This window comes from Panthera leo, chromosome B3 (assembly GCF_018350215.1).
Source record: "Panthera leo isolate Ple1 chromosome B3, P.leo_Ple1_pat1.1, whole genome shotgun sequence".
NCBI classification, from domain to species: domain Eukaryota; kingdom Metazoa; phylum Chordata; class Mammalia; order Carnivora; family Felidae; genus Panthera; species Panthera leo.
Genome location: NC_056684.1, coordinates 73585539 through 73724250, shown reverse-complemented (window position 1 = coordinate 73724250; position 138712 = coordinate 73585539). Strand labels below are relative to the sequence as shown.

General features: G+C 50.1%; 7 protein-coding genes across 15 annotated transcripts; 4 read left to right on the top strand and 3 right to left on the bottom strand.

Annotated features, from left to right (window-relative positions):
- Positions 1–22839: 22839 nt before the first annotated feature.
- NGDN (neuroguidin) lies at positions 22840–30306 on the bottom strand. The gene is made up of 11 exons (XM_042942767.1): positions 30238–30306; positions 29855–29914; positions 29189–29260; positions 25665–25802; positions 25333–25417; positions 25188–25240; positions 24824–24944; positions 24560–24728; positions 23676–23832; positions 23475–23532; positions 22840–23019 (listed from the first exon to the last, which is right to left on the bottom strand). The coding sequence occupies exons 1-11, from the start codon at positions 30256–30258 to the stop codon at positions 23000–23002; spliced, it is 954 nt and encodes a 317-aa protein (XP_042798701.1). The 5' UTR covers positions 30259–30306; the 3' UTR covers positions 22840–22999.
- A 20457-nt stretch (positions 30307–50763) lies between these two features.
- Positions 50764–71580, top strand: LOC122222355 (myosin-7). 2 transcript variants are annotated; one of them, XM_042942763.1, is made up of 38 exons: positions 51262–51470; positions 51764–51907; positions 52200–52356; positions 52537–52564; positions 53171–53279; positions 53363–53455; positions 53559–53622; positions 53949–54047; positions 54282–54385; positions 55032–55170; positions 55273–55391; positions 55505–55654; positions 55920–56090; positions 56673–56982; positions 57267–57334; positions 57689–57776; positions 58678–58795; positions 58923–59046; positions 59312–59448; positions 59690–59945; positions 60567–60809; positions 60959–61135; positions 61919–62064; positions 63177–63267; positions 63970–64359; positions 64574–64700; positions 64880–64998; positions 65926–66122; positions 66707–66890; positions 67071–67236; positions 67373–67497; positions 68088–68396; positions 68618–68821; positions 68944–69069; positions 69273–69548; positions 70495–70590; positions 70713–70847; positions 71444–71580. In XM_042942763.1, exons 1-38 carry the CDS (start codon positions 51270–51272, stop codon positions 71459–71461), a joined length of 5808 nt encoding a protein of 1935 aa, XP_042798697.1. In that variant the 5' UTR covers positions 51262–51269; the 3' UTR covers positions 71462–71580. The 2 variants fall into 2 exon arrangements, with proteins under 2 accessions (XP_042798698.1, XP_042798697.1); XM_042942764.1 differs by lacking the exons at positions 68618–68821; positions 68944–69069; positions 69273–69548; ... (1 more) ...; positions 70713–70847; positions 71444–71580 and adding an exon at positions 50764–50796 and having other exon boundaries at positions 68088–68414.
- Positions 71581–76626: 5046 nt separating this feature from the next.
- On the top strand, positions 76627–102292 carry MYH6 (myosin heavy chain 6). Its single transcript, XM_042942766.1, has 37 exons — positions 76627–76938; positions 78364–78507; positions 78749–78905; positions 78991–79018; positions 79299–79410; positions 79681–79773; positions 80642–80705; positions 80926–81024; positions 81497–81600; positions 81688–81826; positions 83547–83815; positions 84081–84251; positions 85449–85758; positions 86431–86501; positions 86776–86863; positions 86953–87070; positions 87216–87339; positions 87621–87757; positions 89362–89617; positions 89754–89996; positions 90146–90322; positions 90610–90755; positions 91000–91090; positions 93366–93755; positions 94072–94198; positions 94297–94415; positions 94788–94984; positions 95517–95700; positions 95881–96046; positions 96157–96281; positions 97400–97708; positions 98013–98216; positions 99141–99266; positions 99470–99745; positions 100906–101001; positions 101710–101844; positions 102203–102292. Exons 1-37 carry the CDS (start codon positions 76738–76740, stop codon positions 102224–102226), a joined length of 5820 nt encoding a protein of 1939 aa, XP_042798700.1. The 5' UTR covers positions 76627–76737; the 3' UTR covers positions 102227–102292.
- CMTM5 (CKLF like MARVEL transmembrane domain containing 5) lies at positions 101734–106876 on the bottom strand. Of its 2 annotated transcripts, XR_006203714.1 has the most exons (7): positions 106737–106876; positions 105713–105865; positions 105132–105224; positions 104850–104934; positions 104227–104295; positions 102185–102256; positions 101734–101811 (listed from the first exon to the last, which is right to left on the bottom strand). XR_006203714.1 is itself a non-coding variant. In XM_042942765.1 (5 exons), the coding sequence occupies exons 1-5, from the start codon at positions 106860–106862 to the stop codon at positions 104736–104738; spliced, it is 471 nt and encodes a 156-aa protein (XP_042798699.1). In that variant the 5' UTR covers positions 106863–106876; the 3' UTR covers positions 104575–104735. The 2 variants fall into 2 exon arrangements, 1 of the variants encoding a protein (XP_042798699.1); XM_042942765.1 differs by lacking the exons at positions 101734–101811; positions 102185–102256; positions 104227–104295 and adding an exon at positions 104575–104749.
- An 896-nt stretch (positions 106877–107772) lies between these two features.
- Positions 107773–118054, bottom strand: IL25 (interleukin 25). The gene is made up of 4 exons (XM_042942762.1): positions 117901–118054; positions 110797–110963; positions 110374–110618; positions 107773–108503 (listed from the first exon to the last, which is right to left on the bottom strand). The coding sequence occupies exons 2-4, from the start codon at positions 110803–110805 to the stop codon at positions 108248–108250; spliced, it is 510 nt and encodes a 169-aa protein (XP_042798696.1). The 5' UTR covers positions 110806–110963; positions 117901–118054; the 3' UTR covers positions 107773–108247.
- Positions 118055–118173: 119 nt separating this feature from the next.
- On the top strand, positions 118174–130639 carry EFS (embryonal Fyn-associated substrate). Of its 6 annotated transcripts, none has more exons than XR_006203711.1 (8): positions 118175–118964; positions 123190–123468; positions 123729–123869; positions 123972–124694; positions 125059–125148; positions 126283–126553; positions 128351–128444; positions 128761–130568. XR_006203711.1 is itself a non-coding variant. In XM_042942759.1 (7 exons), exons 1-7 carry the CDS (start codon positions 118947–118949, stop codon positions 130555–130557), a joined length of 1605 nt encoding a protein of 534 aa, XP_042798693.1. In that variant the 5' UTR covers positions 118174–118946; the 3' UTR covers positions 130558–130639. The 6 variants fall into 6 exon arrangements, 4 of the variants coding, with proteins under 4 accessions (XP_042798693.1, XP_042798694.1, XP_042798692.1 ...); XR_006203712.1 differs by having other exon boundaries at positions 128351–128878; positions 130475–130561; XM_042942759.1 differs by lacking the exon at positions 128351–128444 and having other exon boundaries at positions 118174–118964; positions 130475–130639.
- Positions 130535–136924, top strand: SLC22A17 (solute carrier family 22 member 17). 2 transcript variants are annotated; one of them, XM_042942757.1, is made up of 10 exons: positions 130535–130852; positions 131023–131529; positions 131622–131725; positions 133862–134016; positions 134610–134775; positions 134965–135110; positions 135274–135379; positions 135539–135810; positions 136049–136160; positions 136278–136924. In XM_042942757.1, exons 2-10 carry the CDS (start codon positions 131122–131124, stop codon positions 136564–136566), a joined length of 1758 nt encoding a protein of 585 aa, XP_042798691.1. In that variant the 5' UTR covers positions 130535–130852; positions 131023–131121; the 3' UTR covers positions 136567–136924. The 2 variants fall into 2 exon arrangements, with proteins under 2 accessions (XP_042798691.1, XP_042798690.1); XM_042942756.1 differs by having other exon boundaries at positions 130766–130852; positions 135539–135756.
- Positions 136925–138712: the final 1788 nt, after the last annotated feature.

Sequence of the window (138712 nt, the reverse complement as noted above, 5' to 3'; positions counted from 1 at the left end):
CTTTGTTAAATTACTCCCTCTCAGTGGTCAGTGACAGAGGCCAAAGTCTAGCTTTCCAGGGTCAAGGATTTCAACCCGGTTCACTTTCCCTTCTGGAGCCTGTTTTACCTCTCTAACACCCAGGCACCAAGCCACTGTCAGTAGCAGAAGCTCTCCAGAGCTGCGATATAAATGATGATTATTCTATTATCAAATAACATTGCCAAGCCCGGCCGGCTCCCTACAATGGTAGTGGCAGAGGCGAGCTACAAAATTCAATATTGATAAACTGTATATTGTCTTCTGGAACCATCACTCTGCTTGACAGCTACTCTCTTAAGCTTCCCACCATTAGTGGCAAAGAAGAGGGAGATATGGTTAGTGATGGCCCTGGGGGGCAGGGAAACTAGGCAGAGGGAAAAACAAAGGGGCCCAGAAACTTTGGGGTAGATGAAGTCCTCAGAGCCTACCCCTTCTACAGCCCCCAACATGAACCAGCCTACTTTGACTCCTCATGCTCTGTCCTGACTTGTTCTTCTGGAGGGTTAGTCTTAAACAAAGCTGTCTAGAAAAGTCTAACAATGGCGAACAGGAAAGGGGCCTATACTCTAGTCCCATCTCTGCCAGGCTTTCAATGGCACTTAACTTCCCAGTATTTGCATTAAAGAGAAGGGAATGTACCTAAACTTCAGTCCAGCATTAACCTTCTCTAATTCAACTGTTTAGCACAACTTCTAAGAGAGCAAGCACATTTCTGGGACACCTAGGTGGCTCAGTCGGTTAAGCGGCCACTTTGGCTCAGGTCATGATTTTGCAGTCCATTAGTTCGTGCCCTGCGTCAGGCTCTGTGCTGACAGCTCAGAGCCTGGGGCCTGCTTTGGATTCTGTGTACCCCCTCTCTCTGCCCCTCCCGGACTCATGCTCTGTCTTGCTCTCTCAAAAATAAATAAATGTTAAAAAAAAAAAAAATTTAAAAGAGCACATTTCTTTTAGGGCCTGACACTCAAACGCAAACAGGGTCATAGGACTAAGTTTTCTAGGAAAATGGTTTAAGACTTTGAGCCCTAGACTTAAGGCTGTACCAGATCTGCTCTCCACACCAGGGCCTTTGTACTATCTGTTCTCTGTGCTGGTGTGCATTTCCCTAGACAGGTGCTCTTTGCCCAGGAGGCCTACCTGATCACCCTATTTAGTACAGACACTTCCCCCACCCAGCCCCTTGACCCTGCTCTACTCTTTATTTTCTTCTCTTGCATCTATTACCTTCTAACATATAATTGACTTTATTACGTATATTGTTTATTTTCTATTTCTTACTTCTGGTATGTAAACTCCACAAGGGTCAGGATATTTGCTTTATTCGTGAATGTATCCCAAGCACCAATAACAGCGCCTGACGCATAGAAGGTGCTCAATAAATATTTGTTGAAAAAATGAAGCTAAGGTTAGAATGGTGTATGTTTTGATCAGACCTATCCAACTAACCTCACATTTGGGGATGGGAGCAGGGAGAGATGGGTTGCCATTTCAGTGCTCTCTACCTTCTAGCAGGATGGCTGGTGGATGCCCCCATATCCTCCTCCATTCTCATCATAGCCTTAAAGAACATGCCACTCAGGAAAACCTGATATTTAAGTGAGATGCTGAACCCAAGCACCTTCCCGACTTGCACTCAGTCAGGTCACCTCTGGTCCATACTTCAGGACCCCATTCCAGGCCATCCCAGACTAAAAGTCCAACTTCTAACACCATGATACTCCAACTTGGGTAAACATAAGAATCACCTGATAAGCTTGTAACACTTACTACTAGACTACCTTCCAGAGACTGATTCAATAAACCAGGGAAGCATTTTTAACAACTTTCCCCAACCCTCAAGATGACTATCATGACAGGTGTTATTTGGGCCACACTGTGAGGAACTTCGGTGCAGACAGAGAGCGAGGGGACTTATTAAGTGAGCCTTAATGCTGTCTCTGCTCTGATTCTACCTAACTCCAGGATATGGCTCTGCCTAGGATTAGGACCAAAAGAAATGGATCTGTAAGGCTTGCCAATTTCTTTCCATAGAACTACAAAAATTTAAAACAGCACTTAGAGAAATATGGAAAAAACCGAGGAAGTAGAGGATGGCAGCAGCGTGGAGCTAAGGTGAAGCCATGTCCCAGAATGTCCTAACTCTGAACCTTCTATTTTTGATAGCTTCTTCAGAAATTAGGTGCTAAGTTTAAATATCTCCTCTTAGCAAGTAAACAGATGAAAATGAGCATGTCTAGAATGATGGAAGTATCTCCCTCTATTTTATGTGGGGAAATCTAGCACGAACCAGGCGAGTGGCCGGGGACTCAACTCAGCTGGAGTGCTTCCAAGTGCCGGACTATTGCCCAAGACAGGCTCTCATGATCAGAACTGAAGAGGACTCAATATTCCGCCACCAAGGGCATTACTTCTTAGGGCAACTCTGTCCAGGAACAGTGACTGTCAAGCAGATGTTCCCAAAGGGGTGACATCATCACCATCAATCAAACCTCAGCACAGAGGTTCTTGGATCGTCTAAGATAGAACTTGGGACAATGGAAACAAGTCAGCAGCAAGAAGGGATAGCATGGTTGTCCCAGGGTCCTAGGAACAAGATGAAGGCTCTGGGATGCTATGTGTAAAAGCATCTAGGTGGAGGAGGCAAAATGGGATGGGGAATACCCATTAGGTCTTCTTTCACCTCTGTTCTTTCTCTTTCTTCTTTGGATCTTCCACTCTTTGGAAACTTGCTGGAGGCAAGCATTATTCCTGCCCATTCCATAGATAGGGAAGACTGAGTTATTCAGTCATAATTTAATCCCACCACTAAGGACTGAAAAGGAGCTGAGTCAGAACTGAGCCAGCTGCTGGAGTCCTTTCCAATCAGGCAGCCTGGGCTCCAGAGCCCATTCTCCTAACTGCCTTGCTCACCTACTGATTCTGGACTAGAAATGGGGTGGGAGTTGCCCTAAATGACAGATTCAAGACTAGGTCTAAGTCTCTTGAATCTCAGGACAGTGCTGGGACTCGGAATCAAGAGCAGAAAAGTCACTGGGGTTACACATACCCTCAGAGAAACTTTAAGTCTCCCTAGCTAAGTTCATTCCCTGATATCCTATTCTAGAAGTTTTGAGTCTGGGATACTTCTAGTCCAGTGGGTCTCACATTTGCTATTTCACTATCATTTAGCTAATGAACACAAGGAACTATGAGCAGACTGCTGTTACACAGCATAAAGGAGAAGGCAAAGATATGCAGAAGGCAGAGCAGAAAGCACCTTCACGTACATATACCACATCTGCAGATGCAAATGTTACCCTGAAGGCTATTGACAGCAATGGAAGGATTTAAGCAGGAGATGAGGGTAAGATATGTGCTTCAGAGAGATTACTGTGGAGGGTCACTGGAGGCCAGATTCAAATGGAGACGAAACCAGAGGCAGGGATAACAGGAGGCTGTAGCTAGTTGAGGTCAGAGATGACTAGAAACTGAACAGAAACAGTGGTAATAGGAGAGTTAATATCGGCTTTCCTTACCTGGTGGTATATAGGGGTGAGTGAAGAAAAAAAATCCCGAGAAAGATGCTCAGGTCCCATGCTTGGCAATCAAGAAGAGAGTGGAAATAGTTACTAGGGAGAGTGAATAAAAGTAGATTTGATGAGGAAAAAATGGAGGTGACTTTACAAATTAAGCTAAAAGTACAAGTCTGAAGCTAGAAGTCTAGCTAAAGTTTGTTTAGATCATCCAGGTGGACACACCCATCAAGTAGATTTTTTTTTAAGATTTATTTTTAATTAATCTCCACACTCAATGTGGGGCTTGAACTCACAACCCCAAGACCAAGAGTTGTGGGCTCTACCAGAACTGAGCCAGCCAGGTGCTCCATCAAGCATATTTTGAATAGAGGAGCTGGAAGCTCAAGGGAGAAATCTGAGCCGAAGATAGAGATGCAGGAATTAACAGGCAATTGGTGGAGTTGAAACCTTGGGAATGAATGATATCACCCAGGGAGAAAATGCTGCGTGAGAAGTAAAGAAGAGGCAGACTCGTAAGATATCTTAACATATAAGAGGTGGAAGAGGTGCCTGTGCCAAAAGAGACCAAGAAGGAACAGAGTGATACAAAGACACATGGGAGAGTGTGTCATAGAAGCCAAGAGAGAAGAGTTTCAAGAAGAAGAGGTCGACAGGTCAAATGTTGAGACCCGCTGTGTTTGGACAAAGCTAAGATCTTGGGACCACTCTAATCTATGCCTTGCAGGCTGCTGACACAGAAAACACTGCTTAGGACTGCTGTGTTTCATGATCCCCCTTTTAATGCCACTGAATAACAAAAACAATTTACTTATTCACCTTAAAGTTCAGTAGAGAATCATGCTAGGACAAGCAGCACTGAACCAAGGAGGAGCCAGGGTGGGGTTACCTGGAAGTCTCTTGAGGGCAAAGACCCACATCTAAGGTAGGAGCCCACACAGTAGACCCAGAACCCTGAAAACATTACCGACCCTCTGAAGACAAATCCCTGAGCCTCATTCCCTCATCTATAAAATGGTCGTAAAATGGTTCCAATGGTTGTGAAGGCTAAATGAGCTGATTTTCCTGATGAAAACATCTTCCACTGTAGCTGGCTCTTAGGAGTCACCTAATAAATGCTAACAGTAATTTCCTTCCTTCCTTTATAGGCTTTCAAGACTTAAAGCTGCAATCTTACACGATTCTTAAAACCTAGAGCTTTAAGGAAGTATAGTGCCTGACCAAAGATCACCCAGAAAATTAGCTGCAAAGCCGAGACTGGAACCTAGGGCTGCTGAGGCTTAGTCCAGGGTTTTGTCATCCACAGCACACAAATGCCCAGAATCCTTTTATAAGTAAATAATCCCTCTTTCATTAATCATTACATCTTGCATAAACCTGAAGCTTTAATACAGTAGCCTTGTTCCTAACTGGACAAGCCTATAGGAAAATTCACTCCAAGGAAGCTGAGTCCCCAGGATCCTCTTGGCCACCACCAGTATGACAGAACCCAGGACCAAGTGTAAAAGCAAAAGAACCCAAGAGCCCTATTTCTCAGATCTCTTTTTCCAAACATTACCTACTACTAGCTTTACTCTTGACCTAGAAGCTGAAACCAGCTAAGCAAGCTTCCAAGATCCATTTATTTGGCAGAATCCCTCCTCAGCCAGAAGACAGAGCTGATGGCTCAAATGTCTAGGGCCAACTTTAATCACTACATCACATCTCTTTCCTCTGCTTCTGAAATGCCCCCTCAGGCAATGTCCAGCAGGCAAGCCATCTCTGTATACATGATTCGTTACATTGATATATAATATATATATATGAAGTATGTGCCTTATTTCTCTCCCTAGTGTTATTCTTATTTTTCTCCCAGTGTTAATTTGTGGTGACATTAGGGAGAAAAATAAGGCAGGAAAGGGAGCTGGGGTGTGTACAGAAGGAGGAGCAAGGGGCAATTTTAAACACAGAGAAGGTGACATTTGAGCAAAGATCTCTTTCTCTGAAACAAAGATATGATCAGCTCAAAACATAATCTGCAAGTCATTTAGCATTTCTAGACCTCATTACTTCATCTATAGAGCAGGGATACTTTAGAGGGTGAATGCTTCTGAGTAGGGTACCTTTGTGGATAGGAACACATTATCCTTTAAGCTCTGCTTTGGAAATTTTCTATTCCATATGCCCCCCCTTATCCATAGGGGATATATTGGCATGACTCCCGGTGGATGCCTGAAGCTACAGACAGTACCAAACCCTACACATACCATGTTTTTTCCTATACATACACACCTATGACAAAGTTTATCAATTAGGCACAGTAAGAGATGAACAATAATAACTGATAATAATATAGAACAATTATAACAATAGACTATACTCAAAGTTACATGAATGTGGTCTCTCTTACCTTTCTTCTTCTTGCCATGATGTGAGATGATAAGATGCCTATTGATGAGATGAAACAGTGAGGTGAATGACACAGACCTTGTGATGCGGCACTAGGCCAGTACTGACCTGATGGTACATCAAAAGAAGGATCATCTTGCTTCTGGACTGCAGGTGACTGCGTGTAACTGAAACCTCAGAAAATGAAACTGTGGATAAAGGGGTACTACTATATTAATGTAGGGTAGATGTAATTCCCTTTACGCAGCAACTGCAAGGCCAACTCCCCCAGATTCACCCAGCTGGCAACGGCAGAAGTGGGAGTGGAAGCCAGGCCTTCTGACTCATGGTTCAAGATACTCACCTCTACCCCAAAGTGGCCTAGACTGAAGTCATAGGCATGTCACATCTCATGATGGGGCAAAGGTTTCCTAATGGCATGGCCAGACTAATGATGGCATCTGCATTTAGTTCACCATTTCCCTCCAAGGATCCTAAAGCACTACAGACACATATAAGAGCTGAAGGAGTTTCTGTTCTCAAATGATGCAACGCACTTCACCAAGACCCTCAGAAGCGGATTTCCTTTCAATGACAAATCTTAGTCAACTACTATTTACCAAGGGCTTTGCTAAGTATCTAGCTCCAAGCAAGGAGCTATAGAATACCTATTTAAAAAAAGTAATTACAGGTAACTTGGTTCCTGCCATTAAGTTGTTTTAATAGTAATTACTGAATTGCTTATCCTTCCTCCTCTTTAGGCCATGCAGCCTTTGCCCCGAACCTTGACTATGGGCTTTTGGGATCAGTAAAGGAATCTATACGCCTGATTCCCATACCCTCCTTGCACATGGTAGGTGCTCAGTAAAGTTCTAATTGTTCTAGCTCTAGGTAAGAAAACTGAAGACTTCAACCTACATCCTATTATTCCCCAGAGTTCTTGCCACTATGTCACACCAGAACTGGGTGAAAGCATGTGAAGATCGTCCCCACCCCTGGATGTGACTCAACAATGCTATCAAGGCTTCTGCTCCACCAAAAAAAATTCCTCTTAGACACAGGTTATGCTTGTTCCAACATAAACTCCCTTGAAGAGTTCTGCCTCCACCACAGTATCCGCTTTCCACATGATTCTGATTCTACAGACAACTAAAGGGCAGGCCCCCCCACTGCTACCATGCCCCCCACTGCTACCATGCAGGTCTGGACTGAGGCTCTGCAATCTCCCCAACATGTCTAATGGATCTGCCCAGCTGACCTTACATAGGATCCTACACAAATGGTCTGCTCCAGAGCACACCCAATATCATAATGACTATTTGAATATGTCCGACTCCCTTCCAAACTGAATTCTTCCATAAGCCAGAGTTTGTGTCTTATGCCAGCACCTAGCACAGTGCCTACTAGAAAAAGCAGAGGTCAGAGAAAGTCAGTGTGTGCATAGCAAATGCTACCTGTTATAGGTACCACGCTGCCCAAACTGCCCATGCCCGGAGTCACGTAGAGCCTTCTGCACAGAGATATGCTTCTCTTACCTATGTTCAGGCATTATGTCACCTGAGAAGGATACAATGAGAAATCAAACTAGTTAGCAAAGATCAGCTGGTTTCATTTATTTACTGTCTCCTAACAGAAATAAAGCCTTCTGGGAATGGGAGTAGGAAAATATAAAATACTATTGAGAAAGGCAGGTAAAGGTCCAGGGCACAGGGTGTCAAGGTGAAGAGGGATCTGGCAGCCATCCTGGTCAGCACAGGATACAGCAGTCCCTGACAGAGACTCAGGAAGGAGAGTGGGTTAAGTGCTGCCAAGTCTATCCATCCAGGGCAATCTCTGCACAGAATTCAGCAACAGGAGAGCCAAGGATTCCCACACACTTGCATTTTTTTGCTGACGCCAGACTCTCGACCTTGGACCTTCCAGTTTCACCTCCTCCTCCCTTCTTCCCTCTGCAGATTACAGAAACATCCCAAAGGCCAACCAGCCATTTTCCTCTCAGCAGCTCCCAGTTAGGAGGAAACAGAGCTGGCCAATAGGATCCTGGCTCAAATCAGCCTCGTCCACTCACAAGTCTTGGCCAACCAGAGCCTGAGGGCACAGTAGGAAATAAGGGGGGAGGGAGTGGAGGAGCTCAAAATACATTTCTCACTGCTTACAGCCAGAGCTTGATCCAGGATCAACCGGTTTTCCATCAGCTTGGTAAGACATTTTGATAAGCAGGTCAGTTAAGTTTCTCCAACAGAATACGTCCTCCTATCCTGCACCTCTGTAGAGTCCCTGCCCCGATTATCTCTCTACAAATGAAGAAGGACAAAGAAGAAGGGGGGAGCAGCATGCTTTTTCGTTTAATAAAGAATGAACAAAGACTGCATTGTGGGGTGTTAAAAAGGAAACTGGGCCGAAAGTCTCAAAGTCTACATCCAGGGCCTGGCTCTGCTACTCAGAAGTTCTGTGACTTTGGGCTGTCCACCTCACTTCCCGGAGCCCATTTCCTCATGAAAATGAGCCGTATGATAGCCACATGCACTAAGTACCTTCCACATGCAAGGTACTACAAGGAGGGCTTTATATTTGTTTCTATTCCTCATAAAAATCCTACGAAGTAGCTCTTTTCTTTATTTTGCAAACAAAGTAACTGAGGAAGTGGTTGAATTTCAAGGTCAGTTTTTTTCAGATCCCAAAACCCACTAAAAACATATGCCATTATTAAACAACCTCCAAACTCCCTTTCAGCATTAGAGCCCTGAAATTTCTTAGATGATCCCTTCCATCACTGTCAGGTTCTTTCCTTCATCAGTTGACAGCGTCAAGATCTGGAAGCTAAACTGCCCAACTGGCACTTTCTGTAGCCACGGAGGCAAACACTCCAAATTATCCAAGGATCCTAGACCCTCAGGGCTGGAAGAGACCTCTTAGCCTTCCACATATTTGCCCTTCCATTACTCACACAGGAGAAGAATCAAGGAAGGTCTTAAGGAATAGAAAGAACGCTTCTTACATTTGCCCATCTCCTTTATTTTTCCTCTAAGAACTATTAAGGCAACTGAACTTATATGCAGCAACGTTTATTTCTTCCCATTTAATTTTAGTATTGTTTGTTTTTCTTCGTTGTTTATTCCTGTTTGTGATCCAAAAGTCAGTAAGGCTTGAAGCTGCCTGTGCTCCTTCTCATTAGGGCAGGCCCTTTCACTCTAGGCACTAGACAACACTGCCTTATAATCAAGAGGCCTCCTGATGAACTGATAATGATCCCACCCTTTAGTGCTTCCACTCAAGATACCTGGACTCACACATTCTAAAAAGATTACAAACAGGAAGAATAATAATAGCTATAAAACAAAGAAAGTGTTAAAACAGAGCATAAACAATGTGTTAAAACAAAGTGTTATGTAATTCTTTGACTTGCTTCTTCTTGTGCCAATAGGTAATTGAAAGAAGCATTCTGGCTGTGAGCAGGGTTATGCCTAAACCATCCCAGGCATATTAACAACTGCAAAAGGGAGATGCAGACAGGCATGAGGACATTCCAGAAGAGACACAGATTTAGACAATTAGATTCTTAAAAAAAAAAGTCTATGTGTCTCAGAGAACAGGCCCAGTACAGAGGTCAGAAATAATAGGCGAAAAGTTACCCTAGAGTTTAATCAAAAGAGATCTGTCAATATTTGGCTTGTTCTGCAAGAGACCATCCAGAAGAAGCAATTAACATAAAGCAAATTCAGGGGAAGAGCTGCAGTGTGTCCAGTACTGGCAAGGGAAATACCACTCTCATACACTGCTGGTAGAAGCAGAAACTCGTTTAGCCTTTCTGGAGGGCAACTTCAGTCTCCATTAACATTTAAAACTTCTAGCCAGCATTTCTACTTCTAGGCAGCTATGAGAAAAATAACTTCATATTCTTCACAATAGCAGTGTTTATGATAATTCCCATCATTAGCAAAATGGCTACATAAACTATAGACATTATATAGCAATTAAAAAAGTGAGAAAGATGTTCAAAGACCTGGAAAGATTTTCAAGATATATTGAATAAAAAAGCACCTTACAAAACCCTATGTATAATGTACTCCCATTTATGAAAAAATAACTACAAAACTCAAAACAACATACATTTTTTGTACATACATAAATGCATGGAAAAAGGCCCAGATACACATGAATGTGGTAACAGAGGTTACAAGAATTGGGAGAGTGAGGATCAAGGGAGTTCCCCTCATCTGTACTTCCTGAATTTTTTGTTTTAGAAATGTATTTATGTGTAGTGAATGACAAAAAAAAAAAAAAGAAAGAAAGAAAAGAAAAAGCACCTAAAAACAAAATACAAATACCACCTTTATATTTGAAACAAAAGATATTCAAGATATGTTTTAGTGAAAAAAGCAAGTTACCAAATACCAGGCAGAGTATAATCTCATGACGGGGTGGGGGTAGGGTGGAAGTGAAAGAACACCAGAGGTAAAGGCCTCAGTTCAAATCTTCATTCTGCCACTTAATGGTCTCTTGATCATGGGCTCACTACTTAATCTTTCCAAAGCCTTGGTTTAAGAAATAGCTAGCTCATGGGGTGCTATAAGGTTTAAGTGAGAATGTTTAAAGTACTTTCTAAAAGCCTGGCACAGACAAGCACTCCATAAACGGTAGCCATTATTTGTATTAATAATAATAAATTCAGTATCAAAAATTGGATCCCTGAGATCATTTCAAAGAGAATCTTTATGACACTTGATTATGATTTAGCCTTAACATTAATCATTATTATTTTTTAAATTACTAATTCTCTGAGTTTCAGTCATTAAATTTTAGAGCTGGAAAGGATCCCAAGAGTTCATCTGACTTGGTGGTTCCCATATAAGGCTGCACAGCAGAATTAGCTAGAAAGCTATTAGCGAGTAGGGGGCAGGGGAGGGGAAATAAATGAGGACACACATTCCAAGGCTCCTCCTCAGATGAGATTAGAATTTCTGGGAGGTGGGACTGAACGAGTTCTATTTTTTACAAACCTTCCATATCTATACATATACATATACATGCACAGAATACCTCTGGGGAGGGAAATGAGGGAGAAAGGTGGGAGAAAATTGCACTATGTTCCCTTATGTAGGGTCTGAATTTTTTACCTAATCAAAAATAAATCACTGTTAAAAATTAAATAATAATAAGCTTCCCTAGGTGAATCAAATGCAGTCAACCCACAAACCAGAATGGAGGTCTTTATTCTTTGCCCCAGAAATTCCACTTCAGAAAGTTGTAAGATTTACATATAAAGATGTGGATGTCCATCATAGAAGGAAAAAACAATAACAAACCTGGAAACACCCTAAATGTACAACAATAAGAAATGGTTTTACAAATTATGGCATATCCATGATAGAATATTACATGTTCGTGAAGTATATTTTCACCTGTTTTTTTAATAGCGTAGGAGAATATGACACAACATTAAGAGGACAAAATAGGATGTAAATGTGTACAAATGGCCTAATCATAATTTGGGGAGTGGGAAGATGATGGGAGACGTCTACAAAAAAGTAAAAGGAAACACAGTACACAGAAAAACAAGCCTATTGCCCTCCTCCCCCGCATCCCTGTGCCCCCTCAAAAAAACCAAGCCTGTGCCCTGTTCTCCACACTCCACTGCCTCTCCTCAGGCCGGCCCCTCTTTAGGAACTGGCTTCAAATCCCATTGAGGAGCATAAGCACTTTTACCCTGTCAAGTCACTTACCTTACTTGTCACATAATTATCTTACTCACCGTCACAATTTTTGTAACTTTAAAAAATAAGAGGTCCCTTCAGAGGAAAATATTTGCCACAATTAGGAATGTCACACACTCTAAAGCAACTCTTAAACCTCCATACATGGCTGTATGTTAACACATAAGGCTTCAGGGTAGTGCTATGTGTACTCCACCTACAGACCTGGTTTCTCAAGGAGCTATCATCTCTGTGGACAGATAAGACACAGATATAAGAAGGAATAAGTAACCACATAAGAGGACACAAAAGCAGCACAGGTACCAGGTGCTATAGGAGCACACACATATTTACACATATACACAGAGTGAGTTACTGCACTTTACTGTAATACATCTTTTTTCCCTGAACCAAAATATAAATTCCTTAGATGTAATAGCTTTATCTAAACCTAATGCCTAGTGTGTCTGGCAGACAGTAGGTGCTTAATAAATGTCTTTTAAATTAATGATACTCTATGCCCTGCACAGCTCGTATGCAAATATTTTTGAATGAATCAATTACTGCAGTATACTGGTGAGGAATGCCATCTAACTGAACCACGGTTAGGGGTGTAGACAACACAGCACTTGCTCCTGACATATTTCAGACTCAAAATGGTTGGGAAATATTCTTCTAACCTGCTGGACTCCTCCCAGACTTCAGTTCTTGGTAGGGGGCTAAACAGGGGGTGAGTTTAGATCTGTACTGAATATAGTTTTCTTTACTCTTCAGAGGTCAAAAGCAATGACAAGCAAGCTGTCCCTATTTTTTTTCAGGTTGGGCCACAGTAGTGACCTTAATGAAATCCCTGGTGCTAGACACACCCTTGTCAATCCACACCAACCTTCCTTTTCTGCCCTCTATGTAACTCTAGCCATTCTCCTCTCTACCCCTTGGTCAAGGACAGAAGCCATGCTAGCCATAAGGCACTCATCTTTCTGAAGTACTCGCTAAGAATTACTGCTCTAAACCTCCCAGCGAAGCAATTTCTGATTTGAAGAGAAGGCTCACCCCTAAAAAGCTAAACAGACCACAGAGAGCAAACTCAAAGTTCACCTGGAATGCAATAAGGAAAGGGAACTGAGAATGAATCCCGAATTTTCCCATCCTGGATTTTCTTGTTTCTCCAGAACAGATACACACTTAGGGATTAACATCTATGTATCTAGAAAAAACCTTCGAAGTTCATCATCTCCTCTGGCTTTGGGCAAACTTTAACCATTCTAGACAGATCACTTATCTCCCAAAGAGTTTCTTCTGCAGAGTATGCCACTGCGTTGCAAGGAGGAAGTTCTCTTTTGTTTCTTTAAAAAAAAAAAATTTTTTTTTTTAATGTTTATTTATTCTTGAGAGACAGACAGAGACAGAGTGTGAGTGGGGGAGGGTCAGAGAGAGAGGGAGACACAGAATCTGAAGCAGGCTCCAGGCTCTGAGCTGTCAGCACAGAGCCTGACGTGGGGCTCGAACTCCCAAACTGTGAGATCGTGACCTGAGCTGACGTCGGACACTTAACTGACTGAGCCACCCAGGTGCCCCTGGAAGTTCTCCTTCGTTTGTAATCTAAAGTATTCCTATTAAAATTGAGATTTATTTCTCTGGAAGACATTCAAGGCAGCAAATCAGCATCCTTTGTATCATTATTTCTCAGGTTATTTATGCACGCTAATGTTTGAGACCCTCAGTTCTACCTTCTAACCTTCAGAGACTTCAAGACACTTTCATTTCCCCCATGTTAATTATTCTAATTGTTTTCCTTTTTAATAGGTTCCACTCTCCATGATTTCTTTTCTCTGTCTCTTCCTATCTCTCTCAGGTTTCTTTGCACTCATAGATTCTTTCCTCATCTACCCTTTACCCCTTTCCCCCTACCTCCCACCCACAAATCTCTTATCCTAGATGGGTACAAGTCTTGCTTTACCACCCCCTGCTTTTCTGACCTGGCATTCTTCCCTGTAGGAATGTTAATTAGCATGTGGGATTTAATTAATTCAGTAGCTAATTAAAAATGGGAGAGGAAGAGTGGGAGAGGAGGAGGGTGGGAGAGACAGAGCCCGCCTCAGTGCAGAAGGCACCGGAGATGGTTCTGGGTTGGCTGGCACCATGCCACCGCCCTCCAGCCCGCCACCCCCCCCCCCCCCCGCCCATAGCACGCACAGCGATGGGGGAGGGGCAAGAGTGAGGGGCACAGACTGGCAGAGCCTCTAGACAGACTCATTCAGTCCTGCCGCTGCTTTGTGATGGGGAGAGACAGAAAGAGGGAGAAAACAAGAAAAGAGGGGAGAAACACGGTCAGACCCGTACTCGGGAAGAGCAAAAGAAGAGGGCATCGGATCCAATGACTCCTCTCCTCTTCAACAATGGATGAAGCAAAGAGGAGAGATTGTTCACAGCCAGCATCTTGGGGTTCCCTGGCCCCTAAGGACCACTGAGGACAAGATGGGAAAAGAGAGCCACTAATTCTCTGGAGAACAAGGGACAGCTTACTCTGACAACCAGGGACCCACTCTGCAGCCCTTCTTCCCATACCAGGCTGTTTCCTCAGCATGTACAGGCAATGAGGAAGATAGATGAAAATGAAAGATGGTGGCGAGGGGGAGGGGGAAGGGTGGAGGTAGTAGGCACAGATGGATGACGGGGAGTAAGTGAACAAGAAGGAGATTTAAAGGAAGAGGAATGAAGAGTGTACATGAGAAGGGAAGGGAGAAGTGGGAGAAGGTAAAGGAGAAGAAATAAATATTGGAGGAGGAAGTGAGGGGCAGAGCCATGCTTTGTTTGTCACGATGGATCAAGAGGGATGGAGTATCTGAGCAGAGGACTTCCACATACTGATTCCGTCCAGCCTAGGCCAGGCAGACAGGGAATGGCATCAAGGCAGGGAGGGGCAGGAGCAGATCCTTCTGAGGATCAACTAAGATGCCGGAGACAGGGAACTCATCCTGCAGGACCTTCCTAAATACTGGATATTGCTGCCAAACCAGGAATTTATCAAAAGCAATGGAGAAAAGCTTCCAAATGAACAGAAAAGGAGGCTAGGATGACAGGAGGCTGCAGAACCCGATTCCAGGAGCTCCAGCGGGGAGATGGGTGAGGAATGGGATTTTTAGCACCACCCAGCTGGCTCTCTAAGGGTGTCATCTGATACTGAGGGAAATACATCCATTAGGGGGTTGATTTGAGGATTTGAGGGATGATAAAGACAGAAAAGGCTGGGCTTCAGAAAGCACCCCGTTGGTGGGAGGCATCTAGGAAACTTTGGAGCTTAAAGCCTTGGAGGGAATAAAGGAGGGCAAGAAGGAAGTCTGCCATCAGTGATAGATTACATAAGGCTTGACTGAAAGAAACAGAAGGAGGGTGTGAAGCCAGATGAAGCTTTTCTGGTGTTAACTGCCATAGAGCTGAATGCAATGGCAGACAGGGGTCATTGTAGCTAAGAGACAGGGTTTTCCTGGCTAGGAATTCTGATTTGATCTCTTTACCACCTAGGGCTTCCTGCAAGAGCTAGCAGTGAGTGAATCACAATTGGGAGAGAGGAAGTAGAAACTCAGGGGCTCTTTATTCTTCAGAGTTCACCCGTGGGGCTAAACCCAAGGCTGGCAGATGAGACAAAGCAGTTCTCAGAGTAAGTTGCTACAGGCTGAGTCAGAATGGAAACACATGAATGCTTTCTGAGCCTACTTTCTAGTCTAGGTTTTAATTAACAATAAAAATTATAAGGACATTTATTAATATAGCCACAATGACGGTTTTACACTAGATTTAGGATCACAGGCACTAGTATGAGGAAGCAGGTGGTCCACAGAGCTTTTTGTAATTGTAGTGGTCCTGGAACTGAAGAGTTAGTTGCAAACGAGCAGCAAGGAAAGAGCAGAGATCAGAGTTTCCAGCATCCACCAGTAAGAGCTGGAGCTATCTAGCTCCAAGATATTTTTGAGAGGGAGAAATCTTAGGGGAATGGGGCATATTAGTTAGCATTAAGGTCAAATTAAATCTGGAAAGGCAAATAGAAGCCAGGGCTTTGGAAATCCCCTACCTTGGCACTGTTGAGGCCCCTCCGCTAGGCTGGACTATGAAATGCACAAGGAGAGTGCTGGCCAGCTCCCTCATCCAGCCCACATACCCCAGCTCTCCCACTGCTGATGTTCTCCCTCAGCAGGGCAACCAAGGCTGGCTTAACCTAGACATAAAATCTGACCGGGCTGCTGGCTTCAAGGCTGTCTGTGACTCTGGGGATGAAATTGGAACACTGGTTTCCAAGAGGTAGTCAACAAAGTCAGACCTAGCTGTTGGAGAAGATAATAGGCTCTAATGCCAGCTCTGTCAATGATTTATTTACACAGCTTTGGACAAATCACTTCCCTCTATAAGGCCTGAGTGAAAGAAAACAAAAATCGACCAATTTTAGCTATAGCACCAGGGGAAGAAATAGTTAAAAATTTTTTTGTGTAATGTTTTTATCTATTTTTGAAAGAGGCACAGAGTGTGAGGAGGGGAGGGGCAGTGAGAAAGGGAGGCACAGAATCTGAAGCAGGATCCAGGCTCTGAGCTGTCAGCACAGCGCCAGATGCGGGGCTCGAACTCACAAACTGTAAGATCATGACCTGAGACGCAGTCGGACACTTAACCGACTGAGCCACTCTGGGGCCCCAGAAATAGTTAAAACTTAATTTATAACTCTTTTAGAAGGGTACTAAAGCTGAAAGTTCCTACCATTCAGTACAACAAATATTGAACCTTGTGCTTTCAAGAGAGGGATCACTGCTATATTAACATGAGTCCATGACTCTAACTAGAATTCTGAAAAAGGGCAGTAGAAAACACAACTGTGGAAACAAAGAGTCCACTGGCTTATCCGCCTGTCAATACACACACCTTAGGAAGGCAGGAGGCAGGCAAAAGAGAGGTTTTCACAGGCACCTACCTGCAAGGCTCAGATAATAAAGTGAAGGGTGTGGTGTTCTAGCTCCCGTTTTCACAGAGGATCTTTCCTGCACTCTGCTGGGCAGGCAACTCTGCCTCTCTCCATAGTCTAGGAGGCAGCCTTGACCCACACATGCTAGGGAAGTGGGAGCTAGTGACTCTGGGGCTGCCACTTATGCTAAGGAAGATCCCCTGCCACCAGGAAATGAAGGAAGAAGGCCACATGTCCGTCCATAATTCCTAGGGCACACACAAGGCAAAGACTCAGCACTATTGTCCAGAGAGTTGCTAGGATGCTAGTAATCCATAAAAATAATTCAATAAGAGGGAAGTTAGCCATCCTAGAAATTGGATAACCTTACAATCAACAACACTGCTGAGTTAGCTGAGGGACTGTACTGGTCACACAATGAGCAGTCTCCAGACAAAGTTAAGAAGCAAGGTGGGGCAAGAGCTGGGATAATAGTCTGATCAATTTGGGGTATATTCTGGAAACAATAAACAATAAAGGCAGCTATGGCTGAGTAAGGCGACCATATCAACTTGGCTGAGATAAAGGAGACATGGAATGACAGAAGGAGGAAGAAGGCTACAGGAGCACACTGAGGTCCTACAGCCAGGATGCCCCTCAAGTAGGCATCACAGCTGTCCTGGAAAGGACCTTCTCAGGACTCAAAAGGTCAGTAACAAGGCATCTCCTGAGGGACCAGAGAACAGGTTTTAGAGCATGGTTTTCTTCCAGAGTCTTCAAAAACAGGGTAACAAAACCACAGCTATCCTTAGCAATCGAAACCAGAAGTTTTTGGATGAAGCCCTTATTATCTGAATTCTTGTGACCCCCCCTATCTCGCATTTTCCCAGCACATGGAATCAAATTCTGTGAATTCAGATAGCTCAGTATTCCCTTGCCAGCTGAGTTCTAATTATCCAAATCCAGGAACTGAATAGATTTGGACAGCAAAGGATACCTTTACTTTGCACCTGCATTCACTTCCCTCACAGAACTTGTCATTCTCCTGACCTAGACCTCGACACTGACCCCTTAGATCCCCTGCTCTCTTCTCACCCACTCATTCATAGCCCCTTTTCATTAGGAGACTCATCTGTAAGATGCCAACAGTAGAAGAGATAAAGAAAAAGAAAGGGAGTAAGGAAGAGTGCAGATTTAATATAGGGGTAGGAGACAGAAACCCTTCAGACAGAGAGAAGGAGAGAGAGAGAGAAATAGAGAAAGCAAGAGAGCTGGAGCAGGGGGGAGGGGAAGATGGCACTGCGGAAAAAAGAGCGCCACAAAATTAATTTGAGGAAGGGAACAGTAGAGGAGACGTCGGTGGAATAACAATCAGGCAGTAGAGGGCCGGGGAAAGAGGGAGGGCGCCAGGGGGTGGGAGGAATGGTGTTGGGGAGGAGGGCCTAGCATGCAGAGCAACAGCAGCACCACCTATGGGCATGACGAAGGGTTACAGACAGCAACAAAAGAGGCCCCCACCTGGGCATGGAAGTCTGGGGTGCGGATGGGAAGGGAGAAAGCCATGGCTTCTGCCCTTCAAACCTCTCAGTAACCAACACGCAGGCTAGAAGAATAAATTCTATATGGCTCTCCTGGGAAAAGAAGGGACTTAACAAGGAAAGGGAGGGAGGCCACATAACTCCTGGCTTTTTCCATTCCAAGGGGGTTTTCCCCTCAGAATTCAGGCAGGAGAAAAGGGTATGAAAAGGAAGGAATGCCGGGTACTGTAAAGGACGAGTGTGCCCGCTTCTTTCATTAGCTGGAGAAAGGATTTTATCTCTATTTCCAAGTGATTTCCTTTCCCCACTGGATGTTGGGAGTACAGCTCCCTCCCTGGGGCCATGGATGCCCCTCACTCAGCTGCTTCCTCCCAGCATTGCCTTGAAACTCCCAAGCATCATTAGAAACCCCCAGGGAGCCACCAAGCTCAGAAAAGGAAAAGGAAGTGTCCACCCCCACCAGTCAAACAGACCCGGGAGGGGGACAGGGTGGAAAGAATGAAAGGGAGAATGCAAAAGCTCTTCAGAGGGAGGAGAGAGAGAAATGTGATCAGTGGTATTTGTTGTACTTCCAGGGAGGAAGGATCCGTCACATTTTTAATAATAATAAATACATGAAGACAGATTTGCCAGCACTGCTCCAGCTCCTTGGGAAGTGTGGGGGAGGGGAGCCAATGCAGCTGCAGCACAGACCAATATCCCCCTCCCCTCTTCTCCCCTCCCCCCTTAGATAGGCTCAGTATTGCAGCAGCCTCTCCCTCCCCCTCTAACCGCAGTCCTCCCCATCACAGCCCACCCTTTCCCAGGTCCCTTCACACAGCTCTGCTCCTCCCTCCTCCACCACTCTCTCTGTCTCTACTCGCCACCACCCCCCCCAACCCTAGACTCTTTTTTCAGCACTGGTCCTCATTTAACACGGTCTTGCTCCAGCTCTCAGAAACCTTAGTACCCACGGAGTCCTCCCCCAATCCTGAGGCCCTGCTTTCCTACCAGGGCCCTTCAAGCTGACGGCAATCTCCCCCGTACAACACCCCCACAGAACTAATCCAGTACGTTTCAGCATTCCCTGGATCCCACCAAAAAGGGCTGTTTTCCCCCCATTTTTATTTCAATGTGACCTCCTTTCTCACAACCTTAAATATAATGGCCATCAAATGTGCTTGTGTTCAGGGGGTGTCAGGGCCTCGGGACTAGGTGACTACTGCCACCTATTGACCCAAATTTGTTCAGGACAGACCTTTAATATACTTCTTACACAGCGACGCTCTGTTATTTCAAGAGCATCAATAGCTTAAACATGCGAAGGCACGACTCTTGGGGCTTCTCTGAGACCCTCTCAACAATGAGATCAAAGAAATACAAAAGCAAGACTGGGCAGAGAGCCAGAGCAGTGATGCCTTTCTCCATGCAGAGGCAGAAAGAGAAGCTGAGGCCAAGAAATGAAACAGCAAGTTTAAGTCTCCTCAAGGGTCTGTAAGCAAAGAATAGGGGACAGAGTTCTTCTCAAGCGCTGTTAAAAATCTTGCGCATCACAATATGAATGATGTTATCAACAAAGCAGAAGGCAGGAGTTCACTCACATGCCTCCATGTTTGGATAAGTCTAAACAAGGATCTGAGCTTTACACATCTAATAGCTCCCAGGGAGGATGGGGATACTCAGGACTGTTGTTGACTCTCATTCAATCTGCTACCAATCAGAACTGGAGACTGGATAGATAAACTGGGCTCTGAAAAGTGGCAGATCTATAGCATGCAGCTCTATGGATTGGTTTAGCTATGTACCTTCCGCCAACCCAAGGAAAGGAATGAGACAGGAAAGCTTGAACTCTCCATGGTACTGAAAATGAACACAATCAGGTCATCCCTTCCTTATAACCAAAAAATATTTTTCTAATGAAAAAAATACATCCATGAAGACTGCTGTGAACTCCTGACAGACATCTCCCCAATTCTTCATAAAATCATAACAAAACAAAGCTAATAAGGAAAAACAGGTCTTGGTCAAACCCTCTTCCCCCCTCCTCAGATGAAAAAACTAAGGCAGAGACACTAAATTATTTGACTAGAACAAGGCCAAGACTTTACTATCACAAGATGCTCATGTGAACTAGTGACAGACATCACTTAGTGAACACTGGAAATTATCTGTTGTTAGCAGTGCATTGACGAAATCGGACATTCATATGGTCTCAACAATCAGAGGAGTGAATCTCTGAGCAGGAATACAGGATACAAGAGAAGCAAACATCAGCCATAAAGAAACCCTGAGATTTGAATGCTTCGTTCCCTTGCTCTTCTACTGTTAACAGTGGTTATCAAACTATATCCTATGTGTTTTCTGTTTTTTGTTTGTTTTTTGTTTGTTTTTTGAGAGATAGGGCACAAGTGAGCGAGGGGCAGAGAGAGAGACAAAGAGAGAGAGAGAAGCGGGACTCATGTCCACCGGAAGCAGGACTCGTGCTCATCCAAAGCAGGGCACAAGCTTTTCTGAAGTGGGGCTTGAGCACACCCAAAGTGGGACTCAAACTCACTAAGTGTCAGATGCTTAATGACTAACTCACCCAGGTACCCCATTCTATGGAGTTTTAAAGGTTGCTTGCAGCTATTCAGAAATCTTGGGAAAAGCAGGCTATGAGAACATAGAGCTCTAGGCTTCTTCATCCTCACTTTAACTAAAGTAACTTCACTTATACCTGTTTCCCATTTTGAGAATCCAAATAAAACTTTGTCAGCAGCATACTCTAAACAGTATTTGATGACTCTGGGGCAGATATTCTCAGAAATTATTCAACATTTTGTTGAAAACCTTTTTCAAATAGTGCCTATCGTCTAGAAACCAGGGATAACAAGATATCCTGGGAATAAAGACTGGATTGAATAGAAGATCCACAAAAGTACAGGTTTTTGTATAACAGGTGTTATACTCACTGGTATAACACCAAGAGGGCAGAACAGTATCTGGAACTTGTGGTTTCTTTGAAGACAAGACTTTGAACAGGAGTGGGGGCAGTAGGGAAGAGGGAGCTAAACTCTATAACCTACCTACCAGTATTTTTAAAAAGGAAAAACAAACAACCTGAAGACTTTCATGAACCCCAGGATACTTGAGGGCCTCCACACAATTGTGTTCTTCAAGTACTGGTTCTCTTCATTTATTAGCAATGTAACCTTGGGCAGACTGCCTAAGTGTCTCAGTTTCCTTACTGGTAAAATAGAGATGATCTATAATTTGTAAGGATTATGTATAAAGCTCTTAGCTCAATATGTAACACAAAGTAAGATCTTAGGAGAAAAAAACCACCACCACTTCCTTTTCCTTGGCAGTTCCTGTAACCCAAAAATCTTAATAAATGAGAAGCCAATGCAATAGTCAGTCCTAAGAAGCAAATGAGGTGGTCCTAACTAAGTATTTTTGAACTGAACCTCCTGTCCACTTAGTTCAGCCAGAAAGGGAAAAGAATCTCTAAACCTGTTCCGTGGCTCTTTGTTTAGATTCACTTGAAGAAACAGAAGTATCAGTGCCCTAGGCAGGTCAGGCTCACTCAGACTACAATGGACTAAAAGTTCAAGGCCCTAGAAATAACCCCATTCTGGAAGAAATCTCAGAGATTCAGTCTAACACCTTCATTTTTCAGCTAAGGAAAATCAAAGGCCAGGAATGTTAAGTGATCTGCTCAAGTTAACAGGAGACAATACTAGGTTGACTCCTACTTTCTATCAGGCTACAGCCAACTAAAAACACACCCTGCCCTGATCAGGCAGACTAGTAGAAGTCCAAATTCACAGGACTCAGAACCAAGGATTTAGTGATACAATAACCCAATTCTACTTCTCTCCATGACACTGCCCAGGAATACAGACACAAAATTAGGTCTTCATGAAATCCTAAGCACTTAAAAAAACTGTAGTAAATTTATTCAACAGATTCTTCAACTTCTGTCCTTTCCGGTTCCCCTTTTCACCTTCTGTATTATCCAAGCCTAAAGGCTCTCCCACCAACAGAGGTCGTTCTCTGGACAGAATACAAGATCTCAGATATGTAACTCCTACCAGTCTCTTGATTTGGGCAGATATTTTGGTGACATTTTCATTCTTTTGATCTTCAAGCTAGGAATTTTCCATCTGCCTATTTTTTTGGCACTCCTTTGCAAGCATTTATAAAAGGACTGGCCTTTAACTGACTGGTGAACTAAGACCTTAGTTAAAGGAAGGTCAAAGAGGCTGCAAAACACAAGACTATACTGATTCTTCATACTCTAGTCTGCTCATTCACTCTGCTGTTCTCTCTGGATAAACTCTCTCCCTATAACTGACCAAAGATCAGCCCTATGTTTATTTTATTTTAGGAAGAAAAGAAAAACATTCAGAAGTGGAGATATGAGTAACTTAACAATGAGAAAAAGTTCTACAATACAGCTTTTGCTAGTCATGAACCAAAGGTTTCCTGAATCACTGACCCCATCTGGTGGCCAGCAAGTTACATTAACAAAACCCACATACCTTAAGATGACTTGCACTCTATTACAACAAATCATACACGAACTTATGGCCACGTGGGCCAGAAGAGTTGATTACACCACTCTAATCTCTCAATATTTTTTGCTAAGGAACCAATTTATAGCTTCTGAGAAAAGTAAACTATCAAAACAAACTATAAAGCCAACCTTCTCTCACTCCCCCTGCAAAATTTCATCTTTCCCTTTATCCTTTTATTACCATCTCACCAGAAAAACCCCACACCCAGTGATTCCAGTCATACAATACATATGCAAAAGCAGGTTCATTTCGTAAGTAAAATCAATTTTATTAATAAAGATCTTTCCACATATCCAGAGCAAACAATTAATGAATTTCAAGGAAAAAAAAACCAAAACCTACATACAGTGAAATTAGAAGTATCCCTGGATAACAACAGATATACAAATATGTACACCCATCATCACCGCCGCCTCCGAAAACCTGAAAGGAAGGGAAACCAAGAATAAGGCAAAGGACAGTTGGAAAAGCTGAGGGGACAGAAAAAAAGAAACCTAGAGAAAAGGGCTCAAGAAGGTTGGGTCCCCTAGACAGTACTCTGTACATCCTCCCAGGACAAAGGACTAGAAGTAGGAATGAAACTAAACTTGGAAAACAGTTCAAGTAACATTTTCATAGTCCTACTTAAGGAAGCCTGCACACCAACTGTGGGACCTTAGAAACAGAACCCAGAAACCTTTTTTTTTTTTTGTGAATGATGCTGATTTTCAGCTTGGCAAAAAAGAGAAAGCCCACTTCTAAAAAAATCAATGCTCAGTCTGGAAGAGGTAACTACAGGGGTTGGTCTGAGACCTAAGATGGCAAATCCAGACAGCTGACATCCCAATTCATACTCCCTACTCTGCACTTAACCATCCAAGTCCTAGCCATTCACTGACCTTTTTTCTTTCGACTTTTCTTAGGTATCTTCTTACGCTTCTTAATAGGATTCTGGTCCTGGAGACAGATGGAAGAGTGAAGGAATGGCAGGTGCTTCCAGGTGTCAGCACCCCTTTCCGTGTTCCTCATGGTAATGAGCCCCACGTGCACCTGGCTGAAATCAAGGAGGCTGCTTTCCCACCACTGTATCGCAGCCTTACCTCATCAAGATGGGGTGTTCCTCCTGTCAAAGCACTGATGTCACTAAAGTGTGTGAGGGAATGAAGTTGTGAATTCATGACACTTGCTCGTTTTCGTCGTCCTTTCTCGCGCTTACTGACACTTAAACGCACCATCATGCTCTCCTCATAGTTAATCCTGCCACAGAAACACAGTTTACAACATGTTCAATCTACACACAGAAAGCTGCAGCTAAAAATCTTCACCCCTTCTTCAAACAGTTCTCAAGAAATGTCACAGCAAGTCAATATAATATTTAAGAACAATCAATGCACATATTGAGCTTCTTCAATGAAATGTTCTTTATGCTAGAAATTCCCTCCTCCCTAGAGATGAACTCATAGCCCATCCATAAGAATATTTAAACTATTATACCAAAAAACTTTCACCTTCAGGAACAGAATTCCTACATGAGCCCCTTCACTCAAATCTATCAACGGTGGAGACTGCCGCCCAGGTAAAGTTGATGAGTCTGTATTCACGTTATAGTCACTTTCCTGCTTTTCTTTCCTGAACCTGTCTAGCATTCTTGATGCCACTATAAAAACTTGATTTTATTGGCTTCTGCACAGAAGTGAGAGTTGTGACAGTGAAATACGGAATTTTTAAAGTCCCACTAGGCGGAACTGCACATATTCCTCTTCGTATAGCATCTGCTCAGCCTAAACACTTGGGAAGATATTTTTTCCCCGAGCTCCTATCCTGTACTTACCAACCCTAATTCTTAGAAACTATCAGCCCATTTTCCACTCTACTTTCTCTATAATGTGAATTCTCTTGGTACCAGGCTTAATCATATCCATCCAAAGCATAAAGACAGGTCTCCATGGGGTAGAAAACAATTTCCAATTGCAAGGATTCAGACCTGTGTTGATCCTCCTGACTCTGGCGGGTGACATGAGGATGCCGAGCATCACGGATTTCCTCTGGAGCATCTGAGTACTGCTCCTTAAGTTCACGAATGACAGAGCTGCTCAATGCCCGTTTTCTGGCCCGTTCTAGGCGTTTCTTTTCCCTCTCAGCTTCTGTTTCATCTATATGATAAAAATCAGCGAGGGTTATCCCAGAACAGAGAAAAAGATAAAAGAGACACAATTTATGCTGAGGAGGCAGTAGACACAGTTCATACCATAATGTACTGGAACCAAGCGTGGTGGAACGTATTTCTTAACTGTTCCTTTTACAGATTTCTTTCCTGAAGCTTCAGATTGGCCTTCTGCTTCGTCTTCCTCCTCGTCCTCAGAGCTCAACTACAAAAGGAACGCAAAATCCATAAACTCAGCAAGTGTTAGACACTAAGTAAAACCAAAGCTAGAGTACCCTGGGGAGTTGGGAATATAAACAAAGGGGAGAAAGGAAAATCTCATACTCTACATTCTAAGGCACAAGACAGGAGTCAACAGTAATAAGAGAATCCCAGGAGATCCAGGATCACCATGAGGCTCATTCAGGCTTTGAGCCCTCAGGAAAATCAGGTGAATGCAATCCCTTACCTTGCTCATCATATTGCTGGGATGAGGCTTAAAACGGAGAGGGTCATTCTCACCTGGGGGGGGGGGGGGGGCACAAACAAGGGATTTTACAAGATTTGGAAATTTATGATAGTCCCCACATAATCTTACAGCTTCTGCCACTTACTGAGGCTGCCTGTCACTGCAGTCTTGACTAGCTTGTCAATCTGATACTTCAGTTTTTGGTCCAAGGGACGAAGCTTTTCCAAAACCTATAATGTGGTTAAATAGGGTTACGTTCCCTTCCCCAAATTAAACATGTCAAAGCCTCTACATTAACTTGCCAGATAAAGCATCTAAAATATAAACAAAGTAGAGCAAGTGAAAAAAAAAATACTTTTTTCATTTGGTTTCCTCACTTAATCATGAGAACACCCACTTAAATGAGAGCTATTGTGTGACAGTCCTAGGGTTCAGGCTGTGGAAACCCAGAACGCTAAGATGCGAAATGCTTCATACCGTGCGGATCTCTACCAGTCTCAGAACTGCAGCATGTCCCTGAAGAGACCCTCCTGAGGCTTTGTCCAGGATGAGATGGGTTAAATCCATAAGGTACATGAGCAATAGCTGGTCCTTCACTTCCAAGAGGCTGAGACCCTGAGAACAAAAGAGTAAGAGATGCCAATTCAGTTTTAGCCAAAGAAACAGGAGGAGAGCCTAGGGTAAACAGGGTAATTTTTTCCAAGTTCAAGTTTTTCCTCATCAGTTTATACAAGGTATCTGGAGTAGTCTCAAGGACGTGACTGTACCTAAAATGGCCACTAAGAAAATTATGAGAGAAGCAAAGCTCTGAGGATTACTGCAAGACAGTAAGAGCACAAAAATCAATAAAATGTCCCCAAAACTACTATGGTAGGGTTTCTCAATCTCAGGGCCATTGACATATGGGAATGGGCAATTCTTTATTGTGGAGTCTGTGTGGAAAACAGTATCCTTGGCTTCTACCTTTAAGGCCCTTCCAAATTTTGACAAATTTTGTCACCATATGATGTTCAATCTTTAATCAAAACAATTATTGGTTTTTATCCCCATACAATTATGTGATACAGTTAAAAACAATGATCTATACATACTGACATGGACTTAATTCCATGTCAGCACTTTCTACACTACAATATGGTTTCAGTTAAGGCAGGGAGAGTATGATGCACACATTTTATTTATTTCAATTTTTTAAAAATTTTTATTTATTTAATTTTTTTAAGGGGTCTCTTTCTATTTATTTATTTATGAAATTTATTGTCAAATTGGTTTCCATACAACACCCAGTGCTCATCCCAAAAGGTGCCCTCCTCAATACCCATCACCCACCCTCCTCTCCCTCCCACCCCCAATCAGCCTATTTCAATTTTTTTTTAATCTTTATTTATTTTTGAGAGAGAGAGTGCGAGCAGGGGAGGAACAGAGAGGGAGACACCGAATCCGAAGCAGGCTCCAGGCTCTGAGCTGTCAGCACAGAATCAGATGCAGGGCTGGAACTCACAAACCATGAGATCGTGACCTGAGCTGAAGTCGGACGCTTAACTGACTGAGACACTCAGGTGCCCCTGACGCACACATTTTATACACAGAGAAAAATCTCTGGAAGATAACACACTAGTAACAACTGCTCTCCCTGGGGATCAAGATGAGGAAAAGGAAGAAATGGAGCATTTGTATTGTGAAAGTATTTTTCATCAGGCATACATTACTTTTACAATAAAATAAATTTCCCAAAAATATACCCCAGTGGTTATCTCAGAATGGTGATTATATTGGTTTAAAATTTTCTTCTTTATGCTTCTATGCATCTTCCAAACTTTCTAAAATTAAAATCACATTACATTTACAGTCAGATAATCAAGCAAATATCATATGAGTAACACAGGAGGGCACTTAAGCTACAGTTGTTAAAGAAGTTGGGGTGCCTGGGTGGCTCAGTTGGTAAAGCATCCAACTTCAACTCAGGTCATGATCTCATGGTTTGTGGGTTTGAGCCCCACGTTGGGCTCTGTGCTGATATCTGGAGCCTGCAGCCTGCTTCAGATTCTGTGTCTCCCTTACTCTCTGCCCCTCCCTGCTTGTGCTCTCTCTCTCTTTCAAAAATAAATAAACATTAAAAAAAAAAAGTCTTTGTGACTACTTAAAATGAAACTGAAAAGTCGACAGCCCTTGGAAGACCTATTTTATTTCAGACAGGTTAAATACTCTGCCTAAAATTACACACGTATTAGAGGAGTATGGGATTCAAACTCAGTCTGACTCTAACACCAAAGCCCTGGGTATTTTTAAACAAACATGGGAAGCTGCTGGAGATCAGCACTAGTGTGGTAACAGGTGGAGGCGCAAAGAATTTAAAGACAAACTGAGTTTAACTTCTGAATTAGGCATTTGGTAGTCAAATAATGGGTAACTCAATCTCATAACCCCAGTCTCCTCATCTATAGCATATACAGTATTTCCTTTCTGCCCCGAAGAGTAATTACGAGCTTAAAAAAGATAATATGAAAGAACTCTATAGTCTGTAAAGCACTTAGTAATTTTCGGTCCTGAAAGATAAGTTACTAAATTCTGTTCAATGAATAAACAAATATATAGTGATCTAATATATATGCTGGCAGCCCAGAACCAGCCAAGAATTTGAGAAGTAGGTTCTTCCTGACTAGCTTGGACTCTGTCAAGTTCAAATAGAGTTATAAGCATATGAGAAAAAAATCAAAAAGAAGAAAACACAATGATAAAAATAAAAATAGGTAAGAACAAAACTGAATAATGAGATAGAAAAGGCAAAGAGAACATATTAGAAACTCTATTAGCTCTAGGGGCGCGTGGCTGGCTCAGTCAGTGAAGCATGTTACTCTTGATCCCTAGGTTGGAAGTTTGAGCCCCACAAGGGGGTAGAGATTACTTAAAAAATAAAATCTTTTTTTTTTTTTTTTTTTTTTTTTTTTTTTTAAGTAGGCTCCACACCCATCGTGAGGCTTGAACTCATGACCCTAAGATCATGAGTCACATACTCTACCAATGGAGCCAGCCAGGTGCCTCCCAAAATAAAATCATTAAAAAAAAAATTCTATTAGCTGTCTTTCTAAAGCATAAATCTTCTGTAAATCCCATATTTAAAAATCTTTCAGTGACTCTTTTTAAATTACCACAATGATTTTCATACTTTTGTTGACCTATGGAGTATATTAAGTAATATCTTAGAACAAAAACTCCACATATAAAACAAGAGTTTTCCACTTCAAGGATCCTTCAAGAAGGATCCAAAGCCCTCCTTCTATACTGCTCCATATCCAATGATCCCTAAGAAGGTTCTACAAGACTTTAAATTAAAAACCACCATATTTCAATTTTAACATGCATATTGTTTTCATATTTTCACATCTCTAAAGTCAGGATGTATCTTTTAATCAATGGTACCTTAATGTTATGTCATATGTTAACAGGCCGAATTTTTTTTTGTATACAAAATAAGTGGCAGGTCCCAAATTAACAGCATTAGATTGGATGAAATACAACAGTAACTCCTCAGTTGGCCTACAAGGCTCTTCACAGAGTGACTACTTTCCTAGTCTTACTTCCTACTTCCCACCTTCCACCCCCACACTGTACATCCAACCACACTAAATGACCTCCTTTCCCAGTATATCACCATGCTTTCAGGACTGTGTCCCTTTGTACATGCTGTTTCTTTCTGTTCCCTGGAGTCCTATTTATTCCGCACAATCCTGTTACCACCTGTGTGAGAAGCCTTCCCTGACTTCCTCTGTTCCTCTGGCAATTATTTAATCTCTCTCCTGGGCTTGCACAGTACTCATTATGACTCATCAGCAATTCTGCTGTTGCTTATACCTATTGTTTTGATCTGTCTCCTCTCCTAGACTTCAGCACAGAAACTGGATCTTATTCATCTTTGAAGTTCCAATACAACACAATAAATTTATGATGAAACAGCTGTTGAGAAGAAGTCAGAGAATGCTGACTCTTCAAATACGTCTTACCTTCTCTGTAGGATAGGCTCTAGCTTGAACTTTTTTTGTCAGAGCTTGTACTTGTGCAGTTACAGCCATCACCTGAAATTAGTCCAAATAAAACCGCTGACGAGAATACACCTAGTCATCTCTGAGCATGGAAGGGCAAAAACTAAACAAATCACCTGAAACAAAGCCTAAAATATTGTTACTACCTTTCTTCTCAGACAGTATAGGAAAGATGGTTTCTGATACTTTTTCATAAAGTACAAAAAAATTTCTACTTCTTAAAGCTAAAGAAATCATCTTATCAAACCATGGGGAGGGGATGGGAACTGGGTCAGTGGTGATGTGGGGAGACTGTACCTTATCTGTACTGGCTGAATCAACCAATACAGCTGGCTACCCAAAGGGCAAATCCTATCACCTTTCCCAGCATTGGTTTCTTTAGCTATGAGAATAAAGGAAATACATTCAGATAACTTCTTTTTGGAGTTTTCTGTATTGCTTTAGATGCAGAAATAAATTACTTTGAATTCTAGCCCGAAAAGGTTTTTTCATTAAGTCACTTGGCTCTTAAGGAATTTGGTATCATTCAAATATATGTCCCTCAAACGACCAAAGTTTGGAGGTGAAGCACACAAAACGAAAGCCAATCCGTCAGTGACCCATCCCCAAGGGGGTGACATGACTCACCTGATCCTGAAGGTTTTTCAAAAGTGTCACGGCACTTTGCAGGTCTGACTCCAGCACCGCCTATGAGAGGGAGAGAGAATTAAAGAAAAGCACTTATTTCCTCAGGATTATTAGAAGACTGGACGTATGGGGAGGAAAACCCTCTTCTCCTTCAGACACCCCACATTCCCGACTTTTCGCAGACTCGTTTCACAGTCGGCCAGCCCTCCAGGTTTCTAGGAGAAGCGGTAACTTCAGCCCCCTCACCCTACTGCTGCTTTTACCCTGCTGTATCAGGGAAGCTGCTTCTCTGAAGCTACTTTCGTCACCTCCTTTCCCTCGCGCCAATTATTTGCCCAGAGCCGCTGAAGTAAGGAAATGCCTACACAAGGAAACAAACTCACAAGATTCCCAGGCGCCGCCATCTTCACAAACCCCGCCTGTTCCGGGGCGGTACTTTCGGAGAGCCAACGTTATCTGATAGACTTGATAGACAACTCCCGCTTGCAAATCTAAGCCAATAGAAATAAGGGCCTCTCACTTCCGCCCCGAACAGGATGTGGGGAGGAGAAGCCACGCCCAGCCAATAGAATGGAAGAACTGACTAAATTCGTCAGACTTAGGGGGAGATCCAATGACGTAAAATTACTCGTGGAAAGGGGCGCGTGATTAGTATATTGAGGAGAATGATGGAAGCTAAACCAATAAAATCGGGGCAAGCGATTGATCGACAGTTAGAAAGACCCTATGGAAAAAAGGAGTTTGCTGAGCAAACTGATAGCCTATTGGCTCCCCGGATGCCGCAGAACCCAGTCTTTTTCACTACGCTGCCCTTGCGTGGCCACAATCTACCGCTAGGTGGCAGTCCTTGGCTTCGCTCTGACACGGCAGCGTTGCGGATCCGCCAAAGCTGTCTGCTGTTCCAACGCGGTCCACGCGAGGTTCCCCACCGGCCTCAAGGCCCTTGCATAGACTTTGTGATACACTCTTGTGTGACCCTGGAGAAGTCACTCGGTCTCTGACATTTTTTTCATCTGTAAATAAGACAGTTGAGCCAGAGAAGTCCAGAACCAGGGTTTAGAAACGGACACACCGACACTTGGCGCCCATGTCCCTCATCGTGTTTACTGGGGACACTGCGGAAAGACCCCCCCCCCCCCCCCCCCAGATGCAGCCCCAACACTCCTCATCCCTATCTATTTGGGGACTTAAAAGGGAGCACGTTTTACACATGAGGAAGCCAGTTGAGATTTATGTGACTTGCCCCCGTCACACAATTTCGCAGTCGAATTTGGCCCAAACCCACCCCGTATTTCATTATGCCCTGCCTCATCTTTTCTCAATACTTAAAAATATGTCAACTCCTGCTTCTCACAAGCTGATAAAGTAAGTTGGGTGGGTATTACTTGCTTCCATCACCTGCCTTAAGAAATAAGCACTGCAAAAGGTTAATAATGGTCTTGAATTTGTCCAAGCTGACCTAGGACTAGAAATCAGATCTCCTGACTTGGAACTGTCTTCTGGAACTAAGGAAGGAATAACCCCTGTATCTCTGCACTCAGGGTGGGAAAATCCTGGTTTCTAAATCTTCTGTTGGACTCAGGAAGAATAAGTAGGGGTTGTATCCAATCACCGTGTCTCTTAACATTGTTTTGCTGCTTCAGGCCCACCATGGAAGCTCAGGGTGCCTTGACAGCCTATTCATTCAATTAACCAATAATTAAAAAAAAAGTTTTTAATGTTTATTTATTTTTGAGAGAGAGCACAAGTGGGAGAGAGACAGACAGACAGACAGACAGACACAGAATCCGAAGCAGGCTCCAAGCTCTGAGCTGTCTGCCCAGAGCCTCAAGTGGGTCTGGAACTCGTGAGATCCTGACAAGCAATGAAGTTGGAGGCTTAACTGACTGAGCCACCCAGGCTCCCCTAACCAATAATTTTTGTACCATTTGTCAGGATCTGTATTATGAAAAATTTCCATCTCAACATAAATTCTCGTACTTGTCTTGTTAGGTTACAAGTAAGCTTTTCTTTTCCTTGGGACTTGAAATTAATCTGTTCCCATGCATTATGATGTCAGCAAAGAACAAATTACACTACTTTGTTTTGGTTTTGATTATTAAATACTTACTAATCATTCTTTTCGTTACAAGAAAATCTTGGAGTTAACAGTACACTAAGTCTTTGTAAAACTCTTCCAGGACTCAACCAAGTATTGGCAGAGAACACAAGATCATTAAATTTATTATTTTCTATTCCAACAATTCCATAAACTGTTAGTCATTAATAACATTTGCATGTACTGTACTTCCTGTCCATTCCTCTAGATATAAGATTTTTTTTTCTCTCTGATTTCTTTCAGGATTTTTCTGTCTTTGGCTTTTGCAGTTTCAACATGGTATGCCTATGTATGGGGTTTTTTTGGTTTTAGGTTTTTGTTTTTTTGGTATCCATCCTGCTCAGCGTTTTCTTTTTTAATTTTTTTAAGTTTATTTATTTTGAGAGAGAGAGAGAGAGAGAGAGAGAGAGAGAGAGAGAGAGAATGCAAATGGGGAAGGGGCAGATAGAGGGAAAGAGAGAATCCCAAGCAAGCTCCCTACTGTCAGCACGGAGCCCAACATGCTCCAAGCCCAACATGGGGCTTGATCCCACAGTGAGATCTTGACCTGAGCCGAAATCAAGAGTGAGATGCTCAACTGACTAAGCCACCCAGGTGCCCCAAAGATTAGTTCCAAATTATGGAAATAGCCCAAGTGTCCATCAACTGATGAGTGGATAAAGAAGATGTGGTATACATACATATGTGTATATGTGGTACACACACACACACACACACACACACACACACACACTGGAATATTACTCAGCCATAAAAAAGAATGAAATCTTTCCATTTACAAGGACGTGGACAGATCTAAAAAGTATTATTCTAAACAAAATAAGTCAGTCAGAGAAAGACAATACCATATGATTTCACTCATATGTAGAATTTAAGAAATAACAGAAACAATGAAAAGGGAAAAAGAGAGAGGCAAACCAAGAAATAGAGTCTTAACTATAGAGAACAAGCTGACTGTTAGCAGGGGGGACGTGGGTGGGAGATGGATTAAATAGGTGATGGGGATTAAGGAGTGAACTTCTTGTGATGAGCACCAGGTGTTTTATGGAAGTGCTGAATCACTGTATTGTACACCTGAAACTAACATTACATTGTAGGTTAACTAGCTGGAATTTCAATAAAAACAATGAAAAAAAAAATAAAGCTAGGGGCATCTGGGTGGCTCAGTTGGTTACGTGTCTGACTCTTGATTTCAAGTCAGATCATGATCTCATGGTTGTGATATTCAGCCCCGCTTTAGGCTCGTGCTGGGCTTGGGGCCTGCTTAGGACTCTCTCTCTCCCTCTCTCTCTGCCCACCCCCCCTCAAAATAAACTAATTAAAAAAAAGAATAAAGTTGTATTTTACAGAAAAGTTATCTACACTGACTTAGTTTTTTTTTTTTTTTTTTTTTTTTTTTTTTTTTTTGACTTAGTTTTTTTAAAAAGAGTTTTATTGAGGTATAATTTATATACCATAAAATTCACCTGTTTTAAATGTATAATTCAATAATTTTTAAAGAAAATTTACAGAGTTATACAACCATCACCAGAAAACAATTTAGAACATTACCACCATCCCTCATGCCCTTTTGCAGTTTATCATCATTCTCATTTCTATCTAGCCTTAGGCAATCACTACTTTCTGCCTTTATAGGTATTCCTTTACTATACATTTCACGTAAATGGAATCATATAGTATGTAGTCTTTTTCATCTGTCTATTTTCACTAAGCATAATGATTCTGAGTTTTTGAGTGTGAGATCATAGACCTGAGTAGAAATCGAGAATCAGATGCTGGGGAGCCTGGGTGGCTCAGGCAGTTGAGCATCTAACTTCAAGCTCAGGTCATGATCTCACAGCTCGTGAGTTCAAGCTCCATGTCGGACTCTGTGCTGACAGCTCAGAGCCTGGAGCCTGCTTCAGGTTCTGTGTCTCCCTCTCTCTGCCCCTTCCCTACTCACGCTCTTGCCTCTCAAAAATCAATAAACATTAAAAAAAAAGTCAGATGCTCAACCAACTGAGCCACCAAGGTGCTGCAATATTTTGATCATTTTAAAACTCAACTGTCTTCTTGAGTTGTAAAGGTTCTCTGTATATTCTTAGCAGAAGTCCTTTATCAGAAATATGACTTCCAAATATTTTCTCCAAGTCTGAGGCTTAAACTTTAATTTTAATTTTCTTAATAGTATCTTTTAGGTACAAAAGTTTTTAATTTTTATGAAGTATAATTTATCAATATTTTCTTTTATGGATTGAGCTTTTAGTATCATATGTAAGAATTTGTGTCTAACCAAAGATTTTCCCTATGTTTTATTCTAAAAGTTTTATAGCTTTGGATCTTAAAATTAGGTGTATGGCCCATTTTAAATTATTTTTGTGTATGGTGTGAGGTAAGGTTCTACATTTATCTTTTTGCATGTGGATATTCAGCATCACTTGTTGAAAAGACATTTTCACCCAATTGCTTTGGGATTTTTGTTGAAAATCAATTGCTCTAGTTTAGTTTTAAATTTTAATTAAATTAAAATTCAGTTTCTCAGTGGTTCTTAATACATTCCAAGTCCTCAATAGCCATATTTAGCTAGGGGAAGACAGGGAGAGTCCCAATCAAGTCAGGAAGGTGGGAAAGCCCAGCCTGGGGTGAGGGAGTATTGGTAGGCCAGTCAGACCTGGAGGTGGGAGGCTGTGAAAGGATAAGATGGTATAAGCTGTGGCCAATTTAAATGCCAGCCAGGGGGGCCTAGGCTTTGTCTCAGATACAACATAGGCCCTGGAGGCTTCTATTCATGACAGATATGTAAGATATGTAAGAAGTGATACTTTAGAAAATTGAGTCTGCCAGTCATTTGGTGAAATGAGCAGCTGGAAGACTAGTCAAGGTGCTGTTGCAATTATCAGGTATGAAAAGGGGGCTAGCTGAACAGGTAGACTGCAAGGAGCTGAGAATTACTAGATGGGGCCCACTGAGATGGGGCAAGTTCTGGAGAACGTTGTCATTGCAGATGCTGGAAGGAAGTCCAGACCAGCCTGGAAGCTTGTAAAAGGAGTTAGTCCATTAAACAGTCAGAGTCAGGAAGATGTTCTAACAAGACGGCAGTAGGACAGGTTTGGAAAGCCTAGCAGGCTAGTGGTAACAATAGATACCACTCACTGAGCACTCACTGTTTGTTGGGAGCTATGCTTGTAACTTCTTTTTCTTCCCCTAGCTTTCTTCTGGTATAGTTGACAAATAAAAATCGTATATATTTAAGATGTACTATGTGATGTGTAAATATATGTATACATTGTGAAATGATTACCACAATCAAGCTAATTAACCAATCTATTACCTCATATAGTTACCTTTTTTTTTCCTTTTTCTTTCTTTTTTTTGGGGGGGGGTGGGTCTAGTGATGAGAACAATTAAGATCTACTCTTAGCGAATTTCCAGTACACAATACAGTATGGTTAACTATAGACACTCTGATGTACATCAGATCAACAGAACCCATTCATCTTTCATACCTGGAATTTTGTCCTCTGAACATTTCCCCTACCCTCTAGCTGTTGGTACCCACCATTCTACTCCCTGTTTCTCGGAGTTTGGCCTTTTATTTTCCACACACAAGTGAAATCATATAGTATTTGTCTTTTTGTGACTTATTGCACTTATCACAATGTCCTCCAGTTTCATCCATGTCATCACAATAACAAGGTTTCCTTCTTTTTAAAGACTGAGTAATATTCCTTGTGTGTGGAATCAGATTTTCTTTTTTCTTTTCTTCTTCTTCTTTTTTTTTTAGATTTTCTTTATCCATTCATCCTTTGACTGACACTTAGCTTTTTCCATGGATTGACTATCATAAATAATGCCACAATGAGCATGGGGGTGCAGATATCTCTTTGAGATGGTGATTTCGTTCCCTTTCGATATATACTCAAAAGTGGGAACACTGGGTCATGTGATAGTTCTATTTTTAACTTTTTGAGGAACCTCCATACTATTTTCCATAATGGCTGTAACCAATTTTTTAAAATAACTCCATATACATAATCCTTAAGCCAAGCAAATGGGCTAGATATTACCATACACGTTTTGAAAATAATTTCATTTATTTATTTATTTATTTATTTATTTATTTATTTATTTATTTTAGAGAGAGTGTGAGTGGGGGAGAGGGGCAGAGGGAGAGAGAGATAATATTTAAAAATATTTGTTTATTTGTTTAAGACAGAAAGAGAATGCACTAGTGAGCAGGGGGAGGAACAGAGAGGGAGAGAGAGGGAGCGAGAGAATCCCAAGCCAACTCTGTGCTGTCAGCACAGAGGCCAACGCAGGGCTCAACCTCACAAACTGGGAGATCATGACCTGAGCCAAAATCAAGAGTGGGACGCTCAACCAACTGAGCCACCCAGGCACCCCTACCATCCACATTTTACAGATAAAGCTGAGGTTTAATGCTGGGGTTCAAAGCCAAATCTTCCTGGTTCCAAAGCCTGTGCTCTTGAGAATAGTTCTTGTCAAACTTTTATGTGCATTAAATCACCTGAGAGGGTCTTGTTAAAATGCAGATTATGTTTCAATAGGCCTAGGTTGGGGCCTGAGATTCTGCAGTTCCAACAACCTCCCATGGATACAAATGCATCAGCCCATGGATGACACTGAGTCACAAGACTTTGAATGATACTTTTTTTCTCAGAGAGGTGAAGTAAATCACCCAAGTCACGCAGCTGGTCCTTAGCAGAGCCAGAGTTTTTGAACACGGGTCTATTTGACTACAAAACCTATGCTCTTAGATATTAAGATGTGTTATCTCCTCTTATTATCAGGAGACAGGGCCACCAGCTTCCAGTCTAGGGCTTGAGGGAAACATCTAATCTCTGAGTAGATGGGAGCCAGAAAAACTAAAAGAGTTATCAAAACAGGGCTTCTGACAGAGGTAACATGACCAGGGTCAGTTACCACACTGGGGCACAGGGTGGGGCCCAAGTCTTAGGAACAAGACAGAAGCTAAGTTTCTGGAACTATTGCATGGGGGCAAGGATAACTGGATGCTGAGACTCCAAGTTAGGCCAGAGCTCGTTCTATCCCTCTTGCATGGGACCTAATCAGGGATAGGACTGCCCCTGCACGTGCAACAAGGCATAGCAGAGGAGAAAATGGACAGAGGGTTGGGAGCCAGGCTATCCTTCATACCTTGCTCCCCAGGATCCTTGGCACTCCCCAGAGAGGCTAGGCCTTCCTAGGGCTCACCCATATCCTTGGGAGCTATAGAATCCATTCCCTGCACTCTCCTTGCTCACCTTCCATTCTCTTGATTCCGAGCCTTCCTCCCACCACAGTCCTCCATGTGCATACTCCCTGTTTGTATGACAGGATGGTTCCATGTTTCAGGCCCTTATCTTATTGACCTTGTTCTGTCAGGACCCATAATAACTGCCTTTGCTTTTTCTTTCCTTTTTTTTCCATCCTGACTTGCTCCCTTTGATTGGCCAGGGCATAGGGTGGGTGTTTGGGAAGTGGCAGAAAACAGAGACACTATTATTGACTCAGTTTGGGGTCTGCAGTGGGGCATGGGGGACCCATGGGAGCAGCACAGAGCAGGGTGAGAATAGAGAGTGGAGTATTTTAGATGCCTCTGGGCTTATGCTTTTGTGTCAGGAGAGCAGCCATCCACGCTGCACCAGCTGTCAGCTCAAGAGCTGCATCAGAGTCATCAGCTATATTAGGATCTTGGACAGAACTTTTGATTGACTTTTGGCTAAAGGCCACTTCAGAACTTCCACAACAAAGGACAGGTACAAATGTGACCTAAAGGATTAGTTACAAAGCCCCAAACAGAAAAAAATGACCAGATAAATTTTTGAGCATGAAAAATGAGACATTTCAGAATTGGCTTTGCTAAAGAAATGCTCAGACACTATCATGTCAATATCAGCGTTGTGGAAAAAGTCTTTTATGCAGATACAGACATTATAGCCTCTGCTATACTAGGATAATTTCCCATGACCTGAGAACCCACCATGTGCTTACTGTCACTTCTGCCCACAAGCAGGGTCTCTCTGTCCAAGTGACCCCTTCTCCCTCTCTGTCCAAGTGACCCCTTCTCCCTCTCTGTCCAAGTGACCCCTTCTCCCAAGAGGATGATGTCCAAGGGGCAAAGAAGAGCCAAGGCAGAAAGACACTGTTTGTCAGCATCCTCTTAGATATACTTTTTTTTAAACATTTTATTTTTAAGTAATCTCTACACCCAACATGGGGCTCAAACTTACAACCCCGAGATCAAGAGTCATATGCTCCACCAACCGAGCCAGCCAGTACCCTCTCCTCTTAGATATCCTTTTTTGGCCTCCTTGAGTTATTAATTAATTAATTAATTAATTAAATATGAAATTTATTGTCAAATTGGTTTCCATACAACACCCAGTGCTCATCCCAACAGATGCCCTCCTCAATGCCCATCACCCACTTTCCCTCAGTTTATCCTCAGTTTTTAAGAGCCTCTTATGTTTTGGTTCCCTCCCTCTCTAACTTTTTTTTTCCTTCCCCTCCCCCATGGTCTTCTGTTAAGTTTCTCAGGATCCACATAAGAGTGAAAACATACGGTATCTGCCTTTCTCTGTATGACTTATTTCATTAGGCATAACACTCTCCAGTTCCATACATATTGCTACAAAAGGCATATTTCATTCTTTTCCTTGAGTTATTTTAAATTTCATTTTGGTTCATTTTTGAGAGCTGATTACCGGTTAGCCCCTGGAGACTCTGTTAATCATTCAAATGCAAGTTACTTGAAGAGAGACCCCTAGAATCATTCATGGCTTGATAAGCCTCCAACAACTACCAACATTTAAATTTAAGTGTCCCAGTTTAAAAAAAAATCTCAATGTATATTTTATACATATACACAAAAGGGTCTGAATGGATACCCTCTAACTACTAATCATGGTTATCTTTGTGGAACGGGACCATGAATAGTGGAAGGGGCTTCACTTCTTTTGTGTTATAGAAGATTCATTGTTTGAATGTTCAAAGTCATGAGCATTACTTTTACAACTGGGAACAAAGGAGAGAAGGAAGAAGGGGAAAGGAGGGAGGAAAGAAGGAGACAGAAATTTGGAAGAGACAAGAAAATACAGAAAGGCAAAAATACAAAGAAGGGGAGAGCAAGTAAGAAAGAAAGAAAGAAAGAAAGAAAGAAAGAAAGAAAGAGAAGGAAGGAAGAGGAGCTCCCTCCACCCTCTCCCTGAATAAGATCCAGGGAATCTCATCTATGTCCCTCATCCTCCAGGAGCAATTGGAGCCCTCATAGGAACAGAGAACAGCAGCTGTCCACCTTCTTTGGTACATTATTCATCAAGTATTTATTTGATTTCAATTTGTCAGAGTTGAAAGAGCTCAAGATAAAAATATACATAATAACTTTTGGTCATTTAAAATATCAAAATGGGGGGCGCCTGGCTTATTCAGCTGGTAGGGTAGAGTATACAACTCTTGATCTTGGGGTTGTAGGTTGTAGCCTACATTTCTACAATGGGTGTAGAAATTACTTAAAAAAATAAGGCCTTTAAAAATAAGTAAGAAGGAGTAAGTAAATACATAAATATAGATAAATAAAAATTAAAATAAAAAATTAAAATAAATAAATACAATAAGTGAATAAAAATAAATATTGAAACAATGAACTACATTTAGGGAGACTAGAGGTAAAGAGGCGGGAGAAGGGGAAAACATAAAAAGAACATACAGAGCAAGAAAGAAACAACAGGTTGGAATAAATAGCAACACACACCAGTCTGCTTAAAAACCCCAGGAGGCCACTACTCCTTGCTTAAGCTGTGATACCTGGTTCCCTAAAGGTTGGGCCAGAAAGGTAAACCTAGAAGCCCTTGTCTCCCTTTTTCCTCCAGAATGCCCACAGTGTGGGCCAGTGGCTGTGGATGTGGTTGCTTAAGACACAACTCTTTGTTCAGGATCCATCTCGAGCTTACCTTCCACGGAAGCCTCCCTTAATTGCCCTTTGCCCTGCAGCTCTGCCCTCAATGATGACACTCCTTCATTCCTGTAGTTATGTCCTCAATTTTTCAGTTATTTTGCATTTGTCAACTGTTGTCACTCTGGACCTGTGATCATGTTGGCCATGTGTTCATCGATCTGAAAATTCTTTGAGGACAAGGAGGCCTCTGACCTGTCTCTTGACCCCTTTCAGTGTCTAGGTGCTGCCTGGTCCACAAAGAGTATACAGTGACCTTCCTGTCCCCTTCCCACCATCTCTCCATGCTCTTCTCCAGTGACACTGCCAGAAGCCAGAGGGACCACGGTTAGCAGATGACCATGCAGGCACGGCTGTCTAATTCTAGCCAAGGGCATGGGGGAAAGGACAGAGCCCAGGGACCTGTGGCCTGTTCTTTGAGAGGACACAGGGCTAATAATAGGAGGGGAGATTAGGGAGGGATTTGAATTGCATTGTTATCTCACAGGAATGGCCTTTGAGAGCCTTTTTCCAAGCTCTTCCAAGAGCGGCACCACCCCCTCCTCTGCCCTGTGTCTCTGAAGGAGTGCTCACCGCCTTTCACCACTTCTTTCTCTCCTCTTTCCATCTGCTCTTCTCTGTTAACCCCCAACCGATCTCTCCCTACCCTGTCTGCCCAGCCCCAGGGCCTCTCCAGCCCGTCCTCATTCCTCATCCCTTTTCTGTCTCCTGCACTGATTTTCCTGACTTCTCTGCCTTGATCTGCTTCCTTCCACCGCTTCCCACAAAGTCCTTCCTACATAACCTTCCTGCCCACTTCTGTCTCCCTCTTGGCCCCCACCGCCGCACCCCCTCTCCTCCTCCCAGGTTCCCCACTGTCTTCAGCTTCAGGCACCAGACTTGCTTTCCAAGCTGGTGGCCTTTGTCTCCCCTTTCCCAACACATTTGAGCCAGTTTCTCCCTCTCCTGCCCCTGTCCCCTTGCTCTGCCCTCCCTCAAAGCTGAGCTGGACAAGTATAGGTAACAGAGATTGAGGTAGACTGATAGCCTCCATTCCCCACCAGACACCAAGCATTGGGACACCTCTGAGAACAAGACCTGGGACATGCAGGCCACAGGAGACACCTCCTTGAGGCCAGCCACAGCTATTTTTAGGAACCCAGTACCACAAAAAGGCCTTTTGCTTTGTTTCACACCACCCCCATGGAACTGCTCTTGGCAGCCAAGCTGTAATCTCAGAGACAGGGGGCCCAGGCACGGGGAAGCCAGGCTGGAGACTGTGCCCCCTGCCCTGGCTTCTCAGAGCCATGAGACTCTGCCCTTGGGGCAAGGTCATCTCCCCCCCACAACACACAGACACACAGCCACACTGCTCTGCCACTCTCTCTGCCACTCTTTCTGCATTCTTGGCCTATTCACTCCACAGCTGACCCTCCGATCTGCCGGCCCCACCCCCTACTCCTCCACTGCACCTCCTGGCCCGCCCCTCTCTCTCCAGCTCCCAAAGGACCCTTCACTGGCTCTTCCCCACTCCAAACAAACCAACTACTTCACCATCTTGCTTCCTCCCCCTCTTCTTGCTCAGAATGGTTCAGGCTGTTTTGATTTAGTAAATCCAAAGCCCTTTGATAAAGGTCCTTCCTTCCTTGCTGCAGGTGGGGAAGCTAAGCCCCCAGATTTGGTCCCTTCAGGGTGGAGAAGCCTGACCAGCTCTGTCTTTAGTCTCGTCTCTGGTCCAGAGGTGATCTGGCAGTCAGGCTGCCTGCTGCCCCTGAAAAGCTCCCTTGGGAGAAAACAGCAGCCAGCTCTCTGGGCTCCTCCTCCGTTCCAAATCAGACCCAGGGAGGTCCTTACCACCCGCCCCCAGGGCTGGAAGGTGAAAAGTGTGTATCTCTTTGTGTTCTTAATCAGTTTCTTTCTTTTTTAAAAAAAAATATTTTTTAAATGTTTATTTATTTTTGTGAGAAAGAGTGCAAGTCGGGGAGGAGCAGAGAGAGAGGGAGATAAAGAATCCGAAGCAGGCTCTGCTCAGAGCCCGACATGGGGCTCGAACCCATGAACTGTGAGATCATGACCTGAGCTGAAGTCAGATGCCTAACTGACTGAGGTGCCCCTCTTAATCAGTTTCTAATAGCTGTATGGACTTTGAGGCATGTGCAGCAAAGGACTGGAATTAAACCCCTGCTCACACACTCAGCGGCAGGAATGCTGCACAGGAGGTCAGCCTTCCACCTTGCATTCTCTTGGAACCCTAGCAAGAGCCGTGCTCCAAGAGACCAGCAGCTATCCCCTGGCCAGTTTGTGGGGCTGGGGTACATAGAGGCACCTGCATGGTCAAAGCAGCAACATCATCTTTTCAGGTAAAATAAAAATTCGGAGGCATTAGCAAGCAGAAGAATCCAATTCACAGGTGCCACTTGTGTTTCCAGAACACTCTCAAGGGTTACTCGCTGCCCTCCAGCCCTACTTTGTCCTCATAACCTGGAACACTGGAGGCCAAGACCCAAGAACTTTCTCGGGCAAGTTGGTGAGGGCCAGAGGATGATGGCGTGGCTGCCCCAGGCTCTGCTCTGAGCTCCCTACAAGCACATCTGGAGATGCGGGGGAACCGGCTGAGTCTTTTGCTTATGGCAGGAGGCACCCCAACTCTCCAGATATTCCCAAACCACCACTCAGTCTTCCAGAGAGACAGAGGCAGGAATAGGAAAACAGAACCAGAAAATGCAAAAGGGAATGGGAAACAAAATAAGGGCATCTCTTATTACCCCCTCTTCATGAGTTTGGGATTGCCCGATCTTAAAAACACAACAAACCATGTTACTTGACTCTCTTCCCTTCTGGTTGCTGTCTAATCTCTTTTACTTCACTGCCAAGCTCCTCAAATGCACGGTGGCCACCCACTGCCTTTACAGCCTGGCCACTCATCTTTTTCCTGATACTTCTCTGCAGCTTGCTCTGCCCTGTGACTCTGCTTAAGGTCCTTGCTCCAAAGTCACCCAAGTTCCTCCTCTGTCTCCCTGTCACTCAGTCTTTCTTTGGCATCTGACACTGTGGCCACCTGCTCCTCTTGAAACACATCTTCTGGCTTCTAGGAAACTTCTCTTTTTTTCTGTCTCCTTGGCTCTCCTTGGGTCACCTTCTCCCTTCTCTGTGAGCTTCTCTTCCTTCTCCCATATTTGCACTGCAAGTATCTCCTGGGGCTTTCCCTCTCGCCTGCAACCTCATGGCTTCTTCCCTGGGCCCCCTGAGGCAGTGGATCTCAGGCACCAGCCCTGTCAGCCCATCCCATCATTTCAACTTCCTACAAGGATGCAAAACGTCCTCTGTCCTCCAACAGCTGCCCCATGGTCACCTCTGATGCCCCCACACCAAACATTTTTGTCCTTTCTCCCATCTGCTGAAGAGCTCATCCCCATTGCTGCCACTCCCATCCTCACCAACATTGTGCAGTCATGAGTCTTCCTTCCTTGTTTCCTGTGTCCAGTCTCCCAGCAAGGCATTTTATTTCTTCCTTAGAAACCCTTTCCAGCCTTGCCCCTTCCTCTTCATGTCTTCTGGCCCTGCCTTCCTCCCAGTCTTGACTGTTATTCTGTCCTACTCTGGGTCTCCCTGCCTTCAGCCTCTTCTCCCTTAAAGCACCCAATAATATCCTGCTCAGTTCTCTAATTCTGCTGTCATGATGTCACAGTGACTGCCCCTGGTTCAGGGCTTTAATTATTTTTCATTACCTCCAGGATATTGTCCATTTTGCTGGTTTGGGAAACATGGCAGTGTCAGTAGAAAGAACCTCAGAGCAAGAGAGACCTGGGTTTGAATCCCAGTGCCATACTTACTGTTGACCTTCAGCAGACATCTTGGCTTTAACCTTCAGCAAACATCTTGGCCTCTCTGAACCTTGTTGCTCAACCATAAAATTCAATTTAATTGGCAGGCAAGTGTAATACGTATAAAACACAGTGCATTGTGCCTGGCACAGGTTGGCATTCCACAAACAAACAGCCATTTCCCCTCTTGTACAGTGTGCCCCCCCCCCCCCCCACGAATCTCAAGACCCCTTCCCCATAGTCCAACAAGGCATATGTTCTCTGAGTCTTCATGACTTCACCATGCCATTTGTCTGCCATGCTTTCTGTCATGCTGTGATTCTCACCACCACCTATACCACATCCCCACTCCCAATGCTTCTCAAAGCCCTACCCTTCTTTCAAGCCCCAGTTTCAGGCCGTCACCTAGAAATCTTTGACAGTTTCAACCCTCACTGATCAAGAGCTTCTCTGCCCTTGGGTTGTTCTGGATCTGGGCCACACTGTGTAGCCCTGAACCATTCTCCCTTGGTTTCTGGTATGTTACCTGTGGCTTCCTGAGCTGATGGGAACACCTGTGAGTCAGAGGCCATGTATCCTTCTGTAGTCCCCACAAAGCCGGGTATTCATCAGGGTCAGCAAGGCATCTGATGAAATGACTGACTGGGACCCAGCTGGAGGGAAGGAAGGATGAAATAGGCTGAAAGCTGGGAGGGAGGCACTCCTGGCAATTTCACAAATACCAGTGCTTTGTCTTCAGACTGGCTGTAGAAAGTAGTTCAGACCCTGTCATAGGTGTGTGTGTGGATGTACGCTCACACATATGTGTGTGTGTATATGTGTGCAAGCATGTGTGTTTGTGTGCATTCATCTGCATGCACAGTGGTGGGTAGAGGTGGAAAGATAGACGATGGGCCCAGGGAGGCCTGCTTAGGGAAGTAGGGCCTCTGACAGAGAGAATGAAGTAGAGAACCCCTTCTCCCCTTGGGAAGGGGGACAGCTAATTACTCAGCCTGTTGGCTCCTCTCTGAGCAATTACCATCTGCTCCTAGTAAATTGCATGGTCTGTCCGTATCTTGGGCTGATTCAGGCCTGGAAGCTACAGGATAACTGTGACCAGAGCAGAGGTCCTTGGGTGGAGCAGGGGCCTATGCTGGGTCCCCAGCTGGGGCCCAACATAAAGAGACCAGTGTAGGGCTCCAGGTCTAGACACCAAAGTGTCCGTCCAGCAGGCAACTCCGGGATGCTGTTTCTTGGTTTGCCTAATTATTTCATATCGCAATACCTTGGCCATTCGCTTTCCATGAGTTTCTAGCCCCCCTGTATCCTAAGTCTGGCTCTGGCTAAGGGGTGATTGGGATTTCTGAAGGAACCCAGGTCAGCCCCATCTCTGAGGGCCTCAGTTTAATCTGCCTCCCTTCCACAACCCAGTTCTCAGATCCTAGAGCCAGCCCAGCTCCACCAGGTAGTGGGATCTCTAAGATCCTCAGCCAGGGCGCACACAGAACAATCTAGATGACAGTTGTCTGGAATGGCCAAGCAGCCTCCACCTGGGGGGGGCCCTCTGTTCCCATCAAGTGTCCCTGGTCAATACCACCACTTAGATGGGTGACTCCTGGTGGGCCTCAGTTCAGCATGTTGGCCTGCCATGAGGGCAAGTCCATGAGCAGCAGTCAGGCACTGCTGCCTCTCCTGGCCCCAAGGCTGGACTATAGGCCTAGACTGAGCCTAGGACAGCTTGAACACTTGGGCCTCCTGGTCACAATGTTCCCTGATCATGGTGTGGCAGCTATGATTTGGGTAGAAGAGACCACAGGATTGCTGGATCTTTGATCCACCCTGGCCTGGACCATCCCTCACACCAAATTGACTTAATGGGGCTAAGAGAGATGTGGGGCAAAGAACCTATGGCAAGGTAACCAGTCCTACCACCTGGCAGCCAGGTCTATGTTCCTAACAGTAAAAACTGCCACTTCATGAGGGTCTACTATGTATCTGGGCTATGCTGGGCCCTTTACCTATGCAAACCCTATATTAGAACTTAATATTCGTGGAAGGGATGGTCACATTTCCCATGTTACAGATGATAAAACTGACTCAGAGAGGTTCTGTGACTGACATTGAATACACAGCTGGAAAATGGCACTTTTCCATTTTCCAACTTTTCCATTGGGTTTCAAAGTGGATCTTTGTGACTGACCCCAAAGGTCACCAGGCTGCTCCTTGCATGCCCTCTGAGGCCTCCAGCCTTGCATCTAAATTGGCCATGCCCCACAAAGCCTCCCTTTTGGTGAGGCTACAAACACTCTCTGAAGGCAAGACCCACCTTCTTAAGTACCCCAAACTAAAGAGGGCCAGACCCAGTCACTGCCTTCTCCCCACTTCTCTTTCCAGTTGTCCACTGTCTATCAGAAAGTGGAGACTCTGGAGTAGAGAGTGGGGGCAGGGTGCAGAGGGGTACAAAAGATTTTGGAGCTAGCAAGAAGACAAAAGAATGACAAGAAGGAACAGCTGTTTGTAAAGGGAAACCTGAGACAGGCACAAAGCTCAGGCCCTAATTCCAGGCTCTTGTGGAGCCAGGGTAGGGGGCCCCCAAGGTCAGAGATTCTAGGGGTGGGCAGATAGGAGCACTTGGCCCCACTCTGGGGTGGGTCCCTTCTCCCAGGCACTCATACAACTGGTGCCTCATTCCTCTCCCTGGGCCAAGCCCCCTGCCTCTTCCTATCCCCCTCTGCTCCCATCTTTGGGGTTGGGGCCTCCTTTCTAATTTCCCTCTTTCCATACTGAGGTCCACTCTAACCTGCCCTAGTGCACCCCCTCCTTCCCCATTCCTGGAGTAATTTTAGCAACTTTTCCTCTGAACTCCTGCTGGCATGTCACAGCAAATGGCCCCTGTTTGGGCCTGACACTTGATCAGGGTGGTGACAGAGCTCAGACAAAGCAGGCACCATGCCGGGGAGGGGAGGGCAGGGCAGGGCAGGGGAGACAGATCACCTTCCTTTCTCTCCAGGCCTTATTTGGTCTACCTTGGTGAAGCCACCCTCCCTCTAGCCCCTCTTTATTTATAGCATTTTGCTCTGCTCGCCTTTGTCTTGTCTGCTCTCACTCTGTAGTACACTCTGAACTCTCCCCACCCACCCCCACATGGTGGGGCCCCGGCCCCTCACTCTCCCCACCAGGAATGTGCATGTGAGCAAAGGCGCTGGCTAGGAGCTGAGGCCCAGATTCCATTTCTACAAACAGTTGAATAGAGCTGCCAAGAGGAAGGGTCTTTGTTTTGGTCACCCCTTAGATCCTTATTGATGAGAACAATGCCACATTAGGCACTCAGTAAATACTTGCTGAGTGAAGGAATTAGCAAAGCTGCTGCTCAGTCTTCAGACAGTAGCTAGTGGAAGGCAGAGAATCATAATAGAGCCAAGGGCAGGTGCTGGAGGGCTGGCGAGTGAGTGGGGGGTCTTTAAAGACATCAGACCCTCCAATCTGTCTCCCAATCGTGGGGACATGAGGCAGAGCCTCTGCCTAGCAGCAGAGAGATAAGTTCCAGTCTGCAATGGAGTGCTCGAACACAGTAATGCTGTAACACCAGTAGGTCAGTGCCCTCACAAGCCCCAAAGGGGGAAACAAAGTTTAATTTACTATACGTAGAAAAGGTTTCCCAACTCCACAGCCAAGACGGTTGGCCCACAGTGAAGACACCGACTTTGAAATGGCTCGCCATCCTTTGGGCATCTCAGTTGCCTGCATGTGTGCTCGGTTGCCTGCATCTGCAGCTTTGAACTTGGGAAGCTGCAAGGGGAGGATAAAAAGAGATCTTGCCCTTTGTCACCAAACCCTGAGGTCTCTAGCAGCGGGCCTAATTCCTCGGCACCTGGGAGGGCCTGGTCCAGACCCACAGAGTTTGTTCCACCAGGTCTGTTAGCAGCAGAGCCCGCGTGGGCCGCCGCTGCAGCAGCTGTGGACTTCGGCACTGCGCAGCTGCACGGCATCGCCGCAGCCCCTGCTGCTTTCGTGATGTAACTCCCCTTGCCCGCACCCTCCCCCACCCCACGGCTGTTCAATGCCCACAGACTGTGCCTTGGTTACCAAGCAGCCCCCACGGGGGCCCCCACCTGGGTTTGCCCTTCCCTGCTGTGCCTACTCTACCTTCAAAATGTACCTGTTCTGCACTGCGCCCCCCCCCTCCCCCCCCCGCCCCCCCCCCCCCCCCCCCCCCCCCCCCCCCCCCGCCATCCCCCAGGCCTGCTGCTCTCCTCCCAGGCTGACAGCTAATCAGATAGATTAATCCGCATGCGCTGAAGAGCTGTGCTTGGGAAAGGGGGGGGGGGTGCATTTCAAAGCAAACCACACAGTGGTTGCCTGGACACGGAGCCAGTGAAGCTTGCACACGAGGTGGCTAGAAGAGGGTGGCATTAACTACGTTCTGTGCTCATGGGCTGAGCTTCAGGCCTCTTCCCTCACCTACTTTATGGCTGCTTCTGAGGCCTTCAGGAAAAGGGGGACATTTTTCCTGTCCTTCTGCCCCACTTGCCAGAACACCAGTCTCACCAGCTCTGGAGATAGATCACTCCACAGAACACAAGAGGATAGGTGGGCCACACAGCAGCTGTCTTGGTCAGGGGTCTCCTAGCTGAGAGAAGCTGTATTATCTCTGGCACCAAGAGTGTCTGACTCTGGGCTAGAGCATTCAGCTGAAGGCTGAGCTAAGAAAATGAGTCAGGCAGGGGGCTCCACGAGGACCATCAGGCAGCAGCCAGGTCTGCCCTCTGAGCACAGTGGGTCCTTGCCTGGTTGGACTTCTAGCCCTCCCTCCACGGGCTGGCCTCCATCCCCCATCTGCTCAGCTCCCTCCACCCCCTTGAGTCTTACTGCCCCGACTAGCTGCATGACCTTAAAGAAGGCACTTCCCGTCTCCATAAAATGAAGGACTAACGAATGGCCTGCTTGGCTCTGAGGTTCAGTGACCTCAACACATTGCCTGGCTGGTCCAGGGAAATCAGTGCCCAACCCAGCGTCCCCATCTCTAAGCTCCCTGGTCATTCCACTTGGCTTGGAAACCTTCTGCCAGCTGCCCCAGTCTAGCCCCCTCCCAGGGGCCATGCCCCCAACTCTGCCATACCCCTCTGCTATTGACACTCAGCCCCTTCCCGTCTCACTGTTGGATGCAGGACCCAGGCCTGGAAGCAGAGAGGACACTATGCAAGTGGGGCTGGGCCAGCGGAGGAGGTAGGGCAGGAGGGGCAGCAGTGTCAGAGGCCAGGAGAGCCCTGGGGGAGGGCCAGGGCCCTGCCTGCCTGAGGTCATGGTGGTCTGACCAGTCCCTTCTCCTGCCAGCTATGGAATGTGAAGCCTGGCCTGGGAGATATTTTGGCTGCACTTTGAGCCATCCCCGCCCCCTGGAACTCAGACCCTGTACACTCCATGCCATAACAATGACGACCACTTCCAATTGTTTCCTAGCTGGGGGGGTGGGGGTGGGGAGAGCACTTTGGGGAAAGGGGGGGAGCCTGGGGGAAATGCTTCTAGTGACAACAGCCCTTTCTAAATCCGGCTAGGGACTGGGTGCAGGTGGGGGTGGGGGTGCCTGCTGCCTGATATATACAGCCCCTGACCAGGTCAAGCTCCACGGCTCTCCCCTGTGCTCTGTCTTTCCTTGCTGCTCTCAGGTAGGAGCGCCAAGCAGGAGGCCTTCCTCTGGGATAAGGGGGCCCCAGTTTCAGGAAGGGGCTCCTCTAGGAACAGCAAGCTGCATGCAGGGTTTCATGCAGAGTACAGGTCTGATCATTGAGCACACATGTGCAGGTCTAAACATGAGTGTAGGTGCCCTGGGAGTGGGAGGGCTCATGTGTTGGGAGTGTGTGTGGATGTCTATATATGAACATATGGGACCAGAATGCATTATGCATTAGAGGTGTGCGCGCGTGCGTGTGTGTGTGTGTGTGCGTGCGTGTTTTGTGTACAAGCATGCAGTCTCAATGCATGGTGAGGGAGGGTATGTACCTTACTGCCTAATTAAGATACAAAAATGTCAAGTGGGAGACATGTTTATGATCACGCCTGAGGATAGCTGGTCCATTTGAGGGGAGGGAGAAGAGGATGGCAGAGAAGAATTACTTAGGAAGTACATATGCTTCAAAGCTAGTTCTACGGTGTCCGTAATGAGCGACTACGTATATCCATGCACGTGGAGGTGCTTGTGTGCACATTCAGAAGTCGAGACTGCTACAGCATGTGTACACCCTGCAAAAGGAGCTCACAGGCGTGTGGTGTGCCTGACCCAAGTGTTTGTATACTTGAGAATGTACAGTGATATGGACTTATTTATACTGGACAAATACTTAACATGCGTGTCTGTTGCCCAGGCATGATGGCACAGTGGGAGGGATGTGTGTGCCAAGGTAGAGGAAGGAAACGTGTCTGTATGAGGCATGTGTGTGAGCAGCAGGCATATGTGTTCATCAGAGGACATATGGAGAGCTTTTGGCTGTGTGATGGGTGTGCCTATGAGAGGATGCCCACAAGGGTCTCCTCTCTGAGAGGGTCTACCAAGACTGACAATCAAATGGGAACGGAATGGAAGAGAACTAGATTTAGTCATGAGACATGGGCTAAAGGCCTGGCTCCACCACTAAATAGTTGTTGTGTGTTCTTGGACAAGAAAGCCTCTTAACCTTGCTTTCTTCATCTGTAGAACAGGGTGAAGACTGAGTAAGAGAGTGTGCATAAAAATGCTTTGTAGACTGTAAAGGACTGAACATATGCGAGCATTAGTTGTTTCTCAGGTGGCTCAAAGAAGGCAAGTTTCACTAGATGAGTATAGGCAAGGGAAAGACCATCTCCAGGTGGGAGGAGGATGAATGGACATCAGGAAACTGTCAGAACTATTGCCCAGGAGAAAGGGCAACAGTGTTTAGAAAGCCAGACAGAGGACAGGACCAGAGAAGCTGGCCACCACTCCCCACCTGTTTGCAGACCTAGGGGAGGGGCAGGTGCTGAGGGGCAGAGCCAGAGAGCAGCAGGGAGTTGGCCCTGACACAGCCTTCCTTCTTTCCAGGTCCCCTGCAGGCTTGAGCCCCTTTCATCTAGTACACACATTCGAGAAACCAAGGTAAGGAAAGCAGAAGATGGAGTGTGGGGGAATCTGGGAAGATTGGCCATGACAGCCCCAAAGCCAGGCATGGGACTCTGTTTCTGCCTTGTCTTGGGGAGTATGTCTTGGTAACCAAGAGCTCCTTGCCTGTGACTAGAGAGGAGGTGCCAAGGAGGGACAAGGATAAGAGATGGATGGAGTTAACTTTCTGCTCCCATGAGAAGCCCAGAACGCTCCTCCCTCCTCTAGGAGAGCCCCAAGCTGAACAAAAGTTAGCCTCCCTTTCTGCCTGACAGGTTTGCTAGGCTATTACATGGTTGAGGGATAAGCTCAGGGAACCAGGGACTCACAGTGACCCCCCTGACTCATGAGTACGGTGCTAGGCTCTGGGGCTCCCACTGAAACAGAGAACCCAGGGAAGGGAGTGGAGGGTGGGCGGACAGGAGGGCCGCCAGCATCTTCTCCAGCTCCCACCCACTGCAGGCACAGCCATGGTGGATGCGGAGATGGCCGCCTTTGGGGCCGCCGCCCCCTTCCTGCGAAAGTCAGAGAAGGAGCGGCTGGAAGCCCAGACCCGACCTTTTGACCTCAAGAAGGATGTCTTCGTGCCTGATGACAAAGAGGAGTTCGTCAAGGCCAAAATTCTGTCTCGAGAGGGTGGCAAAGTCACTGCTGAGACTGAGCATGGCAAGGTGGGCAGCAGGGCTGGTATGAGTGGCCCTCCTGGACTCCTCCCATAGCTGGGGTACACAGAGAGGGTTGCCACCAGGACCCACCCCATGCAGACCTGAGGACAGTCCGATTTCCCCTTCCTCTGGGCAGGGCTCCACACCTGCCAAATAGCCCTTCTCCTTCCCAACATCCCGTCTGTCTTCTCTATGATCACCGGTGCTTCTCTCTTGAAAACCACTGTCCTAGAACTCACCTGACTCCTTTCTGGGAGGAGGGAGGGCTGACCGTACGGCCTGCATGTGGACTGTTGCAGACAGTGACCGTGAAGGAGGACCAGGTGATGCAGCAGAACCCACCCAAGTTTGACAAGATCGAGGACATGGCCATGCTGACCTTCCTGCACGAACCTGCTGTGCTCTACAACCTCAAGGAGCGCTATGCCTCTTGGATGATCTACGTGAGTGCGCCCTCCAGGACATCCTCTGAATCTAGTAGCTTCCTGGTCTGCACAGGCCTGCCTCCTGGAACCCCAGGTTTCTGTTCTTTGTGTGCAGCCATTACAGCACTCTATCTGGGCCCCTGCCTCCCTGGTTCAGTTCTAATACCCCCCCAGGCTGGGATTACTCAGATTTAGTGCTTTCATAGATTTTCCTTTCTCCTCTTCCCCTCCTGGAATGGTTCTCTAACTCTGAAATCTGCCATCCTCCCCTCTTCATCACCAAAAACTCAACCCTCCTTTTCTACCCTAGACCTACTCGGGCCTCTTCTGTGTCACCGTCAATCCCTACAAGTGGCTGCCGGTATACAATGCAGAGGTGGTGGCTGCCTACCGGGGCAAGAAGAGGAGCGAGGCGCCGCCCCACATCTTCTCCATCTCTGACAACGCCTATCAGTACATGCTGACAGGTGACAGGCCTTGACTGGAGGGTTTTCTGGAGAACCCCATGGGAGGGAATGGGCTTATTGGTTTGGGCCACTGGGAGATGCCTAGAGAGAGGCAAGGAGGTGGGGTGGTAGGGTGGGTGGATGCCAGGCAAAAGCATCCTGTGTGGCTCCTGATTTTTCCTCCCCACTTTCTTCCAACAGACAGAGAAAACCAGTCCATCCTGATCACGTGAGTGTACCTCCTACCCTGGTCCCTTCCAGAACCTCCCTGACCCCAGCCCCCATCAGGGACCTCAGATCCCATCAAGGACCCGCCATTCTCTTTTCCCTCTACCTTCATGCCAGCTCTTCTTTCTCCAGTGACCTTTACCCTTGCCTTTGCTCCCCTGCTTCCTTTCTGCTTCCCACTCCTGTGGTAGTTTTCCTCTCTCCTTCCCTTCACTCTCTCTCCTCCAACTCATGGCTCTCTTATCCATAAGCCCAGAGTCACCGTCACCGTATCTTCTTCCCCTCCACACTTTCTTTCATCTTTCCCCATTCTGCCACGCCCACCGCCCCCCATTCTTTTCCAAAATGGCCGAGGCCCATTGCCTCATGTTGACCTTGCCTAGCTAAGACCAGCAAACCCGGCATTTTCCTGTCATCCTTCCTGGTGCTCTCCCTGACACCATGTGTGTCGGAGTACAGCTGTGTGCTTGGGATGCACGTTACCCGGAAGCTCCTGCTTCAGGGCTCCCACTGTCGAGTAGGACCAGACATTCTCTCCTGACTTGAGGCCTGTTTGTCTCAAGCGGTGTCTGTTCATTGCCTAATGAGCCCCTGCCTCTCCCGACAGTGGGGAATCTGGGGCAGGAAAGACTGTCAACACCAAGAGGGTCATCCAGTATTTCGCTGTTATTGCCGCCATTGGGGATCGCAGCAAGAAGGAGCAGACCCCAGGGAAGGTAGGCCTGTTGTCCTCCACGGGCCTGCACTGCAAAAAGGGAAGGGGAGACCTCTCACCAGCCATCCTTCCTGACCTCTGCAGGGCACTCTGGAGGACCAGATCATCCAGGCCAATCCTGCCCTGGAGGCCTTTGGCAATGCCAAGACAGTCCGGAATGACAACTCCTCCCGCTTTGTGAGTGGTCCCTGACCTTGGGTTTGGGACTTGGGCTGGTGAAGGGATGGTGTCAAACATGAGCCTGGCCTCCACTCGTCACCACTCTCCTCCATCTCTCTAGGGGAAATTCATTCGAATCCATTTTGGGGCGACCGGAAAGTTGGCGTCTGCAGACATAGAGACCTGTGAGTGCCATGCATCTGCTAGGACTCAGCTTGAGCTCACCCTCATTCTAAGTCATCATGATCCCAACCTGTCTCTCTCCTCTCTCTGTCTGTCTGCCTTTCTGTCTCTGTCTCTTTTGTGTTTCTAGGTCTATATATTTCTCTTTCTCTGAGACTCCCTCTGGTCTTTCTCCACCTCTCTCTCTGCATGTCTGTATGGGAACCTCTCTCTCTTTGTCTCTCCCTTTCCCTCTGCCTTTTGCTTGCTATGCTTATCATTCATTTCCCTCTATTTCCTTGCACTTAAATCCCAACATTTCTCTTTTTTCTCCGATTACTGTTCACAGACCTTCTGGAAAAATCCAGAGTTATTTTCCAGTTGAGAGCGGAGAGAGACTATCACATTTTCTACCAAATCCTGTCTAACAAAAAGCCCGAGCTGCTGGGTGAGTCAGAGCTACCAACCGAGACCAACTATCTCCATGGCAACCTGGTCCCCTCTGCTTGAGGCTGCTTGCTAGCATGCCCTGGGTTTATGGCACTGCTGGATTCAGTTCTGTGGGATGTGGGACCACATTAAGCCTTGTCATGTGCTTTCCTGCAAGTCCTGTGCTGTGGTAGGCAGCCCCAGCGAGAGCCAGGGGGTTGTGCCTCATCCTAACCACATCTTTTCTTCCCAGACATGCTGCTGATCACCAACAACCCCTATGATTATGCATTCATCTCCCAAGGAGAGACCACGGTGGCCTCCATTGATGACGCTGAAGAGCTCATGGCCACTGATGTAAGTGTGTGAGAACCTGGTTGAGAGGTGAGGGGACAGGCAGTGAGGGGTAAATGAGGCCAGTTCAATGGCTCAGTAGGAGAGCTGAGACACTGTCTATCTCTTATTCAAAGTGGTATGGCCCTCCCCATGGGGCAGAACAAGCCTTATGACCACTATGTGTTGGGAAATAGGTGTGATGAGACAGTGGTGGCCAGTATTTGATGTTCAAGCAAAAAGGGCTGAACACCATGAGACAGAGAAGCAGACAAGACAAGAAGCAAGGCATCACCCAGGGAAGAGGGGTAGGTCATGCAGTCACCATGGGGCTGGGGCAGGCTGTTAGGTGAAGACCAGAGATAGGTATAAATGGTTCCAGCAGGGAAGCAAGTATAGGGCCCAGATGAAGGACAAAAGTAGAAATCATGAGTGGGTAAACAGGGCAGCTCCAGAGGACAGTTGTGACCACAGATGCCAGATCTGGGGCAGTATGCACACCATCTTGCTCTTGTACTGCCCATCTTGGTGTTGGAGTTTCCTACCGGGTATGGGAGTATCAGAAGCCACAAGGATTCAGGAAAGAAGCTCTGTCTCCAACTGAAGCAGGATCTCATTTACGTACCATACTTCCTATTCCGGGGTCCACCAATATGGGATTTGCCTACAGAATGCCTTTGATGTGCTGGGCTTCACCTCAGAGGAGAAGAACTCCATGTACAAGCTGACGGGTGCCATCATGCACTTTGGAAACATGAAGTTCAAACAGAAGCAGCGAGAGGAGCAGGCTGAGCCAGACGGCACTGAAGGTAGGAGTCTGGATGCTGGAGGGCAGCTGTGGAGTCACTGAGGGCCACATCTGTAGAGGAGTCAACCCTTTACCAACTTGGCTGCCTACCCTCTCCTTTCAGAGGCTGACAAATCTGCCTACCTCATGGGGCTCAACTCAGCTGACCTGCTCAAGGGGCTGTGCCACCCTCGAGTGAAAGTGGGCAATGAATATGTCACCAAGGGGCAGAATGTCCAGCAGGTGGGTCATCTTCAGGAGATAAATGGGGAGGGTGCTGGAATGCTGCACTGGGGGCTTTGGAATTCACTGTCCCCACTAACTCTGCTCATCTGGGTCTCTCCCTTACCTTCCAGGTGGCATATGCCACCGGGGCACTGGCCAAGGCAGTGTACGAGAAGATGTTCAACTGGATGGTGACACGGATCAATGCCACCCTGGAGACCAAGCAGCCACGCCAATACTTCATAGGGGTCCTGGACATCGCCGGCTTCGAGATCTTCGATGTGAGTTGGGGGAGCCTGGGTGTGGGGGGAACAGTAACTCACTCATTCGCACCTGTGACCATCATGGCCAGGAGTGGGAAAGGCGGTGGGGCTCAGCGGTGATAAACACATCATCCTGTCTTCCAGTGGGGGCTCCCTCTCCCTGGCCTGACAGAGGAGGGGTCCGGCCACACTCCTAACTGGGCTGGGGCACAGGCCTGGGCTGACCCCACTGTCCTCTCAGACCTCTGCCTGCCTGACCCGCTCCACCCCTGCCCCCCCGCAGTTCAACAGCTTTGAGCAGCTGTGCATCAACTTCACCAACGAGAAGCTGCAGCAGTTCTTCAACCACCACATGTTCGTGCTGGAGCAGGAGGAGTACAAGAAGGAAGGCATCGAGTGGGAGTTCATCGACTTTGGCATGGACCTGCAGGCCTGCATCGACCTCATCGAGAAGGTGCTGCCTCCACCTGCTGCCTAAACTACCCACTCACGCCCTACATGAATGCCCCAGACAAAATGGCAGCCCCTCTCTCTGCTGGGGAACATGATCTCGATCCCAAGCCCTAGTTTCCAGAGTCCTGTGTTGTCCTGACCACCCAGGACAGGATGGCACAGGAGAGCCGAGGTCCCAGGGGCTTGAGAATGGACACAGGGAGGACAGGCAGCTCCAGGAAAGCCTCTCATATCAGTATGTTTAAAAGCCCTGGTTTAACCTGGTTTGAGCACGGGGCAGGGAAAAACAATGTATCTGTTTTCAACCCCAACATCTTAGGGATCTGGGCAATGCAGTGGTGTGTAAAGCACCTAGAGTATCCACATTCCCAGACTTTCACAAAAGTCCCTCTGAAATCACACAAAATCTTCCACCTTGGGAAAGCTTGAACAGGTGCAAGTTTGTAAATAACTGTACTGAAAGCTAAACCTGATACCTTAACACCCAAAAGAGGCATCACCATAAACAAATATTGACCTTAGAGTAGGATCCATCTGCATCTGCATGAAGCATGCTCAACGATGTTTTTCCCTCGACCCTCAGCCCATGGGCATCATGTCCATCCTGGAGGAGGAATGCATGTTCCCCAAGGCCACTGATATGACCTTCAAGGCCAAGCTGTTTGACAACCACCTGGGCAAGTCCAACAACTTCCAGAAGCCACGCAACATTAAGGGGAAGCCGGAAGCTCACTTCTCCCTGATCCATTACGCCGGCACCGTGGACTACAACATCCTGGGCTGGCTGCAGAAGAACAAAGACCCACTCAACGAGACGGTGGTGGCCTTGTACCAGAAGTCCTCCCTCAAGATGCTCAGTAACCTGTTTGCCAACTATGCGGGTGCTGATGCACGTAAGTAGAGACTGGGGCTCTGGGGACTATAAAGCAGCGTTTCTGACCTGGTTCTGAGACAGGTTCATTGCACATTCCACCACTTTTGTGTCAGGTTTGCCCCCAAGGGGTACAGGATCAGTGAGATAGAATGGGGGTGGAGAGGCAGAGGCCCCCATAGTGAAGACCCTCACCTGGTGGCCAAATGCCTGCAAAGACATAAAGAGAGCCTGTGATTGTCCACCCCCCAACTCTGGCCTCCCACATGCCCACTCAAGCCCCTTTCCTTGACTCTCCTTCCACAGCTGTTGATAAAGGCAAAGGCAAAGCCAAGAAAGGCTCATCCTTTCAGACTGTGTCAGCTCTGCACAGGGTGAGTCTGTGAGCCCAACCCCCACCCAGCTAGGCTCCCCAGCACCCACCAGCCCTGCTCCTTCCTGCCTTTCCATCCCTGACTCCCCTGTCTCCTCCTTCCCTTGTGACCCCTTTCCTTCTTTGTCTTTCTTTCTCTCCATTCTCTCTCCCTTTGTGGGCTGCCCTCTCCTCTCTTCTTCTCCCATCTCAATATCTCCCTTTCCCTCTGGTCTCAGGCTGTCCCCTCCTCCATGTCCTCCCCAACATTTCTTCATTCTCTCCGTCTTTCTTTCCCTTCCCTCCTCTCCTCTCTCTTCCCTACATCCCTCTCCTTCACCTGCATTACTTTTCCCTCTTGCACTTTGGGCCACAGGAAAATCTGAACAAGCTGATGACCAACTTGCGCTCTACACATCCCCACTTCGTGCGTTGCATCATTCCCAATGAGACAAAGTCTCCAGGTGAGCCCCAGAACTTGCCACTGCTGGCCACATGCCCCAGGCCCCGGGGACAGGGCTTCCTAAGCCATCTCCTAATCCCCCACAATGGTGGTTTCCAAATGACACTCTCCTCCCATCCCCTATGAGATAGTAGACTACTCCCACCCACCCCCATTTCCTTGCATTTGCAGTGTGATTCGGGGACCATGTAATGCACTTAAATGGGCATCGCCTCATGTCATGCAGCCCTCCAGTGAGACATTTAGAGATTGTTTACCCTTTTTTGACTGATTAGGAGTTGGAGTCTCAGGGGCCTGGATTCAAGGCTTGGCTAACTCTGCTCTGGTCAGCTTAGTGACCTTGGTGAAGTCCCTTAAACTCTCTGGGTTTAACTCCTCTGGGATTAATTTCTTCTCTAGAAAATGGGATATATTTGCCCTGGCTACCACCTATGATAATAAACACAATATAAAATACAGAATGCGAAAGTCTTTTGGTTACTCTTAAGAGTATAGCTAGGAAGGGGCGCCTGGTTAAGCAGCCGGCTAAGCATCTGACTTCGGCTCAGGTCATGATCTTGCGGTCTGTGAGTTGGAGCCCCACATCAGGCTCTGTGCTGACAGCTCAGAGCCTGGAGCCTGCTTCAGATTCTGTGTCTCCTTCTCTCTCTGCCCCTCTCCTGCTTACACTCTGTCTTTCTCTCTCTCTCTCAAAAATAAACAAAACATTAAAAAAAAATTTTGTTAATAAAAAAAAGAGTATAGCTACGAACAAAATGAAAAAAAAAAAGGACCACTTTCCATTATTAAATGACTTGCTAAGGTTACGGACTAGTGAGTGACAGAGCGAGGATCAGAGCCCAGAACTTTTGGCTTGGTCCAGTACTCTCCCTACACCTTCCTCCCCCCATCTCCTGCTGCAGGAGTGATAGACAACCCCCTGGTCATGCACCAGCTGCGCTGTAACGGTGTGCTGGAGGGCATCCGCATCTGCAGGAAGGGCTTCCCCAACCGCATCCTCTACGGGGACTTCAGGCAGAGGTGGGTACAAGGTCTCCCAGAGCTCAGGAAACAGGGGGAGCCTGGGCAGTCCACAGGTGGCCCTGAATACTGTGGGCAGAGCAGGTCAGTACAGAACGTGGGTGACTCTGGGCACCTCCTTCTCCAGGTATCGCATCCTGAATCCAGCGGCCATCCCCGAGGGCCAATTCATTGACAGCAGGAAAGGGGCAGAGAAGCTGCTGGGCTCCCTAGACATTGACCACAATCAGTACAAGTTCGGCCATACCAAGGTAAGGGAAGGGAGGAGACAAGCTGGTTACAGAAAGACTTCTCTCGTCCTTTGGCTTCTCACCTCGTACCTCCTTCCCTTTGACCAATCATCTTAGGACCATCTCTGAAAGGCATGCTTCCTTCCCTGTGAACCCTCCAGCACCACCCCCATCCCAGCTCTAGCTGCCATTGACCTCTTCCCTCCAGTTCTTTCCTAGGGTGTCACCCTCCTTAAAATAACCCTCTCTTCTTTCCCCTCCTGGCCCATCCACCCCTCGCCCACAGGTGTTCTTCAAGGCTGGGCTACTGGGGCTGCTGGAGGAGATGCGTGACGAGAGGCTGAGCCGCATCATCACCCGCATCCAGGCCCAGTCCCGGGGTGTGCTCTCCAGAATGGAGTACAAGAAGCTGCTGGAGCGCAGGTGAGAGCTTCAGAAGGAGGCTCCTGACCATCTAAGGCCAGGCTGGTTCAGGGGCAGTGTCAGGAGAAAGCTCACTGAAATTTCAAGCAAGCAGACCAGCAGGAAGGGCTCCTACAGACCCAGGGTGGGCTTCACGGCCAGAGCGGCATAGAGGAAGGAAGGGGCATTACTTAGGAGTCAGGGCCTTAGGACAGGAAGGAGAGAGGGGACTCTCTCACCACCCCTTGCTGGGCCCCTGCAGAGACTCCCTGCTGATAATCCAGTGGAACATTCGGGCCTTCATGGGGGTCAAGAACTGGCCCTGGATGAAGCTCTACTTCAAGATCAAGCCACTGCTGAAGAGTGCAGAGACAGAGAAGGAGATGGCCACCATGAAGGAGGAGTTTGCACGCATCAAAGAGGCGCTGGAGAAGTCAGAGGCTCGCCGCAAGGAACTGGAGGAGAAGATGGTGTCCCTGCTGCAGGAGAAGAATGACCTCCAGCTCCAAGTGCAGGCGGTGAGGCTCCTGGGCCTTTGCTAGCTTGCCTGCCCTGCTCAGCCAACATCTCCCACACACCCTGTACTTCCCCGCCTGGGGCTCACCTTCTCCTCTCATAGGCACAGGATTCTAGGGTCAATACTTCAAACACCTCCAAGGAGGTCCCTCCAGAGAATGAATGGGAAGGGGAAAAGAACTACCTTTTAAAAACAGACTTTCCACCTGGATTCAGCCTGGATCCACAGCGTAATAATTTTGTGACCCTGAGAAAACCACATGTTATCTTTGAGTCTCAATGACCTCATTTCTGGATGGGGGATAAAGCTGCCCATCTCACTAGGTTGTAAATATGTGAAGTGCTGGCATCTGCAAATGTAGTGTCTTCCCTTCAGTGGAGTAGACCAGAGGAAGAAGGCCAACTAAAGAGACTTCTGATTCCCTTCCTCTCTACTTCCATCCCCCAATGTTCCCATCATATTGTCCTGCAATTCTTCCCTACCTCATTCTTCTGAGGTTTCTCTCAGCTGGGATATCCTGGAGCTGCCCTCCTACAGTGAGGGCTGAGCCTCTCCCTCCCTGCATCTGTTAGGGCAACCACCCCACCCACTGATCAGCCTCCCCTCTGTGCCTTGTCCTCAGGAACAAGACAACCTGGCTGATGCAGAGGAACGCTGTGACCAGCTGATCAAGAATAAGATCCAGCTGGAGGCCAAGGTGAAGGAGATGACAGAGAGGCTGGAGGACGAGGAGGAGATGAATGCAGAGCTCACTGCCAAGAAGCGCAAGCTGGAAGATGAGTGCTCTGAGCTCAAAAGGGACATTGATGACCTGGAGCTAACACTGGCCAAGGTGGAGAAGGAGAAGCATGCAACAGAGAACAAGGTGAGGGCAGCTCCTTCTGGCTCCAGCCCAGGTCTCCTCAGGATTCCCAAACCACAAGGTGGTCCTGGTCCTTGGCATTGGACATCCCCATAGACATCTCCAAGCTGGTGACCTGTGACCCTAAAGGGGATGGGGGTCTTGGTTGGCAGGTGAAGAACCTGACAGAGGAAATGGCTGGGCTAGATGAGATCATCGCCAAGCTGACCAAGGAAAAGAAGGCTCTGCAGGAGGCCCACCAGCAAGCCCTGGATGACCTTCAGGCCGAGGAGGACAAGGTCAACACCCTGACAAAGGCCAAAGTCAAGCTGGAGCAGCAGGTGGACGATGTAAGTAGATTGTCACAGGGCCTAGATATACCATGTCCATGTCCATGTCCATGTGTATTTGTGTGTGTGTGTTTAGAAGGATGGGATTGGAGAGTATTCCCTCCCCTGATAACTTTCTAAAAGGGAGCTGGGGAATAGCAAAGGGGAAGAGTGATCAATTATGAGTTATCCATTTCATCCTACTGATATGATCAACAGTAGAGATGGGCTTCCTTTTCTCGATTTAGGGTCAAGCCTTTATATCTCTACTTTCAACCATAGGATTAGAGAGATATCACATAAAAAGTGATACATTTCTTTGGGAATTTTGTGAGACTCCTCAAGGAGGATCTTTGGACCTCTAATATTTTAGGCAGGATCTGGTCCTCAGTGATCATTGTTTTGCAGATAGTTCTCTGTGCATATGTCCATGGGCTCACTTATCACCCCATGTTATCATTACTGAAGTATCTGTCTCAGCCCTAAGACCAAAAGCTGCCTTTAGGTAGGACTTGGATTTATTCAGGGTTGTGTCTAAAGTGCCTAGCACAGGTCTGCAGAAGCTGAATGAATGAAGGCAGCTTTGGGGTTTCAGCACACAGCCATTCATTAAATCATTTATCAAATGGTTACTGAGCATCCCTCTATACCAGGCACTCTCCCAGTCCTCTCGCCCACTCTGGGGAAGCTTTTCCGAGTCCTGGACATTTCTTAGGATTCCCTAACCCTGGAGTGACTGAGCCTCCAAATCACCAAATCAGGACGATTGGTTTTACGGGGCACACTGTTCCTTCTCTCCACCAGCTGGAGGGGTCCCTGGAGCAGGAGAAGAAGGTACGCATGGACCTGGAGCGAGCAAAGCGGAAGCTGGAGGGCGACCTGAAGCTGACCCAGGAGAGCATCATGGACCTGGAGAACGACAAGCAGCAGCTGGACGAGCGGCTGAAAAAGTAGCGTGCTCCCCTCCCTGGTGCCCTTCCTCCCCCTCAGCTCAGCGGACTGTTCTGCCCATGACAGTACATACTGCCCCAAGACATCCGCCCTCAGAACCCCATGCAGCCTCCATCAGTGGCTACAAAACTGTGGGCAGAGGCGTCCAGGAAGAGGGCCTTCCTCCCCCAGACACATGTAGCCAGGCCCCGCAGTCCTCCCTGGCAAAAACTTGAACTTGGATCCCTCAAACCTTTTCTTCCTGTTGGGGAGTGAAGAGATGGAAAATAACAGCTCACCTCCTTTTTCACACAAGTCTCTTTGGAGACCAGTTGCTTAACACTGAGGAAGGTTCCACACAAAAGCCTCTCAGGAAAGGCTTTTCAGGTCCTTCACAGAGAACCTGGAGGACCACAGAGAAGCGGGTCAGCTGCCACACTTGAGCAGTGCAGGGTCCTATGAACTTGTGGATCCAATCCTTATTGCAAATTCTACCAAAATTGTATAGATCCACTTTCCACACTTGGGAAACTGAACCTGCAGGATGTATTTGGACAATCAAGGATCTTATGGTGCTTTAGGGTCAGGATTTCGAAAGGCTCTGAGAGTTATCATGATTATATTCTCATTGGGCTTGCTTCTGTTCAGGAATCTTTACACTTCTCCAGACACAGCATTTGTTGAATGAACTAATGACTATATCATCCCATGGACCCTCAAACCACTTTCTAATAATGGTATTTTGAGGCCCACTTTACCAAAGCAGAAATGAAGGTTCAGAAAGGTTAACCAAAGGGTCTAAAGTAACAGTAACAGAATTAAAGGCCATCAGAGCAAAAAGGGGCCTTTGAAACCATCTCATCCAATGCCTCATTCTACAGAACCACAGAGAGGAAGTCCCACAGAGCCCAGGTCTTGTCACTCCACCTGCGATGCTCTGCCAATTACATTTCTTGTTGGACTTCAGCCCTTCAGCATGTGTTACATTTTCAGGGACTCTACATCAGCCCCAGACGCTATTTTTCTAGTGAAATCCTGCTCTTCATTTTTTGTATTACCATTTCCAACCACTGGTGGGCCCTCCAGGTGCCCAACCAACCTTCCTCACCTTACCCTCCCCACTTCTCTACAGGAAGGACTTTGAACTGAATGCCCTCAATGCCAGGATTGAGGATGAGCAGGCCCTCGGCAGCCAGTTGCAGAAGAAGCTCAAAGAGCTTCAGGTGAGGTGTGGGATGCCTAGGCTGGAGTCCCTGGGCTGGCTGTCAGCCTCCTCGACCCCCTCCTCCAGGATGTCCTCCCCAGCATTACAGGCACTTGCTATGTGTCCATGAGGGGAGATGCTGAGCTACACCAGCACACCCATGAAGCACCCCTTGGAGGGGCTGGGATGACATAGGAAGAGACCTTGAAAAGGTCACAGGTGTAGGAGGCAGAAATCCTGGCTTCCTGTCTCAACTCTGGCTTAGCTGGTGACCGCGGGGAGCCCACTCCAGATCTCTGAGTCTGTGTGTCTCCCCTGTTACCAATGGCTTTTAAGGTCCCTTTAGCCCCGACAATCTTTGACTTGTATTCTTACCCTAGAGAAGACACCATGTGAGGTCTTTAGATAAACATGGCTCTCTCATTCTAAACTTTTCATAGTTTTGCTCCTAAACTGCTTAAAATATCCCTAGAAGATAAGTCTCTTTGTCCCTCTTAAAGTGTGAGCTTCAACCCCCTGTCCTTCCAACAGACAATGTATAATGTTCGGGACTGAAGGAGGGCTAGCTCAGCAGCCAAAACATCTTCCCTAAATCTTTTATTTCCACTTCTCTGCTGATAGAACTGAACTGACTTGCTATTCCAGACAGGCCAGGAATGTTCTGGAGCCCTGGGGTGGGATCTGCAGGCGGTGGGTCTGAGCTTTCTGTGTCCTGGCCCAGGCTCGCATCGAGGAGCTGGAGGAGGAGCTGGAGGCCGAGCGCACCGCCAGGGCCAAGGTGGAGAAGCTGCGCTCAGACCTGTCCCGGGAGCTGGAGGAGATCAGCGAGCGGCTGGAAGAGGCCGGCGGGGCCACGTCCGTGCAGATCGAGATGAACAAGAAGCGCGAGGCCGAGTTCCAGAAGATGAGGCGGGACCTGGAGGAGGCCACGCTGCAGCACGAGGCCACGGCGGCAGCCCTGCGCAAGAAGCACGCCGACAGCGTGGCCGAGCTGGGCGAGCAGATTGACAACCTGCAGCGTGTGAAGCAGAAGCTGGAGAAGGAGAAGAGCGAGTTCAAGCTGGAGCTGGATGATGTCACCTCCAACATGGAGCAGATCATCAAGGCCAAGGTGGGCTGCCCGCTCACCCTCCTTGCACCCAATTCCCTCCACCCACCTTCACTTTCTGTGCATGTCTTCTCTCTTCTCTGATGGTCCAGTTTCCCACTTCTCTTCTTCCACCCTGTTCTCCCATCCTCTCCCCACTATGCCTCTCCTCTTCACTTCTGTACATGCACCCCTTACAACCCTTCATCCACCGTATCCACTCCCCTTCCTCCCTCAGGCTAACCTGGAGAAGATGTGCCGGACCCTGGAAGACCAGATGAATGAGCACCGAAGCAAGGCCGAGGAGACCCAGCGTTCTGTCAACGACCTCACCAGCCAGCGGGCCAAGCTACAGACTGAGAATGGTAAGCCCCCCTCCACCTCCCCCATTTCTAAGCCACCCAGCCTTAGGGAGACACTCACATACGTGTACACACACACACACACACACATCTCCAAAGAGTGGGGCCTAACAGTTAAGGGAAGGGTTGGGGAGAGAGGTGACTGACCTTCCGGAGTTGAGTGTGCCTGGGTTCTTCTCCAGGTGAGCTGTCCCGGCAGCTGGATGAGAAGGAGGCACTGATCTCCCAGCTGACCCGAGGCAAGCTCACCTACACCCAGCAGCTGGAGGACCTCAAGAGGCAGCTGGAGGAGGAAGTTAAGGTGAGGCCGAGACTCAGGCCACTAGGTCCAGGCAGGGAGCAAGCAGGTCCCAAGAATGAGGCTTGCTGTTTTTCATTGTTCTCCCATTTTCCAAAAGGAATAATAGCCCAGAGCCTACCACATGCTTCCTAAATCTATAGCCCAGGCTGAGGCCCTCTGCCTTTCTGTTGCCATCTCTGGAGAAAGAGGGGCATGGGATAAGGATGCCTGGGTTGGGGAAAGTGAGGCAGAGAAGAGGAAATAAACTAGGGAGGAATGATTGTCTTGGCTGGGCACAAGTATGGGGTGAAGGAACAGTACAAATAGGTCTTGGGATTAGGAGGGCAATCTGAAAACTAGAGAAAGAAACTAGGGGCACCTGGGTGGCTCAGTTGGTTAAGTGCCTGACTTCAGCTCAGGTCACAACCTTGTGGTTTGTGGGTTTGAGCCCCATGTCAGTCTCTGTGCTGACAGCTCAGAGCCTAGAACCTACTTCAGATTCTGTGTCTCCCTCTCTCTCTACCCCTCTCCAGCTCTGTCTCTCTCTCAAAAATAAACATTTTTTAAAAATTTAAAGAAAAGGGGTGGAGGAGAATATGACTTTTTTTAAAAAGGCCAGGACTTCCATCGTAACCTGTCCCTTAGAGCTTGGTAATCTTGGGGGAACCACCTAACCTCTCTGAGCCCCCGTAAATGAGGACGAGGTCAATAATGCCTGCTGCAGTGAAGAGCAAGGAGTGGTGGGCATGACACATTGTGTGAACTGTACAATACTATATGGACATCCTTTGTTATTAGTCCTCAGTAGACTTTTCCGGGTCCACGGGGGAATTAGAAATAGGTGAGGTCCCGGGGAGGATGGAGAAACTAGGGTGAGCATGTGGGCACTGTCTGGGGTTGTACTTTGGAGAAAGCTGAGCCCACCTTCCGGTTCCCACCCCTCCCCAGGCGAAGAACGCCCTGGCCCACGCACTGCAGTCAGCCCGACACGACTGTGACCTGCTGCGGGAGCAGTACGAGGAGGAGACGGAGGCCAAGGCTGAGTTGCAGCGCGTCCTGTCCAAGGCCAACTCGGAGGTGGCCCAGTGGAGGACGAAGTATGAGACAGATGCCATCCAGAGGACAGAGGAGCTTGAAGAAGCCAAGTGAGTCCCGGGTGGCCTGCCTCTCACTGAGGCCTCTCTGCAGGCAGGACACAACCCTGCCCAGACCTGGGAAGATTCTGCACCTTGGGATAGACGTTTGGCCAGGTTTTGACAACACAGGAGAACTCTGTCTGGGGGCCCCCCACTTCTTTCTCCTCTCAGGGAAGCTTTTTGCTCGCGTTATGTTTCTCATCCGAATATAAGACGAACAAAAGGTTTGTCTGAGGGCAGAGTGCTCCCACCTGGGGCAGGGTGCTGTGGTGGGATGAGGGATGCGGGGTGGGGGGGGGGTGTTGTAGTAGCCCATGCGTCCTCCATGTCTGCAGCATACAGGCTGGCCCAGGGTCAGGGGAGACCACCTGGAAGGCCCTCTTGGGTTCTGTGGGTCTTCACAACCTGCCACCAAGACCCTCTGCCTGCCCGGCTCTCAGCCCCCTGGGGCCTGTCCTCAGCTTTTCCAACAATGCTTCTGAATTTTCAAGGATTGTTTTCTAGAACACTCACGTTGTTTCCCCTTGTCCAAATCTATACCCTCCATCTTCCCCACCCTCTCCCATCTGCCACACCCCCACTGCCCCGGGCAGGAAGAAGCTGGCCCAGCGGCTGCAGGATGCCGAGGAGGCCGTGGAGGCCGTCAACGCCAAGTGCTCATCCCTGGAGAAGACCAAGCACCGGCTGCAGAATGAGATCGAGGACCTGATGGTGGATGTGGAGCGCTCCAATGCAGCCGCCGCAGCCCTGGACAAGAAGCAGAGGAATTTCGACAAGGTGGGCCCAAGCTGGGGGCCGCAGCCAGGGGCGGAGCAGGGAGGCCAACGTCACCGTGAAGACTGGGACCTCCTCCTTGAGGGCAGGGGAGGAGGCTGAGCCCAGCCCAGGGACCTGGGCAGGCCCTGGAGCGGGGCTGGGGCGGGGCTGGGGGCCACGCAGTGAGCCAGGTCCCCACAGATCCTGGCCGAGTGGAAGCAGAAGTATGAGGAGTCGCAGTCAGAGCTGGAGTCCTCGCAGAAGGAGGCGCGCTCCCTCAGCACAGAGCTCTTCAAGCTCAAGAATGCCTACGAGGAGTCCCTGGAGCACCTGGAGACCTTCAAGCGGGAGAACAAGAACCTTCAGGGTGCGCTGAGGCCTGAGAGACCACGGAGGGGCGGGGGGTAGTGCCCACATGTGGTGCCACCCAGGGGCTCCAAGATGTGTGCTCCACATTTTGGACCACAGCAGCCCCCAGCTGAGTGGCCCCGTTCCTTCCACAGAGGAGATCTCCGACCTCACTGAGCAGCTGGGTTCCAGTGGAAAAACCATCCATGAGCTGGAGAAAGTCCGCAAGCAGCTGGAAGCTGAGAAGCTAGAGCTGCAGTCAGCCCTGGAAGAGGCTGAGGTGTGTGTGTGTGCCAGGTGGCGCGGGGTTGGGGGCGGGGCGGAGCCGAGCCCTAGGCTGTGGTCCCTGTTCTCATCTCCCTGTTGTCTGTTTTGTTCACTGTTCCATCCTTAGAGCCTAGAACAGTGCCTGGTACATAACAGCCACTCAACAAACATTGTGGAATGAATGAATGAATGAATGAGTGAATGGACAGGTCACTCTGTTCCTTCACACAAACATTTTACCCATTACATCTTAGACAAGATTTCCCATTTCCACTCCCCTCTCCTTTCCACCTCTGCCTTCCACTTCAGCATTTTTTTACATTCTGAGCCTGATTGCTGTTGGTTTCCTTGGCAACACCTTTCCTTTCATTTTCCTCTTTGTCTTTGCTCTCCTCTGTGAGGGTCTGAATCACCTTCTCTTAGGCCTGTTTTTTTTTTTTTCTTTTAAATTCACTTTTCTTCTCCCTCCTTCTGCTTCTTTGACTTAACCACTTAATACCACTCTTGAACTCACTTTGTATCCATGATTCATGGACAGACCCCTGCCTATGGCCCTGTGCCCTGACTGTCTGCCTTGGACCCTCTCTCCCCACCTTCTTCCAGGCCTCCCTGGAGCATGAGGAGGGCAAGATCCTCCGGGCCCAGCTGGAGTTCAACCAGATCAAGGCAGAGATCGAGAGGAAGCTGGCAGAGAAGGACGAGGAGATGGAGCAGGCCAAGCGGAACCACCTGCGGGTGGTGGACTCGCTGCAGACCTCCCTGGATGCAGAGACACGCAGCCGCAACGAGGCCCTGCGGGTGAAGAAGAAGATGGAGGGTGACCTCAATGAGATGGAGATCCAGCTGAGCCACGCCAATCGCATGGCTGCTGAGGCCCAGAAGCAAGTCAAGGGTCTCCAGAGCTTGCTGAAGGTACATGGAGACTCCTGACGCAGGAAGTCACCTTACTCAGAGACAGACTGGCCTCCATGTGGCCAAGTTGGTGGTGATGTCCCCTGGCCACTGCAGAGACATCTCACAGGCCCTCCTGACCCACCATATTGGGCTCCACACCGGCATCCATCCTAGTGTAACAGCCTTCCGATGGGCCCAGAGGCCAGCCGCTCTCTCATGCCCACCCTCCTGATCTGCAGGACACCCAGATCCAGCTGGACGACGCGGTCCGTGCCAACGACGACCTGAAGGAGAACATCGCCATCGTGGAGCGGCGTAACAACCTGCTGCAGGCTGAGCTGGAGGAGCTGCGGGCCGTGGTGGAGCAGACGGAGCGGTCTCGGAAGCTGGCGGAGCAGGAGCTGATCGAGACCAGCGAGCGGGTGCAGCTGCTGCACTCCCAGGTGAGCAACTCCCCTGGGCATTCCTGGAGGGAAGCACGGGCTGGCCGGACTCAGCACGTGAGGTTTGGAAGCCACCCATGAATGCTCAGTACTTTTCATGCTCTGCCCACCTTGGTCCTCAGAACACCAGCCTCATCAACCAGAAGAAGAAGATGGATGCAGACCTGTCCCAGCTTCAGACTGAAGTGGAGGAGGCCGTGCAGGAGTGCAGGAACGCCGAGGAGAAGGCCAAGAAGGCCATCACGGATGTGAGTGACTGCTCCCCTTCCTGCCCCCGCTAAAGACATGGGGCCCTGGGTCCAGGCCAGGCCACTGTGCCGTGGCAAGTTGACTCTGTAGCTGCGTGAGTCTGAGGGCCTCGGGAAACAAACGCCACGATGGGAAAAAGGTGATCCTCAAGGGACAAGAGGCCCCGGGCCTCTGTTCTTTTACACGTGTCTCCCGTCCCCAGGCTGCCATGATGGCAGAGGAGCTGAAGAAGGAGCAGGACACCAGCGCCCACCTGGAGCGCATGAAGAAGAACATGGAGCAGACCATCAAGGACCTGCAGCACAGGCTGGATGAGGCCGAGCAGATCGCCCTCAAGGGCGGCAAGAAGCAGCTGCAGAAGCTGGAGGCCCGGGTGCGGGAGCTGGAGAATGAGCTGGAGGCCGAGCAGAAGCGCAACGCGGAGTCGGTCAAGGGCATGAGGAAGAGTGAGCGTCGCATCAAGGAGCTGACCTACCAGGTGCGGGCGTGGGGGCTGCTCTGCAGCTGGACCCTCTGCACCGTGACCTGAAGCCAGGGAGACACCAGCACGAGGGATGAAGTGCTCTCTCGTAGCCTCCTCCAGGACAAGGAGTGGGAATGCAGCCCCTGGCTGCCCCATTTCCACCCTGCCTAGCTGTCTTCTACCCGAACTGTCCCCTGGCTAGAGTTCAGCCTCTGAGCCCCCTGGCCTAGGAGCTCTACCTCCAACCTTCACCCTCCACCTGTCCCCTGGGGACAACACTGAGAGCTCCAGACAGAGCTCACCCAGTGCAGATTACCAGAAAGCAAATATGTTGCCAAATTCTGGTTGGGTGCCATGACCACCAAAATACACGAAAAATACACCAAAGTCATTGAACAAACCTCAGAATTTTTTGTTTACCTATAGAGATATAGACTTTAGCTTTCCATTATGTTTTCTAGAATCAGACTCCTAATTAGATTTTGTTTTTGCTCTAATCCAAAAAGTTACCATCTCTCTATACACACGTCATGCTGGGTTCTAGAGCAGGAGAGTTTTTCTCCACGGGGCCCCAGGACCCCTAAGGGCCTGCTCCTCAGAACAGTGCACACACATGAGCTTGTGCACAATTTCAGGAGTCTCAGCAGCTCCCTAGACTCTCTCCTGGCACAACCATTAAAAAATTATAATTTTTATGGTAGAAAAATTATTTTAAAAATAATTTAATTAATTTAATTTATTTAATATTTTAATTTAATTAGTTACTTTTTAAATTTAATTATTAAATTAAATAATTTTTTACCATAAAAATTATAAGGAGGGTGCAAGTGTTTGTTGGGGATTAGAACGTAGAATCGGGTGAGGATGTTACATTCAGGGTAACGACCACGGCGGGGGAGGGGTGCGCTGCCTCCAATGAGTGTGCCCTCCTCACTCCTAACTCTGCCCCCCTGACCCCCAGACGGAGGAGGACAGGAAGAACCTCCTGAGGCTACAGGACCTGGTGGACAAGTTGCAGCTGAAGGTCAAGGCCTACAAGCGCCAGGCCGAGGAGGCGGTGAGTAGCTCTTCTGGGAGCCTGAGGGAGGAACATTGCTGAGCCAGTCCTCCAGGCTGGGAGGCTGAAAGAATCTCTGGCCTCCCCTCACCTCATCCTCCCCCCTCCAAACCCCCCTGCAGGAGGAACAGGCCAACACCAACCTGTCCAAGTTCCGCAAGGTGCAGCACGAGCTGGATGAGGCAGAGGAGCGGGCGGACATCGCCGAGTCCCAGGTCAACAAGCTGCGGGCCAAGAGCCGCGACATCGGCACCAAGGTGGGTCCCTCCTCTGGGCCCCACTAGTCACCGCATGTCAGCACACCTGCCAACATCAGCGTCCCCCAGACAGAGCCCCCTCACATCAGGGATGCTTCCTTTTCATTCATTCCCCACAACTGAACCATGAAGCCACAGAGGGTGAGGTAATGCCATCCTCTGTGATTTCTAAGATTCTTCCAACTCCAACTTTCAATGATTTTGTGAATCCCAGCCCTAAGGTGTTCAGCAACCCTAGTAGGTGCCAATTTGTATATACCCACTGTGTCTATGTCTCAATTCAACTGCTGGCCTCCTCTTGTTTTCCACCTAGTTTAGGCCTACAGCCTTGTAACTCAGTCCTAAAATGGACATCCCAGAGGACTCCTTTGTCCTTGCCCAGGCTTATTCCCTCTGGCTGACCTCAGAGCACTGCCCTCCAGCCCTCGCTCCTCCACACCAGCCCTTAGGACACATCCCTCACATGGGGGCCTCCCTCACGCCCAGAGCAGTCCTCCACCCCATCAGGTGCCCCGTCTCCCCTTTGTTTTCTGTGCCCATCCCTGCCCAAACCCCACCTCCCCATAGCTAATTTGGACTTTGTTTCCTTTCACAAGGGCTTGAATGAGGAATAGCTTTGCCACGTCTTCTTGATCTGCCCAGTCCCGAGGGTGCTGACGAAGCCTCCAGTTCCAGAGTCTATATAGCAGCCCCTTTGGATGAAGCAGAATAAAGCTATTTTCCTTGAAGCCAATACCCTGCCTTCAGACTCTTCTTCAAAGCCTTCCAGCCATGGGGACATGAACGGGGTCAGGGGGATAGGGGATGGGAATCCAGGAGAGGAGGGGCGGCTTTATACACAGCCCAAGGAGGCCTTCCTGGAAAGCTGTGAGTCTCTGAGCATCCTTGGTGCAGGACTGACCCAGATGCTCCCCTTCACCTCCTTCTCAGCAGGTGACACCTCTCCTCCCAGTCCTCTCCCTGGCCCAGAGACCCTCAGGGTTAAGGGAAATTTAGGAAAACCTTTAAGTCTTGCCTAGAGCAGGCAGAGCCCATCAGCTATGGACTTATATCCCAGCTGATTGACACTACCCCCCACCACCCCTAACAGCACCAGGCCTGAGCCTCCAGGAGGAGGTTTAGTGTGTAGGGGTACCCTCTGATGTGTGGGGTAGTGACTTCTAAGTCCCAGTCTACAGCAGGTCTCTGAGAGGGCACACGGACTCATGGCTGTAGCCCATCATCCTTACAGATGCAGCCACCTCTGTCTCTAAGCAACCTAAGGCCAGGGCGCCTTCCTCATCACAGTCAGAACTGTACCCTGGGCCCACCCTCCTCTCCTCCTCTCCTCCTCTTATCTTCCTCTTATACTCCTCTCTCCACAGCACTTCTTTCTTCTCCTTCACTTCTTCTTGCTGTATCTTCCTTTCCCAAGATCCTCTTCACCTTGCTTGCTGGAAGATGGAGGATCTTTGGCCCATTTATGGCCAGCCATATGGAGAAGAGGCAGACAGATAAGGGACTGTGGAGAGGAGAGTCCCAAGTGAGCAGGACTCTGGGGAGGGGAGGGTGGGCGGCCAGAGGGCTCGGGAGTGGAGAAAGGAGCAAGCCTCTCCCCAACTAAACAAGCCTGGCCCCCTGGAGTCACTGCCACACCTGGGCTGCTTAGAGAAGGCCTGGCCCTATGGATCACAGCATCTTGCAAGGAATGGGGCAGTCAGCCACCCACTGGGAACCCCAGAAGGCCTGGCTAGCCCTGGACTGAATCTCCTGCACCTTACCACACAGCCATCCCAGCCAGGCTCCTGGTCACCCCTACTCTGAGCAGCCAGAAAGAAGGCCTACCCCAGGAAGAATCAGAGAATAGAAGGACAGGGAAGCAGGGAGAAAGGGGATAGGGAAGGAAAAAGGAAAGAACTGAGGAGGGTGACAGACATCAGAGAGAGTGGGGAGACTCAAGAAATCGAGGGGGCAGAGGACCAGGAGAACCAACAAAGAAAAAATACAAGTAGTGAGGAGGCCTTCACGGGTTCCCACCCTTCTCTTTGAGGCCCCCTCCATTCACCTGCCCTAGGACCACCTGGGAACAATGAGGAGATTGGTAGAGAAAAGGGAGATGCAGGGACACCCTGAGGACATAAGCTCCCAGAGCAGAGAAGAGAGGCTGGGGACACAGTGGAGACCACATGGTGAACAGCAGCAGAGCCTGGCAGCCGGCAGTAGGAGGAGAGAGAGGAGGAGGGGCCTGATGGGTGGGAGAGCAGAAGGGCAGGGTGGGCCTTGAAGACAGATGCTGCAAGAGCTGAGGGAAGTGACACTGAGCAAGGGAAGAAATCCGGGTCACCTTCAGATGTGAGGTAAATCAGCAAGGCCAGGAATAGTGACATTAGAGAGGGGTAGACAAAGACCTCGGAGTGAGACGTGGAAGCAGAGAAGAGACAGGCAGAGGGTGAGCGGAGGTCGAGCTGAGAGAAAGCAGAGACTCTTGGAAATGCAGGCCTGGCAGACTCCAAGTTGGGCAGAAACCTGGCGCCAGGGAGAATCGGAGGCCAGGTCCAACTTTGAGACAGGGAACCAGGCAGAGGGAAAGGGAGGTCAGACAGAGACAGACGGAGATCCAAGGAGCCAGGCACAGGGAGGTGACCCGGTGTCCCTCACCTGTGGCAGGAGCCTCCATCCCATGCCCTTGTGCTCCAGGACTTCCAGCACAATGAAGAGCTCTGTAGGAGGCAGATGAGGGAGGATGGAGCACAGGGATGGATGTGAGAGCCTGGGGCTAGGTGGGGACCTATCAGGAAGGAAGAGGAGGGCAAATGGACCAGACAGGGGGGCAGAGCCCTGGAATCAACTTAACCTCTTCCCCCTTCCTCCTTCCATTGGAGACAGTGGGCGCTGTCAGCCTACCCTTCACCCGTCACCTCTACTGAGTCTGGCCTGCTCAGGACACAGGGTTCCCTGAGGACAAAGCCTAGTCTTTGTCAGCTGGACCTGACCCAGCCTGACCTGGTGTTCTTAGTCCCTTATCACATCCCCAGGGCAGTGGGAACCAGGCAGTGACGCATTGGGCTAACCCCCCAGCTTGCACACTGGGGCCTCAAGTGACCTAGAGCTGGGAACAGGTGGCCTGCGTCCCTTGGAGGTAACATTTTGGTGTATGTACCTGCAGGAGACGTGGATGTGGAGTTGACTTAGGTCACTCCCAAGGACACTAGGTATAGGGTATAAGTCCTATGGAGATGGGTGTGTATCCCTGAGTCTAATAATGGGAGCAGTGGAGGGTCCTAGGGAGTTGTGGATCTCGCAGGAGAAACCAAATATTCAATGGACACCTCTCCTACCCGGAGAAACTGACCCTTGTCTGTCCTACCCACCTCCACACTCTAGAGCTATATTGAGAGGTGACAGTGGATGGAGTGGGAGGGGGGAGCTGAGAGAGTGTTCCTGCGTGTGAGGGTGTGGGGGAAAGCCAGAGCAGGGGTGTCTGGCTTTGTTTCCTGAACACAATGTCCACTTAATCATAACAGGCACGGCCTGCTGAAGACCTGACACCTACTGCCTCTGAGAAGGGGCATCACTGGAGGACAGGGTGGGGGCCCTTGAGGGCCTGGGATTTGGGATGCCCACAAAGAAGGGCATTGTGAGTATGAGCCCCAGGACAGTTGGGAGGGGACACCAGAATTCTCCCTGGGGAGAGGAGGACAGACTACAGAGCCCCCCCCCCAGCCCCCCACCACCGCCACCCCCACCCCCTGGAATGTAGAGCCTGGGGCCCAGCTGGTGTAAATCCCTGGGCCTGCCAGGCGCCCCAGCCAGCCTTAGCAGCACCTGCACCCTCTGGCAGCCCAGAAAGGCGGAAGGGAGCAGCCCCCCACCCCCACCCCTCCTCCCTCAGGCTCTGGGATTAATGCCTCCTGTCTCTCCCCACCCCCTCCCTGCCCCACACCAGGACCAGAGGGTGGCAGTGGAGGGTAAAATGTGAATGTGGGTGTGCAAATGTGTGTGTTGGTGTGCACAACAGCAAGTAGGAAAATCTGCGATCATAAGCGTGTAAAATGTGAAAAATCTGCATGTGTGTGGCTAAGAATGCACATGGGTGTGTGGTGGTCAAGTCAATGTGTGAGGGTACTGGACTGTAGATCTGAGTGCAAATCTGCTATGGTGGCGTGGGAAAATTCCTTCTTCTTTGAGAGGATAGCTGGTGGCCACCATATCAGAAGCATCAGGGGAGGGGCTGGGCAGCTTCAGATGTGTCCCCAAAGCAGTACAGCCTCAAGTCTCCAGGAGGACACCTGCCTGGAGACTTGAGGAACAGAAGGAAACCAGGTACTGCATTTGTGCAGAGAAAGAGCAGCACAGACGTTTGTTTCCTGTTAAAAGGAAACTGAGTCGTGGAGCTGGGCAGCAGATTCCTTTTCTTGGGCATCATGGCTCCAGCTCCCAGCCCCTGGCACTGTGGGACTGTAGGTCAGAGAGGGTGGGGAGATGCTCCTAGCCCAGGGCTGTGTGAGGACAGGCCAGGGTGGAAATGGGTAGGAGGGAGGGGAGCCCATGTCTGGGGAGCAGGGGACAAGCATCTGGCCTGCAGGAGAAGGTGACTCTTGCCCAGTGTGCTCAACTCACTCTTCAGGTTAAAAATAACCAAGGTAAGGGCCTGGTGGGCAGGGGCGGTTGTGTGAGAAAGTCCTGTCTTCCTACTATCTGCCCATCAGTTCTTTGGAGGGAAGGAATGTGCCCAAGGACTAAAAAAAGGCCCTGGAGCCAGAGGGGCTAGGGCGACAGACCTTTCATGGGCAAATCTAGAGGCCCTGCTGTCCTCCTGTCACCTCCAGAGCCAAGGGATCAAGAGAGGAGGAGCTGGAAGGCGAGAGAGGTGGGAGGGAGGGTCCCTCCGGAAGGACTCCAAATTTAGGCAAGGGGTGGGGGCAGCGGGATATAAAGGAGATGGATCCCGAGGACAGACAGACCTACTCCTCTGAACCAGGTAAGAGGCTCTTTGGGGGCCTTCGTGGTCAACCCTCAGAGCTCCTCCCCCCCCCCGAGGGACTCTGCCTCCTTGGGGAGTGGGGTGCAGGTTGGTCAGAGGCCCAAGGGTTCTGCTAGAACTGCCTCACTCCAACCCCTGGGAGTTCCCACGGACTGAGGGGAGGTTCCAAGGGAAAAGCCCAAAACCTCTTTTCCCCTCTGACCTGCATTTCTTTCCCTGCTTCTGTTATCTACTTTCCATATTCTCCATGCTCTGTCTTCATCCTGATCCCTCCTTGGGTGGCTTTTATTTTGTCCTTCCTCTTTGTCAATACTTGTCACCATGGTCCTTCTTTGTCTGTCCCCTTTGTCTTTTCTTCCTGTCTATGTGTTCTCATCTCCTTATCTCTCTTTGTTTCCAAGTCTGATTCATCCTCCACCCCTGGCACTTTCACTAACACTGTGTCCTTCTTTCCTGCCTCGCTGCCTCTTCTATCTCCCTAACTCCCCTCTTTGGCTCTTTGGGTCGAGCCTCCTGGCTCACTTCCTCCTGTTGGCCTGCCTCCATTATTTTTCACTCTCTTTGTCTGGTCTTCCCTCTGCCTGGCTGTGCCTCTGTGGCTCCACACATGGTTCAGAGTCTTCAGGATTCTCTGTGAAGAGATAACCAGGTGAGAGCCTCCCAATTATCTCTTGGGAGCCAGGTTGCTGGACCAGGGCCCCCGTCCTTTCTCCAAGCAGCTCAGCACCTCCCCTTAGCAAACTCCTTAGAGATTCTCCTCCAGCATGATGTCACAGGGCAAGGGACCCAGGCGAGGATCTTCTCAGCGGTGGGGAAGAGCAATAGGACCCAGGCGATAAGGAAGTGTGGCAGGGAGTGAGGGTGTGGAGGGCAGTGCCACTCACTGAGGCTTGGGTCTTCTGGTCTCAGGCACAAAGGAGCGCCAAAATGACTGATGCCCAGATGGCTGATTTTGGGGCAGCAGCCCAGTACCTCCGCAAATCAGAGAAGGAGCGTCTGGAGGCCCAGACCCGGCCGTTCGATATCCGCACTGAGTGCTTTGTGCCCGACGACAAGGAGGAGTTTGTGAAGGCCAAGATCCTGTCCCGGGAAGGGGGCAAGGTCATTGCTGAGACAGAAAATGGCAAGGTGTGTGGGGCAGAGCACCAGGGAAAGGGAGAGAAGGTTTGGTAGGGGGTGTATAAAGAGTGGGGCCACTTGCAATGGGAGCTGAGGGGCTCTGTAGGAGATCCAAAGCCAGCAAGGGTGTAGGACACGCCCCCCCCCCCCCAGGGAGCCCAACATTTGAGTGAGAACTCTGACCTTTCTCAGATGGACCTGAGCAGATGTAACAGGGCACCATCCCAGGGATGCACATCCTTTGCCAGAGAGGATGCTGGGGCGGGAATGGGGGGACCTCTACTGGTTTTGGCCTTAGAGGGGTCCTGTAGATAAAGAAGACACAGGCACAGCATCAAGTAAAGCTCCCTCTTGAATGTGTATCCCTCCCCTCTGTGCCTCAGTTTCCTCCACGGACCAACTCCCCCAAACCACAACCTCACCCAAACCAAGAGCAAAGTCTTAGGCCCAGAGGAACACAAAAAGTGGGAACTCTTTTTTTTTAATGTTTATTGATAGATCGATATAATTTATTGTCAAATTGGCTAACATACAGTGTGTACGGTGTGCTCTTGGTTTTGGGAGTAGATTCCCGTGGTTCATCAAAGAAGCAGGAACTCTTGAGCTGAACGCTCAGTCCCAGAGCTGGGGACTAGCACTCAGATGTCCACAGTCCCTGCTTCCTCAGGCCAGCCATGAGAATCGCCACTGGTCACCAGCAGCAGCTCAGAACCATTTGCCTTGAGACATGGTGACTGAATGTTGTGTCCCAACAAGGTGTGCTATGACAGCCCACAGCCTGCTGGGAGCTTTGACTCTGATCCCAGCCTTGCCACTGGCTATCCACCCTGCCAGTAAACCATTTAATTATTCTATTCACAGCTTCCTCCACTGTAAAAAAAAAAAAAAAAAAAAAGAAAAGAAAACAATGCTAGAATGCCTACCTGCGGGATCTAATGACATTAGGGCATGCAAACTGGTGCCAATCAAACCACACTGATAGTGACCAATGCAGAGCAGGGAGGTGTAGGAAAGGTGGATGAGATGTTTTCCAGCAGGGCAAGGTTGACCCTGAGCAACTGACACCCTCAAGCACTGCCCCCAGGAGTCAGGTAAGGTGTGTGCACAGACAGGAGAGCTGCCAGCCCCGCCAAGTTTGCCCCTAGACGGTTGGAGCAGGGATGGAAAAGTGCTGCTCAAGGGCACAAGCTCTGGGGTCCTGGCAAGACACAGGGACTCTAGGACAGTACCTAGGATGGGAGGGAGAGTGAGCCGTAAGTTATGTGGGGAAAGAGTTGTGGGGGAGCTATGGGCACTGGTCAGAGAAGAGCTGGGAGATCGAGGCCAGGTTGTGGCCCATGTCCTGGGAGGAGGTAAGTGGGCGAGGCTGGCGAGTACACAATAGCAAGGGTTCTGGTAGGAGTGTGGTCATCCCTGTCCATGCACCTTCCCCAGACGGTGACCGTGAAGGAGGACCAGGTGTTGCAGCAGAACCCACCCAAGTTTGACAAGATCGAGGACATGGCCATGCTGACCTTCCTGCACGAGCCCGCTGTGCTCTTCAATCTCAAGGAGCGCTATGCAGCCTGGATGATCTATGTGAGTATACATGACAGGATGCCAGTCTTGGATAGAGGCCAAAGGAGGCCAGGGCAACTCTCTCAAGGATAGGGGTCAGAACTCGCCCATGGGGCCCAGCTCCCCTTTGCCCCCTTCCTACCCCTGGTAGCTGCAGGAAGAGAGGAGCCAGCTGGGATAAGCAAGAGACTCCCCTGCCTGTCACCATCTGCCCCAGGCTTACCACTTTAGCCCCTCATGTCTGCCCTCTCTCCTACTCCAGACCTACTCTGGCCTCTTCTGTGTCACCGTCAATCCCTACAAGTGGCTGCCTGTGTACAATGCGGAGGTGGTGGCTGCCTACCGGGGCAAGAAGAGGAGTGAGGCGCCACCCCACATCTTCTCCATCTCTGACAATGCCTACCAGTACATGCTGACAGGTGAGTCTAGCAGCCCTGACCTGTGCCCCCTCAGCCCTGTACCCCATGGACCTGACTCTGTTGCCTCTCTTCTTTCCTCTTCCAGATAGGGAGAACCAGTCCATCCTCATCACGTGAGCAAATGCCATCTACCCACACAGGGACTTGGGGAGGATCCAGGCTGATTCCTGGGGGTACAGAGGGGAGGAAAGTTTCAAGGTTGTGACTGTCAGGAGTGTGGGGAGCTGGGTTTTCAGAGGGGTGCCGGAGTGACCTACAATGATATGCAAACTCTGCAAGACCCCAGTGGAGGAGGTTAGATGGCCGGGATTCTGAGGGAGGAGGGTGCAGTGTTGAACTCTGAATGGAGCACAGAGGGGATCTTGGGTTCTGATGGGTCCCTGTTGCCTCCAGTGGAGAATCCGGTGCAGGGAAGACTGTGAACACAAAACGTGTCATCCAGTACTTTGCCAGCATTGCGGCCATAGGTGACCGTGGCAAGAAGGACAATGCCAATGCCAACAAGGTATGGAGAGGGCCACAGGCTCAGCAGAGGGGGCCTGTGGGCAGGCTGACCCAGGGGACCCCCAGCCTTGCCCTGGGGAACAGTGGGGACAGCACCACTAAGCCCAATGCTCAAGACCTTCCTGGCAGGAGACACACACTCTGATGTCCAAATATGGCCCTTTGGAGCCACAGGCCCACCTCCATTTCCTGGGACCAAAGCAGTCTCCTGCCCTCTCCACTGCTGGAGGTGGACGGAAGATAAACCCTTGAGGTTTTGCTGCTTTTGCAGGGCACCCTGGAAGACCAAATCATCCAGGCCAACCCCGCCCTGGAGGCCTTTGGCAACGCCAAGACAGTTCGGAATGACAACTCCTCCCGCTTCGTGAGTGCCCTTGATGACTGCCAACTGGCCGCATCTGGCCTTGACAGGAAAAGGGGGGCACTGTTTTCCTAACAGTCACTACACCCAATTGATCATCCTGTGTTTGGCTTTAGGTTACCAGCAAGTGTGTGTGTGTGTGTGTACACACACACACACACACACACACACCCCAAACCCTCCCCACTCAGTCTGCCTCCCTGAGCTCTGAGAACTCAAGAAAAGAGACCCAGAGTCACCATGGCTGTTTCATAGCCAAGTAATGGAGCTGATTTTTGTCACATTCTAGATTTTCCTAATGACTGTTTACAAAGCTCTTCCATATGGGAAGGGGGAAGAGAGCATAGGTGCTGGAGCTGATTTCCGAGTTTTCCACCTACCCAGAAAGTCTCCATGCCTAAGTCCCAGCTCCCTTATCTAAACTCCCTACCTCTAAACAGAGGTAGTGGGGCACCTGGGTGGCTCAGTCAGTTGAGTATACGACTTTGGCTCAGATCATGATCTCAAGGTTCATGAGTTTGAGCCCCACATTGGACTCTCTGCTGTGAGCACAGAGCCCACTTGGGATCCTCTGTTCCCCCTCTTTTGCCCCTCCCCCATCTCTCTCAAAAATAAATATTTTTTAAAAAAGAAACAAAGGTAGTAATATTTACCTTCATTCCCATGTTGTTGTTTCTGCTCAGAGATATTTGGTAATAGGGGAATAGGCATCCTTTTCTCTGTTTTCCTGATAGTAAATTGGGACACCAACTAAGTCATTAACATTTCCAGAACTATTCAGGGCTTTTTGGGTTGTGTTGAGGTCCAAGATCTCCATTCTGTCCCTTCTGGTCAGGTCAGTTCCCTCACTGTTTGTCCCATCCGCCCCCAGGGGAAATTCATCAGGATCCACTTTGGAGCCACTGGAAAGTTGGCTTCTGCAGACATAGAGACCTGTGAGTATGACAGGGAGCCCTGCCCACCTCTCTGTGTCCTCTATCTCTGCCTTCTTTCCCAGCTAGCTGGGCGACCCTATCTTAACATTCCTGCTGCATCTCCTTGCCTCTTCCCCTGCTTTCTCCATTTTGTTATAAGAGCCTTTCTTCCCTAATCTCCATCATTTTGTTGGATTGACTCTCTGTTCTTACCTGCCTTCCCCTCGTCTCCGCACTTCAGATCTCCTGGAGAAGTCTCGGGTGATCTTCCAGCTGAAGGCTGAGAGAAACTACCACATCTTCTACCAGATCCTGTCCAACAAGAAGCCAGAGTTGCTGGGTGAGCCCACCTGATGCCTCAATGCCCACTTGGCCCTCCCCATACAGGGCAGGTACCCTCCTTCTCCTCACTTGCTCCTGCTCACCTCCCTCCTCCTTTGGTCTGCTCAGTGGCTTTCTCTTCCTCCCCCATCTCAGACCTGCCTGAGTCTTCTCTTGCTTCCTTTCCTACTTTTTCTTTGTCATATTTCTTCTCCTCCTCCTGGTCGGTTTCTTCCTTCTCCTCTTTGTGCCTGCCCTACTCCCAGGTATCATTCTCCCACTGTCCTCCCTCCCTGGGTCTCCTGTCTACCTTTACATGTCTTTTTGATTCTCTGCATGGTCCTTGCTGACTCTCCTCCTCTCTCCCTGCTCCCGGTCCTCTCCTCTATTATCCCTGCCCCACCCCCATGGTGTCCCTCTCCCAACCCCTCTCTGTCTGTCTCTATCCTCTTCCATCCCCTTGTCCCCTGCCCTGCTCCTTGCCTGGACAGATATGCTGCTGGTCACCAACAACCCCTACGACTACGCCTTCGTGTCTCAGGGAGAGGTGTCCGTGGCCTCCATCGATGACTCCGAGGAGCTCGTGGCCACGGATGTGAGTAAGGAGGCAGCGTGAAAGCTCCTGAGGGCTCCTGTACCACCCAATCCAACCACCCTCTTTGCCTCTCTTGCTCTTTCCCAGAGTGCCTTTGATGTGTTGGGCTTCACTCCTGAGGAGAAAGCCGGTGTCTACAAGCTTACAGGTGCCATCATGCACTACGGGAACATGAAGTTCAAGCAGAAGCAGCGGGAGGAGCAGGCTGAGCCAGATGGCACTGAAGGTGGGGCAGGGAAGGCAGGTGCTGTAAAGGCCTGAGGTGCTGGGCATTTACTTGTCATGAGGAGATAGTCCACTGGGAGCAGGGTCTCCCAAGCTGCATCCAAAAGTGGTATCTTTCAAAAATTCTTCAAGAGCTGACAACCTAATTTATTAAGACTATTAGGACCATAAAATAGAGAAAGTTAGAGGAAACCAGAAGTACGAGAAGTACATGGTTAGAGGGCAGCACCTTTTCCCAGAAGGAGGCTCTGCCCTCACCCTCACCCCATCCACCCCTACCAACAGGCTTTCTCCTTGTTAGAGCCTAGCCAGAGGCCACCCACTCTCCCCAGACAGGCCTGCTCCCTAGGGACCCTGAAGCTTGTAGGGTAGATGGATGGGGTGAGAGCCAGGGAGGGGCGGGGACATGGGGGAGGTGGGCAGACAGGGAGGTCCCCCAGAATCTTGCCAACTCTTCAATCCCAACTATGAGTTGGGGATGCTTCCTCCTGGGCCCAAGACTCACCCAAGCTCAGGAAAGTGGACTCTGAGCTCTGTGCATCCTGATCATTAATGCGGTATGTATGCAAAGGGTTCCCAATCCTTGGGTGAGCCCTGTTCGGACTCTGTGCCATGTCCTGTTTGGGAGGCAAAGGCCAGGGGTCAAAATACAGCTTGACATCAACATGTCATACATTTCACTGGACCTCAGTTTCCTCCTTAGTGAAATGGAACAACAGTCCCTCCTAGCTCACTCCGGGACTACGGTAACATTTCATGGAGAAGGAGATAAGAGGTGTATAGGGCTAGACAAATGCCTAAGAACGTTCCTCTTAGCCTATCTTCAAGGACCACTTATCTGTGTCTATCCATATCAAAATGCCAAGCCTGGGTTTCATGACAGCATGTTACAAGCTACCATAAAACTCTTGAAATTAAATCAAATAAATTTCCTCTAAACAGAGATTGTATGTTGGGGGGGATGTAACACGTTGTTAGAAACCTTGATTTCCCAGCTGGTCAAGTTGGTCAACACATGGATTGGGGCACCTGGGTGGCTCAGTTGGTTAGGCATCTGACTTTGGCTCAGATCATGATCTCATGGTTTGTGAGTTTGAGTCTTGCATCGGGTGAGCTCCAGCTCAAGGTACTTCATGTTCCATGCTGACAGTGCAGAGCCTTCGTGGGATTCTCTCTCTCCTCCCTCCCCTCTCTCTGCCCCTCTCAGGATTCTCTCTCTCTCCCTCTCTCTCTGCCTCTCGCTCACTCACACCCCCTCTCAAAAATACATACATACATACATGTTAAAAACAAAACAAAGCAAAAACAAAAACAAACCCAAAAAACCCCACATGGATTAAGAGTAGAATGGGCCCAATCCTGGGATGGAAGAAAGGAGGCAGGGAGCAGCACATGTCTCTTCTGTCAACCACAGTGTCTGCCCTGGAGACATGAAGGGACAGTGAGGGCAAGGATGAGCTCACAGCTGTGCTGGTGAAGGGCCTCGCCCAGGGACACCCAATAGATGCAAAGACAGAGGCAAGAGGAATTGCTGGGTGGTGGGAAGTTCTGGACAGATGGAGAGGCCTGGGATGGGTGCCCCTGGCAAGACTTGTGCCCTTCCAGGCCTGGATTTGCAATTCTTTAGTGACAGGGGTCAGACTCAATGCTTCAGAAAAGCTCTGGGGCAGGGAAAGGAGGTCTGTGGAAAGTGCTTGCTTAGTTATTTCCTTCCCCACCAGATGCCGACAAGTCTGCCTACCTCATGGGGCTGAACTCAGCTGACCTGCTCAAGGGGCTGTGCCACCCTCGGGTGAAAGTGGGCAATGAGTACGTCACCAAGGGGCAGAGCGTCCAGCAGGTGTACTATTCCATTGGGGCGCTGGCCAAGGCAGTGTACGAGAAGATGTTCAACTGGATGGTGACACGGATCAATGCCACCCTGGAGACCAAGCAGCCACGCCAATACTTCATAGGGGTCCTGGACATCGCCGGCTTCGAGATCTTCGATGTGAGTTGGGGGAGCCTGGGTGTGGGGGGAACAGTAACTCACTCATTCGCACCTGTGACCATCATGGCCAGGAGTGGGAAATGCGGTGGGGCTCAGCGGTGATAAACACATCATCCTGTCTTCCAGTGGGGGCTCCCTCTCCCTGGCCTGACAGAGGAGGGGTCCGGCCACACTCCTAACTGGGCTGGGGCACAGGCCTGGGCTGACCCCACTGTCCTCTCAGACCTCTGCCTGCCTGACTCGCTCCACCCCTGCCCCCCCGCAGTTCAACAGCTTTGAGCAGCTGTGCATCAACTTCACCAACGAGAAGCTGCAGCAGTTCTTCAACCACCACATGTTCGTGCTGGAGCAGGAGGAGTACAAGAAGGAAGGCATCGAGTGGGAGTTCATCGACTTTGGCATGGACCTGCAGGCCTGCATCGACCTCATCGAGAAGGTGCTGCCTCCATCTTGCCACCTGTGTGTGTCACCTTCCCCTGTCATCCCAGACAGAGTGGCAGTACTATCCCTTCTACAACCAGGATACTGGAGTCCCCAGAATCCCAAGCCTCTCTCAGACCCAGCTTCTACCCACTGTAAAGTCATGGGCATACAGAGGATGAGCCCTTTTCTTCTCTCCCCAGGACCTAAGAACTTGTCCTGCATGGTGGTCACCTCCCAGAGTCCTAAGAAGGAGATTTAGTGAGGAGAGGACTCTTGGTCCTTCTGACTTCCATGAGAAGCATCATTCATGGAAAGATCCTAGGCTGAAACTGGAGACATTTGGTTTTCCCTCCTCTTCCTGATAGCAGAGAATAAGCCTGTTTCAGCCCCTCTTGTCTATAGACTCAGAAGAGACAAGGATGTGAGGTGTGAGGCTCCCAGTGCTGGCTTGTTCTCAGTGTGCCTTTGCACTTTGTTGATACAGACCAGAGCTTGGAATAACTACCCTCACCCAGCCAGCCATTGCCCTTCAGAAAATGCGAGCTTACCAGAAGCTTTGGGTGGTTATCCAGGGTGCTGCTCTTCCAGAAGCCTCAGAATTGCCTGAAATTATATGCGAAAGAGAAACAGAAAGAGAGAGAGAGAGAGAGAGAGAGAGAGAGAGAGAGAGAGAGAATGAACATGCCTTTTTCCAGGGAGACATCTTTAGTTTAATCAAATTCTCATTACAATTCCTGCCCCAAGAAAAGTCAAGAATTACCATCCTTTTTGAAGAGCAGGATGTTGTACAGAATCTGGATCCCTCTAACCATCCCTTGAAGAACTGTTACCCGTCATATAGACAGGGTTCTGGCCTGTCCCTTAGTCTGGCACCTCTGACACATACATACTCCTTGCCCTGGGGCAAGGAGTCTTACAAGAAGAAGGGACTTGCTGCAAGGCCTTGGGACCTTGCAGGACAACTGGGAGCACAGGGCTCTTTGTTAGGTCCACTGGGGCAAAAAGAGGTTATGTAGGCCAGAATAGAATTGGATTTAGGTTGATTCCAAGAATATTAGGTTCCTATACTGTGACAGAAGGTGCTAGCACAGAGTTTCTGTAGCCTGCCCGCTATACTGGGCTGTAGTCTTTCCTCTGGTAGGGTGTGGGACTCTGGAATCTTGGGAGTGCATGCAATGATGCTCTCTCTGCTTCCTCCCCTTGCTCTCAGCCCATGGGCATCATGTCTATCCTGGAGGAGGAGTGCATGTTCCCCAAGGCCACTGACATGACCTTCAAGGCCAAGCTGTATGACAACCACCTGGGCAAGTCCAACAATTTCCAGAAGCCACGCAATGTCAAGGGGAAGCAGGAAGCTCACTTCTCCCTGATCCACTATGCTGGCACTGTGGACTACAACATCCTGGGCTGGCTGGAGAAGAACAAAGACCCACTCAACGAGACAGTGGTGGGCTTGTACCAGAAGTCCTCCCTCAAGCTCATGGCCACACTCTTCTCCTCATATGCTTCTGCTGATGTTGGTAAGAGGGCAGCCCCTGTATTGGGTCAGAGCAATTCTTAAGTTGTGAGGGGCCAGGGTCTCACTGCTTCAAACCATGTGACCATAGAGGCAGAAGGGAGCCTGCTTTCCAGTCACAGGATGGGGGTCAGGAGATACCACAGGCATCCATCTGTACCTGATCTCTGAAAGTGCCATTTTCCACTTTGTGCTATGGATATTGGTGTACATGTCTTGTGTCTCCTCAAGACTGTGAGCAACTGGAGGCCAGTGAGGGTGTCATGCATCCCTGCACCAGGCCCAGCATAGAGTCATGCCTGTAGGAGGATCACTGAACATCTGGTAGAACAAGTGAGTGTCCCGTTCAGAGAAGGAAAAGAGAGGGTGTGGACTGGAATGAGGAGGATGAACTATGAGAAGGAAGGTAGACCATGGAAAGATGTAAGCATGAAGGGCGGAGTTAGAAGGTGGGAGAAAAGCACTGGTATTATTTCAGCATATACCATGTAGCAAGCAAACTTATCTAATCTTCATCACATCTTTTAGAGGCAGTTACCATTCTCCTCCTGGAAAACCTAAGACATGGAGAATCACTTTGTGAAGTCACATGGCTAGTGAGGGGCAGAACCCTGCCCCTGCCAAAGGGTTCCTCCACTTTCAGGCTCTGGCTTCTCATCTCTTTTCTTGTTATTAGGGGACAGCAGCAAAGGCAAAGGAGGGAAGAAAAAAGGCTCATCCTTTCAGACAGTGTCAGCCCTCCACCGGGTAAGAAGGACACAGAGATGCCAAGAGGCCCATGGTGGGCAGGCCCAGCCCTTTGGCTGTCACCCTAACCTGATGCTCTGAGTTTGCGAATGAAAGAAGTTAGAGTTATGTGGTCATTTTGGGCATGGGAGTTCTACACAAGCCTGAATTCACATCATAAATTATATGTTAACTCTCTGTCCCTTGGAGAGTTCTGGAGACAAGCTGTCAGGGGCTCGGGGACCAAAAAGATGGTTCTTGTGGCTTCTGAGTCCCCACTCTCATCCACCCCCAGGAGAATCTGAATAAGCTTATGACCAACCTGAGGACCACCCACCCTCACTTTGTGCGCTGCATCATCCCCAATGAAAGGAAGGCTCCGGGTGAGCGATGTGTAAGGGTGTAATCTAGAGAGGGTACCTGGCATCCACTTGCCTTGAGGTTGACCCTTTCTCCTCTTTTCCTGCTGCAGGGGTGATGGACAATCCCCTGGTCATGCACCAGCTGCGCTGTAACGGTGTGCTGGAGGGTATCCGCATCTGCAGGAAGGGCTTCCCCAACCGCATCCTCTATGGAGATTTCCGGCAGAGGTGGATACAGGGTGCCCTGGAGCTGAGGAAACAGGGGGAAACTGGGAAGACCTGGTGGGGAGGGGAGTCCACAGGTGGCCCTGAATGCTGTGGGCAGAGCAGGTCAGCACAGAACGTGGGTGACTTGGAGCACCTCCCTCTCCAGGTATCGCATCCTGAACCCAACGGCCATCCCTGAGGGCCAATTCATTGACAGCAGGAAAGGGACAGAGAAGCTGCTGGGTTCCCTGGACATTGACCACAACCAGTACAAGTTCGGCCACACCAAGGTGGGTCTAAAGCCCCACAGCGTGGAGTTGCAGGACGCCCAGCCATGTTAAGCGGAGCAGCTAGGAGTTTAGAAGGCAGGCCTCTGAATCCTGGCTTCCTGAATCAACCCAAGGGCTGGAACCCAGGCTTCCTTTCTGTCTTCTTTTTCATATTTCACTCTGAGGTCTAGGATATATGGGTGATGGATCCCCTAGGAGCTCAGTCAGCACCTCCCACCTACTTCCTCCACCCTAGCTACCCTTCTCTGAGGATGTGGCTCTCTTGCCACATGTTCTTCAAGGTGTTCTTCAAGGCGGGGCTGCTGGGTCTGCTGGAGGAGATGCGGGACGAGAGGCTGAGCCGCATCATCACCCGCATCCAAGCACAAGCCCGGGGCCAGCTCATGCGCATTGAGTTCAAGAAGATCGTGGAACGCAGGTGAGGTGAAGGAAAGGGAAAGGCTCTCCCAGAGATATAAGAGGCAAACAAGCAGTGCTAATTGGTGTGGGTCAGATGACCTGAGTTCAAATTCTGGCTTCACCACTCACTAGCTGGCTTGAGCAAGTGACTTTACCACTCTGGGTCTCATTTTGAATTCTTTGAAAAAAAAAAAAAGAAAATTCTTCATAAGCAAATGCAAATTAAGCTTCAATGAGATACCATTTAAAAACACTAGATTGACAAAAATCAAGAAGTCTGTAAATTAGTGCAACCTCCCTGAAAAAACAATGTATTATTTCTTAAAGATGGACTATTGTGGGGCACCTGGGTGGCTCAGTTGGTTAAGTGTCTGGTTGTTGATTTCAGCTCAGGTTATGATCTCAGTTTCGTGGATTCAAGCCCCACATCATGCTCTGCGCTGACCACGCAGAGTCTGCCTGGGATTCTCCCTCTGTCTCTGCCCTTCTCCCCCACCCCCTGCTCACACTCTCTCTGTCTCTCTCAAAATAAATAAATAAACGTTTAAAAATATTTAAAAAAAAACAAATATAAAGATGGGCAATTGTAAGGGCACATGGCTGGCTCAGTTGGTAGAGCATGCGGCTCTTGATCTCGGGGTTGTGAGTTTGAGTCCTGTGTTGGGTATAGCATCACTTAAAAAAAAAAAAAAAAGATGGACTATTGCATACCTTCCAATTCCACTTCTAAGTGCATTCCCACAGAAACTCCTGCACATGTACAACATGAGACAAAAAAAGAATATAGCATCATTGACGAGCAGCAAAGATTTGGAAACAACTCCAATTTTCATCCCCGGGGGAATGGGTAAATAGTAGAATAGTTGTTCAGTGGAATATTATAAAGCAATGAAAGGAGGGACTTACAACTACATGGTACAATGTGTATGAGCCTCAAAAGCATATTGTTGAGTGAACAAAAGCAAGTCACAGAAGGATACATACAGTGTAATGCAATTTTTATAAAACTCAGAGATAACAAAAAACAGTAACATATTGTTTAAAGACACATACGCATTGAGTTAAAGTATGTTTTGAGAAAGTAAGGAAATGAAAAACACAAGATTCAGGATAGTGGCTACTTCTGGTGGGGGGACCAGGAAAGAGGATGGAGAGAAGCACACAGGTTGAATCAACACTGATAATGGCTCTAGTTGTTGTTTGAACAATTGATAGGTTCATGGTTCGTGATTTTATTTCATGCTTCATAATTTACATATATGCTATAGATATTCTTACCTGTGAAATACAAGTTTTAACATATTTGCAGTTCTTATGGGATTAAAAACACTGAACTTAGTAGACATTCTGAGTGGCATAGCTTTCATTACTACTAGTGCCCCAGAAGGGAAGATATAAACTGTCCTCTGGTTGAATTGTTCAATTAATAAATATTTATTGAGTAACTCCATGATCAGTGAGGTAATGTTGGAGTGGGGTTGTATATCAAGGCGCAAGACAGGGCTCCAGCCCTCTGGTGCCTACAAACTTGCTTAGATGGGCTGGGAGCCAACTGCAGTCGGTCCCATGTTTGGGAAGTGCTCTTTCTGAATGCTCTTTCCCACCTCCATGTTTCCTTCCCAGGGATGCCCTATTGGTAATCCAGTGGAACATTCGGGCCTTCATGGGGGTCAAGAACTGGCCCTGGATGAAGCTCTACTTCAAGATCAAGCCACTGCTGAAGAGCGCAGAGACAGAGAAGGAGATGGCCACCATGAAGGAGGAGTTTGGGCGCATCAAAGAGGCACTGGAGAAGTCAGAGGCTCGCCGCAAGGAGCTGGAGGAGAAGATGGTGTCCCTGCTGCAGGAGAAGAATGACCTCCAGCTCCAAGTGCAGGCGGTAAAGCCACGCAATTATCTCTTCATGCCTCCCCCTTTATTCCCCTGGATTATAGCCCATCTCATCCCCAGGGACTGAGGTCCTGTGTCTCTTCTCTCTTTAATCACCAGTTCTGCTCTCCTTCCTCATCTCCCAGGAACAAGATAACCTCAATGATGCAGAGGAGCGCTGTGACCAGCTGATCAAGAACAAGATCCAGCTGGAGGCCAAGGTGAAGGAGATGACAGAGAGGCTGGAGGATGAGGAGGAGATGAATGCAGAGCTCACTGCCAAGAAGCGCAAGCTGGAAGATGAGTGCTCTGAGCTCAAGAAGGACATTGATGACCTGGAGCTGACGCTGGCCAAGGTGGAGAAGGAGAAGCATGCAACAGAGAACAAGGTGAGGGCAGCTCCTTCTGGCTCCAGCCCAGGTCTCCTCAGGATTCCCAAACCACAAGGTGGTCCTGGTCCTTGGCATTGGACATCCCCATAGACATCTCCAGGCTGGTGACCTGTGACCCTAAAGGGGATGGGGGTCTCGGTTGGCAGGTGAAGAACCTGACAGAGGAAATGGCTGGGCTAGATGAGATCATCGCCAAGCTGACCAAGGAAAAGAAGGCTCTGCAGGAGGCCCACCAGCAAGCCCTAGATGACCTTCAGGCTGAGGAGGACAAGGCCAACACACTGACTAAGTCTAAGGTCAAACTGGAGCAGCAGGTGGATGATGTGAGTAGTAAGAGCCATGCTCTGTCTCTCTCAGGTCAGGATTTTGCAGGCAACATCAATGGCCAAGGAGTTCCTGGTACTTAGAGCTAACCTCTATGACCCCTGAAGCCTCTTTGCCCTCTGCAATTCCTCACTAGACTAGGACTCAGAATTTTTTGTGCTTGCAGGGATTTCTCTGCTAGTTTGACCTCCAATCCCACTGGACTTTGACTTTAGAAGAGAGCAGAAGAGCATGTACTGTGGATCTCATGTTTTCTATACCTTGTTTATTTTCTTCTCTCCACCAGCTGGAGGGATCCCTGGAGCAGGAGAAGAAGGTTCGTATGGACCTGGAGCGAGCAAAGCGGAAGCTGGAGGGTGACCTGAAGCTGACCCAGGAAAGCATCATGGACCTGGAGAATGACAAGCAGCAGCTTGAAGAAAAACTCAAGAAGTAGGAGCCTGGGGTGTCCCAGAGGGGCAAATGGAGGTGTCTGGCCTGAGGGTTAGAGCACAGGATGCCACAACCCCACTGGCCATGACTGTCCCGGGCACAGTGTGAATGAGGAAGTCAAACAGCACTCCCTCATTCACCCTCTGCACCAGTGGGGAGGGGACTTGTCCTAGCATGCCAGGCAAGAGAAGAGAATGGGCACAGAGGACGGAAGACCACCTGTCACCCCTCCCTTCTCCTCCAGGAAGGAGTTTGACATTAATCAGCAGAACAGTAAGATTGAGGATGAGCAGGCACTGGCCCTTCAGCTGCAGAAGAAACTGAAGGAAAACCAGGTGAAGTTCTTCCTGGTGCAGCCAAATGCGGAGCTCAGTGGTGAGGCAGCTGAGGCTGCAAGAGCTCTGTAGGGTTCCAGACAGCATCTACAACTCCAGGCGGCCTTGGAGACACCATGCCCCCTGACTTGGCACTTGGGAACACCAGCCTTCCCCCATTAGAGCAATGAGTCTTATTTCAGCAGGCCTATTATGGGAGGCAAACAAGCCTACTAAAAGGGCTCTCTTGATGAGCTGTGCCCTGTCTCATGGGTTTTTTTCCTCCAGCACAAATGACAGGGTTCAAGTCTCCTCTTGCTCTTCTTCTGGTACTTCTTCCCTCTACATGGAGGTGAGGAGGGCCTTCATGGAGCACCTTCCTATGGAGTGCTCTGATCATACTCTTCCCAGGTACTGACCCTATGGTATTCAGTCAACTCCTACAACCCTGAGCAATTCACTTCCCCTTGCTGAGTCTCAGATTCTCTTCTCACCTGTGAAATGAGATAATAGCACCTGCCTTACAGAAGGCCAGAGGAGATAATGTTTATAAAACCACTTAGACAGCTAGCAGTCAGCCTGCCACTAGCTAGAAGGTGTTCTTTTATTTTCTCCATGGCCTTCTCATCCCTCTGCAGGAGGAGATTAAATTAACAGCCATAGCCACCCTTACTTTTAGTGCACCCTGAATTTTAACGTGCTTTTAGTCCTGTGTTTGTCAGAAGAGCCCTGGAAGCAAGGCAGACAGGTACTGCGATCCCATTTTATAGATACAGAAACTGCATGGCCAGGTCTGGACATAGTGGCCACAAAGACAGCAGGCACTCAACTATTACAGGCAAGGCCTTATCCTCTGATTTTCTGGTCACACTGTGGCTATTGGAGAGCATTGAAGTCCCCTCAGCATTCAGGGCCCATGGTCCAGGCTACAAGTGATACATGAACACAATTCCACTCATTTGGGGAGCTGCTCAGGGGCTAGCCTGCCTTCAGTGATAATTTACCCTTCCATTTTCTTGGATGCCCCTCTCAGTTATAGCCAGAATATTAGGACATTCTCCAGGTTCTTCTATTTGGGTCTAGGCAAACTCTTTGGCCCTTAGGCCCAGAACAACAGCGCTATTATCCTCACCAGGTCTTGGCTGTAGGCTGAGGCCCTCCTTCTTCCTGCCCAAGCTCTTGCACATAGTCCTACCTTCCTCATCTTGAGAGCAGAGGCATGGTGGCCCTCTCTCTCCTGCTCCCAGGGCCCACCCACAGACATTCCATTAACACTGTCCTCAACCACAGATTCAGGGATTCCACTGACTGATACTCCCTTTTGCTCCTGGCTGGTCAGGGAACAGATCAAAATGAAAGATGGGACATTCTCCCAATTTAGTCAAGGCCAAGGAAAAGGCCAGAAAAATGAGGTAGGGGCATGATGATGAAAAGGCCAACTTTCTAGCACTCATCTGGCCTGGAAGGGAACAACAAAAGTAGAACCCACCCTAGACATAAATAAGGCAACCCCTGGAGAGTGAGGAGTATAGTTGACTGGACTTCGTGGTGAACCTGGAAGATTACAAACATTAAAAAAAATTTTTTTAATGTTTATTTTTGAGAGAGAGAGAAAAAGAGAGAGAGAGAGAGAGAGAGAGAGAGAGAGAAAGCGTAAGTGGGAGAAAGGCAGAGAGAGAGGGAGACACAGAATCGGAAGCAGGCTCCAGGCTCCAGAGCTGTCAGTGCAGAGTCCGATGTGGGGCTTTAACTCACGAACCGTGAGATCATGACCTGAGCTGAGGTCAGATGCTCAACTGACTGAGCCACCCAGGAGCCCGGATTATAAACACTTTGATTGTTTTAAGGCATATTATTGCAACTGTTTGTAAGATACAAGCACCAGCTTTCCTGCCTTATGTTTAGCAGAGCAGAGTCTAGTGAATCTGTGGAATCTTTGAGATTCAGGATCTCACAGGAGCTCCAAATCCCCATCTGAACACAGATTCTCTGGATTCAGGGCTGCAGATTCTCAGACTGAGTCTAAATGTCTCTAGGAAGTGCTTTGAGGATTCAGCTTCAACCAAATTGATATTGATGGTCTGTGCATCACAGAATGTCTAGCAGCACCCCTGGCCTCTACCCACTAGATGGCAAGTCATGACAAGCAAAAATGTCTACACACATTGCCAACTATCCCCCATGGCACAAAACTTTCCCTAGTTGAGAACCATTGCTCTGGAGAGACCTGCATGTTCTAGAGCCCTGGGGTGGGGTCTGCAGGCGGTGGGTCTGAGCTTTCTGTGTCCCGGCCCAGGCTCGCATCGAGGAGCTGGAGGAGGAGCTGGAGGCCGAGCGCACCACCAGGGCCAAGGTGGAGAAGCTGCGCTCAGACCTGTCCCGGGAGCTGGAGGAGATCAGCGAGCGGCTGGAAGAGGCCGGCGGGGCCACGTCCGTGCAGATCGAGATGAACAAGAAGCGCGAGGCCGAGTTCCAGAAGATGAGGCGGGACCTGGAGGAGGCCACGCTGCAGCACGAGGCCACGGCGGCAGCCCTGCGCAAGAAGCACGCCGACAGCGTGGCCGAGCTGGGCGAGCAGATCGACAACCTGCAGCGTGTGAAGCAGAAGCTGGAGAAGGAGAAGAGTGAGTTCAAGCTGGAGCTGGATGATGTCACCTCCAACATGGAGCAGATCATCAAGGCCAAGGTGGGCTGCCCTCTCACCCTTCTTGCCCCCTTCTCTGTCTCAGTGGCCTTCCTTCCACTGTCTCTGCCCTGTCTTCTCATCGTCACCCCTTCATCACCTCTTGGTCTCTGTCTTGCTCTCTCCCTCACCCTCCCTCCCTCTGCCCACAGCTCTTCACCATCTCTCCTTTAGTTCATGTACCCTTTTCAGACTGTTCCTGTCAGCACCTCTCTTTTTCACCCCGCTGATCCCTGTGCTCTCCCCACCTTGGCCTTCCCATCCTTTCTCTGGTCCACCCAGCCCCTTTCCATGACAAGTTGTCCCTTACTGCCTGAAGGCAAACCTGGAGAAGGTGTCCCGGACACTGGAGGACCAGGCCAATGAGTACCGTGCAAAGCTGGAAGAGACCCAACGCTCCCTCAATGACCTCACCACCCAGCGAGCTAAGCTGCAGACTGAAAATGGTGGGTGCCCCTCACCAGCCCTGCGCCTTCCTGAGGGTCAGGTACTAGTTGCCCCCTTCCGTAGCCCACAAATTCATCCCTCTTATTCCCACCTCCAGGGGAGCTGTCTCGGCAGCTGGATGAGAAGGAGGCACTGATCTCCCAGCTGACCCGAGGCAAGCTCTCCTATACCCAGCAGCTGGAGGACCTCAAGAGGCAGCTGGAGGAGGAGGGCAAGGTGAGGCGCAGCTAGGGACAGTGAGACAGGCTTGATGGCAATGCTGGACAATTAACATCAAGACCAGGATTAGGGGTCTAGAGACTGGAGAGAATCCTCTGTGGTGAAAAGAGCCCCAATCTAGCTTCCTCTACACTCCAGCTAAGCCACACCTCAACATCATCAAATGCCTCTTTCCTCATTTGTAAGGGGGTGGGGTGGGCAAACTGGGAGGCTACTCCAAGATGCTGAGATTCCACACCAGCCCTCACTCTAATTGAGGCTGGGCTTGTTTGAAGTCCATAGATATGAAAAGGATCTAGAGAATGATGGTGGTGGGGCATTCCCTCCTCCCTTCCTCGGATGAGCCTGTCAGTGCCCACCTCTCCCCAGGCAAAGAACGCCCTGGCCCATGCACTGCAGTCAGCCCGACATGACTGTGACCTGCTGCGGGAGCAGTATGAGGAGGAGACGGAGGCCAAGGCTGAGTTGCAGCGCGTCCTGTCCAAGGCCAACTCAGAGGTGGCCCAATGGAGGACCAAGTACGAGACAGATGCCATCCAGAGGACTGAAGAGCTCGAAGAGGCCAAGTGAGTTCGGGGCAGTCCCCCACCCAAATCTAAGAGAGGAAGGAGCAAGACAGGCAGAGTGGGCATGGGAAGGAGATCTGAGGAGGGTGGAAGAAGCATGGGGGCTAACAGAGATGGTTGAAAGGGAGCCTGGATCTTGTGTTCTGAGTGAACCTGGCTGGCCCTGACTCACTTCCTGTGACGCATGAGCTTTTGGCTCGGGTTATACCTGACGCTCACGTATAAGACGAGCAAAAAGCTTGTTGGTCAGAGGAGCTTCCATCGATCAGCCTGGTATGGGGAGGGGTGGGGGTTGTCACCCAGAGGTCACTGCATGTAGGGAAGACATTCTGTCCTAGGCACTCTCAGGCTTAGGTTGCTCGAGGCTAGGGACGCAGGGCCTAAAGGGCTGTTCAGGGTCCCAAGGTATTGTGGGGAGGAGGATTGGGTCACCCTGGTCTGGGGAGGAGGTGGTTCCAAGGTCCCACTGTTCCCAGGTAGAATCACACACATACACACACACACACACACACACACTAACTGCCCCGGGCAGGAAGAAGCTGGCCCAGCGGCTGCAGGATGCCGAGGAGGCCGTGGAGGCCGTCAACGCCAAGTGCTCATCCCTGGAGAAGACCAAGCACCGGCTGCAGAATGAGATCGAGGACCTGATGGTGGATGTGGAGCGCTCCAATGCAGCCGCCGCAGCCCTGGACAAGAAGCAGAGGAATTTCGACAAGGTGGGCCCAAGCTGGGGGCCGCAGCCAGGGGCGGAGCAGGGAGGCCAACGTCACCGTGAAGACTGGGACCTCCTCCTTGAGGGCAGGGGAGGAGGCTGAGCCCAGCCCAGGGACCTGGGCAGGCCCTGGAGCGGGGCTGGGGCGGGGCTGGGGGCCACGCAGTGAGCCAGGTCCCCGCAGATCCTGGCCGAGTGGAAGCAGAAGTATGAGGAGTCGCAGTCAGAGCTGGAGTCCTCGCAGAAGGAGGCGCGCTCTCTCAGCACAGAGCTCTTCAAGCTCAAGAATGCCTACGAGGAGTCCCTGGAGCACCTGGAGACCTTCAAGCGGGAGAACAAGAACCTTCAGGGTGCGCTGAGGCCTGAGAGACCACGGAGGGGCGGGGGACGGGGAGACAGGGAGGGCCACACTGGGCAGGGAAAACTCAGGCTTTGGGCTTTCTGGCCCTCTGACCCCCAGAGGAGATCTCTGACCTGACTGAGCAGCTGGGAGAAGGAGGGAAGAATGCACATGAGCTGGAGAAGGTCCGCAAGCAGCTAGAAGTGGAGAAGTTGGAGCTGCAGTCGGCCCTGGAGGAGGCAGAAGTGAGAGGCTGTCTCTGCCCACACCCTTACCTCATACCCTCTCTTACCTACCCTGTCTTGTTTCTGACTCCCTACTCTCCTTCACCTGGGGGTGGCGCTGACCCCAAGACAAAAGTTATTAGCTCCTTTTTTAGTCTACCTACTATCTGGTACCCATGACTACCTCCAAAGCCAAGGTCTGCCCCAAGAAAATCATCCCAGTCTGATTATAAGTCATAAGGTTATGTTTCCTATCATGTCTATAAAGTGGTTATCATAATAACCCCTCAGACATTAAGTGGGCTTCAGAGTCAAACAGATCTGAATGTGAAATTTGGCTTCAGAACCTCCACTGTGTCATTGGGCCAGTTTCTTAACCTCTCTGTACCTTCTTTTACTTATCTCTAATGGAATTAATTGTACATACCTAATAAGATGTTATGCGTTATTACTAAGATTAAATGAGGTAACAAACTTAAGCACTTAATATATATTTGCTATTATTACTATTCATTTTTAAGAACCTAGGGAAAGTCCTGAGTTAGGGGGTTTCTAACATTTTTCACTAAAGGGTAAGTGACCCAGGAAACAAAGATAAAGTTTGGAATATGTGGTCATAAAAATCTCCCACTTTTTTTTTACATTTATTTATTTTTGAGAGACAGAGAGAGACAGAGCGTGAGCAAGGGAGGGGCAGAGAGACAGAATCAGAAGCAGGCTCCAGGCTCTAAGCTGTCAACACAGAGCCCGACCCGGGGCTCGAACCCACAAACCATAAGATCATGACCTGAGCTGAAGTCGGACACTTAACCGACTGAGCCACCCAGGCGCCCCGAAAAATCTCCCACTTTTCTATGATGTTTAGAGGGTCAGGATTACGCAGTGTTGGTACTAGAGTGTTTTGGCGATTGCGAGGGTCAAACCCTTTCCTTGACAGAGGAAACCCAGAGCATCCTGCACTTCCTCTGCCAGGGCACCCTGGTGGTCTGGGATGCAGGTCTCACCTGCATCTTTTCCCAGGCCTTCCTCTCCAGAGGCCGTAGTCCTGGCTGATACCCTGCATACTTTTGGCCTCCCTCCCCACCTTGCCCTGTGCCCTGACTGTCTGCCTTGGACCCTCTCTCCCCACCTTCTTCCAGGCCTCCCTGGAGCATGAGGAGGGCAAGATCCTCCGGGCCCAGCTGGAATTCAACCAGATCAAGGCAGAGATCGAGCGGAAGCTGGCAGAGAAGGACGAGGAGATGGAGCAGGCCAAGCGGAACCACCTGCGGGTGGTGGACTCGCTGCAGACCTCCCTGGATGCAGAGACACGCAGCCGCAACGAGGCCCTGCGGGTGAAGAAGAAGATGGAGGGCGACCTCAATGAGATGGAGATCCAGCTGAGCCAGGCCAACAGGACAGCCTCAGAGGCCCAGAAGCACCTGAAGATTGCCCAGGCCCATCTGAAGGTAAAAGAGGTTGGGACGCTCAGAAGGGAGCTGCCCACAGGTATGATGAGGGCCCTGGGCTGACACATATGAGAAAGTGGGAGCCATCCACCTCCTGGGCTTGGAGGCTTGAGGAAAGAAAAGCGACCAGATCCTAAGCATGTCCTGGACCAGTCCAGCTTCCAGGCCTAGAGAATAGATGAGGGGATGTGCCCCTTTGCCCTCTACTGGACCGAGGGTTTGAACATGGCATAGGGTGTGTCAGACCCCAAATAGGAAGCCTTGATGGGATGGGTGCAGGTCTCTCACATGCTTTCCCCCGCAGGACACCCAGATCCAGCTGGACGACGCGGTCCGTGCCAACGATGACCTGAAGGAGAACATCGCCATCGTGGAGCGGCGTAACAACCTGCTGCAGGCTGAGCTGGAGGAGCTGCGGGCCGTGGTGGAGCAGACGGAGCGGTCTCGGAAGCTGGCGGAGCAGGAGCTGATCGAGACCAGCGAGCGGGTGCAGCTGCTGCATTCCCAGGTGAGGAGGTCAGGGGCCGTGTGGACAAACCTGCTGAGTGGCAGAGGCCGGGACACCACAGAAGCTTCTGAACCAGATGCTCTGAGTGAGTATGTCCAACCAGAATGGCAAATTGCTTCATCTGTTGGGCCGTCTCTCATCTGTCAGTCATGGCTGTCGGAATCACTACCTTGAGAAGAGGGCCTACACTTAAAAGCTAATGGGGTCGTGATTGGTTGGCGAGATCCACCAAAGTCACAAATCTGGGAGCGGTGAAATGCGTGCTGTCATCTGACATCCCTGATCTGGAGGACAGCCCCCAGATTCCTCTGTAGAGGGAGATGTGGGGCATTTAACGAAGTACAAGTGCATCTACTTGTAAGCCAAATTCTCAACGGAACACCATTTTTCTGCAGTCCCATACACAGTGATGTCAGCTCTTCTCTGCAATGAGTTTTCAGTTTTCGTGTCCATCTTACTGCAGGGTCCTGTGGGCCTTTTTGCTGTAATCTAGTATGTGTGGGAATGATATCATCCACTGACTCCACCCCCTCTTCATTACTCTACTATATTCTTTCTGCAACTGTAATCATTTCCAGGATATTGTCCTGGTAAAAAGTTGTTCCCATTTTCCCTGCAATGTTTTCATGCTCCTGAATAGACACATTACGAAAGATGTCAGGAGAAGAATTGCAGACCTTTCGCTGCTTGAAGTCTTTCTTCAGAGCTGAGTAATTTTAGATAAACCTCAAGAACATATCTGTTTTCATAAGAAAAGGGAAAGCTGATACAAAACATGGAATACACAACAACAAAGGATACAAGGAATAAATAAAAACAAGACTTTAAAAAAAATGACTGGTTTTAATTTTCTGTGGATACAGGTGTAGAATCAAATAACAAAGTATCTACTTGATAGTTTTCTCTATGTGTACGTGTATCTAGAACACCAGCCTCATCAACCAAAAGAAAAAGATGGAGTCAGACCTGTCCCAGCTTCATACTGAAGTGGAGGAGGCCGTGCAGGAGTGCAGGAACGCCGAGGAGAAGGCCAAGAAGGCCATCACAGATGTGAGTGACTGCTCCCCTTCCTGCCCCCGCTAAAGACATGGGGCCCTGGGTCCAGGCCAGGCCACTGTGCCGTGGCAAGTTGACTCTGTAGCTGCGTGAGTCTGAGGGCCTCGGGAAACAAACGCCACGATGGGAAAAAGGTGATCCTCAAGGGACAAGAGGCCCCGGGCCTCTGTTCTTTTACACGTGTCTCCCGTCCCCAGGCTGCCATGATGGCAGAGGAGCTGAAGAAGGAGCAGGACACCAGCGCCCACCTGGAGCGCATGAAGAAGAACATGGAGCAGACCATCAAGGACCTGCAGCACAGGCTGGATGAGGCCGAGCAGATCGCCCTCAAGGGCGGCAAGAAGCAGCTGCAGAAGCTGGAGGCCCGGGTGCGGGAGCTGGAGAATGAGCTGGAGGCCGAGCAGAAGCGCAACGCGGAGTCGGTCAAGGGCATGAGGAAGAGTGAGCGTCGCATCAAGGAGCTGACCTACCAGGTGTGGGCGTGGGAGCTGCTCTAGGGGGCAGTTGAGAGCGAATGTGAAAGTGCTTCTCTAGTCCCACCTCCCAACCCACACAGGCCCCACGCACATGCACTTTCCAGGAATGCCACCCGACCCCCCGGAACCCATGTCTTGAGAAGCTATCTTTAGATTAATTTTCTTTCACATTCCCTGGAGTCAATTTGTCTTGAGTCCATGATTTTTCCTAGTGAATGCAGAACCTACCTCTACTTCCTGAAAATCTTTTAACCAGCAATTTCCTCAGGATTTTTTTTTAATAACCTAAAGTGCTACCATTAAGGCTTTAGCACAGTCCAAGGAACGCTTCTACTGGCCTGAAAGGGAGGGACATAGTGTAGCACTTTAGGGTTAAAAGTCAGAGTTGGGAAAAGACTCAGATCTTCCAAGGAGTTTCTGGAACAACAGATAGAAGGCCTTAGATAAAGAAGATCCCAAAATGTTCTAAGACCTGCATCTGCATAGCTCAGAGCTTTTGCCCTTGACCTGTTGTTTTCACAGTGTGCCTGGGAAGGAAGGACAGAGAAATGGCGTATTGATTCATTTAGTTGGATATGAGAGGCACAAGAAGGAGACACAGCTATAGAACTGCAGATGTACTGCAATCCTAAGGGCAAGTGGTATCCTAGCACATGCAATGATGTGGAGATAGGAATGATCAGGTGACAGTGATCCTGTACAGTGCCCAAATCTGACCCAGTACAATATATATATGATAGGTCAGAATGGTCTGGACTATGATAATACCCTTTGTTCTGGGTTCCTCATTAGTCCTCTCAGCTCACTCTAAAACCACTGGCCAGGAGCATCTACAGTGCTCCAGGTTGGAACTGACACAGCCCCGATGTCTCCATGTTATCAGATGAAAGAATTCTGTTTGGTTCTGGGCCCCTTCCCCCACTTCCAACTTTAGCGCTACAGCCTTCTTTGCCTTTTAGATCTGGACTGAGGACCTTGCTGTGGCCCTTTGACCTATAAGTAGCAACAGAGGTAGAATCCCCCACCCCCTCATTGACCTGGCCCATGGGAGGGAGAGGCAACTAAGGCCTAGGGAGGAAAGTGATGTATTGAGGGAGGGAACAATGATTCCACTTGCTCCTCCTCTCAATTGGCTTCTCCCATCCATCCACCCCCAGACGGAGGAGGACAAGAAGAACCTGCTGCGGCTACAGGACCTGGTGGACAAGCTGCAACTGAAGGTCAAGGCCTACAAGCGCCAGGCAGAGGAGGCAGTGAGTTCATTGTTTTCTCCACTCTCTGTCAACATACCTCTCATGTGTGAGAATTGACAGGTGTCCGCCTCAGCATGGGGACTGGACGTTCCATGTGCTCTGGGTGCTCAGAGCTATGTCAGGCACCCTGAGCAAACAAAAGCAATGCTTTTGGGTCAAATAGACCCAGGACCTGCCTACAAACTGCTTATAATCCATACACCAGTAGGCCCAAGAGAAAGCAGTGCCACTGCTAAGCAGGCCAGGGGGCCAGACAGTGCTGAAGGCTGGAAGGTGGCTATGGAATTGGGCCCAGAGAAGGACCTGACCACAGAGCAGTGGGGAGGACTCCGGGTGGGCAGCAAAGTGTGCAAATAAGGTGTTAATGCTCACATGTGTGCAGGAACCCTGCGGTTGGGAGCATCTATCAGAGTTCTGGTTGAGCAGGTGCAGTGAGGCTGGGTTCTGAAAGGAACCAGACCAGACAGTATCTAATGCATCTTGGGCAGTGGGTGGCCATGAAGGATTCTGAATTCTGGGCAAGTTGAAGAGGATGCCAAGCCAGGAGCAGGATATCCTTGGCAAAGCTGGTAGGGGAACATAGTTGGGGGTGAGAACACCAAGCCCCTAGCTCAGGGACAGGGAGTCCCTCAGATTGGGATGCTCAGTATTTCCAACCCCCGTTGCCTCTCACTTCATCCTCCCCCGCCCTAACCCCCACCCCTGCAGGAGGAGCAGGCCAATACCAACCTGTCCAAGTTCCGCAAGGTGCAGCACGAGCTGGATGAAGCAGAGGAGCGGGCGGACATCGCCGAGTCCCAGGTCAACAAGCTGCGGGCCAAGAGCCGTGACATCGGCGCCAAGGTGGGTCCCTCCTCTGGGCCCCACTAGTCACCCCATGTCAACACACCCGCCAATATCAGTGCCCCTCAGAGTGGGCACTCCTTACCCTACAGTGTGACAGACCTGGGGGTCCCACAGCTCCCATGCCTGAGAATTCCCTTCCTACTCAGAGTGGCCCGTACAGACTGGCACCTCTGAAGAAAGCCCAGTTCTGCCCCCTAAACTACAAAGACCCGCAAATGAGAACCAAGATCCCTGAGGCCAGAACCTCTCCCCCTAAAGGCATCCCCTTTAGGCCCCTAAAAGCCCTAGAGATTCTTCCCCACACCCTTCCTCCCTCTTGCCAGCTGCCCCCTCACACCTTTTATTCCTTTCTCAGCAAAAACTGCATGATGAGGAGTGACACTGCCTCTGGAACTTCATTCTTGCCAACCTGTAATAAAGATGAGTGCCAGACTCTGCCTGCTCCCTGTCCTTTCCACCGCCAGCCTGGAGCTCTTAAAGTTCCTGAAAAGAGGGAGTCCCTGTCCCTGTGTCAGAGCTGTGGGAACCAAAGCATTCCACATCTACAGAGGAGGAAGCCAAGGCCCAGAGAAGTGAGGTGTCCTCCCTGAGTCCCAGTTCTGCTCAGTCAACCATACAAGGGAGGAGAGGGAGAAATGTCAGAAGAGAAAACAAAGGCACCGGGGGGGTGAGCTAATTCTATGTGCTGGGAGACAGAATTTTAGTGTCAAAGCTGAAGCTACCCTCCACCTACCCCAGCTCTGAGGCTGCAGGGGTTACAGGTGTCCTGAGATACCCATTCCCTCCTAAATGAATTTCCCACTGACACTAGGGAGGCTCAGGGCTCGCTGGGGATGGAAGTTCATAAAAGGGTTGACACAGGCCCCTTATGAGTAACCCACAGGGTGCCCCCCACTCCCTATCATCCTCAGGCACAGTCAGCTGAGACCCAGGTCTGACCTCAGCCTCTATGGTCAGCCCCTCATCATGAGGGGATCCCGAGACACTGGAGCCAGCTGCCACTGACCCTGAATCAACAGGCACTGTGGACCAAAGCTGGGCATTGCTCGTTTTAGTTTGGCCTTCCAAACAGGCACAGATGAGCACAGGTGTATGTACAGGTGCGCACCATAGATCACACTCCCACTCTCTCTGAGCTCTCACCAGGGACAGTCTGGCCCAGGTCATACAACTGCCCAGGGGACAGACAGGGCTGGCCCCTCTCCCATTCTGCTCCAAGCAAATGCCTGCCCCCTGCTGGGCTTTATGGGCTCAGGTTCTCCTGACCATCTTCTCATCCCTTCGCCTGGCGCCCCATCTCCTGAACTGACCTGGCTAAGCCCCTCCTATGCTTCCTCTGAAGCCTTGATCCCAACCCCCCCAAGGGTGGAGAATGGACTGTGCATGGAGCCCTGAGAATGTGGAGAAACCAGAAAAATACAAAATCTGATTGGTTCTAGCTCTGGAGAGGCTGCCAGTACTGGTGAGAAGCCAGGGAGGACATGAGGACAGGAAAATCAGAGGAGTCAGACCAAGAGAGACCCATGATTATCACCGAAGGGAGCAGAGCAGTTCTTCCAGAGTTCCAAGGTTCAGCCAGGGGTTGGGGTTGGGGGCTGCATCTGGAAGGAGCACCCCAGAGAAAAGGAGTTATTTCAGGGTGGGAGCAAACCAGTGTTAGAGGTAGAGCAAGCCACTGAGCTAGGTCATGTGGGCTCTATAGGGCTATGCAGGGACATCCCAGCTGCGCTGGACTATCATGGGCCAGGCAGGGCTGATTCCTGGGCTGTGGCAGGGCCTGTTCTCCAAACCCCCTTAGCCAAACTCTCCCACAGCATTTATGTGGACAGTCATGACTAGCCTGTCTCCTTCCCAGTCTGTGAGAGCTCAAGGACAGGCCCACCTGTCACTTCTGAATCCCTGGGGCCCGGCACAGGGCCTGCATACAGGAGATGCTCAGGAAATATTTGATGAGGCACTGGTAAGCTGGAAGACTGGACCCACTAGTGGAGGGAGCTGGAGATGAGGCTGGGCCATTTTTTTCCTGAGCTATAGGAGTTTAGTACAGTGTCCAGATCACCCGTACAGATAGGTGTTAGGCAAGCTGAGTTCTAGTCCTAGCTCTATCACAAGTAAAGAGGTCGCTCCCTGTGACTAGGCTTGTTTTCTCTTTTGTGAAATGAAGTCATCAGACCAGCTGATGTCTAAGGGCTCTTCCAGAGCCAGCATTTTGGGAAGTTCTGCCCTCATCTGGTGCCGCAGGCTGACCTCGCTCCTGTGGCCTGTGGACCAAGTCCTTCCCACACCACAAGGGGGAGCTCTACACACACCCCAGGCAAGCACCTGGTCCGAAACCCACCAACGAACCTGGGTGTGCAGGTATGGCAGGTGGGCACTTACATGGGGAAGGCTTGTGCCTTCTCAGACACAGGACTCTGGGAACCCAGCCACCAGGCACACCGCAAAGGCCTGGAACACAGAGAATGTAGACAGGAAGTTTTGTGTTGAAGGAAGTTTTCAGCACCTTCAGTGCAGCTGCCCTTCCTCACTGCTCGGACCTGGTTGCAGAAGAGGGACCATGACCCGCTCCAGGCAGCATTTCTATGAATACTCCCTGGCTTTCCTAATCTGCCTGATTTCTGGGGAAGAAAAAGACTCACCAGTAGGATTTGAATCTTTTAATTTGGGAATGACCAGCTTCCTCCTGCCCTCCCTCCCCAAAACACCTCCTTCCTGTTGAAGCTTCATCAGAGCACTGAGCCCCACAGACAAGTATCTGGTGACTTCTCAGGCCAGAATCCATCTCTGTAGGCCTGGCTGGGAGGTAGTAGGCTGTGGGCTAGTGAAACCAAAGGAAATGTGCACTGTTGCCTTTGTCTGGCTGGGCCTGGGAGCCAGGTAGCTCAGGGTCACTGCTGGTCATCTGTGAATATGGAGGCAGGCAGGGAAGGGCATATCAGGATGGGGTAGCTGGAGCAAAGGGTAGAGGGGGCATCTTCTCTCTCCAGAGCACGGACACTCACCCTGGGTGGTCCTGGGTGCCATCTCAGTCCGGTAGATCTTGAAGGCATCATAGGCAAAGACGGAAACCAGGATGATGCCAAAAACCTGTGGGAGTAGAATCAGGGATGGCACAATAAAGGCCATTGGCCACCATCTATTAGGCAGAAGGAGATGGGTGGTATGGGGCAAGGTGTGAGCCAGAGGCCTGGGCACTGGCTTGGGCTTGTGGGGAGGCACAGAGAGTGTGCAAACACCAGCCAGAGGTCCTTAGGGCCTGGGGAGCTCTGTGGGGCTGGACTCACAAAAGCAGCAATGGCAGCTCCATCCCGGGAGGTCACAGCCGCAAAGGAGACCACCAGGAAGATGATGATGGCACTGACACAGCGGAGGAAGTCCTGGGGGGTCGGGGGTGCAGGGTCAAGGGAAGTCAGAGGGCAAGGGAACATCACCCTGAGGTTTTCCAGGCTGGTCAGCAGCTTGACCCTCAGACACTATGAATCCCTGAATGGAGATACCCCTGGACACAATATAAAGCACTTGAGAGAAAGAGAGAGAGAGACAGAGACCCCACTGCTAACCAGGGAAGGGATACAGGTGAATGCAAAGAGACCAGGACGAGAAGCCAGGCCCTGGGTGGCACAGGGCTGGGGCATGCCAGCCAGGAGGGCCAGGGCAGGGCTAGACCTGGACCTGGACCTTTGGTGAGTGGAAGAACAACTCTAAGTGACCTGCATCCTTGTTGTCAGTGACAACAGTGAAATCAGGGTCAGGGCTGGGCCCCTTACTGACCCAGGAAAAGGAGAGAGGCTGGGAGGGAAAAGGAAAACTTAGGATTCAGAGAAGAAAGGGACCAGAATGAGGTAGGGGAGGCAGGGTCCCTCACCAGACACGGCCAGTTCAGCCGATCAAAGCGCTGATAGTACTGGGTGGCGTAGAGGAAGAGGAAAGCGAGTGTGATGAAGAACTCGAGCAGTGCTGCAGCCATGTAGGCGGAGATGGAGGCCGTGAAGCAGATGAAGATGATGAAGGTCAGGGCCTGTGGGACCAAATATGTGAAGCTTGCCAGGAAGGGGACACAGGCATGGCCAGATTTTTGCCTTCCCCTCCTGAGGAACTCCCCCAGGCTGGCCCCCACCACCCATCCTTGGAGGCCTCCCCATCTCTGGTACCGGGAGCCATACTCCAGGGCGTTTGCCCATTGAGGGAAGTCTCCAGCTTCCCACTTCCCCCTGCCCTGGATCCCAGCAACCCCAGCAGTGTGGCCCAGCTGCACTGCCCCAGGGAGCACCATTCTATGGAAACCACAAAAGAGGTGTCCTGCTAAAGCACAGGGTACAGGGTAAACTCCAGCCTCTGGAGTCATGCCCACAGCAGCCCTGCACCCCCAGAGGGACCCCCTATCCCCACTCCCAGATATCAGAAACTCCTCTAAACAAGGACCAAAACAAGGCCTTTGGTTCTATACCCAGAGACAAAGTTTAGAAGGCAGATGGACTTTAAGGGTCCCTGGGCTCTGGCAATGTAGGATGACATATATGCAATGGACTTAAGTTTACACTAAGGTCTTGCTAAGTGACAAGGGAAGATCCTTTCCTGAGAATAGATGTTCATGGGGAGCAGACAACAGATACAGTGGGAGTGCAGAAAGTCTGCCCTTTTATGTCCGGTCTAACTTCAGTTCTTCCTGCTGCACCTAAACCTGCTGTAACTGCCTTCAGATGGAGAGGCAGCAAGAAGGCAGGGTAGGAGGTGAGGGCAGGGCAGCTGGGGAGAGCAGGGGTGTCCAGAAAGCCTGGGAAAGGAGGCAGCTGAGGAGTGAGCCCAGTGGGGGCCCTGGGACGGGGAGAGGGAGGAGTGGGATAACACTGGGAGAGATTGAGGCGCCAGGTTGGGGAGGTGGCTGTTACCAGCTCAGTTTCCAGCAAGATGCCTTTGAGGGAGGAGAGGAAGGTCTTGTCCACGGCGAAGCCCTGGAGCACTGCAGCTGCCCCCTCTTCGGGGGGCCGGTCCCGGCGATCCCGAGCACTGAGCATCTCTGTGGGGCCCACCAGGCACAGCCCCCACTGCCACCAGCCCGGGAAGGGAACTGGGAAGACGGAAACCTGGAGAGATGGGGAAGCAAACAGGAGCAGGGAGGCACTTGGAGAAACCTGAAAGAGAAGTGGGCAGGCTGGCTGTGGGGCCGCAGGGAGGCTTGCCCAGATGGGTCTTCTCCCAGCTGCCCAGAGTGCCCCTGCTGGGGCCTGCAACAGCCCCCCAGGAAGCACATGGGGAGGGGTGGGGCGGGGCAGGGAGGAGTGGTCAGCCTTCCCCTTACTGGAGCCCAACCCCGCCCAGAGAAAGGGGGGGGGGAAGGAGGAGGTCCACAAAGAAACCGGAGGAGCCAGGTGGTGAGGCAAGAAATGGGCTAGACTAGGAGCCCCCCAAGGACCCGGGCCTGAAGAAGTTTGCATCCCCCTCCCCTAACTCCTCTCTTCCTGGCTGTCCTTTCTCCCTTTTCCTTTTAGGGATGGTGGGAGCTGGAGCCTGGCCCAGGCAGCACCCCCCAGGACCAGGCTGTAGCAGCCAAGACTGAGGACAAAGGCAGATTGTTGGGGGGACAAGGGGGCGCTGTGTGCCTGCTGCAGTGCCTCAATGGGCCTCTGTCTTTCCAGCATGCCAGGAGGGCAGACTGACCCCCACCCCAGTGTTCAGGGGTAGGCCAGGGAGCCAGAGAAGGGGAGGGATGGGAGGCCACAGCAGAAACTCTGGAAGGCAGAAGAACAGGGCAGTAGGTAAGGGCTGACGGTGGGGAAGAAAAAGAACCAGGCTGGGGAGCTTGGTGTTCAGGCACCAGGGACGCCAAGACAATTTAGGCCATTTTAAATACAGATTATTTATTTGGATAAATGTCTCCACGCTCAATAGCAGCCTCTTCCTCAGAGCCTAGTAACTGAACCAAGGTATGTGCAAAGGAGATGCTCACTGAGTGTTGGATGGATGGATGCATGCATGGAGGCATGGAGGCATGGATGGACAGATGAACGAACAAATGAAATGAGGGCCTCTCCACTGACAACAAGGAAAGTAGCAAGAAAGTGCTTGTGCTGTGCCAGGGCAGCTGGGGATGGGAGAAAAGGAAGAGATGGGGGTGGCGGCCTCCAGAAACGAGGAGGGCCTTTATGACCTTTCCCAAGAGGAAATGCAGGATGCTCTCTTTTAGCGGCCATAAACAGCTCCATTGCTTCACCCTGCATTTCCCATCCACTCCAAATGGTGAAACGTGCGGATCCCCCCAAAGTCCTCCACCCTGTCCCACAATCCTGCTGCTCCTGTAGTGTTTTGTAAGGGTTGAGCATTCGGGTTCCTGGCTCACCATGGCAGGTGGTCATGCACCCAGTTCCAGTGTTCCACCCGGGAACCAGCTATGGGCACATGACTAGGCCATCACTCGGGGCCGCACACACACACAAGCCAAGGAGACGCGGTAGAGCCTTTGTTCCAAGCAGTAGCCATCACGGGTACCCTGCTCCCCAGGGCATGGCCGCCGGTAGAAGACAGTCTGGTTGTGGTAGAGCAACTCCGAGTTGCCCAGGGGGTCCATGTGGGAGCCAGTCTGTAGGCTGACACAGTGTGGACACAGGCAACGGGCGTGGTACAGGTCCTGAGGGAGCCGGTTCAAGTCCCTGTCCAACCTGTGGGGGTGGCACTCATCAGACTCTGGAGGGAGACTGGCTGGGCAGACAGGGGATGGGCCGGAAGCAGGGAGGTCCCAACGTGGAAATGTAGTGAGGCAGGCCTGGCTGTTTGTCTCAGCTCTTGCACCCACTTGCTTAGTGACTTTAAGCAAGTCACCCCCTCCTCTCTGGGATTTGTTTCACCCCCTGTAAGTGAGGATCGGGGAAAGAAGAGTGGTTTTCTGGTCCTGGGAGCCCTTGCAGAGGCAGGGGAAGGCTAGCAGCCTCCACCAAACAGGCTCTGCTTCCATCTGATAGTCTTGCTGGGCTCAGGCATGAGGTTTCTTTTTGTAATTGTCATTACACTTTCAGCGTTCTTTTATAAAGTAAAAACTGCTCTTACGTCCAAGTATTAAAAAAACTGTAAAGTTCACTGTCTCCCTACCAGTCCCACTCCCCAGAGGGAGCCACTGTCAACCATTTTCTGCACATCCTTCCAGACACTTTTCATGCATATATTATAAACACACATAAGCGAGCATGGTAACACTTATTTACTCATTCTGAAAGGATTCTGTGGCCAAAACAAGACTTGAAAAGTAGATGCTCCAAAGGTCTGAGACTCCCAAAGGCTAGCAGGAAACAGTCGCTCGGTTGTAAGGCCATTCTCCTACAGACAAGCCCTCCCGAGCTGGGGCTCAGCTGGCACAGCATTTCCCAGAGTAGGTTCCCTCATAACTACCCTGCAAGAAAAGAGGCCTGTGGCCAAATGAGTTTGGGAAATACTGAATTTATGTCTTCTTTTCCACAGACTTCTTGCAACCTTTAACGCTCTGAGCACATTATGAATCTCTGAGGGGTGAGGGCTCAAGCAGCTTTTCCCACACTTAACTGTCATCATTAATTTCTGATTAATGTGGGACGAGTATCGCAAAGAACACTTTGGGGAAGATCAGCCACGTAGTCTTCAGGGGGTCATGGCCTCCAAACAAGGGGTCTGGACCCCAGCCAAGTCAGCCATCGGGCACCCAGCCTCCCCAAAGGGGCTCCCACCTCTTTTGGATTTAGCCCAGGACCCAGCCAGACTTCTAAGACCACTTCAAAGCATGGTGACCTGCAGTCTCCTCCCTGGATCTGGTCTCAATCAAAGCTGACCTTCTCCCTTCCCCCTGAACTTGTCCACCCATCCCAGAGTTACATTTATGGGGAATGGGAACACAGACGCCCCAAGAAGACACAGGATAGAGATCCCTTAAGCCCTAATTTTTAATATATTGTTTTGTTGTCCTGATTTCAGTGCTCCCTAATATTTTTTACATCGTGGCACAAATAGAAAATTTTAATATATGTGTAGCACACCGAATGAAAGAGTAAGACTGCCCATAATCAAAGGTTCAACCGACTGAGTAGCTCAGGCAGTTGCACATCCGGCTTTTGATTCCGGCTCAGGTCATGATCCCAGGGTTGTGGGATCAAGTCCCGAGTGGGACTCTGCACTCAGTATGGAGGCTGCTTAAGACTCTTTCCCTCTCGCTCTGTCTCTGTCTCTCCCTCTGCTCCTCTCCCTTATGTGTGCGCTCTCGAAAAGAAAAGAAAAGAAAAGAAATAAAAGAAAAGGAAAGGAAAGGAAAGGAAAGGAAAGGAAAGGAAAGGAAAGGAAAGAAAAGAAAAAAGAAAAGAAAAAGCTGAGCTTTGAAATCTTGGGTAATTGGCTATCACCCAATAAGAGTCAGAGCTACCCAGACTAGGCCTTGTGAAACACTCAAATCTTTATGGAGTCTCAGATAAAAAGGGGCAGGCAGGCTGGAATTGTGTGGAACTCCCCAGACCCTCGCATATACTCTGACAGGCACACATGCAAGAATTTGGGAGGGGGCTGCAGACTCACTCATATCTCCAGGGGGAGATAGACCTGCTGTTGAGGGGTCCATCTTCACTGGCCCTGCAGGATTCTAGGGGGTGGATGAGGCTAGCGCTCTCTGGCGGGGTCATGAGCACAGTGTTCTGCGTCAGCCATTCATGAGTGGGGTTCTGCCCTTTGCTGGGGCAGCAGCTGGACCAGTGGATGCAGTCCTTCTTGATCCGAATACTGAGGGTGTGGGTTCCCATGGCCATTACCAAGAACACGATCACCTATAGGAAAAGGCCAGTAAGAGACCTGCTCTCAACTAATCTGGGTACTCCTTCCCCAGCTGTTCCCAGTTGAGATCCTGGTTTCCAGCTCCACCTGATCCCCAGCCCCAAACCCAGAGCCTGGCCTCTCTCCGCCCACAGCAACATCTCAGCACCTGCCAGGCCCCCTTGCACTCACCTGGTTCATGATGGATGCTGCTCGCTCAGCCAAGGTTCTGCACTGGCTGACAGGTGGGGCCTTGTGGAAGCAGGCTGACTGGAGCAGCTTGGGCGTCCTGGTTTTATTTTCAGCAAACCTGTTTTGTTTATTCAAATTTATTTCCACAACCTTTTGGAGGGAGTGACCTGACATTAAAAAACAAAACAAAATCAAAAAACCCTGAAAGTGTTTTCAAAAGCTGCTCAAATGCCATCTGCATGGAAGTTATAATTCACATCACACCTTGATAGCCTATTTGGGACACTTTGTTCTTTGCACCTTTCCTGGCATGGGGTCAAAGTAATGGTATTCTGCTATTCTGGGCATTGAGAACTGGCATTATGGGAATTTCCCTGGCTGGCTTGGTACTCCAAATTAGGGAACATCATCTGGTTTGTCTTCAGGAAGCCTCATTTCCATGCTCCCACCCAGGGCCTTGTCTTCACCATTCCCTTTCTTCTCAGACAGCCTCCTGATCACTCACTTCAGGGAACCTTTCCCTCTCTCTCTGTTGACCCTCAACCCTTCTGTTCTCTGACCTTCAATGACCTTCCTCACCTTCAATGACCCCAACTTCTAGGACCCTCATCATCTAAGATTTCTTCCTTGTTGTACATTACCCACTCCCTAACTTCCCCTCGCCCTCTCCAGTAGCTGCCCCACCCCCCCATCCCACCCTTCCCTGAACTCCTCTGGGCCAGGGATACAGGTCTAACCCCACAGGACTGCCAGGAATACCCTGACCCCATCAGTTTATTGACTGGATGCTCAGGGTCTGATGGAAGAAGATGTAGGTGGTTGCTTCCATTGCATAAATGAGAAGGTGAGGCCAGGAAGAGAAAGGGCTCGGTAATTAACAGCCTCACTAAGACCCAACATGAGGTCCCACCTCCAGAACAGATCTGCCCCTACCCCCACTCACAGGGCATTGGGGACAAAGGCCATAGCAATGTTAGCTGCCCCTCTCAGGCAATAGGGCAAGCCCACCCAGCCTCAGCCCACCCCCAGCTCCCTGGGCCACTGGGGGAGCATGTGTGCTCAGAAATGCTTTAACTAGACCTGATCGCAAAGACATGGGTCAGCCAGGGGTCACCCCTCCTGGGATACACTGCATTGAGAGCAGGCCACCTACTTCCCTCCGGGTCTTTTCCCTCCATCCTTGCCCATCGACCCCCCTCATCCCCCACACCCACAACCCCCCCAACCCCAACACACTCATACACAGACATGGTCTCTAGAATGATGTTTTCTGATTTGCATGTGCTTTCCCTTAGAAAATACTCCTCTAGTAACCAGGGACTCAGAAAATAAACAAAGGGAACCAGGAAGAACTTAAACTGCAGAATGAGGAGGAATCCTTCAAATGTTGTAGGGCAGAGCAGCCCCAAAGCAGAGGAGTGATGAGGACAGGGGGCAGTCTGGAAAATTGGGAGAAGCTGTGCTGGTGGTTTGCGGGAAGCCTGGAATTAGGGGTGAGGTGGGAACTTAGGGGAAATAGGTGGTGGCTGGGAGAGCAGGAGCTCTTAGGAAAAGCACTGAGGCCAGGAACACATCACCCCGCTCCCATTGACCCACTGTCTGCGCTATGCTCCCTGACGCCCTCTCATTTCTGCATGCCACTGGCCTCAGCTCCTGTGTGTCACGTGCCAGGATGGTGCCAAGCTTTGTACATGCACCAGCTCATTTTATCCTTACAATAAGACCATGAGGTGGAAACTATAATCCCCATATTACAGATGAGAAAGCTAAGACTCAAAGAAATTTAGTAATCTACCTAAGCTTGCACAGTTAGGGAGCGGCAGAGCTGGCTTTCCACTCCAGCCCTGAGCAACTCCAAACCTAATCTCCTGGCATGGAGATGACACACTGTGCTGACACCCAGTAAGCTGCAAATGGATGAGAAGCCCACGCAGCAGTATGTGCTTTCCTACTTACCCAGGCTTGGGCCAGGACAGGTCTCACTTGAACCTGCCAGAGGCCATGGGATGTTCCTGCCCACTCAGGCACTCAGCCCTGCTGTCTGGGATCCACTGCTCTAGCTCCTTATTCCTCAGAATTTGGTCTGGCACATGGCCACCAGGGTGGCTTTTGGTGTTCTTGAGAAACCCCCAACCCCAGAAAAGGCTCTGAGGGTGCACTACCCTCCCACGAGAGCTGGATTCCTCTGGGTGTCCCCCAAACCAATCACAACCACAGACCTGACATTGGCCCAGATCTTCCCATCTTGGCCCTGTCCAGGAAGGGGTGCTCGAAAGAGCTGGAAGTGATCCCAGCTACTTGTTTCACTTATTTATGCTGCAAAAGACCCCCATTACCCTTCAGGAGAAGCCTTTGGGGTGTTCCCCTCCCTCTGTACCAGGATGTCCTCTGAGGAAACCCCTAAAAGGCAGAGGGGGCCCCCTCCAAGCACACAGTCGCCCCTCAGGTTGGCCTTTCCCCCACTATGATGATCGGTTCTGACCTGAGAACCTGTGCTCTGAGTCACACACACCCCACCCCTCTGGTTTGCTCAGCCTCTGCCCTTATCTCAGTAGCAGCTCTGTGAGACTCCTTAGGGTGATCCCCTGCCATGAGAAACATTTTCCAGAGGGTTTTCCTCCTGGGGTAACTAGTTTTGGAATCCCTGAGTCACTTCAGCTTCCAGGGAATCCTTGGGGGTGTGGGGAGAAAGGGGTGGCAATGGGAAGAATGCTGGAGGCGGAAACAAAGGAAAGTTCACCTCACACCTGTCCTCACCTGCCTGGGCCCAACTGGCAGCCAGGAGGGGTTGGCTGAGTCCCTGGGAAGAGGGATCAGCACCCAGAAGGAAAGGGCAGGGGAGATGTAATGGAACATATCCCCACCTTTGGCCAAGAAAAGCTCGGGGGGCTTTCAGAAAGCTAGAATGGGACTGTCCTGCCCTTTCGCAAAAAGACATCCCAGTCCTCACCTGCTGCCTTGAAGTCCTGACACTGCCTCTGGTCATTTCTTGATTTTAGGTCCTCTCTGGACCATTCTGCTCATTTGTAGAAGGGTTTTTGTTTTTTGTTTTTGAGGGGGTAACCTGGTTGAACACAAAAGCGCCAACCAGCTCAGCTGCTCTGGACCCCAGCTCCTGAAATAATGCTGAAACCACAGGACTCAGCAGAGTCTGCTGAGGCTCATCTGCACACATCTGATGTGAGGTAGGGGCATTGGTCGTTAAAATGCTGAAATGCTTCTGCCCCTGCTGGTAAATGCATGCTGTCCTCAGCCCAGGGGGTGGGGGTGCATTCTATATCACAACCTGCCTGTGATCCAGCAACTGAATGCCTGGCCCAGATGGGGGTCTCCAGAATACTGCTCCCGTGTCCTGATTAGTAAGTGATAATGGTACTGGTTGCTACCTATTTATACTATCCCTTTAGGTACAAAAATGTTTAGGCTTAGGAGCCTGCCTTCAAAGAGAACCTCGTCTGGCCTGGGCGACACGTGGAAAATCAAGGTGAGCTGGACCCAGCAAGTCCCTCCCCCAGCCCAGCACTGATGCCTGCCCATGGAGGGCCCTGGGCTTACTCAGATTTGTTCTACAGTCATGGCTGCCCTGTTCATTCATCCACTCACTAGCTATTTATTGAGCACCTACTATATGCCAGCCACTATTCTAAATGCTAACAGGAATGCAGAGGAGGACAAGCCAGATAAGTTCTCTGCCTCATGAAGCTTACGTTTTAGGAGGAGACGGATGATAAACAAGGAAACAAGATAATTTCGGATAATTAGTGCTACGAAGAAAATGAAACAGTGTTATGAGCTAGAGGGCTGAGGGGGATGGAAGAAGTGGGCTGCTTTAACTTCGGAAGCCAGGGAAAGCCATTCTGAGAATGCAGAATTTGACATGATGATGGAAAGCATGTGGGGGAAGAGTGGTCTAGGCAGAGGCAGCAGGACATGCAGAGTCCTAGAGGTGGGAAAGAGCTTGGCATATTTGAGAAACAGAAAGGACAATGTGGATAGAAAACGAAGGATAAGGGGGAGGGTGGGATGAGATAAGGTAAAGAGGTAGGCAGGGGCCAGATCATACAAGGTCTTCCAGGTTGTGGTAGAGCATTTGGACTTTATTCCAAGGTAAGGGGGAAGGTACTGACTGGATTCGAGTATGATCTATGTGAGGTAAGTTTCTCAAGGGCACGCACGGTTTCCTTGACCTTCTGCTGCCCCCATAGGGCTGCCATCAAATAACAATAATAATAGTTGCTTTTACCCAACATTTACACAACATGGGCCAGGTACTGTTCTCAGGAATTTCTTTTTATTTTTTTTAATGTTTATTTATTTTTATTTTTGAGAAGGAGAAAGAGGCGGGGGGGGGGGGGGGGGGGGAGAGGGAGACAGAGAATGCCAAGTAGACTCCATGCTGCCAACACAGAGCCCGATGTGGGGCTGGACCCCATGAACTCTAAGATCATGACCTGAGCTGAAATCAAGAGTTGGATGCTTAACAAACTGAGCCGTCCAGGTGCCCTTTTTTTAGGAATTTCTTAACCTCGCAACAAGCCTGATGCTATTGGTTCCATTATTATCCCCACTTTATAGACAGGGAACCAGAGGCTCCAAGAGCCTTGGCTCCATGCCAAGGTCACTAACTAGTGTTGAAACCAGGAGTAGAATACAGGCAATCTGGGTGCTGTGGGGTCCAAAGAGAGGAGAACTGGAAGAATTCTTGAGCGCCTGAGTTTTGAGCAGCAAGAGGAGTAAAAACAGGTCAAGGAAGTCATGGTGTGGGATGGAAGAGACTAGCAGTTGGCCCTGCTGGGAAGGGGAGAGAAGCTGGGGCCCAGAAAGCCAGATGAAGGGGTTCTTTCCTTTCTGCCCCTCGAATATGACCAGGGTAAGCCCTGAAGCTGAGGGCTCAGCGGCCTGAGGCTGTTGCCCAACCAGGGTCTAACTGCCAGCCTGGGTTTTCTCCAACCTTACCTGGAGCCCAGAGCTCTCCCTGAAGAAGGTAGAATCGCCTTAAACCTCTGCAAAGGAGAAGGCAAAGATGAGATAAGGACAGAGAAAGGCTCTTCCTGGCCTCAACAAAAAAACACTTCCAATTTTCATGAAAGTAAAGTGGGGGGTGGGGGGGGCAGCAAGATGAAGAAAAGTCATGGAGGGAGATCTTTGCCCCAGGCATTTTACATATATTTGCTCTTCACCAAAGACACTGTTACAGATGAGGACCTGAGACTCAGAGATGTTATATAACTTGGCCAAAATCACATAGCTAATAAAACAGGATTCATTCTTGAGTCTCACAAGCTACATTCCATGCCTGAGCACTCCAGAAGCATATTCTTATTTTCCTGCAGGTTTGTACTCTGCTCCCCTGTCATCTACATTTATTTCCCCAGGCACTGAACTACAGGCAGTGAGCCCCAATGCCTGCCTTCCAAACCGCCATTCTGCCTGGTCCTAGCACTTCTCTTCTGCCTAGTCTTCTGACCTTCATCTATTTCTCCTTGTGCCTGAGCATTCATCTTTGGGAATTGGATTTTCTGCCCACTTCCATCTTGGGCCCCCATTTGCCTTGACAGTCCTCTGGGCAGAGCATACCAAGTCACTCCCCAGCAGCTGAATGTCTGTGTTCCAGGCATCCAGGACCCCCAGGGCTGGGGTCTGGAGGAGATTGGATGGGGCTGGAGCTGGGATGGGGAGCTCTCCCTTCAGATGCATCTGGAAATTTATAAGTTCCTCTACTGCCCTAAGGGCATCTAAGTCTGTTTGGAGTTCCCAGGCCCACCCATAGGTCTGCACCTAACTCTGAGCCAAGACCAGAACAGAATCTCTTCCTAACCCACCCTATAGGTCCCACAGGGCTCTTCACAGGTGCCCAGGTGACAGGGAGGGGGAGCCAGGCCAGGTATCCCCCTCCCCTCCTAGGAAATGTCTGGATGTGTGGGCCTGTGGAATGTGAGGAGAGAAGGAGGGAGCCTCGGGTTCACAAAGGGCCTTAAATTAGACTTCTGATGTTATCTACAAATGAAGTTATACCTAGAGTCATTGTCTGCTTCATGTATTTGAAGTGTTAATTTGTTAAATGTAAACACTGAAAATCTACTACAGCTTTTTAATCCTGTTTAGCATCTAATTTTTTTAAATACTAGGAATCTCAAAAATGGAAGAAGGAAGGCTCCCTTCCAGCCTAAGAGGCCTTGAGGTGTGTCTCAATAGGAAGAAGCAGGAGGTAGGGGTAGCTGGAGGGAACAGCACACACTAAGGAGTAGTAATAGATCAGGAGAGGTGTGGGAACCCAAGAACCCTGTTCTTGCAGCTGATCCCAGCTCCTCTGAAAGAGGTCTGCCCTTTCGTGCCCGCAGTCCGCACTCCTGCTCCGCGTGGTAGCAGAGTGAGCCAGAGTGAGGGCGGTGGACAGGCCCAGACTGGCAGAGAAGTGTAAGAGCCGCACAACCCGCCAGCCTGCAGCTCTGGGACCAGGCTCATGTTCTCTCGCCAGGGCCAGAATCCATGTCCAGCCTCAGCTCCCCGTCCTTGTCCCCCGCAAGAACCGCCCGTCACCCCTGCCACCCCTGCGGTGGTAACGCCGAGAGAGAAGAGACGCTCCGCTGTGGACCCCAGAAAAGAGAAGGAGCGCGCTCCCTCCCAAGGGAAAGACAGATGTGGGGCTCACGAAAGGGAGGCAGACAGCGGCGCGGGGCTGGCCGGGCAGAGCGGGGGCGTGGCGGGGTGAGGGAAGCTCCCGGGAGAAAGCAGACCACACCACCGGGAGGTCCTCCGTGACGGAGAGAGGAAGAGGCGCCGCGTACAGGGCCCGGGAGGGGGCGTGCAGTTTGGCCCGAGGGTCCCGAGCTGAAACTCAACACCCGCCTTTGGAGGGATCGTCCTCCTTTCTCCTCCGCCCCTTCCCTTCCCCTCCCTTTTCCCCTCCCTCCTTTCTTTTAATCCCCAGGACTGAGTCCCGCGCCGGAGCTGAGAGGGCCCGAGGGGAGGAGGAAGAAACTGCCCTGAGAGGGAGCCAGGAGCCCGGGAAGGGGAGGGAAGGGGAACCGCGCGTGGGGGCTGAGCTCGAAGGCCACGCGCGACCCCCCGGAGCCTTCGCAGCCCCTTCAGTGTTCCCCCTACCCACTCCAGGCGAGTCCACAGGACCCTGGCCCCTGCTCCTCCTTCGCCTTCTCTGTGCTGCTTCCTTTGCTTTGTGGCTTTCCTCTCCGTCCCCAGAGACACCTGGGAGCTGCCCAGAGCTCCGCGGCGCGCCGAGGGGCCCTGCCGGGGGTGCGCGTGAGCGGGCTGAGGTGTGGCGGCGCGCGGGTGGGCCCCGAGACGGCGCGAGGAAGGCCGCCCCGCCCCTTCGGGCCGAGCCCGCGTGCGGGGAGCGAGGTTCCGTCGCGGCGCCCCCCCAGCCCCTGGCGTCCTGAGGGAGAGTGTGCGTGAGTGTGAAGCCGCCTCGCCGCGGGGGGTGAGAGTGTCTGGGCCGAACGCAACCACTCGGTCAACGCAGCCCAACGGCCACGCTCTCGGAGGCCTTCGGCGCCAGCCTGGCCTTCTTTCGCCAACTTGGGCGAGTTTGAAGAGGGGCGAACGTCTCAGCGCTCGCTCGCCCCACCCCCTCGCAGCCGGGCCGCCGCAGGGCCCCGGGCCGCCCCGACCACAGCCCTGGGAGCACCGCTCTCCGCCGCGGCCCCCGGGTGGGGAGGGTTGGCCTCTGAACTCGCTCGTCCAGCCCAACCGCTTCTGCGGCTTCTCCCAGCCCTCGGGGCCTTCCTGAGCGGCCTGGCGAGTCGTCGAGCGCGGCCCCAGCTCCCGCCTCCTCGCCTGCCCCAGCTCTGGGTGGGAGCTTTCGGCCCATGCAGACCCGGGGTCCCTCCGCGGCCTAGGGCAGGCAACTCCGGGGGCCTGGCCAACCCCGTGGCCCCCGGGACAGCACGGAGCGCGCGCCCTTGGATGAGGTCCCGCAGCGACGCCCCGGCCCGCCCCGCTCCTCCTCCTGCCCGGCCAAGCTGCCTCCCATTTGGGGAGTTTTGTGGGCTTTCTTTCTCCTCCTCCAACCTCCGCGGAGGCCACGACTCAGGCGCCGCAGCCGGGGGCCGCCTCCATGGTGCGGGTCGGCCGCTGCTGAACTCAGCGAAACCGAGCCTGGCCTGGAGAAGGCCACACAGGAGGCCAAGGCCATGGCCATAGCCACGTCGGTGAGTCCACCAGGGAAAGGAGGATGCGGGCTATTGGCCTCCACGGTCTGCCCTGCACTCCTGTCACTTTTATTTCTGCTTTCTCTTTGTCTCTCTCCCTGGGCCCTTTCTCCTCCGGGAGGCTGTGTCTCTCTCCCCCCCACCCCCCAACCCACTTTTGTTTCCCTTTCTCCCTCTCCTCATCCCCAGCTCCTTCTGGGTCTAGGTTCCCCCATCTCCCCTCCTCCTCCCCATTCTCCTCTTTTCTTTTCTGGTGGCTGCCTCTGGATGGAGGGGAGGGGGCAAGTCTAGCCCGAGTCCTATCTGCTGTTTTATGGGCGGGAACAGATGGCCACCGGTGGTCGCAGGGGCTTGTGATTGGGAGGCAAGTAAAAGGTTGGGAGGGGGCTGAATGGAGGTGGCTCCAGGAAAGTAGGAGAGGCCAAAGAGGCCCTTCTCTAGAGGAAGTATGGAGGAAAGGGGGGAAATTGAGCCAAAGAAGGAGATCTGTTAGGGAGACAGCAAAAATAGAGGGAGGAGGAGAGGTGATGTCAGCCAGCTTCTGGCCACTTTCCGGGGACTGGGGACAAAGGGAGGAGACAGCTGGCATGATGGGACAGTGGGAGGAGGCCTCCTAGAGAGTGTGTGGCCCACTGCCACTCTACCCGCCCACCCCACCCCCATCCCCAGTTAAGGCAGCCACTCCCTCACAAGTCAGCTGGGCCCCTGAGGAGGGGGTAGAGCAGAGGTGGCCACACCCATCATCAGTCAGTCTATCAGCAACTCTGGCCTGGGTTCCCGAAATTGGAAGGCCCAGAGGTCTGGCCCCTTTGGATGGAATTCAGACCTGAGCACAAAGAGGAGCTCTCCACAGCCCCACCTCTGCTTTCTGTCCAGTGCACCTTATAGTCTGATTTCAAACAACTCTGTCCCCTTTCCACCGTTCCCTAGACGCTGTGATTCCCCAGGGAAAGCTAGTCTGCTGTGTGCCTTCTGGCCCCCTCTGAATGGGTGCTCTGAAAAGGAGATTTATGAGGCTGGAAGCACGGCTCCTGACATTCTCCCATACCCCTCAAGGAGTTCGATTATCACTCTCAGACCAAACTCCTTTTAGCTCCTCAATCTGTGTGATGGTAAGATTAGCTCAGAGCCTGAAAATGGTGGGGGTATTCTGACATAAAGATGCTGGCACAGAAGCTGGTCAGCTCGTCAGCTTTGTGGTCCCAGGAGGTAGATTTTTCTTTTTACCTAGGGGTGGGAGGTGGCATTTGTGCTAATCAAACTCACAGGATCCTAATAACAGTTAATATCTATCGAGCATTTACTGGCCCTAGTTTATTTATTTTGAGAGAGAGAGAGCACACACACACATGTGAACAGGGAGAGGCAGAGAAAGAGAGATAGAGAGAGAAAGAATCCCAAGCAGTCTCCATGCTGTCAGTGCAGACCCCAACTCAGAGTTCCATCCCATGAGTCGTGAGATCATGACCTGCGCAGAAATCAAGAGTCAGATGCTTAACCAACTGAGCCACCTGTGTGCCCCTGAAAATGGATATTTGGATATGGATATGAAATTGCACAAAGGAGGAAACTGAAGCTTGGGAAAGTTAAACAACCTACCCAGAGTCACCCAGCTAGAAAAGGATAGGGCCAGGACTTAAACGCAAGTCTGTCTGCTTCAGAACTGTGCTTTTAACCCACTGTCTAATCCGAAGTACTAATTTCAAATTTACACTTAGAAAGAAAAGTGTGGACCTAACCAGGAGTTTGTGTCATCTGATTGGCATGTTTTCTTTCTGTGGGACAATATCCTTTTTTTTTTTTTTTTTAAGTTTATTTATTTTTGAGAGAGCAGATGTGCACACAAGCCAGGAAAGGGCAGAAAGAGGGGGACACAGGATCTGAAGCAGGCTCTGCGCTGATGGCAGAGAGCCCGACACAGGGCTTGAACCCATGAACTGCAAGACCATGACCTGAGTTAAGTCGGATGCTTAACTGACTGAGCCACCCAGGCGCCCCAAACAATATCATTTAGAAGCCAAAATATAATCAGAAAATAGTTGGAGGAGTTTGGAATGAGGCAAGAGGAAAAAAGTCAGTTTGTTAGAATCACCAAGCCATGAAGGGCTGGACAACCTCTCCACCGAAGGGAAATGTCAGTCAAGAGGAACATGCACTCATGCTGGTTGAGCAGGGCCTCCTTCTCCAGGGTGGCCAAATGCAGTCTGCCAGAGATCTTTAGCTTGAGATGTTTTACTGAATTAGCCCACATGAATTACCTATTAGGTAGTTATGTCTAACTACTAACTATCTGCTCTCCACCACCACTGCCTGGGATCCTGCCAGCAGGCGCAGTCATTTAGCAAACATAACCAAACCAGAATATATTTTGATATTGTGAGTGGTGTAAGCTTGATTCTACCAAAGAACAACATGGAACCAGAGCCCTGTGAGAGGTGGCTACCAAAGGGAAATTGGGAATAATGAAGATTTCATAATGTATTTGAGTCATGTTTGAGTCATGGACTCTACTTAACCAAGAGGTTAAGTTACTAACATATGAAGAAGAAAAGTAGAACCTTACGTTTGTGATTGTGGAGAGGTAATAGGGGGTGATTGAGAACGCGGACTCTGGAGTCAAACAGCCTGGGGTTCATGTGTTGTAGGCAAAGTCCTACTCTCTCTGTCCCAGTCTCCTTTCCAAATGGGGATAATGAAGGCTCCTTCCTCATAAGCTTGTTTTTTAAAATTTTTTATTTATCTTTTAATTTTTTTTAATGTTTATTTTTATTTTTGAGAGAGTGAGAGGGACAGAGAGAGAGGGAGATACACAATCCAAAGCAGGCTCCTGGCTCTGAGGTGTCAGCTCAGAGCCTGATGCAGGGCTCGAGCTCACAAACCATGAGACCATGACCTAAGCCAAAGCCAGCCGCTTAACTGACTGAGCCACCCAGGAGCACCATAAGCTTGTTTTTGTTGTTGTTGTTTTAAAGTTTATTTATTTATTTTCAGAAAGCAAGAGAGTGGGGGAGGAGCAGAGAGAGAGGGAGAGAGAAAGAATCCCAAGCAGGCTCCACATTATTAGCATAGAGCCCAATGCAGGGCTCGATCTCCTGAGCCATGAGATCTTGACCTGAGCCAAAATTAAGAGTTGGATGCTTGACCGACTGAGCCACCCAGGTGCCCCACTCACAAGGTTGTTTTAAGGATTAAATGAGATGAGATGATTAGTGTAATGACTTGCACAGTGTCTGGATACATAATTTGCACTTAATATCTGTGACTTACCACCTTAGCATGTGACTCTTGGAGGAAAAAAACTTAGATGTCCCGACCAGACAGGACTGGAAACAGGATGGTAAATGCTTGCTCTTGGTTGGTCTGCCAGTCCCGCGACACACACACACACACACACTGGAGTGTATACACTTTTCTCCTCTCCATGGTAACCTCAACTTCCTCTGATAGAACCTTATTTGCTCAGACTGAGAACAAAAGCATTGCTTCAGTTTCTGTTTTCTTCCTTTTTATGCCTAGGCACTGTCTGGGCTGCATTTTTCCCAGCCTCCCTCAGATTGATGGGTGTCTGCTGCCACTTAATCTAACCTTCTGCTTGTGGGGGATGCTGACTGGGAAACAGGAAGGGTGAAGAAGATTCTATGGGAGACGTTAGCAGGGCTTTCTCATGTACACAAAGCTTTGGAGGAAATTCATTCAATATATGTTCACTGAGCACTGATTCCAGGTGGAGCCCTATTGCAGGGGCTAGGAATACATCAGTCCCTGCTCCCCAGAGCTTATAGGGCAGGGGAATAAATAGATAAGAAATGAAATAGGCAAATAGTGTAAAGTGTTATGAAGGGAACAATAGTGGAGATGACACAGAATGGGGTGGGGAGAAGAGTGAAGAAAAGACCTCTTCGAGAAGGAGACACTTAAGGAGAACTGAAGGATAAAAAAAGGGCCAGTCAGATGACGAGTCAGGGCAAGAGCATTCTGGGTCAAGGAAACCACAAGTGCAAAGGCCCTGAGGTGAGAATTTCTTTAGTTCAAGGAATAGAAAGGAAGAGGAGGAATGCAGGGGATGCAGCTGGAGACCAGGCAGGACCAGTCAGGAAGAGTGGAGTCAGGAGGTCAGATTTTTAGCTTGTGGGAAATGGGGAGCTCCATAATGTTTGAGCAAGGAATGTCATGACCTGATATATATGTGTGAGACCCATCTCCCCATTCCCACCTCACCCACCAGGCCCAGTTGGCTCGGGCACTCTACGACAACACCGCTGAGTCCCCCCAGGAGCTGTCCTTCCGCCGAGGGGATGTTCTACGGGTACTGCAGAGGGAGGGCGCTGGTGGGCTGGACGGCTGGTGCCTCTGTTCCCTGCATGGCCAGCAGGGCATTGTGCCCGCCAACAGAGTGAAGCTCCTTCCTGCTGGCCCGGCACCCCAGCCCAGCCTCACCCAGGTGCTCCCAGCCCAGCATGGCTCACCACATCCAGCCCCAGAGCACAGCAATGAGGACCAGGAGGTGAGAGCTAGAGCCCTCCCATCCCCAAACCAGAAGAGCCTAGTTCCCCTTCACTGGTGCCTGCGGCGAGGTGGGGCAGGGCAATCCCTGAGGCTGCAGCTCTTCACTGATCCTGTACTATGTGAAACCTGCCTGCCAACCCTTCCTCGGCTCTGTTTCCCCATTGGTACGGGGTGGGGGCTGGAAGTGATCTAAGCTCCCGTAAGGCATACATTATCTGCTTCCTGGTCCTGACCCACACATCTGTCTTGATCCCCCAGGTATATGTGGTGCCACCCCCAGCTCGGCCCTGTCCTACCTTAGGACCTTCACCTGGACCCTGCCCGCCCTCCCCTGATCCCATCTACAAGGTCCCCAGAGGGAGTGGGACCCAATCAGCTGCCCCTGGAGATGCCTTGGAGGTGAGGACCAGAGGTCTGTGTATGTTGGTCAGGGAACAGAGGGCTCTCAGTGGGGTCCACTGCTGAGGCTGAGGGTAACTGGTGGCTCTGCTCCCTCTCCAGGTCTATGACGTGCCCCCCACTGCCCTCCGAGTTCCCTCCAGTGGCCCCTACGACTCCCCTGCCTCCTTTACCCGCCCTCTAGCCCGGGTTGCCTCACAGGCTCCTGAAGAGGATGAAGCTCCCTATGATGTGCCTTTGGCCCCAAAGTCACCGTCAGAACTGGAGCCAGATCTGGAGTGGGAGGGAGGCCGGGAACCAGAGCCTCCCCTCTACGCTGCCCCCTCCAACCTGAAACGGGCATCAGCCCTGCTCAATCTGTATGAAGCACCAGAGGAATTGCTAGCAGATGGGGAAGGTGGAGGCACTGATGAGGGCATCTACGATGTGCCCCTGCTCGGGCCGGAGGCACCCCCTTCTCCAGAGCCCCCAGGAGCCTCTGCCTCCAATGACCTGGACACCTTGGCCCTGCTTCTGGCCAGAAGCCCCCCACTTCCACACAGGCCCCGTTTGCCCTCAGCTGAGAGCCTGTCCCGCCGCCCTCTGCCTGCCCTGCCTATTCCTGAGGCCCCCAACCCTTCCCCAGCTCCCTCTCCTGCTCCAGGCCGAAAGGGCAGCATCCAGGACCGGCCTCTGCCCCCACCCCCACCTCGCCTGCCTGGCTACAGGGGCCCCAAGGTTGAGGGGGATCCAGAAGGTGGGGAGGTAGAGGATGATCCAGCAGGACACCACAATGAGTATGAGGGCATCCCGGTGGCCGAGGAATATGACTATGTACACCTGAAGGTGAGCTCACCTCCCAACACCCCCACCGGAAATGCCCCCAAGAGAGCCAAGGGGAGGAGTGAGAAGGTCTGGGACCCAGAGGGACCGTCCCTTTCTTCACTGGCCTTGCACCTTATGGCCTGGGTCGCCAGTACTTGGTCCCACCACTTATACTGGTGCCACATTCCTTCTAAACCCAGCCTAGGGTCCCCAAGTCATCTGACCTGCCACCAGGGCTTCTCCCAGACCTGGAGTCAAGGGACTGGAATCTCTGATGGCAGAAGAAACCTCAGGAAGGAAGGCGGAGGGGGAAGGGGCAGGAACACGGGGAGGCCACCTTCCCTGCTCCCCCACCACTGCACTGAGACCCTGATCCCTCCTGCAGGGCATGGATAAAGCTCAGGGATCTAGGCCCCTGGATAAAGCCTTCCCAGGGGATCCTGAACTGCTGGAGAGGGGGCCACTGGAGCAGCAGGTAACCCTGTGGGTCAGTGCTAGAGAAGGGGGACCAGGAAGAGGAACCATCAAGGGAGAGATATTAGGATGGGGGTAAGAGCTCGGTGAGCCAGAGCTGGGGTACAGAGGAGTCAGCATGAAGGAGCTGGGACCTGAAAAAGAGTATTAGGAATTCAGAAAGAGGGGAAAGAATGTGTTGGAGAGGAATCAGAAAACCGAGCAGCCAGGGAAGCAGAGAGAGTTCTGGGATGTGGGTCAGAGCTAGGCCAGGTAACTTCTGAGGCTCCTTCCAACTGTGAATTCCTGGGTTCCTAAGAGACCTGGCTTCTAATCCCGGCTCCACCAGTAAGCAGCCAGGGGCCCTGAAGTCACCAGATAATCTCTCTGGGCCTCAGGAAAGTGAGGTGGCCTCCTCAACTGTGTGGACCGGTCCTGAGCGTAGTAGCTACTGTTTATCAGGTATTTACCAAGTACGGACCCTGTGCTAATAAGTACATCGCATGTGTCAACACTAATCACAGCCATAGTTAGTACTCATATGGTGCTCACAATGTACAGTGTTCTGTTCTAAGCCCTTTCTATATGCTGCATCATTAACTGCACCACAGCCTTGGGAGGCAGATACTAGAACTGCACTATCCAGTATGGTAGCCACTAGTCACGTGTGGCTCTTAGGCTCTTGAAATGTGGCTAGTCTGAATCAAAAAGTGCTGTAACTATAAAACGCACACCAGCTTTTGCAGGCTTAGTATGAGAAGAAATCTAAGTAATTTATATGTTGATTATAGGTTGAAATTACAATTTTTATATCTGGAGTTAAAACATTCCAGTTTGTTTCTTTTTCTTAACATGTCTACTAGAAAAATTTTAATTACACATGTGGTTTACATTATGTTGATCCTGGACAGCATGGTACCAGATTCTCCATTTTAGATTATAAGGAAACAAGTTCAGTTTGAATCTAGATTTATCTGACATCACCTCTGAGCACTTTCCTGCCACTGGCTGTGAGAATTTAAATTTTCTGATGAGCAGAGGGAAGAGCTCAGGTAGAAAGGATAGAATGAGGAACAGAGGGAGGGAAGGAGGGAGGAAACGATTGCAAAAGTGGCACTACTGAGAGCATCCCGCCAACCACTCCTCTTGCCCTCAGGAGGCCCTGTCTGCAGGGGAGCCGCTGGATCTGCCCACCGGAGATCTACAGCTCTTGCATTTCTACGCCGGGCAGTGCCAGAGCCACTACTCAGCACTGCAGGCAGCCGTGGCGGCCCTGATGTCCAGCACCCAGGCCAACCAGCCCCCACCCCTCTTCGTGCCCCATGGCAAGCGGGTGGTGGTGGCCGCTCACCGCCTGGTGTTTGTTGGGGACACCCTGGGCCGGCTGGCAGCCTCCGCCTCTCTGCGAGCACAGGTCGGGGCTGCAGGTACAGCGCTGGGCCAGGCATTGCGAGCCACTGTGCTGGCTGTCAAGGGGGCCGCCCTGGGCTACCCGTCCCGCCTTGCGGCCCAAGAGATGACACAGCGTGTGGCAGAGCTGGCAGGGCAGGCCCTGCAGTTCACCACTCTGCTCTCCGGCCTGGCCCCCTGAGGGTCCTGCTCTGTCCCTCTCCTGCCTGCCAGAGCCCCCTTTTGGGCCTTAGGTGGCAGGAGGGCTCTGTTTTTAGGGACCAGGAGAGGTAGGGACATCTCTCCCCTTCCAGTCATCTCAGCCTCTCACAGAGATGTCCCTCCCCCCTCCCCCCACAGCTTTTTGTACGAGCCATTTTGTATAAATTATTTATATTTAATATTATTCCCTGCTTTGTCAGGGGCAGGTGCCAGGCCCCTTGGGGCAGGGAGGAACTGGACTCTTTCCCTCAGCCTGGGGTGGAAGTTCTTGGTCACTGCACTGCCACCCACCTCTGAAAGCTTGGCCCCACAGAGAATCAGGTGGCTGAAACCTGGAGCCATCCGGATCCCTTTTCTTGTCCTGGTTCTTGGCTCTAGGACATCAGCACCTTACTGTTAGCTGAAAGTGATGGCATGATTTTGACCACCCAGAATGTGGAGGTCTGGGAGAGGCCTAAGGGCTCCTCCCCACAGCAGGCAGGACAGAACTGGGCCTCAATAAGCCCTGCTGTCTGGTTCTCTGACTCTGCTTCTTGGGCACCTGGAGGAGGGGCCAGGCCTGGCACCCCTAGGCCAAACCAATGGAATACACACTGTGGGGCAGGATGTCTTTAGGTTTGGGGGGGAGATTTTGCTGTTTTTTCCAACAACTATTCATTCGGTGGGTTTCACCTCCCATGATGTGCCAAGCACAGTTCTGAAGGTACATTGTGGGGGTGGGATGGATATAACTGAGTCAGTTAAAATAAGTAAATAAAAAAGAATACCTGCCACAGATTTGATAGTTGCTGGTAATGGAAATGAACAGAGTGATGTGAGGGACTAACTGGATGAAGGAGAGGCTGTTGAAGGAGACTTTAGATGGGATGGTTGAGAGTAATAGCTGAGCTGAGGCCCCAGGGATGAGAGAACTGAGAAGAGTCTGAGAACTAGCATTCCCAGAAGGCAGACACTGTCAGTGATGGGAGCTTTTCCACCAAGACTTCATTATCATATGATGTCATTAGAGAGTTGCACTTGTGGAGAGGTTGGCCTCACAAGAGCCTTGAAAGGTGCCATGCTGAAGACATCATCCCAGTGAAGGCCTGTTCTCAGCTTGGCACCACAGGACAGCTCTGGCCAACTGGAAAGTGCTGCTGGCTGGCCTGGGCACCCTCCGCCTTAGATTAACCCAAGAAGGTCTGGCCCCTTAAACCTTCCTTCCCAGTCCTCTTGCTCACTGCCTTTCTAGACACACCTTCTTTTAGAGGAGCCAAGGGGCAGGTGAATGCAATTAGTCCATAGTCCTCATGCTTTGGTGAAATTGATGAGCCATGGCTTAGATGGGGGATCGCCCCAGCCATTTACCACAGGGAAGAAATCCAAGCCACAGATCCATTGCTTCATTTGTGCTTTTTCCCAAATGACATTTTAGCACAGTGACTGGATTAGAGGGACCCCAAGCTTCAGTCACAGTTCAGGTCTCTTGGCACCCTCTATGCATTTGCCTTCTCCATTTTGGGTTCCTTCTTTCTCATTTCACCCTTAAAGAAAACTCATTTCCAGATTCTGGGGTCACCAAAATGCACACTATGTATTGAAGACTCATAACAGGGCTGTCCTCCATCTCCCAGGAAGAATGTGAAGAGATCAACCTGGAAATCAAGTCAGAGGTTTCAGTGCAAGTCCCAGATCTGCCATGTACCCATGTGTCTGTGGGTAAATCCTGTGAGTCACTCTGAGTCCTGAGCTTATCTTTAATATGAGGATGATCATAATGGTCTCACAGGGTTGTTGAGAGGCCATACAAGATAATACATGTGAAGGGCCCAGAGCCACATAAAGTTAAGGGATTATAATTCCAGGGCAGACATAAGGACACAGACAAATGAATCCCCAAGGAATGCTGACTGTGACAGCACCAAAGTAAATCCTAAAGAGACACTGAAATGAGCTGGGCGGGGGGGAGGGGGGGTGGAGGGGAGCAGTGGGAAGCTGCTTAGCGTATTGGAAGGCTTCTCATATCTGGAAATTTTCTGAACAGAGGAGACAAATTGGAAGTGCGGTCCAGTGGAGAGAAGAAGCAATGGATTTCCTGGCTGAGACTAACAGGACACTCCTCTATAGCCCTTACCTTAGATGAAGAATCAAGTACCTGTTAGGTATCAAATCTCTTAGAGAAGTGTACCTCTAACTTGAATGTACCTACTCATGGGGATCTGGTTAAAATGGAGATTAAGATTCAAAGGCTTGGATTCTGCATTTCTGACAAGCTCCTGGATGACTTGGGAGCTCTAGTCTGTACGTCACACTTTTGAGTAGTAATTCTAGGGGTTAAGGAAGGCTTCTCTGAGACAAATGTGCAAATATGCTGAAGGATGAGGAGAACTGACCAGGAGAGGACAAGCCTTCAAGCCATAAAGATTAACTTGTCCAAGGGCCCTGTGACATTGAAAAAAAAAACTGAAAGAAGGCCAGTGTGATGAGTGCAGTTTGGGGAAAGAAGCGAGGTGGAGCACCAGGGAGCATGGGACCAGGCCTGCAGGAGCATGTATGAGGCTCCTGGAACATTAGTATTTATACCTTGTCGGTGAGGAGAAGCCACTGAAGGCTGTTAAGCAGGAAAGGGCCATGAACAGATCTGCATTATGAAAAAAAAAACAAACACTCCATCTGCACTATAAATACAGATAAAGGAACGGGGCAGAAACAAAGTGGATGCAGAACACCAGTTAGGAGGCCCAAGCAGTCTGTGCAACAGGTAGCTTGACTAATGGTAGAAAAGCAGAGTATCTGAGAACTATGCAGGAAGGAAAATGGACAGGGTTTTGTAAACGATTTGATATGGGGGTAAGGAGGAGTCCTTGTAAGGGCTGTCACCTTGAACATATGGTCACAGTTGAACGGTGAGGGTACCATTCACAAGGCAAAGAAGCACTAGAAGACGTTACAGGGGAAGAGCGTGAGTTTGATCTTGGATGTATTGAGTTTGAGGTCCTTGTGAGTCACCCAAGGTTAAGAAGATGAATAAGAGGTGGCTACATAGGTCTGGGGCTCAGAAGAGAGGTGTGAGCTAGAGGTGTAAATCTGGGGATTAGGTTTGTATTGTTTACATTGGGGGTGAATGAGGCCGAGGCTGTGAGCATGGGTGAGATCCCAAGGTGGAAAGAACAGTGAAATGAGAGGAGGGCCCAGGACCAAGCCTCAGGTTCGAAGACACTGAATGATGGTGAAGAGGTGGAGGAGGAGCCTGCCATGGAGAAAAAAAGGAGCAAGAGAAAGAAAACCAGGAGAGTGTGAGACTTAGCAGCCAAAAAAGAAAGTGTTTAGAGGAAGGGGTGGTCAACAGTGCCAAATGATGCTGAGGATGAGGAAGACTCCGCCAGGGTGGGGTTGCTAAAACCCAGAGATGTGGTCTTGTAGAGGACTGCAGCCAGGGCTGAGTACAGAGCCCAGCCCAGCCCTCCATGTTCATCCCCTGTACTGTAGTCGCCAGTATAAATGGCTGTCTCCCCAGTAAGCTACTCCAAGGTGGGTCTTGTCCATCCTGTTATCTCCCAAAGCCTAGCGCAAGGCCAGGCACATAATAGACGCTTAATAAATTTTACTGATGAATGAGTGGATGCATGGAAAGATGGATGGATGGTTGGATGAATGAATGAGGAGGAAGAATTGGAAGCAAATGAGGAATCTCTGGCAACTGCCTGGACTAGCTACTATCCTTCAGCTTTCTTTCCTTTTACCGCAATGGCCCGCAGACCCAGAGAACGGAGACAGAGCCCCTGGGCCCTGGCCCCCCTTCCTCTCTCTGACGAAGAGTCTGGACCGAAGGTTCTGCTGACGTGGGAAGGGGAGGAGAGTCTGGAGGAAGGGGAGGGGAAAGCAGCGCAGAGATCGCAGAGACGAAGGAGGCGCCCGCGGCTGCAGAGCTGCAGAGCGGGGTCTCTCCAGCCTCTGTATCCGGGCATCGGTGCCCCCACTGGGCCAAAGGACAGCGCATCCTTTTGGTGCGGGCCGACAGGGCCTCCGCGGTCGGCAAGCTGGCTCCCCGGGTGGCCACCGGGACCCCCGAGCCCAATGGCGGGGGCGGCAGCAAAATCGACAGCACTGTAGAGATCACTCCCAGCCCCAACGGAGTAAGTGCCCGCGCCCCCGGGGCTACGCCATCATCCCCCCGCACCCGCGCCAAAAGCCTGGCATTTTCCTCCCGCGCACTCCCGGCCCCTGACCGCCTTCCTCGCGCCGGCTCTCCTCCCTTGCTCTGCGGCTTTCTCCGCTTCACCCTTCTCCCCCCACCCCCCAGCAGGTCGGGACCCTCGGAGATGCGGTGCCCACGGAGCAGCTGCAGGGTGAGCGGGAGCGCGAAAGGGAGAGGGAGGGGGAGGGCGACGCGGGCGGCGACGGAATGGGCAGCAGCCTGTCGCTGGCCGTGCCCCCCGGCCCCCTCAGCTTTGAAGCGCTGCTCGCCCAGGTGGGGGCGCTGGGCGGCGGCCAGCAGCTGCAGCTCGGCCTCTGCTGCCTGCCCGTGCTCTTCGTGGCGCTGGGCATGGCCTCGGACCCCATCTTCACCCTGGCGCCCCCACTGCACTGCCACTACGGAGGCTTCGCCCCCAACGCCTCCGGCTGGGAGCAGCCCCCCAACGCCAGCGGCGTCAGCGTCGCCAGCGCGGCCCTAGCAGCCAGCGCCGCCAGCCGCGTCGCCACCAGTACGGACCCCTCGTGCAGCGGCTTTGCCCCGCCGGACTTCAACCATTGTCTCAAGGACTGGGACTATAACGGTCTGCCGGTGCTCACCACCAACGCCATTGGCCAGGTGAGGCAGCCTGCTGGGCCGCGGGTCTGGGGGCGGGCCGAGAGCGAGGAGCAAAGGGCCTCACACCCCCTGTATCCCTCTCACATCCCCAGTGGGATCTAGTGTGTGACCTGGGCTGGCAGGTGATCCTGGAGCAGATCCTCTTCATCTTGGGCTTTGCCTCTGGCTACCTGTTCCTGGGCTACCCGGCGGACAGGTGAGGGCTGCCGTGGGGATGGGGCAAGTAGAGAGGAGGGGGTGCTAGGGTGGCTAGCCCAGGCAAGTGGCCTTTCCAAGAGGTCGAAGAGGATCCGCTGGACTCTACAGTCTTCTGGACTTATGCTCAATGATATGCAGCCCATCCCTGTCTCAACTTCACTCCCCATCAAGAAATACTCCTTCCATACCTCTTCTGCACAAGGGGACACTACCACATATTCCCCATCCCCGTATCCTTGGATCAGTGGCTTATCTCCAAAGACAATAGCCCCATCCCCACTGATCAAAAATTATCTCCACAGATCAAAAGTCCTAGCTCCTCCTCTATTGTGCCTGTCATCACTAACCACCTCCCTCTCCATCTTCACAGACCCATCCCCACTAATAGCCCCATCCACATGATGGATTCCATCTCAAGGGCCTTATTCCTGTAGATCATTACATTAATTCCTAAATATCAACAGCCACAATCCCACTGACCTGTATAGTTCAATTCTACAAACAAATGACTCCACTCTTGTGGGTCAGTTGTCCAAACCCCATAGATCAATGACCACAATAGCACCCCCTCCCCCAGAGATTAATAGTCCCATCCTCATGGGTCTTCAGTGCTCTTAGATCCTCCAGATCAAAAGCCCAATTTGCATGAATCAATGGCCTTATCTCAAAAGTCAACAGCCTATCCCCACCAACCAATAGCTTTTCCCAGGGATCAAAACTCCCAATTCCTCTAATTCTTGACACCATCACCACTGACCAAGTATTGCATCTCCATGATCATCCTCATAGATTATTAGACTCATCTCCACCCATATACAGTCCCATCCAAATGGGTTAATAGCTCAACTTCCACGGATCAAAGACAACCCAACAGTCAATAATCCCTAAAATCAATACCTATCCTCACTGCCTAATAGTCACATACCCACAGGTCAACAGCCCATTCTCATGCATCAGTGGTCTCATTCCCATAGACCAATAGCATCATTCCTATGGAATAATACCCTCATCCCCAAGTTCCAATAATTCAGTCTCCTAAATTCGGTACCCTTAGCCTCATTAACCAATAAGCCCATCCCCATGGAAAAATGGCCCCATTGTGTGGGTCAGTAGTTTCACTCTCAGAGATCAGTCCCCCTTCCCAATGATCAGTGACCCCTATCTTCATCCCCATAGATCAGTGGTCTTATCCCCAAAGATCAATAGCCCAGCCTGTCAAGGATCAGTAGTCCTGTCCTCCACTGACTCATACTCAGTGACCATCACCACTGACCAATAGTCTCAGCTTCTCTGGTCTGTGACTCCCCCCTGCTTACGGATTATCCCCATGAATTCATATCCCCATAGGTTCATCCCCACTGACCAATAGCCCCATCCACCCAAGGACTAATGTTCCCACTCCATCCCCAAAGATCATTTGTCCAATCTTCAAAGGTTAATGATCATCCCCATTGATCAATACTTTTACCCCATGTATTAATAAATAGCTCCATTCCCATGGATCAGTGGATCTTCTGGCAAAGGACCCTATCCCCACTGACCATCATTATGGGTTAATTGACCCATGAAACAGCCCATAGAACAATGGCCATATCCCCCCAAATCAATCAGTCCCCTAAGATCAATAGCTACATTTCACTAATACTATCCCCATGCATAAGTAGCCAATGGCCCCACCTTCAGAGATCTATAGTCCCAACCCCGTATATCAGTGACTTCATCTCCTCTGACAAGTATGAGCACAAGCTTTATCCCCACTGACCTGACCAGTATGAGCAAGACAAGCTCTATCCCCACTAACCAATCTATCCCCAGAAATCAATGGTTATAAGTCTCCTAAACAATATCCTGTCCCCTCTAATGGTTGGTCTCGCTTCCATGCTCTCATCTCTGACCAATAACCCCATCCACAAGAGTCCATGGTCCCACCCCTGCAGAACCATAATTACATCCCAGTGGCCAGTGGCCAGACATCACTTATCCATGGTCCCCTTCCCTTCCCATCTTCTCTAGCCTCAGTCCAACTTTTTACCCCAGTCCTCATACCTCCAAGTTTGAAGGGGGCAGCTGGGCTCCACCCAGCAACTCCTCTCCCAGGGAGTCTGGGTGACCAGAGGCCCTCCCCACTTTCCAGGTTTGGCCGTCGAGGGATTGTGCTTCTGACCTTGGGGTTGGTGGGCCCCTGTGGAGTGGGAGGGGCTGCCGCAGGCTCCTCCACAGGTGTCATGGCCCTCCGATTCCTCCTGGGCTTTCTGCTTGCCGGAGTTGACCTTGGTGTCTACCTAATGCGTGAGTGGCAACTTCCCAGATGTCCTTCCCTTGGGGCTCATGCCTGCCTGTCTGCATTCCCAGGCTGTTCCCACTGCCCCCTAGGATCCCCTCAGTCCCTTTTCAGTCCCCAGTTTCAGCTGTCCAGGATCTCAGCTGCCTTTCTACCCCAGCCTTTGAAGGATCCAGGGACTTTGCTTTTCTCCACACCCCTCCCCGCCAGCCCTCCAATCTTTAAGGCCTTCCTTGCCCTTGACTTACTGCTGTCAGGGAATGGAGCTTTATTTAAAAATGAAATCCTGACTAGCTGTATGTCCTTGAACAAGGGTTGATATGAAGGTCAAATAAGAGGCCTGATGTGAAAGGCCCTGTAAACTGGGAATGCTGAACCCACCAGGGACTCTGACCCTTGAGCCCTCCCAAGTTTGAGGAGAGGAGAGAGGACTGAACAGTCTCTCCACTCTTTGCCACTCAGAGGTTAGTCTGTGGGAGGTGATGACTACAGCCTCCACTCTGGGTCTGACTTTGCTCTCTGTCCTCCCTCCCTTTCTTCTCCTCTCTCCCATGCCTCCTTCCTCCCTGGCGTCTCCTCCCTGTCCCTGCTGTATCTCTAGGCCTGGAACTGTGCGACCCAACCCAGAGGCTTCGGGTGGCCCTGGCAGGGGAGTTGGTGGGGGTGGGGGGGCACTTCCTGTTCCTGGGCCTGGCCCTTGTCTCTAAGGACTGGCGATTTCTTCAGCGAATGATCACCGCTCCCTGCATCCTCTTCCTGTTTTATGGGTTAGTATCATCCTCCACCTGTTGTCTGGCCATTTCCACCTCTATCTCCAGCCTGGCTCTAGCCTGGAGACCTTTCCTCTTCTCCACTGCCCTTTGTCCAGGCCTGCCCCAGCCCTAGCCCTTCAGAGGTGGGAGTTTCCCACCCCTGGATCAGGAGACCTCAGAGTGCACCCCCACCCCCATCCCTAGCTGGCCTGGTTTGTTTCTGGAGTCTGCGAGGTGGCTAATAGTGAAGCGACAGATTGAGGAGGCGCAATCCGTGCTGAGGATCCTGGCTGAGCGGAACCGGCCCCATGGGCAGATGCTGGGAGAGGAGGCCCAGGAGGCCCTGCAGGGTAAGAGACAGGGGTCCCTACAGGTGATGCTTCACATGTACACATGACAGTGCCCTCTCCATGGTTACAGCTGTGCCACCTCTCAGGGTCCCCACCACCCATGTGGAGGACCCTGGGGTTCAGCTGTTTCTTCTAACAGACAGCTCCTCTCTCTTTCCCAAAGACCTGGAGAACACCTGCCCTCTCCCTGCAACATCCTCCTTTTCCTTCGCCTCCCTCCTCAACTACCGCAACATCTGGAAAAATCTACTTATCCTGGGCTTCACCAAGTGAGCCTGGGTGTCTGAGCCAAGGGCCAGGCCAGTAGCTGGAATGGGGGCTGGCTGGGTGGGGAAGGCCTGAGGACCCCTGCCAAGGGCAGCCAGGGTGGTGGAAGTCTGTGGATGGGCATTCAGACACTGCTGTTTGCTTTGTCCCCCTTCTCACAGCTTTATTGCCCATGCCATTCGCCACTGCTACCAGCCTGTGGGAGGAGGAGGGAGCCCATCGGACTTCTACCTGTGCTCTCTGCTGGCCAGTGGCACAGCAGCCCTGGCTTGTGTCTTCCTGGGGGTTACCGTGGACCGATTTGGCCGCCGGGGCATCCTGCTACTCTCAATGACCCTCACTGGCATTGCGTCCCTGGTCCTGCTGGGCCTGTGGGATTGTGAGCATCTTCCCTTCCCCACAGTGTGGGCTGAGCAAAGGAACCCCAGCAGAGGTGCCTCAGGCAGGCTCAGCCACTACCTCCCAAGTCCAGACCAGACCCTGCCCAGATCTTCTACAATCCTCCCCACCAGACCACACAACCCTGTCTGTTCTCCCTAGTCGATTAGTGGATGCCCAGAGAGCCCACCTGGCTAGAGCCATGGGATCAGAGAACCAAGGGGATGAAGCCAGGGACTAGGCCATGCGTGATCTCCTCACTTCCATTCACATCCTCCCTCTTGGCCCTCCAGATCTGAATGAGGCTGCCATCACCACCTTCTCTGTCCTTGGCCTCTTCTCCTCCCAAGCTGCTGGCATCCTCAGCACCCTCCTCGCTGCTGAAGTCATTCCTACCACTGTCCGGTGAGCGCAGTGTTGCTGGGGCTGAGGAAGGGCCTGAGGGAGGGAGGGGAAAGTGCTGGAGAAGGGTTGGGGTGAGGCCCATGGTTAGAGGCTGAGTGCCTCCTCCATCTCTCCCAGGGGCCGAGGCCTGGGCCTGATCATGGCACTGGGAGCTCTTGGAGGGCTGAGTGGCCCAGCCCAGCGCCTCCACATGGGTCACGGAGCCTTCCTGCAGCATGTGGTGCTGGCGGCCTGTGCCCTCCTCTGCATCCTCAGCATCATGCTTCTGCCGGAGACCAAGCGCAAACTCCTCCCCGAAGTGCTGCGGGATGGGGAGCTGTGCCGCCGGCCTTCCCTGCTGCGGCAGCCACCCCCTAACCGCTGTGACCATGTCCCACTGCTTGCCACCCCCAACCCTGCCCTCTGAGTGGCCTCTGAGCACCCTGGCAGGAGGCTGGCTTGTACGGAAATGTGGTATAAGGCCCTGGCGAACTGATTGGGAGGACTGAGTGAGGAAGGCAGGGCTGTCCAGAAGGCTCAGAGGCACCTCATGCCAGCCATCGAGGAGAGCTCAGAGGGCTGTCCCCACCCCCACCTCCTCCCTGCTGCTTTGTGTTCACTTCCTTGGCAAGAGTCAGGGGACAGGGAGCGAGCTCCACAGTGTAACCACTAGGTCTGGGCTCCATCCTGTGCCCAAAGACATCCTCCCAGACCTCGTTCTTTCTTGCTCTATCATTCTGTTTCAATAAAGACATTTTGAATAAATGAGCATATCATAGCCTGGACTTCCCTCCCTTCTGTTGTACTGTCTCTTCGGGGAAGGTTTCTCTTAGTGGAACCAAAATCAGCAACAGTCTCCCTTCCCCCTTCCCCTGGGCCTTCCCTCCTCCCCCCCACACCATGTTACTTTACAGACAGCCACCACCCTTTACTGATGGCTTGCTATGCAGCTAAAGACTGGGCTAGGCACTTTACAAACTTCACTTAATCATTTAGTCCCTTCCAACACTGCAAGGTAGGTGTTGGGTCAATTAAAAGTTTTTGTTGTTGCAAGCAATGAAAACTGACCATAATAAACTTAAACGAAAATGGGAATTTACTAGAGGGATTTGGTGGGGCAGGTTGCGTTAGGGAGCTCACAGAAGAGGCGGAACTAGTCATGAAAGGTCAGGAACCAGACAGGCCCCCTAGTCTGGGAAGTATGACTTCACCTGGATGAATGACCTCCACTGGGATTCCATCTTTGGGTCATTCCACTTAAGAGTCATTTCCAGAGAGCAAATGACTGGCTAACTTGAGTTAACATGGCTGCACCCCCACCCATATTACTGACAACTGGGGAGACAGAAGGCAGCAACTGTGTGTTGTTAGCAGAAGTAGGACAGGATGTTGTGCAGGTAAAAACAATGGATGCCCACTATAGTATTCTTCTTCTTTTACAGATAAGAAAACTGATGCTCAGAGAGACTCAGTAACCTGCTCAAGGTTACAAAGCTAATGAGTGACAGAGCTGGGACATAATTAGATCCTGGAGCTGGAGCTCTTCACTGATGCACACTATGGCCACCTTTCTAACCCCTTCCAATCTTTAGGCATTACCCTTGGAAGCAAGGAGTCTCAAGGCACCCTAGGAGTTGGCAGTAGGTGAATAGGTCTTCCACATCAGTGCCAGGACCTGCCTCTCAGACTAGCCCTGGCCTGGCTTGACCACTTTGGGCAAATCTCTTAACGTCCAGCTTCCTCCAAGGGTTGCTGTGAGATTAAACAAGATAATGTATTTATACATGTCTCTTAAACTGATTTACCACTAGATGGTAAGCTCCTTGAGGGCAAGAACGCTGTCTTTCTCAATTTAAAAACACAAAAGCCTGACACATGATAGACATTGAAAAAGTTATTGTTAGTTCATTCTTTCAGCAAATGTTTCCTGTGCCCAACTTACGAACCAGTTACCATCCTGGATATTTAGGGCATAGGCCATCCTTCAGGGACCTTAAAATCCATCTAATACTAGGAATAGTAATGAGGAGAGAGACCAGTGGTTTGGGGCACTAGACAGCTGCATCCTGAAGCAGGTGAGACTTCACTCAGAGTCAGGAAACCCTCACGCAAAGGCTTAGGAGAAAAGTACAGTGCTTTCGACCCAAAGGATATAGGGACAGCAAAGGCCTGGAGGTAGGAAATGGGTGAGGCAGTCCTGGAAAAGATTCTTGGGGAAACTGAAGTGTTGAGGCCAGTCTCTTCCAGAGAAGGGAGACCCGTTCTCTACACATTCCTGCAGCACCCAGGGTCCTATCTCCTTCCTCTCTGCCAATCCAAATCTGAGGCCCAAAGCTCTGTGAACTAAGCCATGCTGCTGGGGTCTCCATACTAATTGCATTACTGGAGAACTCATAAGAACCCTTCTCATTTAATCTTCACAGCCCTCTGAAATTGGTTTTGTTATTTTTATCCTATTTAACTACTGAGGACATGGAAATGAGAGAAATGGAAGGATCTGCCATTAGATGGCAGAGCCAGGACTCAAAACCCGGCCTTCTGGCTGCTCTTTCAACTCCACTAGTTCCTTCACA

Excerpts from the sequence above, each read along its gene's own strand:
- NGDN (XM_042942767.1), bottom strand. The coding sequence starts at position 30,258 with ATGGCGGCGCCTGGGAATCTT. Across the intron at positions 25,241-25,332 it reads TGCAGTGACAGGCAGCCTCA|GTGAGAATGACCCTCTCCGT; the intron begins GTAAGTGGCAGA and ends CCCCCCCCCCAG. Across the intron at positions 24,945-25,187 it reads CCAGCAATATGATGAGCAAG|TTGAGCTCTGAGGACGAGGA; the intron begins GTAAGGGATTGC and ends TTCCTTTTGTAG.
- LOC122222355 (XM_042942763.1), top strand. The coding sequence starts at position 51,270 with ATGGTGGATGCGGAGATGGCCGCCTTTGGGGCCGCCGCCCCCTTCCTG. Across the intron at positions 64,360-64,573 it reads AGCAGATCATCAAGGCCAAG|GCTAACCTGGAGAAGATGTG; the intron begins GTGGGCTGCCCG and ends TTCCTCCCTCAG. Across the intron at positions 64,701-64,879 it reads CAAGCTACAGACTGAGAATG|GTGAGCTGTCCCGGCAGCTG; the intron begins GTAAGCCCCCCT and ends GTTCTTCTCCAG.
- MYH6 (XM_042942766.1), top strand. The coding sequence starts at position 76,738 with ATGACTGATGCCCAGATGGCTGATTTTGGGGCAGCAGCCCAGTACCTC. Across the intron at positions 76,939-78,363 it reads CTGAGACAGAAAATGGCAAG|ACGGTGACCGTGAAGGAGGA; the intron begins GTGTGTGGGGCA and ends CACCTTCCCCAG. Across the intron at positions 91,091-93,365 it reads AGAAACTGAAGGAAAACCAG|GCTCGCATCGAGGAGCTGGA; the intron begins GTGAAGTTCTTC and ends GTCCCGGCCCAG.
- CMTM5 (XM_042942765.1), bottom strand. The coding sequence starts at position 106,862 with ATGCTCAGTGCTCGGGATCGCCGGGACCGGCCCCCCGAAGAGGGGGCA. Across the intron at positions 105,866-106,736 it reads TCTTGCTGGAAACTGAGCTG|GCCCTGACCTTCATCATCTT; the intron begins GTAACAGCCACC and ends TTGGTCCCACAG. Across the intron at positions 104,935-105,131 it reads GAGCTGCCATTGCTGCTTTT|GTTTTTGGCATCATCCTGGT; the intron begins GTGAGTCCAGCC and ends CTACTCCCACAG.
- IL25 (XM_042942762.1), bottom strand. Across the intron at positions 108,504-110,373 it reads ATCTCCCCCTGGAGATATGA|GTTGGACAGGGACTTGAACC; the intron begins GTGAGTCTGCAG and ends CCACCCCCACAG.
- EFS (XM_042942758.1), top strand. Across the intron at positions 123,469-123,728 it reads ACAGCAATGAGGACCAGGAG|GTATATGTGGTGCCACCCCC; the intron begins GTGAGAGCTAGA and ends TTGATCCCCCAG. Across the intron at positions 124,695-125,058 it reads ATGACTATGTACACCTGAAG|GGCATGGATAAAGCTCAGGG; the intron begins GTGAGCTCACCT and ends TCCCTCCTGCAG.
- SLC22A17 (XM_042942757.1), top strand. The coding sequence starts at position 131,122 with ATGGGCAGCAGCCTGTCGCTGGCCGTGCCCCCCGGCCCCCTCAGCTTT. Across the intron at positions 134,017-134,609 it reads CCTTGGTGTCTACCTAATGC|GCCTGGAACTGTGCGACCCA; the intron begins GTGAGTGGCAAC and ends CTGTATCTCTAG. Across the intron at positions 134,776-134,964 it reads ATCCTCTTCCTGTTTTATGG|CTGGCCTGGTTTGTTTCTGG; the intron begins GTTAGTATCATC and ends CCCCATCCCTAG.